This window comes from Humulus lupulus, chromosome X, assembly GCF_963169125.1.
Source record: "Humulus lupulus chromosome X, drHumLupu1.1, whole genome shotgun sequence".
NCBI classification, from domain to species: Eukaryota; Viridiplantae; Streptophyta; class Magnoliopsida; order Rosales; family Cannabaceae; genus Humulus; species Humulus lupulus.
In genome coordinates this window covers 258,485,591-258,629,769 of record NC_084802.1, presented here as the reverse complement: position 1 = coordinate 258,629,769, position 144,179 = coordinate 258,485,591, and the positions used below count along the sequence as shown (strand labels likewise).

General features: G+C 44.2%; 1 protein-coding gene across 1 annotated transcript; it reads left to right on the top strand.

The window, feature by feature from the left end:
- The first annotated feature begins 42,661 nt into the window (after positions 1-42,661).
- On the top strand, positions 42,662-85,438 carry LOC133806932 (high-affinity nitrate transporter 2.3-like). The gene is made up of 3 exons (XM_062245023.1): positions 42,662-43,076; positions 43,161-43,223; positions 85,225-85,438. Exons 1-3 carry the CDS (start codon positions 42,814-42,816, stop codon positions 85,436-85,438), a joined length of 540 nt encoding a protein of 179 aa, XP_062101007.1. The 5' UTR covers positions 42,662-42,813.
- Positions 85,439-144,179: the final 58,741 nt, after the last annotated feature.

The following is a 144,179-nucleotide window of genomic DNA, read 5'->3' as shown; positions in this document are numbered from 1 at the left end:
GTCCAAGTATAGAAAACATGAATAGCTTTCCCACTCAGCCATAGTTATCTAAATCCCAGCCAAAAGACCCATTTACCCTACCATCTAACCCATATTCTAACTAATCCTCAAGGGCAACTTAGAACTTTCCTAACCTCTTACAAACATACCATTTTCTCACTTAGAGTAACTATCCTCAATGGTTACCTATGGTTACCCAAGCTACTAAAATACCATTAACCATTAATTAAAAGTCCCCAACTAAATTTATAATATTCCTGAAAGACCCCTAGGCTCCTCCCGAGTCGGGTATTAAATCCCGTTGTGACTTTAAGTGGAATAGCTCTTTAGGATCGTCTCGGAACGTGCATCCCAAATATATCACCATTATATCAAAAATATCACATATATTACATTTATGCCCTCAACGGGCTAAAATTACAAATTTGCCCCTAACTACCAAATGGGGCCGACATGTATATTTATTTCACCTAACCATGCATTTCTAATCACATAATCATATAATACACATATATTATTATAATAAACCATTTATTGCCCTCCAGGCACGCTAATCAAGACCCAAAGTCTTATTAGCAAATTTGGGTCGCTACACCCTATTTGGTGACCTGTTCACCTAATTGGGCTTGTATTTCATTTGTCACCCGTAACCTATTCTCGGCTTTTTCTCCCGATCCGCCTCTTTATGCTTTTGTGATCGAGGAGTTGTAACATTCTCGTGCTTCTTGCTGGTTTCCCATTACGCATCCAATTCTTGCGTCGGTTGGAAACTATATGGAAAATGCCATACTGTGGTCACTGCCCACAGATCGACGAGAATGGGCCATCCAATTACAGCGTTATATGCAGAGGGACAATCAACTATTATGAAAGTATCGAGTAATGTTCTCTTCGTAGGTGTAGCCCCTGCTGTGTCTGGAAGCCTGATCGAGTCGATCGGTGCGAGCCCTTCGCTAGAAAAACCATAAATGGTTTGGTTACATGGTTCCAAATCTTGCACTGACAATTTCATCCTTTCCAGTGAAGATTTATAAATGTTGAATGAGCTTCATGTATCCACCAACACTCGCTTGACCATCATGTTGGCGATCTGAACTTCCACGACTAGAGGATCTGAGTGGGGAAATCAAACATGCTGAGCGTCTAGCTCCTAGAAAGTTATTGATTCCTCCTCTGTTTGAGCTTTTTTGAGAGTTCGCTCCTCAACGTTCAGCATTTCAATATCCTGATCATGATGTAAGGTTCTGGCATATCTTTCTCTTGCCTTCCCACTGTCACCTGCTATGTGTGGTCCTCTACAGATTGTCAGTAATGTACCAGCGAATGGAGCTGGGTGTAAAGGGGGCGAGCGTTGGCGTCCAGGTGCCTACTCGTTGCCTCCTTCAGCCTATTGCTAAGAACCTCTAGCCACTAATACATACCTCCTCAGATGTCCTTGTCTAATAAGGAACTCAATTTCATCCTTGAGCTGGTTGCACTCGTTGGTGTCATGGCCATAGTCGTTATAAAAAATGACAAAATTTTGTAGTGTCTCTCTTGGATATATCTTTCCTGATTGGGGCTTGTCGCCTAAAGGGAACGATAGTGTGACTGGCCTGGTATACTTTCACTCTGCTATCGATTAGGGCTGTCTAATTGGTGAACCTCGGCTCGTATCTATCTATTTCAGGCGCTTGTTATTAGACGTTGTCGCCTCGTGGTTCGCCCTTTTTGCTCCATTCTTCCCATTATTTTTGTCGTTGCCATTGGCTTTCCCAGATCCATTGGCAACTTTGGTGGGATCTTCTTTCTGGCCTTGGTCATCTGTAGGAGACTTTCCTTCATTGGCAATGGCCTCCTCAAGCTTGATATGCTTGTTTGCCCGGTCTAGAAATTCTTGGGTGCTCTTGACTCCATTCTTTTGCAAACTGTTCCAAAGGGATGAGTGGCGTCATACCCCAGTAGTAAGATCCATCATCTTTCCCTCATCCCCAACCTTCTTGGCCCCAGCAGCTACTCGCATGAATCATTGAATAAACCCCTTCAGGGTCTCTCCCTCATTCTGCGTATTTCGACCAACTGATTGACCTCAGTTGGATGTACTCAACCAGCATAGAAATCTCCAAAAAACTCATTTACGAACATTTTCCAAGAACCTATACTGGCAAGAGAAAATTTGAAAAACCACTCCTGAGAAGTTTTAGATAATGTTGCTAGAAATGTTCTACACCGAGCATCGTCTGACATCTTTTGGATGTCCATCTGTTTTTTGAATTTGTTAAAGTGAGAAATAAGATCTTCTAATCCTGTGAAGTTAGGCAAGACCGGCATTTTAAATTTTCTTGGAGTCTTTGCCACGACGATTCTTTGCACAAAGGGAGTGCCCTTTCTCCAATCAAATTCTACATGGGATGTTCGGTTCCCAATCAGTTGTTGGACCACCTGATTGAAAGCATCTAGCTGGGCCGGTACAACATTAGGTACTGCTAGAGCGATCGGTGCTGGGGGAAATACTCATCGTGTCTTTCTCTTAAATCATTAAGAACATCCCTCAGATCTTCATCCCTACTCCTTTCCTCACTCACACCTAGTCTCTCAAAGACATTGGGTTTTTTAGGTTGTCCCCCAGCATTCTAGCTTATTGGTTGGTTCTCCATTGGCGGGAGGTTCTGCCCTTCAGCCCCCTCCTCTTGCTGCCGACCAGCATTCCTCCTGCCAGAATCTGCCTAATTATAATCATGCCTCATTATGACGTTGCGACCTGCTGTTCGCATTATTTCCTTCTCTCCCTACTGGAATGTCCAAATAGGTAGGTGGAAGTCTACGTTGGTCAGTAGATCCCCTAGCATTATTATGTCCTGGGGGACCCCTGACTGTAGAGCCTGACTCCACCTGCCTTCTGCTCCACGAAGGACGCTATCCTTATCTAGGGCTTCTAGGATGCTGCTCGGCCCGATTCTGCCTTCGCTGTTGGGTGTTTTCTCGACCAGCGCGAGATGGTTGTTGTTACTCAGGATCCTAGAAAGGCCTCTCTTGTTGAGCAATAAGGGGTGGCTCTGGCCCCTGAGGATGCTCTGAATGTGGATTTTTGTTGTTGGTGGCAGGTGCAGGCTATCCTTGTGCCTATTGAATGGCTGCCTCCAAGGCCGCAGTGGCATCCCTTTGTCGACGATCCATGTCAGCGTACCACTCATTCAGCTCTTGGCGTTGCCGAGAAATCTCCCTCTACTGCAACACCATTGTTTCAGCCACATTATCTGGATTAGCTCTCAAATTGGCTAATTCTTCTTGCAACACAATCAAAGTCATCCTCAAAGTTTCAGCATCTGTCTCATCCTCTTTCAATTCCACATGTGGTTCATCCTCAGCTACACCTTGTAGAGGAGGTTGGTTTGGCACATTCTCAGAGGTTTGCCCAGTTTTCCTAGTTGTTTTCGCCATTTAATCTTTTTGGAGGTCTTGAGTTCAGCTCTCCATGAAAGCACCAAAATGTTGACCCTCGATTTGTTCAACGACACAGAGTAAAATAAAAAGACAGAAATTAGATGAATTCAAGTGAAGAAGATAAATGACATAAGGATTTATAGTGATTCGACCCCAAGTGATGGTAATGACCTATGTCCACTTAGTGTTCTTATTAATGTAATGAAAACCTGCGATTAGTAAAACATGGGTTTACCAAGTTTCAAGAGCTCAATAATAGAAACAAAGAATTGCGTAAGAACAATTATTTTCTCTCCCAGTCTCCAAAAGTCCTTTCTCATGGGCCCTTTGAGTCCTATTTATAGGCTCAAGGATCTACTTATGGGCCGATGTGTCTTGATTACATTTAATATAAATGTCTCTGAATAATAATTGAAATTACACCTTTAACATAACTACAGGATCAAATATCTCTAGAAAATATCTGACATACTGCGACCAGCCCTGGTCTCCTATGAGATATCCCCTTTGCTGTGTGAATTCTCCTCTGATCGATGGTCGACCAGAACATAACCACTAAAATTGCCACGCGCATGTCACGTGCGTACTAATCTTGACACGTCATGAAGTGAATCTTTATGGGTAAACAAGCATATAACTTGTGTTCCCTCAACCTCTGTAATACCAAACAAAGATGTTGCTTGTGTTCTGTGTCTGATTGGGAGTAGATAAGAATGTCATCGATGAACACAATCACGAACCTGTTGAGATAAATCCATGAACGTTGCTGGGGCATTGGTCAGTCCAAAAGACATAACCAAAAAATCATAATGCGTGGACCTCGTTCGAAAGGATGTGTTCAGAATCTCCTCATCTTGGATCCTCAGCTAGTGATAATCAGATCGAAGATCAATCTTATAGAACACTATCTTAACCTGCAACTGGTCAAATAACTCATCAATCCTTGCCAGTTGATACTTGTTCTAGATTGTCAGCTTTCTCAATTCCCTATAGTCAATACACATCCTCAACGTCCCATTCTTATTCTTAACAAATAACACTGGCGCACCCCACGTTGAGAAGTTGGGTCTGATGAACCCCAAGTCAAGTAACTCCTGCAACTGAACCTTCAATTCATTTAATTCACCCGAAGCCATTCTGTATGGTACCCTAGATACTAGTTCTGTTCTTGGTTCCAACTTAATAACGAACTCAATCTCTCGGTGCATTGACAATCCCGATAGATCCTTTGGAAACAAATCTAAAAAATCCCAGACCAATCTAGTCTCCGCTATTCCGACTAGTACAACCTTAGTGGTATCCACCACATTAGCTAGGAATCCTATACAACTTCCTTGCAATAGGTCTTTAGCCTTCAGTACCGAGATCATAGGAACATGAGGCCCTTTCATCGTACCCACAAACACAAACGGGTCATCTCCCTCCGACTCATAAGTCACCATCCTCCTTTAGCATTCTATGGATTCCCTGTAGTTAGCAAACCAATCCATACCTAAGATCATATCAAAATCCTACATCGCCAATTTAATCAAATCTATAGACAGCTCCCTACTATCTACCTCTACCAGTAGTGATCTGACCCATCTCCTAGAGACTACCAATTCCCCAGCAGGCAATAACGTCCCAAACACCAAAGAAAACAAATCACAAGGTCTACAAAGTCTATCATCACCCTACTGGATGCAAATGAATGCGCAGCATCAGAGTCAATCAACACAATATAAGAAGAGCTAGCACTAAAATCTGACTTGTCACAACCGAGGGACTAACTTCGGCCTCTGACTTCGTCAACATGAACACTCGAGTAGGAACCAAGTTATCACCGCTCTTTGTTTCTTCCTTCAACTGCTAGCAGTCCTTCTTGAGATGTCAAACCACACAACTTGGGAAACAAGCATTGGCATGACATACTGCCAAGTGACGTCTCCTGAATCGAGCGCACTCTAGATATCTTCTCCAGTTCTCACCTCTGCCTTGGCGACCACCCTAAGTGCCCCTAAACCTCTTGTCTGTACTGGGGGTACAAACTGTGCCTGCGGTATTCCTTTTCTAATCACTGGGGCCTCTGTCCTACTAGAGCAAGTAAACAAAGGTAGGACCCTCTGAGCATAGCACCTTGCGATGCTCTCTCTCTAGATCTTGTCCTCATCTCCCTCAGCAGTAAGGGCATTCTTTACTACCTGAGCGTAAATGGTCACTCCAAGCACAGAGGTAACTTTAACACTGGCATAATAGGGTTAAATCCCTTAACAAACCACTCTCTTCTGGCAACATCGGTTGGCACCAAGTCAGATAGAAACTTGGCCAACCTGTCAAATTTTAGGGCATATTCAGCCATAGTCATGTTGCCATGAACCAAACTGGTTAACTCATCCACCTTCAGAGTTTGGACTACGTCATTGTAGTACTTCTCATTAAACAACACTCAAAATTGTTCCCAACCCATCAAAACCTCATTCCGAGTTTGGGATACAACCTCCCACCAAATACAGGCATCCTCCTATAGCATAGAAGTGGCACAGGCCACCCTTTCATTACCTGCCACCCTCATAAAGTTGAGGATGGAGATAATCATTCTCATACACTACTCTACCCTCAGTGGGTCTGGCTCTCCCTCAAAGGTAGGAGGGTGTTGCTTCCTGAACCTCTTGATAGCCGTTCCCACCTATTTTCAACCTCTAGCTGTCCCAAAACTAGTACGGGCGGGGCAACGTTTCATAGCGAAACCTGCTGTCTCAACTACCTGATCTCTTCTTCCTGCCTCAGGGACCTTGCTTGCATTTCTGCAAACATCTGTTTCTAGTTTTGAGTGGCAGGCAGAGGGTTATGACCTTGGTTATCATCTTTAGACTCGATCTTAGCGCCGACTAGTCAAATTGATCTCCTTGGAGGAATAACTCCCTAAGTATATTTACAATCAATGACTTGGCTTATAAAGCAATGATAACGGTCTCTAGAAACCACCCCATGGTCTAACCGAACAAATAAGCATATACACGCAACAACAATGCGAATACGGATTTCAATAGCTTCCACATGCATCAGCAATGCTAATAAGCATGCCTTGTCATATTAACATTGTAAAAACCCAAAAATACAAGATCAAACACAATGCAGAAAATAACATTTTCATTATAAACTTTTCCCAAAAATTCACGTAATTTTTTTTATATGAAAAAATTGTGTGCGCACACTTAACTAGTTACTTCTATTCTTAAACCTTTAAAGTAAACATAAATGGTTCAAACATAACAAATAGAATAGTGTTTAACCCCAATAGACATTTTCTCAAAACATACCTCAAAGGTCGGGCCACATGTACACTTCTGCAAGCAAACTCCAACGCTCATTGCTCTGCTTTGCCCTTACACTTACCTAAAAAATGAAACAACTAAGTCAGCAAAAAAGCATAGTATATTCAATCTTATAGCATGAAATCATAAAAGCAGACAGGGGTCAATGTCAATGTCATTGACCAAAAATCAAAACACTTTCAAAATTAGGGTTTCGGATAAATCCAGGCCATAAACTGACAATTCAAGAACGCCAAAGCGTCCTCACAAACTTATGGTTATGCCCGATAACCAGAAATATTCAAATCAATCCTGCAAGAACATCCTAGAACAAGTAGATATATATAGGAAAAATATTCATAACAAAGATCTTAGAAGCCAACTTGGAAGTTGTCAATAAAGTCGGGGCATTTGGGCGCCCCCTTAAAATAAGCAATAGTGGAGACCTTGCTCTCAGCACTAATAACCCTATCCTAAATCACCAAGTAGAGTAACCTTCGTGTTACCTAGGGCATAAGTACTATCAAGAGTGTAACCAAAGTTACTAGCTCATCAAGACTTCTAGGTTTTACCAGTATGCTTAACCCATAGCCATATGTCACGGACTTGAACCGGATTGGAGGTCACAGACTTGAACCAGACCGATAATTATTGTCATGGAATTGAACAAGATTAATAATAATTGTCACGCTCTTGAACCAAACGGATAATAATTGTCATGGTCTTGAACCGGGCTGATAATAATTGTCACGGACTTGAACCAAACTAAAAGAATGTCAAAGGAAAAAACCGTCTACATTTTTCTAACATAGGCAGGTTACCTACTGCACAATCCCATAAAGGGTTTAAGCTGCCCCTAGTCATTATCTCTAATTGAGCCCTTCCCACAGTAGTGTAATATCCTATTTCTAGCAATAGTATGTTCCATGTTGTAGCTAGAGAAGTCAAAGGTTGACTTACTTGGATTCCTTTACTCCGAGCGTAAATCCTGAAACCACAGCTATAAGCTTCTTTTAGCGAATACTGTAATTTATATAGTATACTCGGATTAATTATGGCAATTAAGTTATAAATAAACCATCGGGGCATTTTAATTGTTACCGTTTATTAATAAGGGTATTATCGCCCTTAGTTAGTTTAGAATTCTAAGCGGCATTTAAAACTTTCTACAAAACTTCTCGTAACAAGTCTAGTTATTTGAAAGTCAGTTTTTTACAATATTTCCCACTCCATTCTCACTATTGATCCTAGTCGAAGAAACTAGTTTCATAAGTCTCCCCAGCTTAATTGATTTTATCCTTTCTTTGATTTTTACCAATAAAATCACATATTTTCTAATAAAATCACTTTATTTAAAAACATTGATAATTAAATTTCAATAAAAAATAATTAAGAAACAATTATAAGAAATTTAAATTTTTTTTAGATTAATTAAAAGAATTTAGAACAAAAAGTTGATTTTTATTTAAAAAGATTATTTTAATTTTAGTTTTGGAAAAATCTTGGGTATTAGACCCCTTTTTGAATTTTCTTAAACCAATTAGATAAAACCTTAATAAAAATATAAATTAATATTCAGATTTATTTAATAGGTTAAACCTATACCAATGATTACCATAACAAAATTATCAACAATTATTCAATCACTTTAAATTATTTTCCATTATTTATTTCTTAAGTATAAACTTTATAAAATTTTGTTGTAGGTGTCCTAGTTTAAAAATTTATATTTTAAAAACTATAACTCTAATGCTCTTAAACTTTGCACAATTAAACTTGGCTATTCCAAGAAACTTCTTACTAAATTTCATTAAAAATTAAACATTTTTACTTGGTGAAAACTATTTTCAAAAACCTTATTATAAATCTGCCTAAAGAAAAACCCATCATTTTAGTGAACTTTGGAAGTTCATAAAATCCATTTGGTTTGTTATTTAGGTGTAAAAATTATTAAGACTATATTAGGATATGTGAACAATAGTTATAGAAAACATTAGATTATTAAAACCATATTTACTTAACAAAATGAATTTTCAAACATGGTTGTCCAGAAGCTATTTTGAGCATTCCAGAAATTTTTTCTAATTTTGAAAATCCATAATTCTTAGCTTATTCATTACTTTTCTTTGAAATTTTATAGGTTAATTTACCAATAACAAAATAAGTTGTATTAAAAAAATCAGCCAAAAATTCTATTATTTTTCCATAGAAAATATCACTCAAAGTCGCCTGTTTACCTAGATTTTGAATTTTTTTTTCCAGATTACACAATTTTTTTTGTAAAACTCATATCACGATTATTATAAAACCTTTTTGCACATTTCTAAGCCTTATTAACATCTTCACATCTCAAACATAAACATGCAAACAATAAAATCCATAATCAGATAAGTATATGTGAATATAGGAAAATCGCTAAAGGCATAAGGCAACCTTCAAGAAGAGCTCGCTATGCGAGGTCGGACGCACGTGCAAACTCCACGATGTAAGGCGTTATGCGACCCTCATGGAGGGCCTTGCTATGCAAGGGCCCTGGTCACCCCCGTATGCCTCATGAAGGGCCTCGCCATGCGAGTGCTCTAGTCACCCGCGTAAGCCTCATGAAAGGCCTCTCACCAGTCACCCGTATACGCCGGATGAAGGACCTTGCTATGCGAGGGCCCTAACAACCCATTACACATGTAAGCCTCGGCACATCTGGACCATGCTGAGGTGTCGCCTTACTCTCTATACGAAGTACTACGCATGCTATACCTAAAGCCTCACGCGAGAACCCTTCTTGTTACCAGCACACAGAGGATACTAAATGACAAGGGCTTCGGGTGGAATCCCTTGACTCGTACCTCGTTGAAGAGGCCTTACTTGTCTCTTGAAGAAGGTGTCACCAGCGAGGCACATTCTCACCGTGGTTCCTTGCAGCATGTACGTGTGAAAGCTCTCGTGTATACGCGCTAGGCACACTAGTGGATAACCCCTAATCATTGAGTATCAAGAAACCATTGGAGAAGGTGATCAAACATGCTACTTCTAGCAACTTGCAAGCTTTCCCATGCTTAGGAAAATAGGAGGAAGCTTTGAGAAAAGATGTACCTTTGACATGTAATAAGGACCATTAGGTACAAAGTACGTGTGCGGGTAAGTGATGTACGACCATGAAGTGGACATGCATGACTCTAAAATCCGTATCATACAAAAAGTGGTGTTACGAACTAGTAGACAGAGTGGTGGCACTACCTGTATACCTCTGACCACGTACTAGGGCCAACACTACAACCCTCTACACCACTACATACTGCACCATTACCCTGACAATGTACCTATGTACGTTCTTATCCCCTGGGGACCACCATATACCACAGGCCATTAGAGCCCAGTTATAAATAGACCTCCACACCTCAGACTAAGGGGTTGGAAAATTCACTGTGCGTTAAGGATGTTGAGTAATATACGAGCATCTTTTCTACATTGTTGTTCAAAGCTTTTCTTCTTCAAGTTTTCTCTAAGTTCATTATTGTCTTAGATATATCTTTGAGTTTTTCAACCTTATATCATTTACGAGTTCTCACTGTCAACAATATACAACTCGCTTGACCAATTGAAAATCAAGGCTTAAACATTTTTCTTACAAAGTTTTAGTTTAACCTATGGAATGTTTGATTCCAACCCTAACAATCCTCGAATTTTTTTTGCATGCATGATCAAATAGTGGATAAACATTATTACAGTCCCAAAACATAATTTAAACATATCAAAAAAATTAATCATAGCAGATTTAACAAGAAAATTTGAATAAAACTCATTGGAGGTGACCATATACCTCTTGATGGTGTTCTAAGTGACTTCTATCTCTTCAAACCCTTGCTTATCCTTTTCTCTACATTTATACAATCCCTAATAATATTGTAACGAACCAAAATGCTAATGGGTTTAGAGCCTTGATTGGCGTGCCGAGGCAATTATGTGATTATATGTGATAAATGGTTGAGACCACATTATTATGTGGATATATTTGTAGTACATGGCTCGAGGCAATCCTAGTGAGAAAATTAACAGAATAGTCACAACAGGGTCTAATACCCAGCTCCGGGTGAGCTTGGGGGTATTTTGGGAAGTTCAATGTATACTTGGGATTTATTGAGTAACAAGTACATATTTGATAATTAGTTGGGTGTAACGGGATTAATTGGGAATTTATAGGATGACTTGAGGAGTTAGCGGGAATTGGGAGAAAGACCATTTTACCCTTGGGGGCTATTAGAGGGCTGTGAAACTTGAAGGGTATTTTAGCCTTTTTAGCTAAGGTATTTGATTAGCTGGGTCTTACGAAACTATTAGAACACTCTTGGATATTTACATACGCACTCTCTCTCTCCTTCTCACTCACATACTCTCCTTGTGTCTTGAAGCTGAGGAAAAATAGAAGGAAATTCAAGGTTTTAGGTTGGTTTGAGCTGGGGAAATCAAAGCTAAGGTTAGACAAGGGTTTCTAAGATGTTTAGACTATCAATTTAGGATTATCGTTAAGGCTCGAAAATGAGGACCGTGTTCGGGACCGCTCTTTATTTATCGCTCTGGATCGAGGTTGGAAAACTACACCCGTGTGGTTGTGAACGGGACTGGGTTTCCCTGTAATTGAACGTATGTATTTTGTGATTATATGGTTGTTATGTGTTATATGAAAGTACAGACTAATGGTGTCGGGGCTAATGATAAGCGTACTAAACACAGCTCGGCCCAAGCAAGTCGGGATCAGCTAGATAAATAGAGGCTCGGCCTAAGGGTGCCGACACATGAACAGTTGTATTACTGATTGAGATGTATGTTTGAAAATACATGTTTACCATTGTTTAGCTTAATGCTTGTACTCTGCTGAATAATTGAATTAATTGGTTTATAGTTGACTGAATGCTACTACTGTTATATGTGTTTGTTATTTATGGTTTTCTTGCTGTGCCTGTGGCTTAAGGGTACTTGAAGACTGGCTGGGCATGTACACTCGCTGCTAAAGACAAGCTCGACTCAGGGTTTGGTAACCATATGAGTGATTATATGCTTAAATGATTAAATTAAATATAAATGTTTTATTTGCATGATTGATAGGGAGCATGAGATATACAGATAGGGCCTGGCCCTTGACCACTATGTGATTATGATAAGGCGTGCTTATTAGCATTGCAAAATTTTTAAATGCTTGTTTGAATCTTGATTGCATATTGTTGGTTGAAATTTTGATGTTGGTGCATGGAAAGAACATTAACCTGTCATCATTGCCTGACTGCCGAGTCATTGATTGCAGATAGACTTGGACAACTATGTGTCCAAGGCGATCAATACTACTAGCCGGCACAGGGGTCGAGGCTAGAGACGATGAGCAGAGTCAGAACCCTCTGCCAGTCCATGAGAACTTGAATCAGATACTTGCTGATATGCAAGCCAGGCTACAGAGTCAGGAAGAGCGAATTCGCCTTTCGAGAGAGTAGGCTCCGTCAGGGAGTGCTGCACCTATTGTGTCACCTGTTGTGGCACATCCTGTACAGCCGCCTGAGGTTGGGAACAGGTGGGATCCACTTTATGAATAATTCAGGAGACAGCATCTCCCAAGCTTTGAGGCAGGACTAGATCCACTAAAGGCTGAACAGTGGATGAGTATGATCACCTCCTTCCTGGACTTTATGAGGGAGGAAGGTAATGACATGGTGGCCTGTGTCACCTATATACTTGGAGAGGATGCCCATATTTGGTGGGAGGTGGCATCATAGACTCGAGATATTTCTACTTTGAGCTGGGATTGGTTCAGAGATTTGTTCAACTAGAAGTATTACAACATTGTCGTCAGGGCAGCAAAGGTCAATGATTTTATGGGGTGGGAATATGCCCTAAAGTTTGATAGGCTAGCGAAGTTTGCACCAGACTTAGTGCCTACAGATGCGGCCAGACAAGACAGGTTCATTCGAGGTCTTAATGCTATGATAGCCTGAGATGTGATGATCACATCAGTACCTGGGCAGACAACTAATGCCTAGGGTGTTGAGAAGGCTCTTACTATTGAAGAGGCAAAGAATAGGATCTAGAGGGAGAACGTTGGGAGATGGGATCTTCGCAGGGCAGTGCTTCCATATACAGGATCTAGTAGGGGCGGAGGTCCCAGTGATCTGAAGAGGAAGACCCCTAACACCTCAACCACTGTTGGTCCTTATAGGAGGAGCCGGGGTGGCTGTCAAGGAGGTGGTGACGCATGGAGGAGTTATCTAGAGTGCACGAAGTGCAGGAAGCACCATCTGGGTGAATGTCTGGTGAAAGCTTGTTACTTATGCAGGGTGGTTGGACACCTCAAGATGGATTGCCCAACGTCGAAAAAACCAGGGAAGGTGGACAACTTGACTCCAGCTCGAGTGTTACCTTGATGCAGGCAGAGGCCGAGGCTAGTCCCTCGGTAATGACAAATCAGCTTTCTAGTGTTGGCTCCTAATATATTGTATTGATTGACTTTGGTGCTACACATTCGTTTGTTTCTAGTATGGTAATTGATAGGCAGTGTATACCTAGTGAGTACTATATTGCAGGGTTTGGGACTATACTACCTATAGGGGAACTGGTAGTGTAATGCCCTGAAATCCCTAATGGGGTTTAATGGATGTATTAGTAGACCAGGAAGGCCATAAATGATTTATTATGCCATTAAATGATTTATTATGCCATTAAATGATTATATGCATGTTTACGTGAATTATATTATAATATGATGTTAAAAGCATGCATGTGGGTCAACATTTCATCATAACGGCATTTTAGTAATTTGGCCCGTTTAGGGCTTATTTGTATATTTTGGTGCATGTTTGTGATTTATGGATGAGAGCCCATTATTATGTGGATAAGTTCGAGCTATTCGGCATGAGACGATCTTAGGATGCAAGTTAGCGGTTTTGTCATAATGGGGTCAATTATTGGGATATTGGATAATGAGAATGATTATTTGATGATATATTGGGAGTTAGTGAGATCAGGAGGAAATTCTGGGAGTTTTGACTATTTTATCCCCGGGGGCGTTTTTGGGACCCTGAGCATTAGGATTTATTTGAGACTACTTAAGCTTGAAGTAACCTGTCAGAAGGAAAACTACGTTTAAACTCCTTTTCTCTGGCACTCGTTATCCTTTTGACCGTTCATTTCAATTTCTAAGGAAACATGAGTTGTAAGACTTGGAATCAAGTAAGGATCGAGGCATGGCGATCCTAGGAAAGATTAGAAGCTTCTTAACCGAAGGATTTAGCGAGAAATAACTTAATCAAAGGCAATCTAAGCTTTATGTTTTGTGTTTTAGAGTTTCTAAGCTTTGATTTGGATTTTTTTTGTTGAAGAGTTTTTGAATTGTTTGATCCTTGGGATTTGATGATCTTGGATCATTGGGATGTTTGGGAACTTTGATTTTTGGATTTGAAGATCTTTGGATAGGTTTTTGGAAGGATTTAGAAGTGTAAAATTGGGCTTATGGCTGAGTTTCCAGGTGGGGTCGCGGCCCTATTCTTGGGGCACCGCGGCCCAAGCTTGGTGCAGGTAGGTGGTGGAGCTGAAGGGCCTGGGGGCCGCAATGCTTGGGAAGGAGGGCCACGACGCTTGGTGCAGGTTCCTGAGGCTGGCGTCTCTGTTTTGGTTGGGGGCCGTGTCTCAGTGAGATGGGGCTGTGCCGGTTGACGATTTTTGAAGCAAAAATAGTGTTTTGATCATGGCAACTCAAACCATAGGCCTCAGGATCGTTCCTACTACCCGGTTTAGTAGGATTTGATGTCCCGGTGGCTAGGTCTTGGTCTGGGAACCATTTATTACTCATTTTATTGATGGAATTCTATATTTAGTTATGACTAGGTGACCGCTAAGGAACTAAAAGACAGATCGTTCTCAAGGATCGTTCTTTTATTAATTTCTGCTCGAACCAGAGGTAAGAAAACTGCACCCTATACATGACATGCATGGTTATTCTTAAGGCATGTTTAATGTTTAAATGTGGTCATTGATTTCATATTGAATGCTTAGCAAATCTTGCTCACTTGTACATGGCACTGACTAAATAGTCAGAATTGGCAATGGTGTCAGTATTAACTGTGAAGTTGTGACTCATTAGTCAAGTTCGGCAGTAGTACTGTGCACTAGTCACATGGTATTGACTCATAAGTCAAGAATGGTCTTAGCATGTTTAATGCAAGCCGATAAAGATTAATGCCGGACCGACCTCAAGTTCGATGAAAACTAAAAGCGCTTGTCTAGCCAAAGGCTAGTCACTTAGAACCCAGGCTAGAGAGCCCCAGTGAATGCTTAGTCACATGGCTGTGGGTGCTGAGCCCATACAAACTACCCATCAGTCACTCATTTGATTAGAGCCAGGGCTAGAGAGACCCAGTGACTATTTAGTCACCAAGCTATGGGTGCCGAGCCTCGTAGTGACCTGCTCGTCAGTCACTCATTATGGTTTACCAGAACCTCAAGTGTTAAATCACTCATTTGATTAGAGCTATATGCTCCTTCATGGTTAACGTGACCACAAAGTGATATTCACTCATCTGTTCAGAGATGTAATCTCTGTATGATTATAAGGATAATTATTTGATAATATTTATATACGGTATTGAGTTTTCTTGCTGGGCTTTGGCTCATGGGTGCTATGTGGTGCAGGTAAAGGGAAAGAAATGCTCACCCAGCCTTGAGTGGAGAGCTTAGGTGGTGATGTGTACATATGCGGCTACTTGACCACCAAGGACAAGGAGTTTCTCAGAGGAACTAGGAGGCTTACCCTATTTTTTTTGCCGCTCAGATCGGCGGGTTGTAAATTTTACACTATAATGACCATTTTGGAATGTAAATAACTTGTTAATGTTTTTATGGGCCCATGAATAGTTTTATGTTTTAAATAAAATATATCTTTTCCTTTCGATTGGTTTTTCCACCTTAACCTATTAATGACACCTAGATGCACTTCATAACCAAAGAACTCGATTAGCGAGTTAAACAGGGTTCAAAGTTCACAGTATCCTTTACTACCCAGGGAATTCCAACGTAGTGGCAGATGCATAGAGCTGGAGAGGCCCAGGACAACTATTTAGTTCGAAGCAGATATCGAAGGAATTAGCAGAAGAGATGACCAGAGAAAGGATAGAACTTGTTGTGGGCTATTTGGTCAATATTACTTACAGTCTACCCTCCTGTAGAGGATAAGAGAGGGTAAGTTGGATGATGCATAGTTGTAGGAGATTATCAGAAATGTCCTAGCTAGAGTTGCTAAGGATTATTCCATTTCAGAGACGGGTTTACTACGGTATAAGGGTCGAATTTGTGTTATGATGGATATGGGTATTAGACAAGAGATACTTGACGAATCCCACACTACACTATACTCACTCCATTTAGGCAACACGAAGATATATCAGGATCTACAGACTTTATTTTTGTGGCCTGGGATGAAGAAGGATGTAGTTGAGTACATGGCCAAGTGTTTAATGTAGTGTCTCAAAATTTTACTTAGCTAGATAGTAGTAGTAGTAGTAGTAGTAGTAGTAGTAGTAGTAGTAGTAGTAGTAGTAGAAGTAGTAGTAGTAGTTGTAGTAGTAGTTGTAGTAGTAGTAGTAGTAGTAGTAGTAGTAGTAGTAGTAGTAGTAGTAGTAGTTTGTAGTATTTTAGTTTTCGTAGATATTGGTTCAAGTTGGGATATTTTGGAAACACATAGAAATAGTTATGGATTTTATAAGTTCAACCTATAGTTTATAAATATTTATTATAACATCAGGTTTGATTAATATAGCTGGTTCTAGAAATATTATTTATTATAAAATAAGGTTTAGATAGAATAATTAAGAGCATGACACTTGTCACATGCTTATTTATTTAAGGATTTAAGGATTTTAGATGAATAAATAAATAATGGATTAATCTAGAAGCTCTAGAACCTTATAGCAACTGTTAGGATCACGTTTTACTCAATCAAAGTTGTTTTAACAAACTGCAAATATGCTGAAAGTGTGCAAAAATGTGTTTAAAATATTTGTGTATGCCGATATATCCCAGCTATAGGGGTCGATATGTTGCCTGTGGAAGATACAAAAAACACATCGACTTTGCAGAAACGAAACCACGATGGCTGGGGGCATAGGCTTAGGCAATATATGGCCTAGTGTAGGGTGATATATTGGCCCTTAGGTTAGATTTTGAAACATCGTGGAATCCGAGCTAGAAACAGCCGTTAACCACTTGGACTTGCTCTTGAACATTTTTGACGAAGTTCTAGGCATTTGTTGAAACGAAAATTCAAATATATTTAATTATTTATTCATTTTAAAAGGGGTTAGTTTCACTCCTTCAACTCTATAAATAAGACCTAGTACTCAGCCATTTCACTTATCATTCAAGGCTTCTTCAGAGCCTCCAAGCTGCTAAGTTATGCTAGAGGGAAAACATTAGGGTTTGTGATTTAAAAGCTCTTCAATCTAAGCTTTATAAGAACTTGGGAAGTAAGATACAATGACATTTTGGTATTGAGGTGTTGATCGAAGTTCTAGTCCATTCAAAGTATTCTTATCATCAGATTTAGTTCATCGTAGTTCTTTTATTTTCTTTCATTTTCTTTCAGATCCTAACTTGATTTTATGACTTCTTGGTTAGGTATTTAATTTCTTGAAACTCAAGGTTCTTTGGTAAGTTTCTGTCTTGATGGTTTAGATCTCCTTTTCATCTCCATTTCATAGAAATTCATGGTTCTTATTGTTGATTTTAGGAGTTTTCAAATCCCGTTCTTGTCTCCATTATCCCAGTTTTTGGTAAGGAAAATAAGTTAGATTATATGTGTGATGATATGTTATTTTATGATGATATGTTATATATGTTTTATGTTATAGTCGCTTGGGGCTTATAGTTGCTTAGACAACAAACCCCAAGATTTTTATCATTATCATAGTTTAAAGTTATGATTTGCCCTACCTCGATTAGTACACTGAGGACTTAGATGGTTTTATCACATTCTACGATAATGAGTTAATGGCCATTAATATTGTAGTCCTATATGATATACGTTTTTACATCATATGTTTAATAGTATATGTTTTATGATATAGTCATATGATTTATGATATATGTTTTTAGTAGATTTTACTTGCTAGGCATTAGGCTCATTCCTTATATTTTAGATGGTGCAGGAAAATAAACATGGAAGGCGGAATGGATTCGTGGCAGCTTAGCATGTGTATTGGAGATGGACTAATTGAATGGACTGCTGGAAGATCGAGGATGTAGTTGTTTCATGTTTTTTTTAAATTTATGATTTTATGTATTTTCACACTTCTTATTTAAATAATTAATTAAAGTTTATGTTTTTATGTTTTTTGTATTAAACAATGGGATCCCATACCATATTTGGTATTCCTACCGTATTTTGGATTTTTAATAAAGTTGCTATTATTTCATGAATGTATTTCAAAATAGTAGTTATGTTTAGTAGTTTTTAATGGTCTGAGTTCTAGAATTAGTCGGGACATTACAGTTTGTATCAGAGACCACACTTCATATGCATGAAGTTCTCCTTGATACACACGCACAAGCTCCGGATCTAACCGCCAATATAAGTGTTTATGTTATGAATAATATGTTTATGTTAATAGCTAATGTTTTAGTCATTATTTTTTCAGTTAAGAATGAATGGAGCTTTGACCTATCTAGATATCCGAGCCATTAAGACATTGAAAATGATTAGAGAGCCAAGGAATACAATAGGAGTGATAGAAAGAATCACTCAAAGATTGATCTTGTCTCACAAAGAGATAGTTCACCTTCAAATCAATAGGCAAATTATGATGAGAGCCACAGAACAATATATCCTAGTAATTAGGCTTTTTAAAGATTTTGCTTCTGTAACTTCAACATTAGAAGAACTATGGGAAACTATAGATGATGAAGATGATTTACTAGTAGCTATGAGATATTATTTCTTTATACTAAGGTTCACTTCTAAGTTTGAATTTCATTTCACTTATGAACAAGAGCATAATATCTTAATGAAAATTCATCGAGGTAGTTTCGAGGCTCCTAGTAATGATGATTATGAAGAAATAGATGATGATATGTTAGATGAAGGGTCAGATGTAGAGGATTCAAATTTTTAGATTTACCCTAGTTATTTTTAGTTTAGTTTATTCATTTCCTTATCTATTTAATTTTATTTAGTTTAGTTTTTTCATTTCTTTATTTATTTATTTTTATTGAATTTATGATTGTACATTAGTGAAATTATTTTTCCAAATGAATATAATTGTTATTTTTGAATGACATATATGAGTTTGATTTTTTTTACAATCATAATAAATTTGGAATAATAAATAATGACCGAGTTCGGTGAGGGTGGATACAAATCAATGTAGCGGGTTTTGTATTGAGAGTTTAGGGGGCCATAGTAGTGGGAACAATTTTACTGATCCTAGCCCTCCCTCAATATGGTTAACTTTGGAATAGTGACGAGTTTCGAGCCTGACAATTAAGTCATATAGGATGGTTAGAAACAGACTTAGAAAATAATAAAGATTCCTAATTTTTCTAAGTATAGAAACACACCCTAATTATAAATGGCTTATATAATTCTTTTATTTTTAAAAATCATAACTGATAGGTCCGAGTTATTTTTGCTTAAACTAAGTTTTGCCTTAGAGCCTATTAGGGTAAGTTCTAACAAGTGTTTCTCGACATTTTGAACTTTGCTGAAGATGTTGCTCAGAGGGTCTGCACGCACAGCCGGAAATGCCTCCAGCGCTGCCAACGAGACTAACGAAGCCCCTCCTGCCCGAAGAAGGGTAACGCGTGCTACCAATGCTGCTGCAAACAGAGATGCACCGCCTCCGGTTGACAACACAGCTGCAGCAACAATGACAACAGACTCAACCGCAACCTCAGACTCAGTCCTAGAATCAGCCGCAACCGTAGCCTCAGCCAGCGGCTCAAGCACCCCCGCAAGTAGTTCCATATGGGGGTTGGCCGATGGCAATCTATGTGCCTTATCTAGCTCAGTACATAGAGCCAGTCTATGAGCATTTCCATAAGTAGCATGCTCCAAACTTTGAAGGGACAATCGACCCCTTTGAGGCATAAGAATGGCTTCGGAATGTAGAAACGATCCTAGCACGCATGAACCTCGGCAACGCGGATCGCATATCCTGCGTTTCGCCTCTTCTGAAAAAAGGATGCTAGAATCTGGTGGGATTTGGTACAGCAAACTCATGATTTCACAACCACGACTTGGACTAGATTTGTGGAGCTATTTCACAAAAGTATTACAAATCGGCAGTCATTGCTATGAGAGAAGAAGAGTTTGCCAGTATAAAGTAGTCGAGTATGCTCGAGAGTTCGATCATCTAGCCAAGTTCACACCAAAGTTGGTTCCAACTGATTTCTTGAGGGTCACCAAGTTCACCACGGGACACAGACCAAAGATTGAGCTAGGAGTCAAGCTTACAAATCCTGGAACCACTTCTTACACTGATGCTCTAGAAACAGCTATAGAGGTGGAAAGACTCCATGCAAACGTTAGTAAGGAGGAGGCCAGCAAGTCTAAACCCAAGTAGCAGAATCAGACGCAAAATGGTCGGAACCACAACAACAACCACTAGCACAATAATAATGGCCAGAAGAGAAAGCATCTTGATAGTTGTTGACGCGGTTCTTCGGCAACAGGTAATTAAGAGAAGAAGAGAAAGAGATTAGTACTTAAAAGTAGAACCGCCGCAGATATGAAATCTTTGTGAGAAGAACTAGGTGACCCTAAACACGTTTTTAAGTGGTTCGAAGGTTAAAATCCTTCTACTCCACTAGTCAATATTATTGATCTTTTCTGGGTAATTGGTTTACAAAATATATCGTTCTTACAAGACTATTTTTTCCAACCCCTATCAATTCCCAGGGTCTCCATATTTATAGGAGAAGGCACCTGGAAATTGGTAGGGAGGTCATCCCGTGACCTTACCATTTGTCATATCAAGTCTGTGATATTCATGATTACTTCCTAAACCTGACACACAAGTGTGGTCTAATCAGTATGGAAGGAGATAATGGGCCGCACGGCCCAACCCGTCCGTGGGTGTCTGAATACGCACGTTCCTGCGGCGTGTCCGAGAAGTCAGGGGGATATCGGACACGTGATGGCAGGATTATGCACGTTTATCTTGCGTGTTGACTTCCCATAGGGTCAGAGCTTCCTGAGAAGCTCGCTACCGGAGCAATCCATAACCCGAGCTGATCCGTCAGTGGTCGTCGGATGTTGTTCCCAGCTCCTGGAACAACAAGAGGGAGCAGGAAACTCCATCCCCTCGAGCTAGAAAGGGCCCGTCCTGAAGATAAAGCCTCTGGCCTGTGGGAGCCTCGGGCTAAATCATGTTTAGTCCGAGGATCGTCCTGCTAAACAACCCGTGGGAAATCTAGGGCGTACATCTGCCCCCCAAGCTCCTGCTCGTGGTCCATAACGTTAGACATGGGAGACCACAGTAGGAGCTTTTAGACTTCTCCCACAACCCTTCGCATTCCATGCTTTTCGCATGCGTCTGATACGTGGAACGCCGTGGGTGGCGACGGTACACTCTACGAGAACCGCATTAAATGGCCTAGCCTACTGTCCAGTCGTCGTTTCACATTTCGAGTGGAGGGTCTCCCAGGAGCCTTTTACACGTGATCCCCCCTTGTATAAAAAGGGGGTGGTCATCCCACGCACGGACCACCTTACCATTCAGAACCTCTCAAATTTCCTTCTTTTCTCTCTGACCTTCCGAAGAGCAAAACCCTCATTTCCATTGCTCTCATCTTCTCCGTTCACGAAGCTTAAGCGTGCGAGTTCCTTCAAGGCCTTGGGGACTACTGTGCCAACGAAGCTCCTACCAGCGCAGCAACCTCGCTCACCATCCAACCCTATACTGTAAGTCTTCTGTCCCTGTTTATTTTTGAAAGCATGCTACTGTAGCCTAGGTAAAAAATTTTACTGTAGCCACATGCAGAGGTTTTCTGGGTCGCGCGGATATGGAGGGTGATGGCCCTTCTTTGACTAGGGCATACTTGCCATGGGACATCGCCTTAGAACATGGGTTCCCTGATTCTCTCTTAGGAACAATTTCTGGGTAGGATCCGTAGGAACTTTGGGTGCAAAAACCGGGTAGCTTAGGGAATACGCCTTAAAAGCGGTTTTGCCACGCCTTGCCTGTTGAAACTTTCCCCCCAAGGCAAAATTTTTTATTTTTTTTTTCTTTCTTACTCTGAGCCATCTGACACACGAATTCCGAGTAATCTGGGATCTGTTGAGGGCATAGGCGCGTGTTCCTTGGAACGCGTGGCACCACTCTCCACGGGCTGGGCTTACCCCAGCTCGTGTACTTAATACTTGCCTCACTCTCCTGCTTGGGTCGCCTTTTCTAAAGTGTTTTCTTTTGTTCGATAGGCGACCAGATGGCTCCAAAGAGAAATCTGCCACAGAAGAATGTGGGAAGTTCGGCCTCCCAGAAGGATAAAGGAAAGGCGGTGGTGACCAGCTCGCCAATTCCTCACTTTGGACCGGCGGTGGAGAAGCAGGCCGAGGTGGCTCCTGACGCGTTTTTCGAGGCGGAGAGAATCGTCTCGAAGATAACCAGCCAGGCAAAGATCACCAAAATCTTCCTTAACCACAACATTCCTCTGGGGAAGACCTCCGTGATCGCCCGACCTGCTGCGGATGGGGAGAGGAGCTGCATGCCGCTCGACGAGTCGTTCGCGGCCTGGAGCGGGGAACACTTCAAGGCAGGGGCCTTCCTCCCCCTGGATCAGTATTTTGCTGATTTTCTGAACTATGTGGGGTTGGCCCCATTTCAGCTCCCCCCCAATTCCTACCGTCTGCTGGCGGGACTGAGGTATTTGTTCCAAAAGCATGAGTGGGAGGTCCCCACTCCTGCTGATATCTTGTATTTCTTCTGCCTCAAAGCCAGCCCGGACCAGCGGGGGCGAGGCGACGGGTTCTATTACTTAACCCGCTTCCCTAACACAGCAGCAGTGATCGAGCTGCCGAGCCATCCAAACGACTTCAAAGACCAGTTTTTTATGTCTACTGGGTTCCGAAACTGCGATCATCATTATTTCAACCGCCCTCGTAAGTAATCCTCCATTTAGCTCGCCTTTTAACGGTTGTCTTATTTTAGCTCGTCCCTTATTCCAATTCTGATTTCAACCATCCTTGCAGCCATCTACTCGAGGACCGAAAAGTCCGTGACCCTCGGGGGTCAATACGACACACTGGCGAACCTGCCTCCCAGTGAGAAAGACTACCGCGTGCTCGTGACAGACGAGGCGATGGTATTCTGCAAGCTGATTTTCCCAAATCAGACTTTGAATTTGAAAAGGCCCCGGGGTCCTCCCCCAGCCCGCGACAACAGGCCGACCGTCGCGGAGGAGGTCGCAGATGATGAAGGCGAGGAAGAAGGTGAGGAAGTTCCTCTGGTGAGGAACAGGAAGAGGAGCTTGGAGGTCGCCCAGGGGATGATTGAGGAGAGGGCCCAATCCGGAGCAGCCGCGGGTCCTTCCGGTCAAGGTAACTTTTACTTATTTAAGAACGTAGATAGGGCCACTGCAGACCCCCGGCTGGTTAGGTTCAACCCTAGGCAGCTCGTCCATCGTCACCCAAGGAATCCGAACCTGGACACGCTTCTGCTCCACTGCGTTGACCAGCTCGTGCTGGACAACCAAGAGAGTCGGCCCAAGGGTACCGTAGTAGTAGATAATACCCTAGCCTTTAGGTCGGCCATTTTTGAGGAGTACGGGACCAATTTACGCACGTGGCCTGCGCTTCAGAGGGGCGTCTACGCTCCGGGGATTAGGCAGTACGTAGAAGAGTCCAGCCCCGATTCAGAACCGGACCTAGAACCTTCGCCAGTTCGTGAGATAATCGTCCTAGGCTCTTCCAGCTCGGGGGGTAGGGCTCCCCTAGTATTTGCTTTCTTATTGCCTTTATTTCTGTATGATTGCTGATAACCGTGTTTTTTGCTCTTTGGCAGAAGAGATGTCTCAGCCCGGGAATAGTCTGCGGGGCGTTGTGTTTGGTGGGAATCCCCCAGCGGGGCCGAGGTTAAAGAGGCTTCGCGAGTCCAAGAGCTCGACCGGGGTCTCCACCAAATCCCCAGCTACGGAGAAGGAGAGAGGCCCGTCATCCCAGGTCGCGGGGGCGAACCTCCCTGTCGCCAGGACAGGACTCATGCATCCGCTACCCCAACGATCACCACTGGCCGCCCAGGACGGGGTAATAGAGGTCGGGAATCTGGCCGCGGCAGCCCCGGACGTGCGTATCCCGGTCGACCCCCGGGCTCTGGAGAAGATGCCCGAAGCATTCCGGGGTACGGTGTACGAGTCGGCCAGCTACGCCGTCAGCCACTATTACAATATCAGGGAGAAGGAGCTCCGGGCCATCGAAACAACGAGCCCGGTCCGAGTTATAGAGTCCGCTATGGACATGACTTTAACGGTAAAGTGCCCCCTTCTTCTAAGGCTTTGACACTCACACGCCGCCTTTCTCCTTCCAGTTTGCTAATTTATCACTCTTTTCTTGCAGGGCATGGCTGCCGCCAATAGAGGCATCGTTAGGACCAAGGCCCAGCTCGAGGGTTTGGAAGCAGATCGCCAGACTGCCCTCCAGGAGTCTCAGGAGGCGAGAGATGCCTTGGTGGCCTCAAAAGCCGAGTTAGAGAAGGTCCGCTCGGAGAACCAAGAGCTTAAACGCTCCCTGGCCGCATCCGAGCTAGAGAAGCTTCGCTCCGAGAACCTAGAGCTTAGAAACTCCCTGGCCGCATCGCGGGCAGACCTTGAGGTGGTGAAGGCCGAAGTCCAGACCTCCCAGACTGCCCTGAAAGACGAGCGGGTCGTGTCGGAGCAGTCCTTACAGGACCTATTCTATCACTGCTGGTCCCACAATCCGGACGCGGACTTCTCCTTCATGCCGCCAGACCTCTGGGCATTCCTGTTGCCGCGGCTTCAAGCCCGCCTGAATAAGGAGGCTCCTCCATCGGAGACTGGAGAGGCCTCTGCCGCGGCGGAGCAGGGTGAGACCGCGACCTCCAAAGGGCCAGCTGATGGGGCTTAGGATGCTTCTTGTTTTCGTATTTTGAACACTCCCTTTTTTTTATTGTAATTCTCTTTTTTATGTGAGGCGTTTCCGCCTCGAGACAATTTGCTCAACCAGTTTTACATATATATTTTCATGCATTTGGTCATAATTTATCTCTTTATTTTTATGAACGTAGTTCGAGTTAACTTTATCCGTATCCCGGGCTCTTTAAATAAGATCCGCGTTCAACAAATTTCTAGTTCACTCCTAAGTTTTCTGACCTGGTTAAGACCAGGAACTTATTTTGAAAAAACTTAGTTCGCGTCAACTTTTATCCGTATCCCGGGCTCTTTAAAGAAGAACCTCGGTCAACAAATTTTAGCTAACTTCTAAGTTTTATGACCCGGTTAAGACCAGGAGCTTATTTTGAAAAAACTCAGATCGCGTCAACTTTTATCCGTATCCCGGGCTCTTTAAAGAAGAACCTCGGTCAACAAATTTTAGCTAACTTCTAAGTTTTATGACCCGGTTAAGACCAGGAACTTATTTTGAAAAAACTCAGATCGCGTCAACTTTTATCCGTATCCCGGGCTCTTTAAAGAAGAACCTCGGTCAACAAATTTTAGCTAACTTCTAAGTTTTATGACCCGGTTAAGACCAGGAGCTTATTTTGAAAAAACTCAGATCGCGTCAACTTTTTATCCGTATCCCGGGCTCTTTAAAGAAGAACCTCGGTCAACAAATTTTAGCTAACTTCTAAGTTTTATGACCCGGTTAAGACCAGGAGCTTATTTTGAAAAAACTCAGATCGCGTCAACTTTTTATCCGTATCCCGGGCTCTTTAAAGAAGAACCTCGGTCAACAAATTTTAGCTAACTTCTAAGTTTTATGACCCGGTTAAGACCAGGAACTTATTTTGAAAAAACTCAGATCGCGTCAACTTTTATCCGTATCCCGGGCTCTTTAAAGAAGAACCTCGGTCAACAAATTTTAGCTAACTTCTAAGTTTTATGACCCGGTTAAGACCAGGATAGGACTTAGTTTGTGATAACTCTTATCCATAGATAAAAATTAACACCTAAGTCGTTAAGGAGACCTGGATATATCCGGGTACCATATGCCCCCCAAGTAACTAGGAAAGGGTCTTTCGTTGTTACTTTAAAATTACCCTTGCAAATAACGAGAAACATTTGATTTTTATTTATTCATGGGAGGTGACCTTCTAGGTCTTACACATGTTTATTGATAATATTTCTTTAGGTGGATTGCATTCCAAGTCCGCGGGACCGCCCCTCCACCAAGTCGAGCTAATTTATACGTCCCTTCTTTGATGACTTCGATGACCTGGTATGGTCCTTCCCAGCTTGGTCCCAAAACCCCATCTTTGGGATCTTTCCCGGCCAGGAAAACTCTCCTCAAGACCAAATCGCCGACGCTAAAGGCACGTCTTTTGACCTTAGTGTTGAAGTAGCGAGTGATTTTCTGTTGATAATGGGCGAGCTGGAGTTGTGAATCCTCTCGCCTCTCATCCATCAAGTCTAAGGAGTGGCATAGGAGCTCGTGGTTCTTGTCCTGTTCGTAGGACCAGACCCTGTGCGATAGGACCTTTACCTCCACGGGGAGGATCGCTTCACTTCCAAAGGTTAGGGAGAAAGGAGTGTGACCCGTGGGAGTCCGATGTGAGGTCCTATAGGCCCACAGAACTTGGGGGAGCTGTTCTGGCCAGATCCCCTTTGCCTCATCTAGCCTCTTCTTGAGGCTTGCCTTCAGAGTTTTATTGACAGCTTCGACCTGGCCGTTCGCCTGGGGATAGGCCACGGATGAGAAACTTTTCACAATTCCGTTCTTTTCGCAAAATTCGGTGAACAGGTCGCTGTCAAATTGAGTGCCATTGTCGGAAACGATCTTTTTGGGTAGGCCGAATCGACAAACGATGCTTTTAACCACGAAGTCTAGCACCTTTTTCGATGTTATTGTCGCCAACGGCTCTGCTTCGGCACACTTTGTGAAGTAGTCAATGGCTACCACGGCGTAACGGACCCCGCCCTTTCCGGTGGGCAGGGCGCCTATTAGATCTATGCCCCAAATGGCGAAGGGCCAGGGAGACGATATCATCTTTAGCTCGGCCGGGGGTGCTCGTGCAACCGCGGCGAACCGCTGACATTTGTCGCACTTTTTTACGTATGAGATCGAGTCTTTGGACAGAGTCGGCCAGTAAAAACCCTGCCGAAGGATCTTCAAGGCCAGGCTTTGCCCCCCAGTGTGATCTCCGCAGAATCCATCATGAACTTCCTGCAGGATGGCCTTCGCCTCACTTGGAAGAACACACCGGAGGAGAGGTAATGAATGCCCACGTCGGTACAACACCCCCTCGACTAGCGTATATCTCGGAGCTTGATAAAGGACTCGCCGTACGTCGTTGCGCCCTTTGGGTAACTTGCCCTCGACGAGGTACTCAACAATGGGAGTCATCCAGGTCGGCCTGATGTCAATCACCTCAATATCCGCTCGATCTCCGTCTATGCTTGGTTTGTCCAAGAACTCAATTGGCACCAACCCCAGGGTTTCTGCCTCCCCCGAGGTGGCGAGCTTGGCGAGAGCATCTGCATTGGCGTTCTGCTCCCGAGGTATCTGCTCGATCGACCCTTGCCCAAACGTAGACAATTCGGATTTTACCTTAGCCAAATAAGAGGCCATCTTGGGACCCCGCGCCTGATACTCGCCTAAGACCTGATTCACCACGAGCTGGGAGTCGCTGAAGCATTGGACAGAGCTTGCCTTTAGCTCGCTAGCTATCCTAAGTCCGGCTAACAAGGCCTCGTACTCTGCCTCGTTGTTGGACGCCTTGAACCCGAACCTCAGCGCCGAATGGAATCTATGTCCTTCTGGGGATATCAGAATGATTCCGGCCCCGGAGCCGTTCTCGTTAGATGAGCCATCAACGAAGATCCTCCACGATGAGCCTGAGGATATGAGCTACTGTGAATCTTCCGATGGGATCTCACGGAATCCCGCGCATTCTGCCACGAAGTCGGCCAAGGCTTGACTTTTTATGGTAGTTCGGGGAGTATAGAAAATCTCAAACTGACTGAGTTCGACCGCCCACTTTAGCAAGCGTCCCGAGGCTTCAGGCTTTTGCAAAACCTGCCTTAGAGGCTGATCGGTCATGACGTGTACAGAGTGGGACTGGAAGTATGGCCTGAGTTTTCGCGAGGCCGTGATTAGGCAGAACGCCAGCTTTTCCATCAACGGGTACCTTGACTCAGCTCCGAGGAGTCTCTTGCTGATGTAATAAACCGGTTTCTGAGCCTGGTCCTCTTCTCGCACCAGAACGGCACTAGCTGCGTCCTCAGTCACGGCCATGTAGAGGAAAAGAGGTTCTCTTACCCTGGGCTTTGATAGCACAGGTGGCTCAGCTAGGTGCGTTTTTAGGTCGAGGAATGCGCCCTCGCACTCTACTGTCCATTCGAACTTCTTGTTTCCGCGGAGCAGGTTGTAGAAAGGCAGGCACTTGTCGGTCGATTTGGAAATGAACCGGTTCAGTGCCGCCACCCTTCCTGTGAGGCCTTGGACATCTTTCCGCGACCTGGGGGATGGAAGCTCGAGCAGTGACCTGATCTTGTCGGGATTTGCCTCGATTCCTCGGGTATTGACTATGAAACCCAAGAACTTCCCCGATGCGACACCGAAAGTGCATTTCTGAGGATTGAGCCTCATGCCATATTCTCGCAGTATGTTAAAACATTCTTCCAGGTCGGCAACGTGGTTGGTGGCAGTCTTTGATTTGACAAGCATATCATCGACGTACACTTCCATGTTCTTCCCGATCTGATCCGCGAACATTCTATTTACCAGCCTTTGGTAGGTTGCCCCGGCATTCTTAAGACCAAACGGCATGACCTTATAACAATAGACATTAGTCGGGGTCATAAAGCTGGTATGATCCTGGTCTGCTGGATTCATCGCGATCTGATTGTAGCCTGAGTACGCGTCCATGAAGGACATGAGCTCGTGTCCCGCCGTGGCATCCACCAGTTGATCGATCCTCGGCAACGGAAAGCAATCCTTGGGGCAGGCTTTATTCAGGTCGGAAAAATCAATACAGGTCCGCCACTTTCCATTGGGCTTTGGAACTAACACGGGATTGGCAACCCAAATGGGAAATCTGGCTTCGCGGATAAAGCCACATTTTTTGAGCCGGGCCACTTCTTCTTCAAGGGCCTCGGCTCGGGTTGTCCCTAAACACCTCTGCTTTTGAGACTTTGCAGGGACGCTTTTGTCTAGGTGGAGCGTGTGCATGATTACGCTCGGACTGATCCCTATCATGTCCTCGTGCGACCATGCGAATACGTCTAGGTTCTTTTTCAGAAACGCGGTCAGATCCGCCTTTCTTCTATCGCAGAGGTTCTTTTCGAGCTTCACCGTTCGTGAAGGATTTTGTTCATCGATGCCTACCTCCTTGAGATCTTCAATAGCTTGGAGCTCGGACCTGTCCTCGCCTACTCGGGGGTCAATGTCCTCGCTCAAGGCGACCTTTTCGTCTTCGGAAACCCGAGGTTTTTCAATCTCAGGGGCCGCCTTGGGTCCCTGCGATTCCTCTTCATCCTGAATGGCCATCGCCACCTGCCCGGGTTTAGATTTTCCCTTCATGGAAATGCTGTAGCATTCCCTGGCAGCGAGCTGATCGCCCTTGATAGTGCAGACCCCTGTCGAAGTAGGGAACTTCATGGCGAGGTGCCGGACGGATGTGATAGCTTCGAAAGCAACGAGCGTTGGTCGGCCCAAAATTGCATTGTAGGCAGCGGAGCAGTCAATGACTACGAATTCGAGCAGTTTGGACACTGTTCTGGACTCGTCGCCTAGGGTGATCACCAACTCGATCGTTCCTATCGCTGCTGACCCTTCGCCTGAAAAACCATATAGCATCATCGAGGTTGCCTTTAGCTCGGAGACGGCCAGACCCATTTTTTCTAAGGTTGAACGGAATAGGAGATTCACCGAGCTCCCATTGTCCACTAACACCCTCCTTACTCTCCGGTAGGCGAGCTGGACTGCTACGACCAAGGGATCGTTATGAGGGAATTGGACATGGCCCGCGTCCTCCTCCGTGAAAGTGACTGGTTGTTTCTCTAATCTTTGTTGTTTTGATTGACGCTGTTCCGGGACGAACTCCCCTCCATTGTGGGTCTTCAACTCATTTATGTACCTCTTCTGGGCGCCTCTGCTCGTGCCAGCCATGTGTGGCCCTCCAGAGATGGTGGAAATCTCTCCCTCGACCACGGGGGGAGGGACGTCCTGATCTACTCGAGGTCCAGGTTGACTGGCTGGGATCTCCGGAGCGGGTCGACCTGTGGGGACCCTGTTCCGCGAGTATTGCGCCAACGGACCTGCTCGGATGAGAGTCTCGATTTCATCTTTGAGGTGTCTGCAGTCGTCGGTATTGTGCCCGACGTCGTTATGAAAACGACAGAATTTGGAAGCGTCTCTCTTTCCCTTAGGGTGCTTTATTGGCTCCGGTCTTTTCCAGGGGACTCGCGTAGCGTTGGCCAGGAAAATATTCTCTCTGATTTGGGTGAGCTCGGTATACGCTGTGAACACGGGCTTGAATTTATCCACGGACTTATTCTTCTTTTGACCGTGCTGGACGTTTTCACCATTTCCTTTTCTTTTGCCGCCACCGGGCTGGTTGCTCTGCGTGACGTCGGGAGTCGCTACTACGATCTCTGTTCCCGCCCCAGCAGGCTTCTCGAGGACCTGGCTGGTCCCCGCGGCTGAAGCTTCAGCTTCCTCCAAGTTTATCCATTCTTGGGCTCTGTTAAGGAATTCACTAACTGAGCTGACCCCCCTCCTTTGAATATCCTTCCACAGATCTCCGCCTACTAGGATCCCGGTCCTCATAGCCATGAGTTTGGAGCTGTCGTCGGCGTCTCTGGCTCGAGCAGCGACATTTGCAAATCTGCTCAAGTAGGCTTTTAGCGTTTCTCCAGGTTGCTGTCTCACGTTAGCTAGGGAGTCGGCCTGGACCCTGGCGGCCTGAGAGGCGCGGAATGCCCTCTTGAAGTCAGCCGAAAAGGTCTTCCAGGAGCTGATTGACTGCCTTTTACTTTGTTTGAACCACTGCCTGGCAGGTCCAGTTAGGGTGGAAGGAAAGATCAAGCAACGAAGCTCTGGCCCGATGTTATGAGCCATCATTAGGGTGTTGAACATCCCTAAGTGGTCAGATGGGTCTCCATCCCCGTTGAACTTTGACAAGTGAGGCATACGAAAGCCAGAAGGGTATGCCGTTGCTGCTATGTTGGGGGCGAAGAGCTCCATCTCATCCCCTGAATCATATTCGTCTTTTTCTTTCTCTGACAGGAGCTTCTTCATCAGCTCCTCCATTTGAGTTAAGCGCTCTAAGGTTTTGTCCTGAGATCCTGGGTTATTCCGGGGCTGTTCAACAGCTCCGGACCCGTTGTACATATTAGGCGGGTTATTGCCCCTCCTATCTGGAGATAGGTCATTTGGGGCATTCCCGCCATTACGTACTTCGGATCGGACCCCACCTGAGCGGGCCTGGCTACCATCCCTAACTCGATCCTCTCTGTGAGAGTTGAGGCGATCTCGAAGGTCGCCTCCATGGGTATTATGGTGACTTTGTGCTGAACTTAGTCGCTGTCGCAGGTCTCCTCCCGAAAGATCACTCCGTGCACTACCGGTCCAGTGACTCCTGCTGGACAGGCTCGATGTGCGTCTTTGGCGGCTCCGACCTGATCCTTCCCCCAGCACCCTGCTGCGCCGGGAAGGCCCGGCCGATGGCGGGTCTCTCCTACTATTTATGTAGGTCGGGATGTCTCGGACGGGCTGAGGAGACGGGTATCTGATGGGAGAAGGAGGATGCCTGACCGGAGAGGCGATCCTAGTGCCGTCTGGACGGACTAAATTTGGTGGGGGCCTCACGGCCCTGCCAGCTTGATGGTTTCGCGCTGGGCGATCTGGACGAGGAACTGGACGCTCTTCGGGGACGGGCTGACGTCTCCGGATCTCCTCGGCCCTCCTTTGGGAATTTCCCCTATCTCTTCCGGGTGTCCTCGAGGAAGGCTGAGAGCTAGGGGTTGATGTACTAACCGAACGGCTGTACCTGGATCGATTACTCCGGCGAGACTTAGGAGCCTCGCCTTGCCTCTCTCCAACGTTACCGTTGGTTGTGAGAGGGGGTAGTCGACTCAGAATATCCTGGATTTTCTGACTAGCTGCTGCTAGCTGGCTCCTCAGTTGAGCATTCTCCATCTCCACCGCAGTATAATAACCTGGATTCGAATTAGGCGGCCGGGGCGTCGAACTACCAGTGTCGTCTTGGCCAGCCGGCTGCTTTCCTGGCCTTTGCTGGACTTCAGGAACTTGCTCCTCGGGGAGGGCAACATGGTGGGCCTCCTGCCCATCATGCTGTTCTGTCTCGTTGCCATGTTTGGATCGAGTGGTCACCATAGTTGTATGTTTGTGGTAGTACTAATTGGACTTGCTCTCAATGAAAGCACCAAACTATTGACGCGGTTCTTCGGCAACAGGTAATTAAGAGAAGAAGAGGAAAAGATTAGTACTTAAAAGTAGAACCGCCGCAGATATGAAATCTTTGTGAGAAGAACTAGGTGACCCTAAACACGTTTTTAAGTGGTTCGAAGGTTAAAATCCTTCTACTCCACTAGTCAATATTATTGATCTTTTCTGGGTAATTGGTTTACAAAATATATCGTTCTTACAAGACTATTTTTTCCAACCCCTATCAATTCCCAGGGTCTCCATATTTATAGGAGAAGGCACCTGGAAATTGGTAGGGAGGTCATCCCGTGACCTTACCATTTGTCATATGAAGTCTGTGATATTCATGATTACTTCCTAAACCTGACACACAAGTGTGGTCTAATCAGTATGGAAGGAGATAATGGGCCGCACGGCCCAACCCGTCCGTGGGTGTCTGAATACGCACGTTCCTGCGGCGTGTCCGAGAAGTCAGGGGGATATCGGACACGTGATGGCAGGATTATGCACGTTTATCTTGCGTGTTGACTTCCCATAGGGTCAGAGCTTCCTGAGAAGCTCGCTACCGGAGCAATCCATAACCCGAGCTGATCCGTCAGTGGTCGTCAGATGTTGTTCCCAGCTCCTGGAACAACAAGAGGGAGCAGGAAACTCCATCCCCTCGAGCTAGAAAGGGCCCGTCCTGAAGATAAAGCCTCTGGCCTGTGGGAGCCTCGGGCTAAATCATGTTTAGTCCGAGGATCGTCCTGCTAAACAGCCCGTGGGAAATCCAGGGCGTACAATAGTAAGCAGGTCGACAATGAAAAAAGGGCACGAAATAGCAACGGTAATAATAGACCAGGTTATGTAGAATACCCGCAGTGCTCCAAATGCCATAAAAGACAACCTGGGGAGTGTCGTGTAAACACCAAAGGTTGTTACAGCTGTGGCCAGGAAGGTCATCGGAAGAAGGAATGTCCACAACTTAAACAAGAAGAAAAGAGGGACAACAAAATGGTTCCAACCAGAGTCTTCGCCTTGACCCAGGAAGAAGCCGAAGCTATCCACAAAGTGGTCATAGGTCAGATTCCTATCCTTAATAGTATATGTTCAATATTGTTTGATTTGGGAGCAACACACTTGTATATCTCGTTAGGAATGATAGAGAAATTAGACAAACCATGTGAAAGATTTAGGACTAGGTTAGTGACAGAGTTGCCTTCAAGCGAAGTAGTTCTATCTTCACAAATAGTACGAGTCATACCGATCAAAATTGAGGAGACAGAACTAGAAGTAGACCTGATAGAGCTAGAAATCAAGGACTTCGACGTAATACTGGTTATCAATTGTCTAGCAAGGCATGGTGCAACCATCGACTATAGATGTAAGCAAGTGACATTTGAAACTCTTGACCGTCAGAAACTATGTTTTATGGGAAAGGTTTCATGACTATGGATACCGCTTATCTCATCCCTTAAAGCTCAAAGGATGATAGAGAAAGGATGTCACACATTCTTAGCAAGCGTCATGGATGTGGCACAAGAAATACCACTAAAGGTTGGAGACGTTCGCATTATAAAGGAAGTTCCAGAGATATTTCCTAACAACTTACCAGGGTTACCCCCTACTCAGGAAATTGACTTCACAATCGAACTAGTACCGGGTACTGAGCCTATCTCACAAGCAACATACCGGATGGCACCAACCAAACTAAAGGAGTTGAAGACACAGTTGCAAGAACTCTTAGACTTGGGTTTCATCCGACCAAACCATTCTCCATGGGAGCACCGGTTGTATTTGTGAAGATGAAGGATGGAAGCATGCGAATGTGTATAGATTACCGCGAGCTGAACAAGGTGAAATTTAAGGACAAGTACCTACTACCTTAGATGGACGACTTATTTGATCAACTCCAAGGAGCGACTATATTTTCAAAGATTGATCTATAGTCCGGTTAGATACAGCTCAAGGTACGGGAAAAGGATATACCAAAGACAGCTTTTAGAACTCAATATGGACATTATGAGTTTCTAGTTATGTCTTTTGGTATTACCAACGCTTCAGCTGTATTTATGGATTTTTTGAATCGAGCCTTGAAGGATTTCTTGGACAAATTCGTCACAGTGTTCATTGATGATATTTTGGTGTATTCCAAGGACGAGGCCGAGCACGAGGAACATTTAAGAGTGACCATGTTGCGACTAAAGGAGCATCAACTTTATGCCAAGTTCAAGAAGTGCAAATTTTGGCTATTGCAAGTTGCGTCCTCATCCATATAGTATCCAAAGATGGAGTTGCTGTTGACCTAGCTAAAGTAGAGGTTGTGAAGGATTGACCAAAACCTTAGAATGCGTCAGAAGTTAGAAGTTTTCTCGGGCTAGCAGGCTATTATCGAAGATTTGTATAAGTCTTTTCTAAGATAGCCACTCCGCTTATCAACTCGACCTAGAAACAACAAAAGTTCAACTAGATGGATAGATGTGAAGAAATCTTCTAGTTGCTCAAGAATAAATTATGCTCAGCACCAATACTTTGTGTACCGACTCCCAACGACAAGTATGTAGTATATTGTGATGCGTCAAAGTAAGGTTTGGGTTGTGTGCTGATGCAGAATGACAAAGTGATAGCCTATACCTCAAGGCAACTGAAGGAATATGAGCAATGCTATCCAACAGTCGATATGGAGTTGGCAGTGGTGGTCTTCGCATTGAAAATCTGGCTCCACTATCTTTATGGAGAACGGTGTGAGATTTATATGGACCACAAGAGCATAAAGTATTTCTTCACACTGAAGGAGCTCAATATGAGGTAGCGCAGGTGGTTAGAATTAGTAAAGGATTATGACTGCGAAATCCTATTCCACCTAGGAATGGTGAACGTAGTTGCAGATGCGCTAAGTCAGAAGAGTTACAAAAATCCAACAGCATTATCCGGAATGGAAAAGCCGATTCATCATTTGTTAATGTTGAAATAGAACTAGTTAGGGGTCAACTGGCTAACTTATGCATCTAGTCAAGTCTACTAGAAGATATACGGATAGGGCAAGGGCATGACGACATGTTAGTATCGTATATGGCTGCAGTCAAAGAAGCAAAGACAACGAATTTCTCCATATTAGGACAGGGGTTCTTGAGATATAAAGGATGAGTGTGCGTGCCGAATGATTATGGAATTACGATGAAGATCTTATAAGAGGCACACAATACCGCATACTCAATTCACCCGGGGTTGACCAAGATGACTCACAACCTTAAGGCACTATATTGGTGGCCGGGAATGAAGGAAGACGTAGCAGAGTATGTGTCCAATTGCCTTATATGCCAACAAGTAAAAGCAGAGCATCAGTGACCTGCAAGCTTATTGCAACCGCTTAGTATTCCGGAATGGAAGTGGGATGATATAGCTATGGACTTCGTGATAGGATTTCCATGAACAAATAAGTAGCATGACTCGACTTGGGTAGTGGTAGATAGACTCACCAAGTCAGCTCACTTCTTGCTGTCCAGACTACGTAACTGCAGATCAGTACGCAGAGATCTATGTTCGAGAAATAGTATGACTGCATGGAATCCCTAAGACAATAGTATCAGATAGAGGATCGGTGTTTACATCGAGATTTTGGGGAAGCTTGCAGCAAGCCATGGGTACCAAGTTTAGCCTTAGTACAACATTTCATCCTCAGACCGATGGTCAGTATGAGCGTACCATACAGATTTTAGATGATATGTTGCGCGCTTGTGTACTAGACTTTGGAGGATCGTGGAGTAAGTATTTTCCACTTATAGAATTCTCCTACAATAATAGCTACTAGGCAATGATCGGTATGGCACCCTATGAGTTACTTTATGGAAGGAAGTGTCGATCGCCGTTACATTGGGACGAGGTAGGAGAAAGAAAACTTCTTGGACCCGAAGCTATTAGAAAGGTTGAGGATGCAGTGGCGTTGATTAGAAAGTGTATGCTCGCTGCTCAGAGTTGACAGAAAAGTTATGTGAATGCCAAGCAGCAAGATTTGGAATTCAAATTCGGAGATTAAGTCTTCATAAAGATATCCCTATGAAAGGAGTGAAGTGGATGTAATGTTAAAAAAGCACGTTTTAAGTAACCACGAAAGGTCCTTTCCTGGTTACTTGGGGGGCATATATCCTGGATACAACGAGGTCCTAAACTTGGAAGTTGATTCAAATTGATTAATCGATGTTTTTCTTAAAAAGCACGAGATATCAATAAAGAATTAACGCGAACTAAGTTTTTCAAAATCAATGTCCTGGATGCAACCAGGACCTAAACATAGAAGTTGATTCAAATTGATTAATCGATGTTTTTCTTAAAAAGCACGAAATATCAATAAAGAATTAACACGAACTAAGTTTTTCAAAGTCAACGTCCTGGATACGACCAGGTCCTAAAACATAGAAGTTGGTTTAAATTGATTAATCGATGTTTTTCTTAAAAAGCACAAGATATCAATAAAAAATTAACGTGAACAAAGTTTTTAAAGTCAACGTCCTGGATACAACCAGGTCCTAAAACTTAGAAGTTGGTTTAAATTGATTGATCGATGTTTTTCTTAAAAAGCACGAGATATCAATAAAAAATTAACGCGAACTAAGTTTTTAAAGTTAATATCCTGGATACGACCAGGTCCCAAAACTTAGAAGTTGGTTTAAATTGATCGATCGATGTTTTTCTTAAAAAGCACGAGATATCAATAAAAACATTAAGGTAAAAAATGAATAACAATAAATGTAAAAAATAGATTAAAGTGAAATCAGGGGAAACCAATTATCTCGAGGGGAAAAAACCTCGTGGTAAAAGATTACAAATAACCAAAAAAAAAAGAAGGATCAAAAGTCCTAGCCCCCCCCCCCCCCCCAGGCCGCTCCGACATAGGCACCCCCTCAGCATCCTGCTCACCTACAGCGGAAGTCTCCCCAGTCTCAGAGGGTGCCTCCTGTTGAAGTCAAGCCTTAAATTTCTCGAGGAAGGGCTCCTACAACTCCGGCGCAAGGAAGGAAAAATCGCCATCCTGGTTAAAGTTCCAGTAATGATAAAGCATGGTCTCCATGGAGGAGCTGGAAGATGCCCTCTCTGCCATAAGGGCGGCCTTGGCCTCCTCAAGCTCGACCTTCGCGGCATCCAAGGAGACCTGTGTAGCCTCGGCCTCCAATAGCTTAGCACGGTTTGCCTCCAGATCAGCCTGCGCAGAGACCAAGGTGGCCTGCGTGACCTTCTCGTTTTCCTTGGCAGCCGTCAGGGGAGCCTTGGCATCTCGCTCTTGTAGTTGTGTAGACGCAAGAGCAGCCTGAGTAGTCTGGAACTCGCCCCTGATCTCGTCAAACCTGGCCCTGGACTGAGCTATGCTTCGGTGTAGAGCCAAAGCCTCCTGCAAGGTCAAAAGATAATAAGACTTGTGCTATAGAGAAAGCAAAGAGAACCATTGATTAGGTAAACTTACCGTGAGGGTCATCCCCAATGAAGACTCCATAACGTTCTCAGGGCTCCTCGTCTCAATCTGCCACAAGTCCCTTGGGGTGGCATTGTAGTAACCATCCACCGTATAGCTCGCGGTTTCATAAACCATCCCTCAAAAGGCCTCGGGGATTTTCTCCAGGGCCTGAGTGTTGACCGGGATGCGCATAGTGGGAGTCGGAGCTGGCAAGGTTCAAGTTGGTACCTCCAGTTCCCGAGTAGGGACCGGAGGTCATGGGGGAGGTGGGGGCATCTTCTCTGCGGCGGGAGGTACCTGGCCCCTCCCCTTGGTAGGAGACTTGGAGGTGGTCCTAGGAGGGGGAGTTTTCTTGGTCAGCCAGGGATTCATTACCAAAGGCCCAGACGACCCGGAGGGAGGATTCCCCCCCTGGAAAATGGATCGCAAGACGTTGTCCCCGGGCTGTGCCATCTCCTCGCCTGAAACAAAGACAAGGAAGCGTTAGTATACATGTAAAAATACCTGATCACAAAAGGTCCTACCCTCTGAGCTAGAGGAGGAATCTATTGCCACGACCTACGGCCGTGGAGCTTCTACGGGGGTGTAACACCCTACTACCTTAGAGTCATTACTAAGTGGGTTTAAAATGTGCAATCAACTCTCTAAACGAGGTTTTTAGAGCAAAAGTGTGATTAAATAGAAGTCCAGACTGTAATCTTTAAAAAGTACTCTATTTCATTAAAAGTTCAAGAGTTTAACATTCGGGATCCCAGAACTCGGTTTATAAAATATTTACAATTCAAAATAGATTTATAGTTGACTAATTATCAAAAACAGAGTTTAATATAGCCATTTCTCAAAATTCCCGCAACCCAAGCAGTTGGGTAGGCCAAACATGTACGTGCCGCCCCCACGCTCTCCATACTCATGGCTGGTTAACCTTCTCTTTGCCCTTACCTGCAACACAGAGCACCCATGAGCCGAAGCCCAGTAAGAAAACTCATATAGCACACAACATATGCATATCATACAATCACTATAGCAGATAACTCATATCTAATCAGACAGTCCATAAGATTTAAACACATATACGGCCATGCCGGCCAAGAAGCGTTACCAAAGCCTGGGATCTCGGTCTACACTGTGAGGATATCCCATGTATCCAGTGGGGTCTCAACCTAACCACAAGCACTCCATGTGCTAAGTGGTATTCCCGGCCCCACTGCCATTCTCGACCTTCACCGTTCCCGGGGCTTGACAGGTAAGTGAACCTTTCATCAGCTTAAACAGGATAGGTGCATGGTGACTGGTTACCAACATAACCTTCCTCATGACCATAGATTCATAACCCTGGAACATCGTTCCCTAGCCATGTGACAAGCGGTCACCTGGGCCTTAAGCCCTGGCTCTGAGTAGCTAGTCATTGACTAGCCAAGCGCTTATAAGTTTCACTGACCATAGGGTCGGTCCAGCAGTAATGCCCTAGAGTCATTCAATGCTGATATCGATTAGATCTAATCTTCCTTTGGCTCGGCGTTCATGACGCTGTGCCATTTCTGACCCTTTGGTCAGTGTCCCTGACTAGTCAGTGCCATAAACAAGTAAACAACATTCGCTAGCATTTAATATACAATCGATGTCCACATTTATCAATCAACATGCCTCAATAACAATCGCGCATGTCAAATATACACAGGGTGTAGTTTTCTTACCTCAGATTCAAGCTAGAACGAATAAAAGAACGACCCTTGAGAACGATCTAGCTTTTAGTCCTGTAGCAGTCTCCTATTCATAACCAAACATGGGAAATCATTAATAAAAATGACCAACATAGGTTCCCAAACCAATATCTAGCCTTCGGGACATCAATCCAAACTAATCCAAGTAGTAGGAACAATCCCGAGGCCTAAAACTATGTTCCCGGGGTCAAAACACACAAACGGGCTCAACCCTACTCAAGGGCTGCGGCCCTGGCACCTTGGGCCGCGGCCCCCAACCACCTCTGAAAGAAGGGCCGCGATGCCCAGCAAGGGCAATTCCCCCACATGCTTCTTCGAGCTAGGGCCGCGGCTCTCCAAGAACAGGGTTGCGGCACCCAACCCAGAACATGCCCAAACTCGTCCTCCAACATCCCAAAGCCTCCAAAATCATGCCTAAACATTACCAAATCATCAAATCAAAGTTCCCAAGCTTCCCAATGGTCCAAAACCATCAAAACCCAAGGTTAAATCAAACCAAAAGCTCAACGGTTACAAAGTCCAATTCAAAGCTTAGAAACTCTAAAAACTGAAAAATTTAAACTTAGATTACCTTCGATTGGGTTGTTTCTCGTCAAATCCTTTAGTCAAGAAGCTTCTAATCTTTTCTAGGATCTCTATGCCTCGATCCTCATTTGATTCCGACTCCTAGAATGCGCGATTTCTTTGAAAAGGCTTCGAACGGTAAAAAATGAACTACGGAAAGAGAACGAGAGGTTTTCTAACGCACGTTCTATCTGACAAGCTACTTCAAGCTTAAGTAACCTCAAATAAAACCTAGTGCTCGAGGTCCTAAAACACCCCCGGGGACATTATAGTCAAAACTTCCAGAATTCCATCCTGATCTCAATAACTCCCAATTTATCATCAAATAAACATTCTTATTACCCAATAATTGACTCCGTTATGACAAAACCGCTAATCCATTATACAGGACCGTCTCATTCACAAATCAAAATTCACAATATGCACCCAAAAATACAAATATACCCTTAACGGGCCAAATTACCAAAATATCATAATATTCAAATGTGGACCCACATGCATGCATATAACATCATATTATAATATAATTCACATAAATATGCATATTATTATTTAATGGCATAATTAAGCAGTTATGGCCCTCCCGACCTACTAATCCTGCCATTAAACCACATCGGAGGATTCAGGGCATTACAACTATCCCCTCCTTACAGAAATTTCATCCTCGAAATTTACCTGAACAGCTCGGGATACTGACTCTGCATATCTGAGTCCAGCTCCCAAGTCGCTTCCTCGACCTTGGTGTTCCTCCACAATACCTTAACCAAAGGTATCGTCTTATTCCTTAGGACCTTATCTTTTCTGTAAAGTATCTGAACTGGCTGCTCCTCAAAAGAGAGATCTGGCTCAAGCTCCAGATCTTCATAACTCTGAATATGGTTCACATCAGATACATACCTCTAAAGAGCTGAAACATGGAATACATTATGCACGGCAGACAACGCTAGAGGCAAAGCCAATCTGTAAGCCACCTGATCAATCCTCTCCAGGATCTCAAATGGACCTACAAAACTGGGACTCAGCTTGCCTTTCTTCCCAAACCTTCTCACCCCTTTCCAAGGCGAGACTCTAAGGAAGACATAGTCTCCCACTTGGAACTCCACGTTCCTGCGTTTGGGATCTGCATAGCTCTTCTGCCTACTTTGAGAAGCGAGCATCCGGGCTCTAATCTTCTCAATGGCCTCACTGGTTCTCTGAACTGCCTCAGGACCTAGGTATATCCTTTCACCTGTCTCATCCCAATGAATGGGAGATCTGCAATTCCTACCATACAACATCTCATAAGGTGCAACTCCAATGGTAGACTGATAACTATTGCTGTAGGAGAACTCTATCAAAGGTGGATACTTACTCCAAGATCCATCAAAGTCCAGTACACATGCTCTCAGCATGTCTTCTAATATCTAGATCGTCCTCTTAGATTGCCCATCTGTCTGAGAATGATAAGCAGTACTGAACTTCAACTGTGTCCCCATGGCCTTCTGCAAACTTCCCTAGAACTTGGAAGTAAAAGTAGGGTCCCAATCTGACACGATCAACCTAGGCGCTCCATGGAGGCGCACAATCTCTCTCACATAGAGATCTGCATACTGGTCAACTGTATAAGTAGTCCTCACTGGCAGAAAGCGAGCTAACTTGGTGTAGCGATCCACTATCACCCAAATAGAGTAATGCTAACCAACAGTCCTGGGTAAGCCCACCACGAAATCCATCGTGATGTCTTCCCACTTCCATTCTGGGATATCCAGAGGCTGCAATAACCCTGCCGTCCTCTGATGCTCAGCCTTGACCTATTGACATGTCAAGCACTTAGCCACATATTCAACTACATCTCTCTTCATCCCCGGCCACCAATACAACGATCTCACATCCTGATACATCTTCGTGGTGCCTGGATGCAAAGAGTAAGGTGTTGTAACGTCCTGGATAACCAAGACCGTTACACTGTGTGTTTGAAGTAGTGCAAGACTTGCTAATCAAGTCATTTGGATCTAAATGTGTAACTAATGGCATAACAGGTTAGGTTAAAAAGAATTTTAATATATAAACGGTTAAACTTTCTTAAAACTGGTGTTTGTTACATGGGATCCTAAATCAGGGTTTAAATAACGTAAATACAAAACTCTTAATTACAGATAAATGACCAAGCCACTCTAATGGCAAAATATATGTTTTAGGTTCCCGTTCCTGTACAAATTCTCGACCGTGGTGGTCGTGCAGCTGACAATGTACATCTCGCCCCCAGAGCTCTCCAACCCATGGACAACCTGCCTTACCTGCACCATGTAGCACCTGTGAGCTGAAGCCCAGCAAGAAAACATAATATCATGACATAACAGTATTAACAGCTAAACAGTTCATAGAGCTTAATCCAATAACCACAAAGCATTACTCAGTCCATTCAAGACAACACACTGGTCAATAAGCAATGATCCGGCTCCAGATACTCATTAAGTCATAGACAATAATCCACAACAGATATTCAGCACATACATTCAGATTCAAGATACAATCAATCACATATTGCACTCTTATCACATAATATTCAGGGCCGACGACTTAGGCTGCACCCTCTGTTTAACCCACTGACTCCGGCCCGCTTAGATTGAGATCAGTGCATAATAAGCTGCCCGAGGATACCAGTGTCCGAGCGTTTTGTATTTCGGCGTTACCAACTATAGAGGATGGATTCTGGCATTAACGTACGGATATAGCTTCGGGGTAGAGTTGACCATCGATAATATCATAGCTGAGTACTTCTTTGACAGATTCAATCTGAATCTGCACACGGCTGGGATGATAGCGGCGAGTTTCGGGTTGGCTAACATCGTGTCTAGGCCCGCCGGAGGGATCATCTCGGATGCAATGGCGAGAAGGTTTGGAATGAGAGGAAGGCTTTGGGCTCTGTGGAGTATGCAGACTTTTGGTGGAGTTTTGTGTGTGATTCTTGGGCAGTTGAACTCTTTGGGTGCTTCTGTTGTGGTTATGATATTATTCTCTTTCTTTGTCCAAGCTGCATGTGGTCTTACTTTTGGGGTCGTTCCTTTTGTCTCTCGAAGGTACCAAAATCAATTATTACTTATAATTCTTGTTCTTAGATACGAAAAGAATCAATCTTTATTAAACCCCATTTTTTTTTTCAGGTCATTGGGGGTGATATCTGGTATGACAGGTGGGGGTGGAAACGTTGGTGCAGTTTTGAGCAAGTGTGGATTTCGGCACCCTTAGGCCGTTACCACATGTCCCCGTGGCATAATACCACCTTATGACATTCATACCATTATAGGGAACTCTTAGTCCCAACATATTCACATGGTGTATCGCAATCACATAACAATACATTCAAATATAGGGAACACTTAGTCCCATCCTATCCACATACACAGGTGCAGTTTTCTTACCTTAATGCCAAATGCTTTAATTAGAAAGGACGACCCCCGAGCACGATCCATTCCCGAGCCTTAGCTTATCACCTAGTCACAACCAAGGTAATGGATTCCATTAATATTCACATATAGGTTTTCATGTACGAAGCTAGCTTCCAGGATTCCAAATTCCACCAAGCACGGTGGTGAACCCAAACCCGAGCACACTAGACCACTTTCCCATGCCTAAAACCCTAAAAAAATCATGTGTGCAACCAAGGGCTGCGGCCCTTCCCCAAAACAGAATCAACACCCACGCTGAACCATACACACGCCACGACCCTTTCCTTGGGCGCCGCGGCGCCCTCCCATGGCCGAGCCTTCTTGGCTCTTTTTCATCCTAGGGCCGCAGTGCTCTAGAACAGAGTCGTGACCCTTCCCTTCGAGCCCAGCATTTCCACCATTTCCAAGCTTAAAATCTTACCCAAAACCATCCCAAAGCTTCCTAATTCAAAAATAATCACTCCCAACACTTCCAGAACAACTTTAGCAACATAATTCAACAGAAAACTCAGCCTAAAACTCATAGAAATCCCATCTTCAATTTCTGAGACCCAAGAACACAAACACCCTAAACCAACCAGTCAAAAACCTAAATTTAAACTTTTAAATCATGAGTTAGAGTTTACCTCTTCCGTTGAGCATCTTATCTAAGCCAAACCCCAGCTAGTTCCCAAGCTTTCAGCTCAAATTCAACCTTAAACATCAAAGTTTCAATTATCTCAACACCCACCTAGAACTCAGACTTTTCTAACCAAAAGAAAGGAATTTACTGCTTACCTTAGTGCTGATTCAATTACTTGGATAACCCTTGAGTTAAACCTCAAAATCCCCTCTTAAATTCCCAGAAATTCTTAGCTCAAACCCCTCAAAATCCCACTTGATTTTCTCTGTTTATTTCCCTTGTGTTTCCCTTGAGAGAGAGAAGAGAGCTGAGAAAGAAAGGTCGGTTCATTTGTGGTTCTACTATTTTATATTTTTTAGTAAGTCTAACCTTATCATTTAGGTCAAGCCCGAGACTCGGGATGCCGGAACCGTCCCTGAGGGCAAAACGATGAATTTCCCCAATATTCCCGCCTAAACTTCCTAACCTCAAATATATCTCCATATATTTATTTCCATAACCCGATAGTCTAAATAACTACCCGATACCCATAATATCCCTGACTTATCCGAAGTCAGCTATTAAGCCCCCGTTGTGACTCTCCCCGGTACCTGCTCCCTAGGATCGCCTCGTGCTGCTAATTACAAATGCACACAACTGTACACACATATATATTTATCCATCTATCCACATAATAATGTGGTCTCAACAATTTATCACACACATTCACATTTATGCCCTAACGGGCCAAGATTATCATTATCCCCTTACCAGCCAAACAGGGCCCGCATACTTATTCAATATCCATATTCACGCTTCCTTACCATTAATTTTCTTAACCTCCAATTATGCCCTCCCGACACACTAATTAAGGCCCTTAAGCCTTATTAGTAATTTTGGGTCGTTATAGGTGTAGTATGAGATTCATCCAAAATCTCTCGCCTCAATGCATTGTCTAGCAGAACAGATATCCGCCCCTTGCATCTCAACAAGCCTATCTCAGACACTGTATAATCTCTAGATGCTGCAGCCAAAACATCCTCTCTGATCTTGATCAGCTGTGGATAACTTAGCTGACCCTCCTTAATTCTCTCTAACAACGTAGACTGTAGCGTAATATTAGCCAACTGGCCCACCAGTAGCTCTATACCAGCTCTGGTCATATCATCTGCTAACTCTCTGGCTATCGGCCTCATACCATGAATCTGTCCCGGACCCTTCCGGCTTAAAGCATCAGCTACCACGTTGGCTTTTCCTGGATGATACAGAATCTCACAATCATAATCTTTTACTAATTCCAGCCAATGCCTTTGCCTCATATTAAGATCTTTCTACGTGAAGAAGTACTTCAGGCTCTTGTGGTCTGTATAGATCTCACATTTATCTCCATAGAGATAGTGCCTCCATATCTTCAAAGCAAAAACCACAACCGCCAACTCTAAATCATGAGTAGGATATCTCTTTTCATACTCCTTCAACTGACGAGGAGCATAAGCAATTACCTTCTCTGATTGCATCAAAACACAGCCCAAACCCTGATGAGAAGCATCGCAATAAATCACAAACTTCTCCTGATCTGTCGGAAGACTCAGAATCGGAGTTGTAATCAATCTCTGCTTCAGTTCCTGGAAGCTGTTCTCACACTTATCTGACCACACAAATTTCTGACTCTTGTATGTCAGCTCAGTCAATGCAATAACAATCTTTGAGAACCCTTCCACGAACTGCCTATAATGACCTGCCAATCCAAGGAAACTTCTAACCTCAGAAGCATTCTTTGGCCTTGGTCAATCTCTGACCGCTTCAATCTTTGCTAGATCTACCTTAATCCCCTCATTACTGACAATGTGCCCAAGAAAGGATACCTGAGATAACTAGAACTCACATTTCTTAAACTTAGCAAACATTCTGTGCTCCCTTTGTCTCTGTAGACCTTCTGTGATGGTGGTAGAACTTCTGTGATGATTAGTTTGAATTGTTGGATTGATTTTTGGGTAAATTGGCTTGCTTTTGGAAGTAAAAATGGAGGATTTTTCTGGGTTCGAAGAGTCAGGCCGTGACATTGTTCTTGCTGAGCCGCGACCCTCTAGGACAGGTTGGAGGCCAGGAAGAGGGGCGGGTTGCGGCATACCCTAGCTTGGGCCGCTGTGCACCTGTCCTGCTTTGGGGTCGGAGGTCTCTGGTTGAGGCGGGTTGCGGCAGAGGCTCATGGGGCCGCGATACTTAGTGCATTTTGGGGCTTTAAAGAGGTTGAAAGCTCGGGAAACCAAAAGTTAAGACTCGGGATGGTTTTTATCACCCGGATTGATAGAACTCAAGGTTGCGGAGAATAGAATTATGATCCAAAGCTATTTAGTGGATTAGAACTTGATGGATGGATATTGTTGATGCGTTGTGACTAGGGTTTCAGCGAGGATCAGACTATGGGACTGTGCTCGAGACATCGGTGCTTGGAAATCTTGGGACACAGGAAAGAAAACTACTGTACCCGTAGAGTAGGGCAAGGCCCTATAGTTTATGTTGTAGGGCTTGACCCTATATGATTGTGTTGTATGGCGTAGCCCCATTGATTGTGCTTATGCATGGTTAAGTATTTGTTTAATAATGCAATGTGTGCATATATGTGAATGAACGGCAGGAGCCGGGAATGGCGAAGGCCGAGAACAGCAAGGGTTGGGAACGGCGAAGGGCGAGAATGGCAAGACCGAATACGGCAAGGGGCTGGGAGCAACATTTAGCACGCGGAGTGCTAGTTGCCAAGGAAAGACCCTAAAGGATACGTGGGATATCCTGACGGTGTAGACCACGAACCCAGGGCCTGGTAAAGTGCTTGGGATGACATGGCTGTACATGATTAGCCTATTGGCGGCTTGATTACACGTTGAATGTTAAATATGCATATGTTATCTGCTTGTGTGAGTTTTCTTGATGGGCTTCGGCTTACGGGTGCTCTATGGTGCAGGTAAGGGCAAGGGGAAAGTAGACCAACCATGAGTACGGAGAGCGTGAAGCGGCGCGTACATGTTTGGCCTGCCTGGCTGCCACGGCCAAGGGTATTTTTGGGAGATGGTTGTACTAAACCTAGATTTTTTCGTTTAGCCGACTTTAGTTATATTTTGAGTCGTAAATATTTCTAAACAGTGTTTTGGGATCCTAAATGATAAATGCTTTATGACTTCCAATAAATGGAATTGTTTTCAAAGTATAAGACTCTGTTTATAGTTTAATTACATTTTTGTCTTAAAACCTTGATTAATGGGTTAATTGCACATTTTAAACCCACTTAGTAACAGATCTATTGAAGTAGGGCGTTACAACTTGGTATCAGAGCGAGCCAAAGTTTATGGTTCCTGGAGATTGACCAAACATGTACTCTCGCTATCAGTGACAAGCTCGACTCAGGGTTGGTTGGTAATAATTGACTTATATGCTGAATAAGTACTTAAATGCCATGTTTGCCTGCTTATTTTATATAGAGCATGATGAATGAGTTAATATATGCATGATGTCAGGGCATGGCCCATTGAGTATTATATGCTATTTGGATTGTTGTTTATGGTTGACTGATATGACTTGGGAGGTGGTTTTGGATTTAGTCATCTTGCCTGATGAGCAGTGTTGTTGATTGCAGGCATATTATGGTGATGCCTCAACAATCATCTAGACTTCGCGACAGTAGGGCCGAGGATGACAACCAGGGTCAGGACCCTCCACCTGCCCCACAAAATTGGCAACAGATGTTTGCCGAAATGGAACCAATACTACAACGAATAAAGGAAGAACTTCGACAGTTGAGGCAGCAGGCCCCTTCTTAGGCCACTGGGTTGTCAGTTCAGCAGGCTGTGGCGCCAGTGCCGGTTCAGCCTGTTATGGAGAACAGGTGGGAACCTTTGTATGAAAGGTTCAGGAAGCAGCATCCTCCCACCTTTGAGGGTGGACCAGACCAACTACGGGCAGAGCAATGGATGAATATGATTTCCTCCATCCTAGATTTTATGAGGGTGGAAGGGAACGAGAGTGTAGCTTGTGCCAGCTACATGTTCGGATAGGATGCCCGCATCTGGTGGGATGTAGTAGCTCAGAGGAGGAATGAGGCAGTTATGACTTGGGAAGAATTCAGAAACATATTTAACGAGTAACACTACAGTGTAGCAGTCCGAGCTGCAAAGGTTGACGAGTTCATCAATCTGACTTTGAACCAGTTGACCATTACAGAGTACGCCTTGAAATTTGACCGGATGGTGAAGTTCGCACCGGATTTGGTGTCGACTGATGCGACAAGAAGAGATAGATTTGTATGGGGGTTGAATGTTATGATCTCCCATGATGTGAAGATTACCCTAGATCCACAGACTACTACTTATGCTCAGGTCGTGGACAAGGCCCTTGCAGCTGATGGGGCCGAGGATCAGATTTGGAGAGAGAGCATTGTTAGGCATGATTCCAAGAGGACGATTCCTCCTTTATTGGAACCAGTTGGGGTAATGGCTCCAGCGAGAAGAAGAGAAAGGCCCCAGATTCTTTTGTTCCTCCTAACTCGGATAGGAGGGCACGGGGTGCTTTTAGTGGTCGTCAGGGAGGAGGTGACAACTGGAGGAGTTTTCCAGTATGTCCTCGATGTAGACCACAACGTCAAGGGGAGTGCAGAATCAAGGCCCGCTTTATCTGTGGGAGTGCCAATCATCTGAAGAAGGACTGCCCACAAACCAAGAAAGAGGAGCCAAACCAAGGTGACAGTCTTGCTCCTGCCAGGGTGTTCACCTTGACTTATACTAAGGTGAAGGCTAACCCCTCGGTTGTGACAGGTTAGATTTCTATTGTTGGGTTTTCTTATACTGCATTGTTTGATTCGGAAGCTACTCATTCATTTGTGTCTACCAGAGTGATAGATCAGCTGTGGGGAACTAGTAGTCTCTAGGAGATGGATTAGAGCTTTACCAGCAGAGGTAGATGGTAGGGAGTTTTCTGTTGATCTGATTGAACCTGCGATGGATGACTTCAATATGATCCTAGGGATGGATTGGTTATCGAAGTATGGACCGACAATTGACTGCAAGCGTAGGATGGTGACTTTTGAACAAGAAGGGGAGGTACCCTTTGTATTTGTGGGGACAGTTGGTGGACTGCGAGTACCTATGATTTCAACACTGAAGGCTAGAGACTTGATGCAGGAAGGTTGCATAGGATTCCTAGCAAATGTTGTGGATACCTCTAGGGTTGAGTTGGTTGGACCGGGTGAGACTAGATTGGTATGTGAGTTTCAAGATTTATTTCCAGCAGATCTGCCAGGGATGCCGCCGCAGCGGGAGATTGAATTTGTTATAGAGGTGGCACCAAGGGTGGAGCCACTATCTAGGACACCTTACAGAATGGCTCCAGTAGAGTTGAAGAAGTTGAAGATTCAGTCACAGGAGTTACTGGATTTAGGGTTCATCAGACCGAGTTTCTCACCATGGGATGCTCCAATGTTGTTCGTCAAGAAGAAGGATGGATCTCTTAGGATGTGTATTGACTACAAGGAGTTGAACAAGTTAACCATTAAGAATAAGTATCCACTGCCTAGGATTGACGATTTGTTTGACCAGCTACAGGGAAGGACAGTGTTTTCCAAGATTGATCTCCGGTCAGGTTACAACCAGTTAAGAATCAAAGAAGAGGACATAACAGAGACCGCTTTCCGCACGAGGTATGGACATTATGAATCCTGGTTATGTCCTTTGGATTAACCAATGCCCCAGCAAATTTTATGGATATGATGAATAGGGTTTTGAAGGACTATCTGGACAAGTTTGTGATTGTGTTCATCGATGACATTTTGGTGTACTCTCATTTAGAGACAGAGCATGAGCAGCATATACGTTTGGTATTGCAGCGGTTAAGAGAGCATAGGTTATATGCTAAGTTCAGCAAGTGTGAGTTTTGGTTACCGCAAGTTACATTTCTGAGCCACATCATTAGTAAGGAGGGGATTCTGGTTGACCCAAGTAAGATTGAGGCAGTGAGAGATTGGCTTAGACCAACCAGTGTTCTTAAAGTTAGGAGTTTTCAGGGAATGGTAGGGTACTATCGGCGGTTTGTTGAGGGGTTCTTCAGGATAGCTACGTCGTTGACAAAATTGACAAAGAAGAAGACAAAGTATGTTTGGACAGACAGATGTGAGAATATTTTTAAGGAGTTGAAGCGGCGACTGATCACAGCGCCAGTGTTGAGTCTGCCGACAGATAATGAGAAGTTTGTGGTTTATTGTGATGTTTCCAGATAGGGTTTAGGGTGTGTGATGATGCAAGCCAGAAAGGTGATAGCCTGCGCATCAAGACAGGTAAAGGAGTATGAGCAGAGATATCCCACGCATGATCTGGAGTTGGCAGTGGTGGTATTCGCACTTAAGATTTGGAGACATTATCTAAATGGTGAGAAGTGCGAGATATACACCGACCATAAGAGTTTGAAATACTTATTTACCAAGAAAGATCTGAATATGTGCCAGAGATGGTGGCTGGAGTTGGTTAAGGATTATGATTGTGATATCCTATACCATCCTGGGAAGGCTAATGTAGTGGCTGATGCATTGAGTCGGAAGGGCCCAGGACAGTTGTTCGGTGTGAGGTAAATGTCTCATAAGCTAGCTGAGGAAATGACTAGAGCGGGTATAGAGTTGGTGGTTGGTCGGTTAGCCAACATCACTCTATAGTCTACACTCCTTGAGAGGATCAAGGAGGCACGGGGGAAGGATTCCCAGTTGAGAGGGCACAGAGGGAATGTCTTAGTCAGAGAGGCTAAGGACTTTTCTATCTTGGAGATGGGATCACTGAAGTACAAGGGTCGGATCTGTGTTCTGTTGGATTCTGATACCCGGTGGGAGATGTTTGATGAATCGCATACCACTCCTTATTCCTTACATGCAGGTACGACGAAGATGCACCAAGATTTGAGAGCTTTGTATTGGTGGTCAGGCATGAAGAGGGATGTGGTGGATTATGTGGCCAAGTGCTTAACTTGCCAACAGGTGAAGGCTGAACATCAGGGCTAGTAGGGTTGCTGCAGCCTCTGGGAATTCTAGAGTGGAAGTGGGAAGATATCACCATGGACTTCGTGGTTGGTTTGCCGAAGACCGTGGGACAACATGAATCGGTGAGGGTGATTGTGGATAGGTATACCAGGTCCGCCCACTTTTTACCTGTCAAGACAACTTATACTGTTGAGAAGTATGCTGAGATATATGTGAAGAAAATTGTTCGACTTCATGGGGCTCCGAGGTCGATAGAATTCGACAGGGTCCCCACCTTCACCTCCATGTTTTGGGAGAGTCTATAGAAGGCTATGGGCACGTAGTTACGATTTAGTACCGCTTATCATCCTTAGACAGATGGACAGTCTGAGAGGACGATTCAGATACTGGAGGACATGCTACGAGCCTATGTGCTTGATTTTGGGGGATCTTGGAGCAATATCTCCCTTTGATTGAGTTCTAGTACAATAACAGTTATCAGGCAACTATCGGATTGGTTCCGTATGAGATGCTTTATGGGAGGAAGTGCAGATCACCTATCCATTGGGATCAGACAGGTGAGAGGAGTTATTTGGGTCTTGAGATGGTTCAGAGGACCAATGAGGCAATTGAGAAGATTAAAGCTCGAATGCTTGCCTCCCAGAGTCGCCAGAAGAGTTTCAGGTCAGTGACCATGTGTTTCTTAGGGTTTCACCTTTGAGAGGAGTGAAATAGTTTGGTGTTTGGGGTAAGCTGAACCCTAGGTTTGTTGGCCCCTTCAAGATTCTGGAACGGGTTGGAAAGGTAGCTTACAGACTGGTGATGCCTCCAGCCTTATCAGGGGTTCATGATGTTTTTTACGTGTCTATGCTCCAGAAGTATGTATCAGATTCAACGCATGTCCTAAGTTATGAGAATTTGGAGCTGGACCAGGACTTATCATATGAGGACAAGCCGGGTTGGATTCTCGCCCGGAAGGATAAAGTCTTGCAGAGCAAGAACAACACCTTAGTGAAACTGTTGTGAAGGAACAACAAAGTTGAGGAGGCGACATGGGAACTTGAATCAGAGATGCGGGAGCGGTATCCCGAGTTTTTCGGGTAATTTCAAGGACGAAATTTCTGTAAGGAAGGGATAGTTGTAGCATCCCAAATTTGCTAATAAGGCTTAGGGCCTTGATTAGCGTGCCTGGAGGGCAATAAGTGATTTATTATTATAATATTCAAATTTTTATGAGTATGTGATTAGAGATGCATCATTAGGTGAATTAAATATGCATGTGGGCCCCGTTTGGTTATTAGAGGCATGTTTGTAATTTTAGTCCGTTGAGGGCATAAATGTGATAAATGTGATATATTTGTGTTATATCTGTGTGTTGACGAGGTTCTTCGGCAATAGATAATTATACGAATAAACGGGATGGATTAGTGCTAAAAAGTGAACCGTAATATGAAGATAACTTAATTCTAAACTAGCGAATGGGTAGGTTATCACTCCTTTCCTTTTGGGTGGCTCGAAGGTTAAAATCCTTCTAGTCCACCAGTCAATATTATTGATATCTCTCATGCATTCCTTACAGAGTGTTTCTTTACAATAAAAATGCCAACCCCTTGCAATGCACAGGGTCTTGGTATTTATAGGGAGAGGATATCTGGGTGTTGGTAAAGGGGGTCATCCCATGACCTTCTTACCCATCATGTCATCTCTGTGACACTTATGATTAATTCCTAAAACATGACAATGAGGTGTTTTCTAATCAATAGATAATGGGAGATAATGGGCCGAATGGCACAAACTAGTCGTGGGGTGCCTGAACACGCACGTTTATGCTGAGTGTCCGAGAATTCAGGAATGGAATAGAACATGATGTCTGATATGTGCACGTTTACATTGTGTGGTATCCTTTACAAGGATTCGAGTGTCAGTTCTATGCTGCACCTCGAGCTCGATATAGCGCCAATTCGTGATATTTATACTGCTGACCCACTGCATTCGAGTAAACTGCTAACTCTCTAACCAGGTTCGGGCTAGGGAGGCGGATACTTGTAACAGCAGCTCCAAGTGGATGATTTACATGTGGCGGACTGAATTATGCCCTTTCCCAGCTCGTTAATAACTCGTTGATATTTAGGGCGTACATTTGCCCCCTAAGCCCCTGCTCGTGACACATGATGTCATATGTGGCCACAGTGGGGGCTCTTAGGTTTCTTTTTCGACTCTTCATGTCCCATCCATTGTGCTGGTATCGGACACGTGGAGCAGCGTGGTTGGCGACGGTCCGGCTTCCGAGAATCGCATTAAATGGCCTAGCCTATCTTCGGCCCTCGTTTCGTCTTTCGAGTTGTGACCCTCGTATCTCACATTAAGGCGATCGAATGGTCCTCGCTCCTTTGCCTTTTATGTATATATAAGGATGGCCACCTTCCACATGAGCCACCCTTCATTTGAAAAAAATTTCCTCATCTTCTCTCTTCTTTAGCCTCAGAAGTCTTTCTCCTTCCGGTTATCGTCGCAGAGGTCTCTACATTCCAAACACAAGGGTTTCTTTGTGACTCCGATTCTAAAGGCTCCACCAGGACTCTGACTCCTACGCTTCTTGCGATTTTAACACGATAAAAACACTGTAAGTCCTCTGCTTGTTGTACGTTTAGATGTTTCCGTTTCTCTTGTTAGGTAAACTTCTTTCTTACTTTAGGTTATTTTTCTTTTTGCCTGGTGTTTTGTGCGTAGGTTTTTATCCTAGGGGTATCGATCATATGAGAATATGTTTAGGAATGTGACGTATACGACAAGATAATTCCAAGGTAACCTTTTTGGGTAGCTTTTCTGGGTAGCTTTTTGGAATGCCTGTTTGGAGAGGGGAAGGTGAAAGGTTTTTGGGGTGCAAAATCGGGTAGCTTAGGGGTCACGCTTCCCAGGCGGTTTTGCTTTTTGAAACTTTCCCTCCAAGGCAAGCATTATCCTGACCCTCCTGACACACAGATCCCAAGCAATCGGGGACCCTATGGGAACATAGGCGTGTGTTCATAGAACCGTGTGGCCTCATGCACCGCAAGCTGAGATTACCTCAGCCAGTGTATGAAAATCATTTCTCGCACTAGATTCCCTTTCCTATTTTTAGGTCACCTATCTAAACATTCTTCATCTTTGTTCGTTAGGCGACCAGATGGGACCCAGGAAGAACATGCCCAAAAGGATCGCCAACGACTCGTCATCCCAGCAGGCCAGCAAGGGGAAGGAGGTGGTAGCTGAATCCCCGATCCCCCACTTTGGTCCCACCGTGGAGAAAGAGGTCGAGGTGGGACCTGACGCCTTCTTCGAGGCCGAGAGGATAGTCTCGAAGGTTACAACTCAAGGGAAGGTCAACAAGATCCTGCTATCCCATAACATCGAAATTGGGATAGGCGCTCTTGTTGCCCGACCTCCCCTTGAGGGCGAGCGGAGCTGCACACCGCTCGACGAGGAGTTCGCGGCCTGGAGCGACGAACACCTCAAGGTCGGAGCCTTTCTACCTCTGGACCAGTACTTCGCGGACTTTCTGAACTACTTGAAATTATCCCCCTTTCAACTGCCCCCTAACTCCTACCGCCTGTTAGCGGGGCTGATGTTTTTGTTCCTGAAGCAAGAATGGGAGGTCCCTACACCGGCGGACATTCTCTACTTCTTCTACCTCAAAGCCAGCCCGGATCAATGGGGGCGAGGCGACGGGTTCTATTACTTGACCCGTTTTCCCAACTCTGCTGCAGTCATCGAGCTGCCCAGCCACCCCAACGACTTCAAGGACAAGTTTTTTATGTTGACGGGGTTTTGCAACTGCAAACACCACTACTTCAACCTTCCTCGTAAGTTCTTTCTATCCTCAGCTCACAAAATCGTCACTGATTTGTTTATTTCCATGCGTATTGACTTGAATACCATCGTGCAGCTATTTTTGCGAGGAAGGCTAAATCGGTGACCCTCGGGGGTCAATATGAGACCTTGGCGGGGCTCCCATCAAGCCAAAAGACTACCGCCAGCTCGTGTCTGATGAGACGATGTTGGCGTGTAAGTTAATTTCTCTGGGTCAGACCCTGGCCTTGAGGAGGCCACGGGCCATCCCAGCATCTCGCGATCTGGCACCCATCCCCGAGGGGGGTACTGCGGATGACGACAAGCAGGACGAGGAAGATGAGGTGCTGCTCATGCGTCGGAAGCGGGCTCTTCATGTAACGCCCTTCTTCCTTAGAGCCGTTACTAAGTGAGTTTTAAGACAAAACAGTGTGCAATGAACTCGCTAACCAAGGTTTTGAAACAAAAGTGTGACTAATTAAAAGTTAAGGCTGTAACCTTTGAAAATGCGTTGTTTCAATAAAAACTTCTAGTAATAGACATTTGGGATCCCAAAATAAGGTTTGAAAACTATTTACATCTTGAAATAAGTTTACAATTGATCAGTTATAAAAATCATAGATTATTACAGCCATTTTCGAATAAACCCCCAACCAAAGCAGTCGGGCAGGCCAAACATGTACGCGTCGCTTCACGCTCTCCATACTCATGGTTGGTTGACTCAGTCTTTGCCCTACATGCAACACGGAGCACCCGTGAGCCGAAGCCCATCAAGAAAACTCATGCAGAACATAACATATGCAAATATATATATTTAATCATATCAGATAGCCCACATGCACTGCACTGCTCGTGAGCTTGAAGGGGACTTGCCCATACCGTACACGCATTCTCCGCCTAAAGAACTTACCTGTGCTGCTGTAGCTTGAACCATTCCAGAATCTTTGTTACCAACTCCTCACACTCTAGTCGGCGCAAACTAGACAATCCACGAAATGCCTCTATCCTTGGTTTCCAGCTGGTAATAACCAGGTCGTAGATCAACTCTTGGGGACATCGTCCCATCTTGTATCCAACATTGTACTTTTCGCTCTAACCCAACGATGCTAACAATCCCCGCAGTATAAAACACTGGCTACACCAGGGCCAAATTCCTTCGATTGCTTCAACAGACTTTCTGTCAGCCAAAACCACCTTTTACAACATTCTTTATACCAATCCTATATGTAGTCTGACCTTGAAGTATTCCCTAAATCTTTCTTTGCATACCCACATAGCTTTCCCACTGGTCAGCTCTGTCTCCTGTACGTACTACAGATGATATCCTCAACAATCCATCTGCCAGAGTTTCTAATTCCTTCTCAATAAGTATTACTGTCCTCGGCCTCTCAAATGGCACCTTTGAGGCAACCTCTCTATATCCATCTACCTCTCAGAACATTCTCAACACTGAGCCCTTCCAGTTCGTTACATGCCCAAAGCATAAGTTCGTCAGTTAAATACTCATCCTTGAGGACTCAGCCTCGAACCTCGAATGTATCGATGCATTCCAGTTCTCCGTTTCCCGCACCATGGGAAATCCATCCTAACATCTCGAGTCATTCTACGTAGAAGTCATGTCCTCACCTGACCTCCTCTCAGGTGGCATCCTCTTCCTCATGTGCATACCAATTAACCTCCTGGTTCCTGTCGCCATCTCGATAACTACCTTTTCGATCAGGCTTCTTTCCAATCTCAATCTAGGTGCCCAAGCACTGTCTGGAGTCTTTTTTCCTCAAAATTGAGAATCCGACCTCGCTGCGTTCTATCAACAAAAGTATCGTCTCATCAGTCAGACTTTTCCCCTTTTTCTTGGCAATCCAGAAGCCACAACACTATCCGGGGTTCTTTCAACTTGATTATCACGAATCTATCTTTACTAATTCCATCAAAGGAAGCACCACCCTTGCGGCTCTAGCACTCATGCTCTAATCATCAACCATCAGTTCCTCGAACAACATGGCCCTCTCCGCCATCCACATGCAGACGATAAACTCATACCTCAGAGCAGCCCAAATACCTTAGACTATTCCCGATCTCAAATCCTTAAATGGGTCGTCATCAATTCCGGATACATCCATCAGTATAACTTTCCGAAATGAATTACCCAAATCACCAAACCCATCGATCTACGCTGTTGTTACCCCCAACAGTCCAAACCAAACTTATAAGTCCACCAGTCTCCACAGTTCAAATCATGACTTTAAAATCTCTTCTAACCATTCACCATCTAGGTTCTTTCCAACCCATTAAGCCAGTACCTCAGCCCGAGTACCAATTCCAGGCATCCCTCTGCCTCAACATTTAACATAACCCTCTAATCAGGATCTCTCATCCTCTTAACCATGGGTGGAATTAACTCTGCCCGTCTATTGATAAATCCCTTATTTGACCATACTTCACAGTAAACCAACACTTGTAACCTTACTATTAAAACATCGAAATCAGCTATTTCCCCAGAGAAATCCGCTGTTCACTTATCCCATCTCGACTAACAAACTCCACAGCTTACCCACACACTAGTGACCCTCTGTTGCGGCTTCCGGGGATAACTGGAGATCTCCACTCCAACTTATATCTAGAAACCCCCTTTTTAACACAATATCAGATCCCCAACCCTTCTAGGGACCAACAACTCGAGTTTATCTGTCAAAGCTGACCAAACTCCTGAACTCTGTGGTTCCTACTCTGAACCAAACCACATCCAGATCCAAATATCCACAGGTGTCATGCACACACAAGCATAATTAGGCCAAATCCACAATGTCACACATTTAGCTACCAGATTTAACATCACTAAGTATATCCAGGTCTCAACATGCTTCATACAAGTAAATAAACGAATATAACTTATGAATTTAATTCAGAAAATTAATCACATACACTCAATATGTAAACCATTATGCCAATATTCATCCATATGCATAATAGTATTATTCAGCATGCATCAATCTCAACATGCAATAATCAAGGGCCCAGCCCAACAGCATCTCCTGCATATGTCAACTCATTTCTCATGATCCATATAGATAAGCAGGCAAACACGGAAATCAAACATATATTCAAGCATATTAATCATTCATACCAACCAACCCTGAGTCGAGCTTGTCACTGACAGCGAGCGTACATGTTCGGTCGATCTCCAGAACCAATAAACCTTGGCTCGCTCTGATACCAAGTTTTTGTGACGCCCCACGTCACTATGGCGGCTTTCTGGAATGACGACTGACCCTACAAACCAAGACAAGTCTTTCCAGCGTGCTTTGTCCTCACTCGCACACTTCCTGGGAAAACTTCCCAGGAGGTCACCCATCCCTAGATTACTCCAGGCCAAGCACGCTTAACCATGAAGTTCTCAAGTGATGGGCTACCGAAAAGAAGATGCATCTTCCTGATATAGGAAGTACCCATCAATCCATTTAAGCCATCTTCAACTGTGTAGTCCCATACCTACACAGTCTTAGAATCATTACACTTGACCTTCCCCAGGCAGTGTGGGATTGCACAGCTTACCCGGTCTTTCCCCTTACGGATCACGGGATTCTGACTGTCACAATCACCCCCCCTTACGGGCCCGACGTCCTCGTCGGCCACACTTCTGGCTGGGTCAAGGCTCTGATACCATTTGTAACGCCCTACTTCCTTAGAGTCGTTACTAAGTGAGTTTTAAGACAAAACAGTGTGCAAAGAACTCGCTAACCGAGGTTTTCTTACGAAAGTGTGACTAATTAAAATTTAAGGCTGTAATCTTTGAAAATGCGTTGATTCAATGAAAACTTCTAGCATTAAACATTTGGGATCCCAAAATAAGGTTTGAAAACTATTTACATCTTAAAATGAGTTTACAGTTGATCAATCATAAAAATCCTAGATTATTACAGCCATTTTTCGAATAAACCCCCAGCCAAAGCAGCCGGGCAGGCCAAACATGTACGCGTCGCTTCATGCTCTCCGTACTCATGGTTGGTTGACTCAGACATTGCCCTTACCTGCAACACAGAGCACTCGTGAGCCGAAGCCCAGCAAGAAAACTCATGCAGAACATAACATATGCAATTTATACAGTTTATCATAACAGATAATCCACATACAAACAAGTCAACCATTAGACTAAGCAAACACGGCCATGCCGCCCCCGAAGCCTTACCGAGGCCTGGGGTCTCGGTCCTCACCACAGGGATATCACACGTATCCCCTGGGTCCTACCCTCAACATAAGCATCCCATGTGCTAGGTGTTACTTCTGGCTCCGCTGCCGTACCCGGCCTACGCCGCACTCGGCCCTTGCCGTTCATTTCATTATAATCATACATAGCATAAATCAAACAACATTCATACAATTATCAATACATGTAAGTCTACACCCTAACATGTAATACAATATAGGGCCATGCCCGGCAATCATCTCATCATGCAATATAGGGCCGTGCCCCACAATCACACTATGGGCCCACACCCTATCCTACGGGTGTTATAGTTTTCTTACCTTAATTCCGAATGCTTTAAATTGAAAAAAAAAATGACGGCCCCCGAGCACGATCCACTTCCCGAGCTCTAGCTTAACACCTAGTCACAACCAAGATAATGGATACCAATAAGATAAATCTCAAATGAGTTTCTAAACCAAGTTCTAGTCCCCGAAACATTGAACTTCACCAAAAATATAAAAAGATTCAATCCCGAGCACCCGTGGTTAAATTCCAATGCCTAAATTCTCAAAATCCCAAAATTCCTTAAGCGCCGCGGCATGGCCCCCAAACAGGGCCACAAAAAAGCCCAGAAACAGGTAAGGGCCGCGGCCCTACAAGGACCATGCCGCGGCCCGCCCTCCATCCTCAGCGCATCTTAGCCTTCAAGGGTCGCGGCCCTCCAAGAACAATGCCGCGGCCCGACCCTTCGAACCCAGAAAAACCCACCATTTTCAAGCTTAAATCCTCACCTTAAGCCATCCCAAAGCTCCCAATTCAAAACCAATTAATAATCACAACATTAGGATGTTTTAAACAACACAATTCCACCAAAAATCCAACCTAACACTCACCAAAATCCCAATTCCAAATTTCTGAAATTTCAAACCTAGAACTCAAAACCAACCATGGAAATTCTCAATCTCAACCATCAAACTTTAATTTAAACCTTACCTCAGTTGTAGAATCGTTTCCCAAAGGATCCCATGACCTATCTTCAAAGTTTCAAGCCTCAAACTCCACCTTGAATATCAAAATCCATAAACATTCACAACCCAACAAAATCTCAGAATTTAACTTGAGAAAAAGAATTCATTGCTTACCTTTACCCTGATTTGTTCTTGATTAACTCTTGAGCTAAACCTCCAAATCCCACCATCAATTTTCAGAAATTCAAGCTTGATTTCTCCTAAGATTTCTGTGGATCTCATGAAAGAAAGAGGAAAGAAAGAAGAAGAAGAGAGGGTGGAGGCTGGGTCGGTTTCTCTAAGTCTCCAAATGGTTTATTTGTTTTGTTTTTATAACTTAAGCTGGTTACCTCAAGGTTCGGGGTACCAAAATGTCCCCGAGGCAAAAATGGTAAAATCCCCCAGTATTCCCGCCTAGGCATCCTAACCTCAAATATATCTCCAATTATTTATTTTCATAACCCAATATCAAAATACTCCTTGACTTGTCCAAAGTTAATTATAATGCCCCGTTGTGACTTTCCCCGCTATCCAGCTCTAGGATCGCCTCGCGCCGAAAGTTACCAATCACGGATATATCACTGTGGTCTCTACAATCATCACATATTAATACAGTTATGCCCAACGTGGCCAAAATTACAATTATGCCCTTCTAACACAATCCGGGCCTACATGCATACTAATATACATAGTCATGCATCTCAAACAATCAAATAGTCACATAACACGCTTTAAATTATAACCATGCATTTAACTCATAAAATCACACATAAATCCCAACGCGCATCCTGGCACACTAATCAAGGCCCTTAAGCCTTATTAGTGAATTCGGGTCGTTACAGTTATTTCATAATGTATGATATGTGTGATTATAATGGAATGAACGGCAAGGCCGAGAGCGGCAAAGGCCGGGTAAGGCAGTGGGGCCGGAAGCAACGCTCAGCACATGGGATGCTATAGCGAGGGTGGGACCCAAGGGATACATGAGTTATCCTACGGTAATGACCGAGACCCCAAGCTTTGGTAAGGCCTCTGGGGCGGCATGGCCGTGCTTGTTTAAAATCGATGATTTTCCTATTTATCAGTGAATTATGCCAGTGATATTATTATTGCATATGTTATGTGCTATTTGGGTTTTCTTGCTGGGCTTCGGCTCACGGGTGCTCCGTGTGGCAGGTAAAAGCAAGGAGTCTGTCAACCGGCCATGAGTATGGAGAGCGTGGGGGCAGCGCGTACATGTTCGGCCTGCCCGAATTCTTTGGTTGGGGGCATTTTGTAAATGGCTGTATTGATCCATTCTTTTGATAGTTAACCTGGTGTAAATCTATTTTTGAGTTGTAAATATTTTGTAAACCTTATTTTGGGATCCCAGATGTTTTATACTTACGTTTTCAATGAAGTTAAACATTTTAAAGAGTACAGCCTTAAATTCTGATTTATCCACACTTTTGGTTTTAGAAACCACTTAGAGTCAGTCAAAAGCATGATTTCTATTTTAAACTCACTTAGTAACGGCTCTAATGTAGTAGGGCGTTACAACTTGGTATCAGAGCGAGCCAAGGTTTATTGGTTCTGGAGATTGACCGAACATGTACGCACGCTGCCATTGAAAAGCTCGACTCAGGGTGGTTTGGTATGGTCGATTCATATATTCATGAATATGTGTTTAATGCTTTGTGTGCCTGCCTAAATTGTTATGAGCATGATGATTGAAATAACATATGCATGATGCCAAGGCAAGGCCCGTTGTATGCTGCATGATATATGTATGTCATTTTGGTCGATTGATCTTGGTTGTTGTTGAGATTGAGAGGTGGAAATTGGACCTAGTTATCATGCCTAATGAGCGGTGTCACTGATTGCAGGCATTTAGTTGTAATGCCTCGCCAATCGTCGAGACTCCGCGGCATTCAGGCCGAGGATGATAACCAGGGGCAGGACCCTCCACCTGCTCCTCAGAACTGGCAACAGATTTTAGCGGAGATGGAGGCTAGGTTGAAGAAAACAGAGGAAGAGCTTAGTCAGTTGAGGCAACCAGCTCCTCCACCAGCCACTATGATACCACCACCGCCTAGTGTGGTACCAGCTCCGGTTCAACCTGTGACTGGGAACAGGTTGGAACCTCTGTATGAAAGATTTAGAAAACAACAATCCCCTACCTTTGAGGGCGGAGCAGACCCACTGCAAGCTGAGCAGTGGATGGGTACGATGTCTGTGATCCTGGACTTCATGAGGGTTGAAGGAAGGGATAGGGTTGATTGTGCCAGTTATATGCTTAGAAAGAATGCACGAATATGGTGGGAGGTAGTTGGGCAGCGGAGGGATACTGCAACTATGACTTGGGAAGAATTCAAGGGCATTTTTAACGAGAAATACTACAGCGTAGCCGTCCGAGCTGCGAAGGCGGATGAGTTCAACAACCTGACTCAGTGCAGGTTATCCGTCATCGAGTACGCCCTAGTATTCGACAGATTGGCGAAGTTTGCGCCAGAGCTAGTGCCGACTGATGCGGCCAGAAGGGACAGATTTATACGAGGATTAAATGTAATGATCGCCCGTGTCGTGAGTATCACAATGACTCCAGAGTCTACCTATGCACAAGTGGTAGACAAGGCCCTCACTGCTGAGAGGGCTGAGGATCAGATCTGGAAGGATGGCGCTGCTAGGCGTGATACCAGGAGAATAGTGCCTTCTTCTTCTGGGCCTAGTCGGGGCTGCGACCCCAGTGAGCAGAAGAGGAGAGTACCAGACTCATTTGCTCCTTATGGTTCTGACCGGAGGGTTCGCGGTTCTGTGGGTGGCCGCCAGGGCGGAAATGACAGCTGGAGAAGCCTTCCGATGTGTCCTCGATGCAGGCGACGCCATCAGGGCGAGTGCCGGACCAGGGCATGCTTTGTTTGTGGGAGCACCAGTCACTTGAAGAAAGATTGCCCGCAGGCTAAGAAGGAGGAGCCTAGGCAGGGAGACAGCCTCGCACCTGCTAGGGTTTTCACCTTGACTCAAACTGAGGCTGAGGCCAGTCCTTCAGTGGTCACAGGTCAGATTTTTAGCGCTAGATCCTTGTTTACTGCATTGATTGATTCTGGTGCTACGCACTCATTTGTTTCTGCTAGGGTGATTGATCAGCTGTGTAGACCTAGTATTTTGTATGCTAGGGGTTTTCAGACTATATTGCCTACAGGAGAGCTGGTAGTCTCTAGGAGGTGGGTTAGAGCCTTACCAGTAGTGGTAGACGGTAGAGAATTGTTTATTGACTTGATTGAACTAGAGATGGACGATTTTGATATAATACTAGGGATGGATTGGTTGACGCGGTATGGAGCAACCATTGATTGTAGGCGACGAATGGTGACCTTTGAACCGGAGGGCGAGGCACCCTTTGTGTTCGTGGGAACGGTGGATGGACCGCGGGTGCCTATGATCTCGGCACTAAAGGCTAGAGACCTGATGCAGGAAGGTTGCATAGGATTCCTAGCGAGTATAGTAGATTCCTCCAAGGTGGCGGAAGTGGGACCGAATGAAACCAGAGTAGTCTGCGAGTTTCCAGACTTGTTTCCAGCGGATCTGCCGGGGTTGCCGTCACAGCGGGAGATTGAGTTCGTCATAGAGTTGGCTCCGGGAGCAGAGCCAGTATCCAAGGCACCTTATAGAATGGCTCCAGCAGAATAAAAGGAATTGAAGATTCAGCTGCAGGAACTACTTGATTTGGGGTTTGTCAGACCGAGTTTCTCGCCGTGGGGTGCTCCAGTTTTATTTGTTAAGAAAAAGGATGGATCGCTCAGGATGTGCATCGATTACAGAGAGTTGAATAAGTTGACCATCAAGAACAAGTATCCATTGCCTAGGATCGATGATTTATTTGATCAGCTTCAAGGGAGTACAGTGTTTTCGAAGATTGACCTCCGATCAGGCTACTATCAGTTGAGGATCAGAGAAGAGGACATACCAAAGACTGCATTTCGGACACGGTATGGGCATTATGAATTTTTGGTTATGTCCTTTGGGTTAACCAATGCCCCCGCGGCATTTATGGATTTGATGAACAGAATTTTCAAGGATTATCTGGATAAGTTCGTGATTGTGTTTATTGATGATATCCTAGTATACTCCCAGTCAGAGTCAGAGCATGAGCATCATCTGCGCCTGGTGTTGCAGCGGTTAAGAGAGCATAAGTTATATGCTAAGTTTAGCAAATGCGAGTTCTGGTTATCGCAAGTTTCATTTCTAGGCCATATTATCAGTAAGGATGGGTTACTGGTCGACCCAAGCAAGACGGAAGCAGTAAGAGATTGGCCTAGACCCAGCAATGTGCCTGAAGTTAGAAGTTTCCTTGGACTAGCAGGTTACTACCGGCGATTTGTAGAGGGGTTTCCAGGATTGCTACTCCATTGACAGAGTTGACAAGGAAGAAGACCAAGTATGTGTGGACAGATCGATGTGAGAACAGCTTTAAAGAGTTGAAGCGGCGGTTGATTACTGCACCAGTGCTGAGCCTGCCAACAGATGATGAGAAGTTTGTGGTCTACTGTGACGCTTCTAGACAGGGTCTGGGATGCGTGTTGATGCAGGCTGGGAAAGTGATAGCGTACGCATCAAGGCAATTAAAGGAGTACGAGCAGAGATATCCCACGCACGACCTGGAGTTAGCTACAGTGGTATTCGCACTTAAAGTTTGGAGACACTATCTGTATGGAGAGAGGTGCGAGATATACACTGATCACAAAAGTCTAAAGTATTTCTTTACCCAGAAGGACTTGAATATGCGCCAGAGACGGTGGCTAGAGCTGGTAAAGGATTACGATTGTGATATCCTGTACCATCTTGGGAAGGCTAATGTAGTGGCTGATGCATTGAGCCGGAGGGGCCCAGGACAGTTGTATAGTTTGAGGCAGATATCCGACTGACTAGCAGGAGAGATGACCGGAGCAGGTATAGAGTTAGTGGTTGGTAGGTTAGCCAACATTACTCTTCAGTCAACGCTCCTTGAGAGGATTAAGGAAGCACAGGGAATGGATCCCCAGTTAGTTGAACGTAGAGAGAATGTCCTAACTGGAGCAGTCAAGGACTTCTCTATCTCTGAGATGGGCCTATTGAAGTACAAAGGACAGGTTTGTGTTCCGATTGATCCAGTTATTCGACGAGAGATTCTGGACGAGTCTCATACCACTCCCTACTCTTTGCACCCAGGTTCTACGAAGATGTACCATGACCTGAAGGTTTTGTATTGGTGGTCAGGCATGAAGAGGAATGTGGTGGACTATGTGGCTAGATGCTTAACCTGTCAGCAGATTAAGGCAGAACATCAGAGGCCAGCAGGATTATTACAGCCTCTAGGGATTCCCGAGTGGAAATGGGAAGATATTGCCATGGACTTTGTGGTAGGATTGCCAAAGACCCTGGGTCAGCATGACTCGGTGTGGGTGATTGTGGACAGGTATACGAAGTCCGCCCACTTCTTACCTGTGAAGACGACTTATACTGTGGATCAGTATGCAGAGCTTTATGTAAAGGAGATTGTTCGACTTCATGGGGCTCCGAGGTCGATAGTATCCGACAGAGACCCCACTTTCACTTCCAAGTTTTGGAAGAGCCTGTAGCCTATGGGCACGCAGCTCCGGTTTAGTACTGCTTTTCATCCTCAGACGGATGGGCAGTCTGAGAGGACAATTAAGATACTGGAGGATATGTTACGAGCTTGTGTGTTGGATTTTGAGGGATCTTGGAGTAGGTATCTCCCTCTGATTGAGTTCTCGTACAACAATAGTTATCAGGCGACTATCAGAGTGGCTCCGTATGAGATGCTGTATGGTAGAAAGTGCAGATCACCGATTCATTGGGATGAGACAGGTGAGAGAAGGTATTTGGGTCCTGAGATGGTTCAGAGGACCAATGAGGCACTTGAGAAGATTAGAGCTTGTATGCTCGCCTCCCAGAGTTGCCAGAAGAGTTATTCAGATCAGAAACGCAGGAGCGTGGAATTTCAGGTTGGTGATCATGTATTCCTCAGGGTTTCACCCCTGAGAGGAGTAAAACGATTTGGCGTTCGGGGCAAGCTGAGACCCAGGTTTGTTCGCCCCTTTGAGGTTCTGGAACGAGTTGGGGAGGTGGCTTACAGGTTAGCAATGCCTCCAGCTCTATCAGGGGTTCATGACGTGTTTCATGTATCCATGCTCCGGAAGTATGTTTCGGACTCTACTCATGTGTTGAGCTATGAGAACTTGGAATTGGATCGGGATTTATCGTACGAAGAAAAGCCTGTTCAGATCCTTGATAGGAAGGACAAGGTCTTGAGGAGTAAGACAATCGCCTTGGTTAAAGTATTGTGGAGGAATAGCAAGGTCGAAGAGGCGACATGGGAATTGGAATCAGATATGCGGGTGCGGTATCCCGAGTTGTTCAGGTAAATTTTGAGGACGAAATTTTCATGAGGAGGGGATAGTTGTAACGACCCCAAATTCGGTATTAAGGCTTAGGGCCTGGGATAGTGTGCCTGGAGGGCATAATGGAATTCTGTGTGTATCTTTAATGAGTTTTATGCATGATTATGATTTAATGCACGTTATATGATTATGTGATTAATTGTGATGCATGACTATGTGAATTAGTATGCATGTATACCTGATTGAGCATATTTGTAATTTGTCCATGTTGGGCATGACTATGTTGATACTTGTGATCTATGACTCGAGACGATCCTAGAATGAGCGGGTTAGCGGAAAGTCAAAGCGGGAACCTGTACCAGGCTTGGGTTAAGCCTGGGGAGTTTAATTGAGAATCTGGGAATATATTTGATGATTAATCCGGTATTGGGTAGCGAGCGGGAATTATTAGGAACACTTGAGGAATTAGTGGGAATTTGGGTAATATGACTAAAATGCCCCTTTATGGACATAAAGGTTTAGAATTAGTAAGGGAGGGCATTTTGGTCATTAGGCTTGTAAGAGATAAAATAAAGAAGGTCTTTATACTTAGTGGATTTTGTAGAGAAAAGCATAGGCTGAAAAGAAAGAAAGAAGGAAGAGAAAGAAGAGAGGGAAAAACTGAAGGGTTTGGCTTTGAAGATTCGGTTTGTGGCTCTCCCAACCATTTCCCTTGATTTTTCTTGAGGTTAAGCTCAGTGGGAAGCTAGGGTTAGCTGAGCATCAAGGATCCTAAGCTAGGCTTGAGGATTGGCAAGGGATTAGCAAGATCACATCAGAGATTTGAGGTAAGTTCTTGAGGTTCTCGGTTTTAGGGTTTTGCTTGTTTTGAGCTGTGTTTTTGAGCTAAATGAATGGGGGTTTTTGGGGAAAACAGGTCAAGGTTGTGAAGGTGCAAGCCAAGGAGGTCTAGGGTTCAGTTCAAGGTCGAAATTCCACCCACGGTATGATTTCTAAGACCATATCCTTGTTGTTTGAGTGATTTTCTGGTTTTTGGGTTCATTGGGTTAGATTTTGAGTTGTGGGTTGCTTGAGCTTGGGATTGAGTTCATGGGGTGCTTGGGGTGAGTGTGAGGTGTGTATAAGTTTGTTTTTGGGCTTGAGAAAGAGTTGGGAAAGCTTGGGATCGAAATGGGGGAAGAAAATCGCAAGATGCGATTTTTGGTTTTGGTCTGCTAGAACTAGCGCTACAGCGCTAGGCAGGGGGCGCTGTAGCGCTAGCCCCTGTCTGTTGAGGGCGGTTCTGCTTGTAGCGCTACAACGCCCTCTTTTGAGCGCTGTAGCGCTGCACTGTTCACAGAGGGGATTTTTGGGCTTTTGTGAAGGGATTTTGACCTAGGGTTCGGGGCTTGATTCCGCCACTTTGTTTTGGGAATCTAGGACTTCCCGGGGGGCTCGGGATTAGTCTTGAGGCTAGGTTTCGGACTTGAGGATTGGTGATGACTTTGACTTGTGGATTTTGCTTAGGTAAGCGCTAGGGCTCGGGTAAGATCGTGCTCAAGGAGTCAGGTTGATCAAGGCTACTGAACCTAAAGGTAAGAAAACCGTAACACTTGAGAATAGGGCATGGGCCCATTGTGTGATTGTAAGGGCACGGCCCTAGCTTGTATTGTGTGTAAATGTGTAATCTTAGATGAATTACTGTATGTTTGAATGGTTATTTCATAATGTATGATATGTGTGATTATAATGGAATGAACGGCAAGGCCGAGAGCGGCAAAGGCCGGGTACGGCAGTGGGGCCGGAAGCAACGCTCAGGACATGGGATGCTATAGCGAGGGTGGGACCCAAGGGATACATGAGTTATCCTACGGTAATGACCGAGACCCCAAGCTTTGGTAAGGCCTCTGGGGCGGCATGGCCGTGCTTGTTTAAAATCGATGATTTTCCTATTTATCAGTGAATTATGCCAATGATATTATTATTGCATATGTTATGTGCTATTTGGGTTTTCTTGCTGGGCTTCGGCTCACGGGTGCTCCGTGTGGCAGGTAAAAGCAAGGAGTCTGTCAACCAGCCATGAGTATGGAGAGCGTGGGGGCGGCGCGTACATGTTCGGCCTGCCCGACTGCTTTGGTTGGGGGCATTTTGTAAATGGCTGTATTGATCCATTCTTTTGATAGTTAACCTGGTGTAAATCTATTTTTGAGTTGTAAATATTTTGTAAACCTTATTTTGGGATCCCAGATGTTTTATACTTACGTTTTCAATGAAGTTAAACATTTTAAAGAGTACAGCCTTAAATTCTGATTTATCCACACTTTTGGTTTTAGAAACCACTTAAAGTCAGTCAAAAGCACGATTTCTATTTTAAACTCACTTAGTAACGGCTCTAAGGTAGTAGGGCATTACAGTCCCATACTTGGTCAACCAGCCCATTCAAAATATGACGTTGTATTCATGTAAATTTAAAACTAATAGATCGAGTGTCAGTTCGTAACCTTCTACCCAGATTGGTACGACTCTAACCCATGACTGTACCAGCATGACCTCTTTCGAAGGTAAGGATACCTCACAAAAATTAGACATTGGCCCAGGTATTCTATCTAGTTTCTCAACAAATTAAGCACGTATAAGAGAATGAGATGCACCATTATCCATCAATGCATATGCTGAGGTTCTGGTAATAGGAATCTAATCTGACACCATCTCTGATGGTCCGGCTCCCTTGTCGTCTTGGATAAGTGCGAATACACGTGGTGGGGCTCCTATTTGTTTCTATTGTCCTTTTCTGCCTGTCTGACCAATAATATTCGGGTATTCTCTCGAGTAGTGGCCATTTTTATCGCACGTATAACATGCTCTGAACTTGCACTCGCCCTGATGACGTTGGTCACATATGTTGCACATCGGCCACGATTAAAAGTCTTGCCTAGGCTGCTTGTTGAAGTTTGAGCCTATATTTGCCGGTCTAATTTTCCTTTTGTTATTTCCCCCATTCGAGAACATTGTTGGATCTCCCTGAGTTTGATTAAACCATCCACCGGGCTCGTTCTTGTTGGCTTTGAATTGCCCTCGGGTATTAGGAGTATAAACTCATTCCTCAACTTTCTGGGGTTCATTCCTGTCTTGAACCTTTCAGGATTCCTGATGAATAGCCCTTTCTACGGCTTCCTCATAAGTCTTTGGGCTCTTCTTCCCAGTATCAACAAACATTGTTATGTTGCCTCTCAAACCTTTCAGAAATTTTCGAACTTTGTTTGCCTCAGTGTTCAATAGGTCAGGGGATTATCTAGCCAACTGATCAAACTTTCGGACATAATCTTGCATGCTTAGTGCGCCTTGCTTCAGATTGGAGAGTTCTAACACTTTGTGATTCATTACGGTCCTATTGTAGTATTGGGAATTCTATAGAGCCAGGTACTTTGACCATTCAATCTCAGACACATTATGTCCTTTCTTCACTTCGTCCCACCTGATGTGGGCATTTAGAATTGAACAGAGTCTGGAACTTTGACCATTCCACCTGATGTGGGCATCCCACCTGATGTGGGGATCCTTTTAAATACCACCCTGATTAGCCAAGACCGCTACACTGGATATTTTCAATTGTGCTTAACTCGCTAAATGAGTCATTAGGCCATAAACTTGCATATAAATGTGATTAATGGTCCAGGGTTAAAAAATTCGGTTAAAAGGAATGGATATTTCATTAAAACATTAAACTATACATGAGATCCAATAATAAATGTTTACAACGTTTATAAAGGAATGAAAGTTTACCCAGGAAGTGTGTGAGTGAGGACAAAGCACGCTGGAAAGACTCATGCTGGTTTGTAGAGCCAGTCGTCATTCAAATAATTAGCCAATGTGATGTGGGGCTTTACAATTCTATCAAATCCTTGACCCAGCTAGAAGTGTGGCCGATAGGGATGTTCAACCCCAAAGAGGGGGGGAGGGGGTGATTGTGACAGTGAGAATCCCATGATCCGTAGGGGGAAAGATCGGGTAAAGTTGTGCAATCCCACATCGTTTGGGGAAGATCAAGTGTAACGCCCTACTTCCTTAGAGCCGTTACTAAGTGAGTTTTAAGACAAAACAGCGTGCAATGATCTCGCTAACCGAGGTTTTGAAACGAAAGTGTGACTAATTAAAAGTTAAGGCTGTAACCTTTGAAAATGCGTTGTTTCAATAAAAACTTCTAGTAATAGACATTTGGGATCCCAAAATAAGGTTTGAAAACTATTTACATCTTGAAATAAGTTTACAGTTGATCAGTACTAAAATCATAGATTATTACAGCCATTTTCGAATAAACCCCCAACCAAAGCAGTCGGGCAGGCCAAACATGTACGCGTCGCTTCACGCTCTCCGTACTCATGGTTGGTTGACTCAGTCTTTGCCCTTACCTGCAACACGAAGCACCCGTGAGCCGAAGCCCAGCAAGAAAAACCATGCAGAACATAACATATGCAAATATACAGTTAATCATACCAGATAGTCCATAGATAAACAAGTCAACCATTAGACTAAGCAAACACGGCCATGCCGCCCCAGAAGCCTTACCGAAGCCTGGGGTATCGGTTCTCACCGTAAGGATAACACATGTATCCACCGGGCCCTGCCCTGACTATAGCATCCCAAACACATATCTCAACCCCAAAACATCATAACCCAACTCAATAACACAATCATACTCAAAATCCACCCATTTGATCTCAACTTAAGAAATCTAAACCCATAAACCAAAAACATAAACCAAAACTTGAAAAGCTTAAACCATGCTTCAAATTTCACAAATCAAAACATAAATCAAACTTAATTATACATAAATTCCTTACCTTAAGTAGAGAATCCAACCCTAAGCTTCCTTCATCCCCTAAGTCTCCAATTTCAGCTCCTCCACTCATCTTCTTCTTCTTCATGCCCTAGCTTTTCCTTCTCCTTTTTTTTTCTTCTCTTCAATTTATCAAAGCATCAAATGACCAAGCCCAAAACCGTGTACCCCTTAATACCCAGCTGCCATATATCAAATTCCCAGCCAAATGACCATTTTACCCCTCCTTGCCTATCCTTTCCTAACTAAACCTCAAGGGCACTTAAGTCTTTACACTTCTATTTCAATTCTATCACTTTCTATCTTAAAACTTGTTACCCTCAGCAGTTACAAACGGTCACCCAGGTTACTCAATTACCAATAACTAACCACTCATTTTCAACTCAACTTATAAGATTCCCAAAGTACCCCTAGGCTCCTCCCGAGCCGGGTACAACTTCCCGTTGTGACTCTTAAGTTAATTTGCTCTCTCTCGGACCATCTCGGCACGTGTATCACAATAATAACACCACACTCACGTGGTACAATTCACAGAATACATTTATCACATATCAATACAGCTGTGCCCAATCATGGCCAAAATTACAATTATGCCTTTCAAACACAATCAAGGCCTACATGCATACTAATACACATAGTCATGCATCTCAGATAAATAAATAGTCAAATAACATGCTTTAAATCATAACCATGCATTTAACTAATAAAATCACACATAAATCCCAACATGCCCTCCTGGCACACCAATCAAGGCCCTTAAACCTTATTAGTGATTTTGGGTCGTTACATCAAGTGTGACGATTGTAAGACTATATGTATGGGACTACATTGTTGAAGATTGCTTAAATGGATTGATGGGTACTACCTATGCAAACAATATGCATCTTCTTCTCGGTATCCCATCACTTGAGAACTCCCAAGTTAAGCGTGGTTGACCTGGAGTAGTCTCATGATGGGTGATCTTTTGGAAAGTTTTCCTAGGAAGCGTGCGAGTGAGGACAAAGCACATTGGAAAGACTCGTGTTGGTTTGCAGGGCCAGTCGTCATTCCCCTTTATCGGATACCTATCTCCCATCCGACCTCTCTCCTTCCCTCTCTCTCTCGCCTGTGTCTTTGCAGAGCCCGACCACTGCCTTCCCCTCTGCCACCAGCAACACGTGCCAGCCAGGGAGCTTCAAAGGTCGCCGAAGCTTTGACCCACGCAAGCCCAAACCCTCATGAGCCCCATAAGGCGGACAACGACGCCTTCAATCTTCGTGCGATTTTGGGTTTTTACTTAAAAAAACTACTTTATAGGCTTTGGAGATAAACATATTATAATTTGTGTGTGGTATTTATGGACTCTATTTCTTAATGTTGTTGTTTGTCTATTAGTGTGATACTATAGTATTAATATTTTACATGTTCTTGCTAATCTAATTTTTCAATTTTTGAATGTATGTTGTGTCTTGTGGTTTGTTATGTTTGATATGTCTTATGGTTTATTTTAATTGGACTTTTCCTTCTTGTCTCATAGGTCAAGAGCATATTGGAGGAAATTTCTTCTATTTTTTTTCATGTAATTTGAGATTAATATTATTATAATTTTGAAAATACTAATTAGTTGTATATAATTTTAGTTGAAATTAGTAAATTGTAGTTCCCTGTCATCGAATAGTTTTCATATATATATATAAATGTTTCATTATTATTCATATTTTTTATACATTGAATATATAAGTTTCATTTAAATATAAATGTTTCATTTAAATAATAATTTTTAATTAAAAATAAATATAAATTAATTATTTTTAAAAAGTAAAAAAAAAAAAACCACAACACTCGTAACATGTCCTAAAACGTTATCATTAGAATATGTGTCCTAATGGAATTAGATTTTTCTTCGTTTATAACTTTTAAGGGCATTCATTGTGTGTCTTAAAAATATCTTTTAGGGCTCACAACGCGTGCTCTAAAAATATTATTTTAGGGCTCGCAACGTGAGTCCTAAAAACTTCATTTTTAAGACTTTTAAATAGAAGGCTCGCCTTTATTGTAGTAGTTAATTGGTCTTTAAGAGTGAAGAAAGCTGGCTATAGTGGTTTAGGGGTGGAGATATCAAGGTTTTTGAATTTAGGGTTTCAGTCAAAAAATGAGGTCTGAATGTGGAAGGAGACTGATATAAAGGGTTTTTACCGAGAACAAATCGTGGATAAAACCCAACTATTTTCCATATAAGAACTTAAATGAAAAATAAAAATCCACAAATTTTTTGTGCGATTGTAAAAATGTTTCTAAAAACAACAATTTTGCATGTCGTCGGTAGAGTTGCTGTCCACTAAATGTATTCCGTTTTTCTATGAAGGGACAAAATTTATTGCCTATATACATAGTTTGGCATATATAATGGACAACTACTCAAGATGAATAATTAGGTAGACAGGGTCGTGGTTTTGGATTTCAATTTATTTTGTTTGCTTCTTATCTGGACTTTATTATGTTTGTATATAGCATCACTTAGCTCCAACTGTGCGTGTATCATAAGAATGATGATCTCAACAGTAATGATAATCACACTTTGATAAAAAAAAAAGATTAACTAATTAGAACTGGAACTTTACGAAACACAACCAAAAACGAACATGCATATGTTTGCCGTAATCATCTTTTAAAGCAATATATACATATATATATAATTTATATTATATAGAGCGCAAGAACAGAGATATCAAGAAATAATATTTGCTATTTATTGGTGGATTAATGTTTATAAATTTTATTTAGGAAAATATATATGTGTAGAACTTTTCCTCAAAAAAAGGGTGATGTTTGGCTGTCTTTTAAATCTAAAATTCCCATATTAATGGAGGAATCCCACCCCGCTGCATGTGCACATGCATGCATGAGATAGCTAGCTAGCAGCAGCATGACCCTCTCTCTCTTTATATTCAAATATATATTTATATATATATATATATTTATTTATTATTGTTGTTTTTCTTTGTTATGAGTCACCACACTCAACCCCACCAGCATTAGCACCACCCACCTTTAACTAATCAACCATTTTTATCTCTTTCCCACTCAATTTCTAAGAGATTCGGTAACCTACCTCCCAAACATGTCACATGTTCTTTTGATCTCCTCACTTTTCTTCATTCGCAAAACAATTCTTATATTCCTCTTCACTCTATATAACATTTATATAAATTTATATATTATGCGCCACTTCCGTTATATATATCTATATATATATATTGGGATTATATATAAATGAAGGAATCAAGTAAACCATTTATGTGGAAAACATTATTTCTCTTGTTTTTTAATTAAATCTTTCAAAATGATCGAGAATTGTTCTGCAAGATATATATATATATATAGAAGACTTCTATTATTACTCATGAATAGTTATCATAAATCACTAAACAAACTTTTGATGAAGAATGATTATACTAATGATAAAAATAATTTTGAATTTTTTAGATTAATTAGACAATAAACATTAGTTGGAAAGATAATGGTCACATTAATTCAAAAATGATTTTTTTCCTCATGGAATAGATTAAATGAATGAATCAAGAATGAAGAAGGAATGGATAACGAATATTAAATAAGATTATGCTTTTTATTCTTTAATTACTAAATACGTGGCCATCATGTAATCAAGTAGCCCTTCCAAAAGTTTGAAAAAGTCAAAATTTATTTTTAAAAATACTAGTTAACAATGATAAATATGGATCATTGATCTTAATCCAATGATTAATATTAAAGTAACCAAGGTAGTAACTATTAAGAATACCCCAATATATTTATATATATGTATATAAGTTCATTTACAAATAAATTACTTATAGTAAATAAGAATATTTCTGGCAAAAATACCTAAAGTTGACTTATTACATTTGTTGTACTTAATTCACCCAAGTTATTATTTTTTGCGGTGAAAGTACATTTCGTTCATGTTTTGGTGCATCTATCATTTGCTCCCACTATTAAGTCTGTTGTAACATCAAATCTACTTTTAACTTGGGTATTTTTGCTACAAATAGTCTTTTAATTGGATACTTTTAGCGTAAATAATCTTTTAATTTGGTATTTTCGCCTATGTGTCACAAACGGACTTAACGATAAGAACAAATAGTTGTACCGAAGTATGGACAGAAGGTGCTTTCGCTAGTAAAAAAATAACATAAGTATTTAAGTATTACAAACATAATAACTTAAATACTTTCACTACAGATATCCATAAATATTTCTATATTTTTAATGAAAATGACATATGTCCAAATGCAAACATGTATTAAATATTAAGAGAAAAAATAGTTGTGCTAATGAGTCACCATCTTTTGCTGTAAAATATATATACGGAAAATGGTATTAATAAACAAATATTTTTTTTCATAATAATTTGTCCAGACACTATAAGAATCCGACTTTTGCCGACGTGTTTAGACAAAAGTCCACACATTTTTCGGCGTATTGTTTCACCAGCATAAGTTACATTTGCAGGCACATAAAACGTAACACACCAGCAAAGATGACTTGTGTCGGGCGCACTTCCTAAACACACCGACAAAAGCTAAAACCCTTTCAGCAAGACACTTTATGTAACATCTCAAATTTGCAAATAAGATTTAGTGTCTTAATTAGCGAGTCAGGAGAGCGTAGTTGGATTTAATTGTGAATTATGAAATTTTAATTGAATATATGTGTGATTATGTGAAATATATGAGTTATATTATGATATGAATGATTATGCATGTTTATGTGTATTAAATATGCTTGTGGGACCGTTTTTGTTAAAAAGAGCATTTTCATAATTTTGACTAGTTGAGGGTAATTGTATGTGTTATGTGATTGAGACCACATTATTCTGTGGATATATTTGCGATATTCGGCTTGAGTCGACCCTTTAGAGCAATTTGGCAGAGAAGTCACAACGGGGACTTATACCCCGCATGAGGTGAGCCAATGGTTATTTTGGTAATTTTACATAATTTGTGAAATTCTTGGGCTATGGTATATTTTGAGGGAAATAATAGTATTTTGATGATTAGTAAATTAATTAGAAATTTAAGGTGTTAATTAAGGTTTAGTGGAGTTTTGGGAAAACTGACCAATTTGCAATTGGGGATGCCTTTGTAATGCTCCTGAATCCCTAATGCGGTTTAGTGGCTGGATTCGAAGACCGCAAGGGCCATAATTGTTTAATTATGCTATTAAATGAATATACGCATGTTTATGTGAATTATATTATCATATGATGTTAAATGCATGCATGTGGGTCCACATTTCATAACAGGGGTGTTTTGGTAATTTGGCCTGTTGAGGGTATAATTGTATATTTGTATGCATGTTGGTGACCTATTGTTGAGACCACATTATAATGTGGGTTTGTTGGAGCTATTCGGCATGAGACGATCTTGGAATATTGATTAGCGGTCTAGTCATAACAGGTTTAAGTTCGGGGCTCGGGATGAGTCTCGGGGTGATTTTAATGATTAGAGCGTTGCCGGGAATTAAAGGGTAACAGGATATGAATTATTGGTGTTTGAGAATATCGAGAATAGCGGGAATTGGAGAGCGTTAATTATGATTAACGAAATAAGTGGGAAATACCAATTTTGTCCTTGGGAACCTTTAGAAACCCTTATTTGACCTAGGGGTATTTTGCTCTTTTCACCCCTATGATAGATATAAGCCATTGAAGGCTGTAGAAAGAAGAGGAAAACATAGCATAGTTTGAAGCTTCTCCCGCACCTATTTTCCTTCTGTTTTTCTTTGTGATTTTTGAGCCATTCTTGAGGATTCAAGCTTGGGAAGTAAGCCTTGAGAGTTTGGGAGTGTGTTCCACCATTGAAGAGCATCATAATCTGAGCTTGTGGTAAGTTTATAGCCATTAAATTCCCTGGTTTGCTCTGTTTTAGTTCTGGTTTTCAATTGGGATTTCTAGGTTGGATGATTGGTTTTGTTGGGAGTTTTGGCTAGGGTTCTTGTGGTTGTGATGCTTGGGGTATGTGAGGATGGTTTGGCACCACAAATGGGATTTGGAAGCATTGGAATCGAGTTAGAATTGAAGGAGTTGAAGAAGGAGGTTTCAGGGGAGAATCTGTCTGGGGGAAGCGCAACAGCACCCATGAGAGGGCACTATAGCGCTACACAGGATGTTGCTAGGCGGTTTGGGGTTCTGAGTATAGCACTGGGGTGCTATTGAGCAATGTTGTGGTGCTACTCTGTTCCTCCATAATCCTGTTTTGAGTGTTTTTAAGGGATTTTGGCTTGGGGTTTCAATCCTTAAGCCTTGGGATCGAATCTACTCACCGTGTGGGGATGTTTCGAGGTCCCGAGAGTAGGGCTTAGGTTAAGACCCTTTCATTGTTGATTTTCATTAATGGAGGTTATAATTGGTTGTGATTAGGTAACTGCTAAGGAATCAAAAGTTCGATCGTTCTTAGGACTCTTTCTTATTATATTTCTCGCTCGAACCAGAGGTAAGAAAACTGCACCCAATGTATATGACATGCATGATTGTTGTTGAGGCATGTTGGTTGATAAATGTTGACATTGATTGCATATTAAATTCTAGAGGATGTTGTTTACTTGTGTATGGCACTGATTAGTCAGGGACGGCACTGGTCGCATATTACTGACCTGAGAGTCAGAAACGGGATAAGCATCCTCAATGCAGGGCCGATTGAAGATTAGATCTAATCGACATCAGCGTTGAATGACTCTAAGGCATTAATGTTGGACCAACCCTAAGGTCGATGAAACTTATAAGTGCTTGACTAGTCTAAGCTAGTTACTCAGAGCCAGGGCCAAAGGCCTAGGTGACAGCTTGTCACATGGTTAGGGAGCAGTATCCCATGGTTATGACTCTATGGTCATGAGGAAGGTTATGTTGGTGACTAGTCATCATGCACCTAACCTGTTTAAGCTAGTGAAAGGTTCACTTACTTGTTAAGCCCCGGTGACCCAATCATCACATGGCTAAAGGGAACTGAACCCACCTTAGTGACTTTTCAACTGTGACTCTTCTATTTTGGACTGGAAGTCCTGAATGATTATTATGATCATTTTTTATATTATATTCATGCGTTATTGTGTTTTCTTGCTGGGATTTTGCTCATGGGTGCTATGTGGTGCAGGTAAAGGGAAAGTAAATCTCACCCAACCTTGAGTGGAGAGCTTAGGTGGTGATGTGTACATATGCGGCCGCTTGAACACCACGACCAAGGAGTTCTCAGAGGAACTAAGGGATTTACCCTATTTTTTCCGCTTAGATCTGCGGGTTTTCGTTTTGATTGGTTTTCCAACCTAGCCTGTTAATAACACTTAGAAGCACGTTTTTAACCAAAGGACTCTGGTAGAAAGTCCAATTTCTAGTTCACCATTCATCGTAACTGTTCTGGGGTAACCAGGGCGTTACAGCCTTGAAGAGAGATTTTGGGGTGAGGGTGGAATGCTCTTTTGACCTATTTGGCTGAGGTGTTAGCTGGGTTAGGCAGATCACATTTGGGCATTCCACATTCTTTTTCGATTGTCTTTATGTGCTTTCACTCAAGAGCAACATTCAAGCTAGGAGACAATTTTTGTAGGGGAGTTCTTGGAGAATTTGAAGGATTTTGGAAACATTGCACTGCCAAAGAGCACTACTCACCTTAGAATTCAAAATTCAGAGAGGTATGGTAATTTTTATTTTAAGTTTTCAAGCTTTTGGGGGAGTTCTTGAATTTTGGAGAGATTGTGATCTTCAAATTGAAATTTGAAGTGCATAGTGTTTAGGAATGGGTGTATAGAATTTAGAAATGATGTTTTTGTACTTCAAAATATGGTGTGTTGTTGGATATTGTTATTTAGGAGTAGAATTTTTGCATTTGGAGGATAGGAGCATGAGTTCTAATCTCAAACTTGACAATTATAATGTTTTGATGTTTTGGATGTTTTGATGATGTTTAAATGTTGCTTGGGGTTATAATACCAATTTGTGATTGTTTTATTGTCAAAAATCTGCTGGGAAACATCCTAGGATTGAGTTTTGGGTCCCATTATGCAGGGAGAAATTGTAACTTGGCAATTATTGGGTTTCTAATGACCTAGAGCGAACGCGCTAGGTTGTGGCGCGACCACAATGCTAGTTCCCAGAAACTAGAGAATTTTGGTTGGGATTGGAGTTTCGAGACTAGAGGTGTGACCGCACTGGGCTAGGGAGCGACCGCGGCCGTGCCACTATGCGTGCAACTATCTTGTGGACTATTAATGATTACCCAGCCTATGTTATGATGTCTAGTTGGAGTACAAAGCGCTATAAGGCGTGTCCTACTTGTAATGAGGAAACTCCTTTTGTAGGAATTAGAAGTAAAATTTCTGACATAGGCCATAAAAGGTTTCTCAATATGAATCGCGAATGGAGGAATAAACGTGCATTTTTTATTGTAACAAAGAACTCAAGGGACCACTGAAAGAGTATTCATGGGATGATATCTTGAAGCAATTACAAAATCTACAGATTCGACAACCACGGAAAGACAAATAATTTGGGGGTGTGAAACAAAAATGGACTCCGGCTTATCTTAACAGATCTAAGAAAAAGAATATTTTTTTAAAACTTGATTATTGGAAAAACTTGTTACTTAGGAATAATCTTGATGTAATGCATAATGAGAGGAATGTTTGTGACAGTGTCTTGGGTACTCTATTAAGCATAGATGGAAAATCTAAAGATACAGATAAAACGAGACTTGATCGAGCAGACATGAAAATTAGGAAAAAGTTCCATCTTTTCAACTATTGGAACAATTGGAAGAAACCTCTTCCTAGTTACACTCTCAGTGTTGATGAGCGTTGACAATTTTGTGAACATGTCAAATCGGTCAAGAATCTTGATGGTTTTGTAGCAAACCTATCAAAGAATGTCAATGTCCATGACAGTAATATTTATGGGCTTAAATCATACGATTGCCACATGTTGTTTCAACGATTGTTGCCTGCAGGAATTAGATCATACTTGGGATTAGAAGTTCATAAGACGTTAAACGATTTATGTGTTGTAGCCTTCTAAAACTTCTAATGAGGTTAATACTTTGGTTAGCGTGTTAAGGAAACACGTGGGATAATTATGTGTGAATTATGTGAGTTATATTATTATATGACTATTGTTGATGTGGCTATTCTCCAATAGTGGGTTAACGAATTTGAAAATAGAGAGATTAGGCTTTTGCTAAACCGTAATTGAACAAATAAAAAATATCACAAACACTCACACACTTTTTATGTGGTACAGTGGTTAAAATCCACCTAGTCCACGTGTCACTCTTATTAACCTGTTTTGGTCTCACCGTGAAATTGTTTATGACAATTGCATAAGAGTTTCGATATATAGAAAGTCGATCCTCTTTTCTTTTCATTCTTTCATGTATTTATTGGGAATTATGCTTGGACAGTTTTAGTTAATCGTACATAAATAGGGTAACATACATTTTTGGGTAACATCCCATTTACATAAATACATTAATGTCCATTGATTCTATGCCCAATATATTGGGTAATAAATACAGAATAATATCCAAGCATTAATGAGCGTGTAAGGAATTTTTGAATGTTGAGGGAACCTTAAGCGTGCTCTACAATCACGCGCACCCGAGCTAGTCATCATCCTCGAGCTAGATGTTGTATGGAGAACACAGACTGTTTCAGATCATCCTTGTTGCTTCAAGTAGGCATCTAGGTGATCTGGATAATTGCTGACTCTGGTAACCTGCTGAGAATACCTTAGTTGATCACTCAAGAAGACATGAGATGTCTTATGGATTCCCTTTGTCTTCTTGACTGCCAATTGTACCCCGTGATGAGTAATTCAGCAATGATCAACATTTTCCCCCAAGTCCCTGTGCGTGCACAAGGTCATACTTGACTAGCATGGTAGGGGATTTTCTACTTCTGATTTGGGAATTCATGCCCACCCACCCACTTTAGTGTGGGATATGTGTCTTCTTTTCATGGGCATCTACTCAGGTTTTGTGTATTGCGCAGTTGTCTTGTCAACCCTTTTATTTGTCGCCATTAGGTGCGTTCATTTCTGGACCTAGGATCTCGAATTGATCTGATTGTGTGGCTCAGATTTGCTCTCGAAGTTTACGTATACATAGGGAAACTAGACCTGAACCTCGCCACCTTTTCATTTTAGCCTTCCCACTTTCTCTTTGTTCTTCGAAAAGCCCTCAAACCCTTTCTGAAACCCTCGAATTCCTTGATTTTTCAAACCTTCGCTGTGCCGATTCTTCAATCCAAAACTATTTTCCAAATCACTTTGTCGATCAAGAACTTCTTTGTAAGTATTTACACTTCTAGTTTCTTCCTCACTTTCTTATTTTGTCAATAATTTGTGATGAAGTTTTCCAGTATTGTGTTGTTCTTCATTTTTACCTTATTTCAGTCTTTGTAAGAGTTTAGTGTAGAATTGTGTTTAGGCCAAAAGATAGAGATTTTAGGAATGGTTAGTTTATGAGTTTTTTGGATTTGAGTATGAATGTTTAAATTTTTGGGTTTGAAGACTTGAATATTAAAAGGGTTTTAAGGCTTAGACCACCTTCAAGACACAGTTAGGTGTGACATGTGAAAAAATGAATCATTAAGTATCATGGACTCTTGAGGTAGTGGTGTATGATCCCACGTGAGTTCACCTAATAACATCTAATTAGGATTTAGCCTTGAAGCCTAGGTTTTCCATACATCTATCATCGAAGCTAGATTTTATCCCATGTCGCCTCTAACAAACCACTTTATTACCAGGCGAACTTTAAAGTATGTCATAAAAGAAGAAATCAATCGCAAGCTCGCCTTCCAGAATAAAGATAAGAAGAAGTGGTTCGACACCGAGAGCTTGATTCCCCGCTTCGGTCCAGAAGTGGAAAGGCAAGTCGATGTTAGGCCTGATGCCTTTTTCGAGGTCGAGTTCATCGAATCTTGAAAAAAGTCTTAGGATAGGACAAATAAGATCATCCCAAGCCACAATATTAAATTTGGGAGATCAATCCTTGTAGCCCGGCCTCCAATGGAAGGAGAGTAGAGTTGCACCCCACTCTAGGATGACTTCAGAGCCTGGAGTCATGAGCACCTGAAGGCAGGTGCTTCCCTCCCTTGGACCAGTATTTCGTAGACTTTTTAAACTACGTCAAACTGGCTCCATTCCAGCTCCCTCGAACTCGTATCGGCTCTTGTCGGGGGTAAAGTATTTATTTTTGGTACATGAGTGGGAGGTCCCCACTCTAGCAGATATTTTGTTCTTTTTCTGCCTCAAGGCCTGTCCTAAGCAAAAAGACTGATGTGACGGGTTCTACTACCTCACTCGGTTCCCCAACTCCACCTTCGTCATCAATCTCCCCAACAACCTAAATGAATTCAATGATGTGTTCTGTAACGACCCAAATTCGCTAATAAGGCTTAAGGGCCTTGATTAGTGTGCCAGGAGGGCATAATAGGATTTATGTGTGACTTTAATGAGTAAAATGCATGATTATGATTTAAAGCATGTTTTATGACTATTTGACTATTTGAGATGCATGACTATGTGTATCAGTATGCATGTAGGCCCTAATTGTGGTAGAAGGGCATAATTGTAATTTTGGCCATTTTGGGAATAACTGTATTGATAATAGTGACCTGTGACTCGAGACGATCCTAGAGAAAGCAGATTAGCGAAAAATTCAAGGCGGGAATTTATACCCGGCTTGGGTCAAGCCTGGGGGGGGGGGGGTATAAATGGGAATTTAGAGAATATATTGAGGATAATTTTGAAGATGAGGAATATATATTTGGTGACTAATCAGATATTGGGAAGCAAGCGGGAAATTATTAGAGACACTCGAGGAATTAGCGGGAATTGGGTAAAATGACTAAAATGGCCCTACATGGACAAAAGGGTTTAGAATTAATAGGGAGGGCATTTTGGTCATTAGGCTTCTTAGAGATAAGTTAATTGAAGCTTTATACTTAGTGGGATTGGTAGAAAGAGTTAGAAGGCTGTGGAAAAGAAAGAAAAAGGAAGAAAAAGAAAAAGAGAGAAAACAGAGTAGTTTTGTTCAAAAGGGGCGGTTTGTGGTTCTCCCACCATTTCTCTTCATTTTTCTTGGAGCAAAGCTCAGAGGGGAGCTAGGTTATGCCAAGCATCAGGGATCCTAAGTTAGACTTGAAGAATTGGCAAGGGATTAGCAAGAACACATCAATAATTGAGGTAAGTTTTTAGAAGTTTCAGTTTTAGGGTTTGACTGGTTTGAGCTATGTAACTAAGCTGAATTGATGGGAACTTCAGGGGAATTCAAGCCAAGGTTGAGAAGGAGCAAGCTAAGGAGGTCTAGGATTTAACTCAAGGACGAATTTCCATCAACGGTATGAATTCTAACCCTTTAACTTTAATGTTTGACTGAATTTCTGGGTTTAGGGTTAATTATGGTAGATTTTGAGATTTAGGATGCATGTGCTTGGGTTTTGAGTACTTGGGATGCTTGGGATGAGTGGGATGTGTTAATAAGTTTGTTTTTGGGTTTGGTAAAGATTTGGACAAGTTTGGGGTTGAATTGGTTGAAGGAAATCGTAGAAGAAGGAAATTGGGAGTTGCCTGTCTGCAACTAGCGCTACAGAGCTAGTCTTTGGGCGCTGTAGCGCTAGGCCCTATTTCAGGGGGATTTCGGTTTTGCTTGTAGCGCTATAGCGCCCTCCTGAGAGCGCTGTAGCGCTGCCCTGTTCCCTGAAAGGGGATATTGGGTTATTTTTGAGGGTTTTTGACCTAGGGTTCCGGGTTCGATTCCACCACCTTGTTTTGTGGAACTAGGACTTCCCGGGGGACTCGGGATTGGTCCTGAGGCTAGGTTTTGGACTGGAGGTTTGGTGATGACTTTGACCTATGGTTGTGTTTAGGTGTGCGCTAGTGCTCGAGTGGGATCGTGCTCAAGGAGTCAAGTGATCAAAGCTATCGAATTGAAAGGTAAGAAAACGGTAGCACCCGAGAACAAGGCATGGGCCCATAGTGTTATTGGAGGGCATGGCCCTAGATTGTATTACATGCTAATGTATAACCTTAATTGAATTACTATATGTTTGAATGATTATTTCGAGTTGTACTACATGTGTGATTATAGTGAAATGAACGGCTAAGGCCGAGAGCGGCAAGGCCGAGAGCGGCGAAGGCCGAGAATGGCAGTGGGGTCGGAAGTAACACTTAGCACATGGAGTGCTTATAGCCAGGGTGGGACCCAATGGATACATGGGATATCCTTACGGTGAGGACCGAGACCCCAGGCTTTGGTAATGCTTCTGGGGCGGCATGGCCGTGTTTGTTCAGTCTGATGGTCTTCCTGTTTATCTGTGGATTATATATTAATTATATAATATGCATATGTTACGTACTATGTGAGTTTTCTTGCTGAGCTTTGGCTCACGGGTGCTCTGCGTTGCAGGTAAAGGCAAAGAGAAAGTCAACCAGTCATGAGTATGGAGAGTGTGGGGGCGGCGCGTACATGTTTGGCCTGCCCGACTGCTTTGGTTGGGGGCATTTTGAAAAATGGCTGTATTAACCTGTTCTTTTGATGGTTAACCAATTGTAAATCTATTTTTGAGTTGTAAATATTTTGTAAACCTTATTTTTGGGATCCCAGATGTTTGATACTTGAAGTTTTCAATGATACTAAGCATTTTCAAAGATTACAGCCTTAACTTTTGTTTAGTCACACTTTTGGCTTTGAAAACCTCGAAGAGTAAGTTAGTTGCACAGTTTTCGTTTTAAACTCACTTAGTTACTACTCTAAGGTAGTAGGGCGTTACATGTTCCTTATGTTGAAAGGGTTCAAAAACTGCGAGCACATATATTTAAACCGTCCTCGTAAGTTTTCAACTCCCAAATTCTTTATCTAAATAATTTATTATTATTATATTTTTTTTATTATTTAATTGTCGATTCTAACTAAGTTTATTTCATGTGAAACTATTTACTATAGGATGAAGAGATCTATAATGCTGAGGGATCAGTATGCAACCTTGGCCAAATGTACTGCCCCAGAGAAGGACTGGAAGGCGGTTGTAAATGATGCAAGAATGGCAAAGTGTGGTCTGATCAAGGATGATCAGGCCCTGAGGCCAAGGACTCGAGCTCCGGTTATCGAGGAGGTCAAAGAAAAGGAGGAACAAGAGGAGCTTGCACCTCTTTTGTGAAAGAGGCCAGCTGAGGTGGCCTTAATAATCGAAGAAAAGATGGGGCGAGCTCAGTCGGGGGCAGCATCTGGCACCTCCGGTGAAGGTAATAATGATAACTTTAAGGAATTAAACCGAGCTGCTACCAAGTTTGTCTTAGCCTAATATAACCCTCATCAGGTCGTGAAATGCCACCCCAAAGATCCCGACGAAGATGAAACACTTATGCAATGCATTGACCATCTAGTCATGCGACACAACCGAGTGCTCCCGAAATATACAATTATAGTAGAAAATGCCCTTAGGTTTAGGTCCACCATCCTTAAACAATATGGGACTAGCCTTTCATTATTGGACAATCTACGTCGCCATGGTAGTTATCCTTTTGAGGCCTCTCAGGTCGAGCATGAGCCTACTCCGGTAGAGGTACGCAGATCTAATCAGCCCTATCAAATAATCCTTCTAGACTCACCCCTACCTTTAGCCATGTTCGAACTAGAGGTTGAGTATAGTCCAAATTGAAATCCGGAGCTAGTTATAATCTCCTCATCTAGCTCGGAGGGTAGGGTCTCCTTGCAATTTTTACAATGTATTATCTATTGATTATCTTCTTCAAGGTCTAGCCCTTTTGCTCACTTTATTGAAGACGAGAATATGAGTCTTAAGATTGTTTTCAAACCTGCTAAAGATGAAGATGATGATGGGCCCATCTTTAAGAGGCTGCGAATGTAAAAGAAGACCACCTCCAGAACTAGGACCGCCACCAGATCCCCAATAAAAGAAAAATATGCCAGCTCGGCCCAGAAGTAGCAACCTACCAAACAGCAAGCAGCTCAAGTAACAATAGTTACCATGTAAGAGGCTCCTCCCCCTTCTCCTCGCGATTCTTCCCTGGCCCATCAAGTCGCACAAGGCGAGGTGGTGCAAGTCCCTCTTGAACCCCTTCCAATCAGACCAATTGTAGATGTCGAAATTTGCAAGGTTTTTCGCGATAACCTCCAAGAGATGGCAAACTATGTGATCTAGCACGCCGACGAGATGACCCTAAAAAAATGAGAAGCCATCGAGGAGAAGCCCGCTGAAACTGTCCCAAACTCGGCTCTAGGAATGAATATGACCGTAAGTATTTTACTTATCTATTTTTTAAACTCGCCTTATGTTCACGAGCTAAGTCCACTACATTTTTTTTATTGTTGCAGTCTTGCCTCTCTCAGATTCATGGCATTGCTCACCTTTAGGCTGAAAGGGACAAGGCCCAGGCTGAAAGGGATGAGCCCTGGGCCACCTTGTTGATTGCTCTTGAGAAGGAGTCAATCGCCAAGGCCCAGGTCAACGAGTAGAGCCAACAAAGGGATAAGCTGTAGGGAAAATCGATACTCTCAACTAGGATGTTGATGTGATTGAAAAGAAGTTTTCTGAGGCTGTAAAAGCCAAACTTGGGGTCGAGGAAGCAAAGATGGAGGTCGAGCGGAAAGCCAAAGAGGATGCCTAGAAGGCCAAGTTGGAAATTGCTAATGTGGAGGGCTCTCTGGAGGAGATGTTCTACTGGTGCTGGGCTTTTAACCAGGATGGGAACTTCTGCTTCCTAGATTCTGAAATTTCGGGACGTTACCTCCCCATGCTTAAGGATCTTCAAGCCAAGGAGCCCTTGGAGACTATGGATACCGCTGCTGCTGCTAGCGCGGGATTTGAAGGTTTTGAATGAGAGATGATATCTCATGAGTAAGTTACTAGAGCTCAATAATGTTTCAGGGCGCCTTATTCATTTTATCTTCTTTAAATTTTACATTTTAAATTTGTAACGAGGCTTTTAGAACCAAGAGAATTTCCCTTGGGCTTAATTTTTTCGACCCATTTTTTTTTATCTGTTTATTCTATGACCTAATATTGTTCCCCTTTATCAATTTCTTTGTTTATACACATTCTTTTTTTTTTTTACAAAGTCCTCATGCATTTGCATAGTTATAGGGGTTATAACTTTCAGGTCCAGATAAATGCCTGATGTAACGTCCCAAATTTGCTAATAAGGCTTAGTGCCTTGATGAGCATGCCGGGAGGGAAATAATTGATTTAATCGTATTATTCGTGGTTAATTGTGATTTATGTGTAGCAATTTGTGATTACATGGATTAAATTATTATATGACTACATACGCATGTTTAGGTGAATTAAATCTGCACGTGGGCTCATTTGTGTTAATAAGGGCATATTTATAATTTTGGCCTGTTGAGGACATAAATATGATTATGTGTGTGTATTGTGCTTGAGACCACAGTATTGTGGAGATATATTTGACATGTGTGGTACGGGGCGATCCTAATGAGCAGTTTAGCAGAATAATCACAACGAGGTCAAATACCCGGTACGCCGGGAGTAATTGGGGATTTATAGCAATACTGGAGGAATTAGCGGAAATGGGAAAAATGACGGGTTTTCCCTTGGTGACATTAAAAGGCTAGGGATTTATCTAGGGGCTTTTTGGACTTTTCAGGCCAAGGGACTGACTTAGTTAGCTGGGAACCCCTTAGGTCACTTAGGAAACTTTCAGCAGCACCTCACTTTCTCTCTCTCTCTCTCTCTTTGTCTCTCTCGTTTCTCTCTCTATCTCTTGGATCCTTGGGGGTTTTGGTCAATTTTTTGGAGGAAAGGCTAGGAGTAAAAGGAGTTTGAAGCTAGGTATTGACTAACAGTAAAACATAGGTGTGGTTCTTCATTTAAGGTATGTTAATACCCTGTTATCTTGAGAATTTCCTGCTTTAGTTTAAGGCTAAGCAGAGTTTCAAACCAAGGGCTCGGTTTTGATTTAGATAAAGGATTTAGCTGAGTTCTTGGGTGTATAAGTTGTTTAGGATGGTTGGGAATGTTTGTGGGGTATAAACTTGCTTTGGTTGGAGCTATAGTAAGTTTTCGAGGTTTTTGGCTCGGGAAAAAATGGTGGAAAAACCCAATTTTTCAGGGTTCGTGTAAGAGCGTTGCAGCGTTGTTCTTCTGAGCTGCGACGCTGGGATGATCCAAGGCAAGGGGCCCTGGCTGGGGGTCGCGGCGCTAAGGCATTTTCAGGGGTCTCAATTTTGTATTTTTAGGGCATAGGCCCAGGGGCTCAGGGGACAATTTCATCACCCTATGTGGGGAAATTGGAGGTCCCGAGCACACAGGATTGGTTTAGGGGTTCAATGATGGAATGTAATAGTAATGAGAATGTTAGAGGACTGTTCTCGAAAGTCGTGCTTGCCTGCCTAAATGCTTGCACTCATACCAAAGGTAAGAAAACTGTTTGTGCCCATAGAGAAGGGTGTGGCCCAATTATCTGTGTTTAGTATTGCATTTGAATGTATGTAGGTCCTTTGTCATGTTTATGTGTTTATGACTGATCAGCGAAAGCCGGGAATGGCGATATGCATGTTGAAGGCAGGGTGAACGACAACAAGCATGTTGAATGCAGGACGCCATGGAATGACCATCTAGGGTTTTGTACTCACCCATTCGGTGAAGACTATAAACCCAGTGCCTGGTAAAGCACCTGGGTCGGCATAGGCAGTTATGTGAATAGTTTTTTATCTGTTTAAAGTTGTAATTTTACTAGATTGAATTGTCATATCCTATGTGCGCGAGTTTTCATGCTGAGCCTTGGCTCACGAGTTCTCTATGGAGCATGTAAGGGCAAAAGAAAGGCTGATAAAGCTTGAGTTGGAGGGCATGTAGTTGCGCGTACATGTTCGTCCTACCTGGCTTCCATGACCAGGGTTCTTTTTAGGGACATGTTATAAACAGTTTGTAATTACCCTAATTTGCTAACAAGTCTTAGGGCATTGATTAGCGTGACTGAAAGCCAATAAGTGATTTACTGTTATAATATGTGAATATGTGTTAATATGTGATTAGAGATGCATGTTTAGGTGAATTAAATATGCATGAGGGCCCCATTTGGTAATTAGGGGCATGATTGTTATTTTAGCCCATTGAGGGCATAAATGTGATTATTGTGATATATTTGTGTTGCACGATCCGAGACAGTATTAGGGAATGGTTAGCTAGAAAGTCACTACGGGATCGAAAATCCGACTCGGGGTGAGTCAAGGGGTAATTTGGGGATTAGACATTTTTATGAGGTTATCGGGTTATGGAAATAAATATTTGGAGATATATTTGAGATTAGAATGTTTAGGAGGGAATATTGGGGAAATTTACCATTTTTCCCTCGGGGACATTTTTGGTACCCCGAGCCTTGAGGTAACCTTTGAGGCTAAGTAAATAATAAAAAATAAAAAAACTGAAGGAGTGCCCAAAATCTCGGGACACAAGTAAGAAAACTACTGTTCCCATAGAGCCTGAATTACAGGGCTCGACCCTATATGATTGAGTTGTAGGGCTTGGCCCTATATGACTGTGTTGCAGGGTGTGGCCCTTTTATTGAACTTATACTTGTTTAAGTATTTGTTTACTTATATTATGTGTACATATAAATGAATGAACAGTGATGGCCGACAACGGCAATAGTCCGAGAGCAGCGTTTAGCACTCAGAGTACGAGTTGCCAGGGCGAGACCCCAAAGGATACCTGGGATATCCTCACGGTGCGAACAGCGAACCCAAGGCCTCGTAAAGCGCCTGGGACGGCATCGCCATACGTGTATAGCCTAAAGATAGCTTGTTTATATGTTAAGTGTTTGATATGCATATATTATCTACTTGTGAGGGTTTTCTTGCTGGGCTTCGACTCACGGGTGCTCTATGATGTTGGTAAAGGCAAGGGAAAAGTCGACCAACCTTGAGTATGGTGAGCGTGATGAGCGGTGCATACATGTCGGGTCTGCCTTGCTGCCACGGCGAGGGGTACTATTGGGGGATGATTGTACTAAACTTAAATTTTGTCGTTTAGCCGACTCTGGTTATATTTTTGAATTGTGACTATTTCTAAACAATATTTTTGGGATCCCAAATGCTAAACGCTTTATAATTTTCATTGAAAGGTTTATTTTCAAGTTTATGACTCTAATTATGGTTTAATTAAAAAAAATTCCTAAAAACTTGATTAGCGAGTTAGTTGCACATTTTAAACTCACTTAGTAACGGCTCTAAGGTAGTAAGGTGTTACAACTTGGTATTAGAGCGAGCCAAGGTCTATGGTTTCTGGAGAATGACCGAACATGTACGCTCGCTGTCAGTGGCAAGCTCGACTCAGGGTTGGTTGGTAATAATTGAATTTTATGTCTGATTATGTGCTTAAATGCCTTGTTTGCCTGTTTATTCCATATAGAGCATGATCAATGATTTAACGTATGCATGATGTCAGGGCATGGCCCATTGTGTGTTATATGCTATCTGTGTGTTATGTGAATTGTTTCTCATGGTTGACTGATGTGATTGGGAGGAGGTTTTAGATGTTGTTATCATGCCTGATCAGCGGCGTCATTGATTATAGGTATATTTGTTGGGATGCCTCAACAATCATCTAGACTCCGCGGAAGTCGTGCCGGGGATGATAACCAGGGTCAGAACCCTCCACCTGCCCCACAGAATTGGCAACAGAGGTTTCCCGAAATGGAAGCAAGGCTGCAATGAACAAAAGAAGAGCTCCGACAGTTGAGGCAACAGGCCCCTCCACAGGTCACTGGGTTGCCAATTCAACAGGTTATGGTGCCAGTGCCAGTTCAACCTGTTGTGGAGAACAAGTGGGAACCATTACATGAGAGGTTCAAAAAGCAGCATCCTCCAACCTTTGAGGGTGGACCAGACCCACTGCGGGCAGCTTGTGTGTGACGCCCCACATCACTGTGGCTGCCTTCTGGAATGACGACTGGCCCTACAAACCAAGACAAGTCTTTCCGGCGTGCTTTGTCGTCACTCGCACACTTCCTGGGAAAACTTCCCAGGAGGTCACCCATCCCTAGATTACTCCAGGCCAAGCACGCTTAACCATGGAGTTCTCAAGTGATGGGCTACCGAAAAGAAGATGCACCTTCCTGATATAGGTAGTACCCATCAATCCATTTAAGCCCTCTTCACCTGTGTAGTCCCATACCTACACAGTCTTAGAATCATTACACTTGACCTTCCCCAGGCGGTGTGGGATTGCACAGCTTACCTGGTCTTTCCCCTTACGGATCACGGGATTATGACTGTCACATTGTGCAGACGACATGTTAAGCTTGTGCAGACAACCTTTGAGAGTGATGAATATGATTTTCTCTATTCTTGATTTTATGAGGGTTGAGGGGAACGAGAGGGTAGCTTGTGCAAGCTACATGTTCAGAGAGGATGCCCGCTTCTGGTGGGATGTGGTAGTTCAGAGGAGAAATGTCACAGTTATGACCTGGGAAGAGTTTAGGAACATCTTCAATGATAAGTATTATAGTGTTGCAGTCCGAGCTGCGAAGGTTAATGAGTTTATCATCCTGACCCAGAACTGGTTGACCGTGACAGAGTATGTTATGAAATTTGATCGATTGGCGAAGTTTGCAAAAGATTTAGTGTCGACAGATGCGGCAAGAAGAGACAAATTCGTACGGGGATTGAATGTCATGATCGCCCGTGATGTGAAGATCACCTTGGATCCAGAGACTACTACCTATGCTCAGGTTGTAGACAAGGCCCTTACCGTTGAGGGGGCCGAGGACCAGATTTGGAGAGAGAGCGTTGTTAGGCACGATGCCAGGAGGACAGTGCCTCCTTTTATTGGATCCAGTCAGGGTAGTGGCTCCAGCAAGCAGAAGAGGAAGGCCCCAGATTCCTTTGTTCCTCCCAGTTCAGATAGGAGGGCACGGGGTGGTTCTAGTGGCTGTTAGGGCGGGAGTGACAACTGGAGGAGTTTTCTAGTGTGTCCTCAGTGCAGACGATGACATCAGGGTGAGTGCAGGATTAGGGCCTGCTTTGTCTGTGGGAGTGCCAATCATCTAAAGAAGGACTACCCACAAGCTAGGAAGGAGGAGCCAAAGCAGGGCGACAGTCTCGCTCCTGCCAGGGTGTTTACTTTGACTCAGACTGAGGTGGAGGCTAGCCCCTCAGTTGTGACAAGTCAGATTTCTAGTGCTGGTTCTTCTTATACTATATTGTTTGATTCGGGAGCTACTCACTCGTTTGTGTCTGCTAGAGTGGTAGATCAGCTATGTAGACCTAGTGTTTTGTATGCTAGGGGTTTTCAGACTTTGTTGCCGACTGGGGAACTGGTAGTCTATAGGAGGTGGATTAGAGATTTACCAGTAGAGGTAGATGGCAGGGAACTGTTTCTGATCTGATTGAACTTGCGATGAATGACTTTGGTGTGATCCTAGGGATGGATTGGCGATCGAAGTATGGGGCGACAATTGACTGCAAATGCAGGATGGTGACTTTTGAACTAGAAGGGGAGGTACCCTTTGTATTTGTGGGAACAGCTAGTGGACCTCGGGTACCTATGATTTCAACACTAAAGGCTAGAGACCTTATGCAGGAAGGTTGCATAGGATTCCTAGTGAATGTTGTGGATACCTCTAAGGTTGTGTCAGTTGGACTAGGGGAGACCAAATTGGTATGCGAGTTTCCAGATTTATTTCCAGCAGATCTGTCAGGGTTGCTGCCGCAGCGGGAGATTGATTTTGTTATAGAGTTGGTACCAAGAGTGAAGCCAGTATCTAGGACACCTTACAGAAGGGCTCCGACAGAGTTGAAGGAGTTGAAGATTCAGTTGCATGAGTTACTGGATTTGGGGTTCATCAGACCGAGTTTCTCGCCATGGGGTGCTCCAGTGTTGTTTTTCAAGAAGAAGGATGGATCTCTTAGGATGTGTATTGACTATAGGGAACTGAACAAGTTGACCATCAAGAATAAGTATCCACTGCCTAGGATTGATGATTTGTTTGACTAGCTGCAGGGAAAGACAGTGTTTTCTAAGATAGATCTCCGGTCAGGTTACCATCAGTTAAGGAACAAAGAGGAGGAAATACCAAAGACTGCTTTCCTCACGAGGTATGGACACTATGAATTCCTTGTTATGTCCTTTGGATTATCCAATGCCCCAGCAGCTTTTATGGACATGATGAATAGGGTTTTCAAGGACTATTTCGATAAGTTTGTGATTGTGTTCATCGACGACATTCTGATGTACTCTCAGTCAGAGACAGAGCATGAGCAACATCTACGTCTGGTATTGCAGCGGTTAAGGCAGCATAGGTTATATGCTAAGTTTAGCAAGTGTGAATTCTTGATACCGCAAGTTACATTTCTGGGCCGTATCGTCAGTAAGGAGGGGATTCTAGTCGACCCAAATAAGATTGAGGTAGTGAAGCTGAATATGCGCTAGAGACGATGGCTGAAGTTGGTTAAGGATTATGATTGTGACATCCTATACCATCTTGTGAAGGCTAATGTAGTTGCTGATGCATTGAGCCAGAAAGGCCCAGGACAGCTGTTCAGTTCGAGACATGTATCTGATAAGCTAGCTGAGGAAATGAATAGAGCGGGTATAGAGTTGGTGGTTGGTCGGTTAGCTAACATCACTATTCAGTCTACACTCCTTGAGAGGATCAAGGAAGCACAGAGGAATGATTCCCAACTGAAGGGTTACAGGGATAACGTCTTAGTCAAAGCGACTAAGGACTTCTCTATCTCGGAGATGGGGTTGCTGAAGTACAAAGGTCAAATTTGTGTTCTGAAGGATTCTGATATTCGGCGTGAGATCTTAGATGAACTGCATACCACTCCCTATTCCTTACACCCGGGTACAACAAAGATGTACCAGGATCTGAGAGCTTTGTCTTGGTGGTCAGGCATGTAGAGGGATGTGGTGGATTATGTGGCCAAATGCCTAACTTGTCAGTAGATCAAAGCTGAACATCAGAGGCCAGCAGGGTTGCAGTAGCCCCTAGGGATTCCGGAGTGGAAGTGGGAAGATATCACCATGGACTTCGTGGTTGGTTTGCCGAAGACCGTGGGATAGCATGATTCGGTGTGGGTTATAATGGATAGGTACACCAAGTCCGCCCACTTTTTACCAGTCAGGACGACGTATATTGTGGAGCAGTATGCTGAGTTATATGTGAAGGAGATTGTTCGAATGCATGGGGCTCCAAGGTCGATAGTATCCGACAGGGACCCCACCTTCACCTCCAAGTTCTGGGAGAGTCTGGAAAAGGCTATGGGCACACAGTTACGGTTTAGTAACGTCTATCATCCTCGAACAGATGGTCAGACTGAGTGGATGATTCAAGTATTGGGGGACATGTTGCGAGCCTGTGTTCCAGATTTTGGGGGATCTTGGAGTAAGTATCTCCCTTTGATTGAGTTCTCGTACAACAACAGCTATCAGGCGACTATCAGAGTGGTTTCGTATGAGATGCTTTATGGGTGGAAGTGCATATTACCTATCCATTGGGATGAGACAGGTGAGAGGAGGTATTTAGGTCCTGAGATAGTTCAAAGGACCAATGAGGCGGTTGAGAAGATTAGAGCTCGAATGCTCGCCTCCCAGAGTCACCAGAAGAGTTACTTAGACCTGAAATGCAGGAGAGTGGAATTTCAAGTTGGTGACCATGTGTTCCTTATGGTTTCACCTTTGAGGTGAGTGAAACGATTCGGTGTTCGGGGCAAGTTGAGCCCTAGATTTGTTGGCCCCTTGGAGATTCAGGAGCGGGTTGGCGAGGTAGCTTACAGATTGGCGACGCCTCCGGCCTTGTAAGGGGTTCAGGATGTGTTTCACGTGTCCATGCTCCGGAAGTATGTGTCAGATTCGACACATGTTCTGAGTTATGAGAATTTGGAGTTGGATCAGGATTTGTCTTATGTGGAGAAGCTGGTTCAGATTCTCGACTGGATGAACAATGTCTTGCGGAGCAAGACCATCGCTTTGGTGAAAGTGCTATGGAGGAACAACAAGGTCGAGGAGGCAATGTGGGAACTTGAATCTGAGATGCGGGAGCGGTATCCCGAGTTGTTCAAGTAATTTTGAGGATGAAATTTCTGTAAGGAGGGCCTAGTTCTAATGACCCAAATTTGCTAACAAGGCTTAGGGCCTTGATTAGCGTGCCTGGATGGCAATAAGTGATTTACTTTTATAATATGTGAATTTGTGTTAATATGTGATTAGAGATGCATGTTTTGGTGAATTAAATATGCATGAGGGCCCCATCTGGTTATTAGGGGCATGATTGTAATTTTAGCTCGTTGAGAGCATAATTGTGATAATTGTGATATATTTGTGTTGCACGATCCGAGAAAGTCTTAGGGAACGGTTAGCTAGAAAGTCACAACAGGATCGAAAATCCAACTCGGGGCGAGTCGAGGGGTAATTTGGGGATTAGACATTTTAATGGGATTATTTGGTTATGGAAATAAATATTTTGAGATATATTTGAGGTTAGAATGTTTAGGAGGGAATATTGGGGAAATTTACCATTTTTCCCTCGGGGACGTTTTTGGTACCCCGAGCCTTGAGGTAACCTTAGAGGCTAAGTAAATAAAAAAAAAACAAAAAAAACCAAAGGAGTGCCCAAAAACCTGTAGAATCCGACCCAAAATTCTCTTCCCTTTCTCTTGTTTTCTCTCAACTTTACCAAGGGGGAACTTTGAGGAGTTTGAGATAGGAAGTTCAGAATTTAAGGCTAGAGCCTTGAGGAAGTGAAGCTTGGACCTTAGGAGATTAACTTAGAGGTTCAACTAAGCAAATGTAAGCTCTTAACTTGATAGATTATGTTGAATTTCTGTTGATAATTTAGAGTTTGCATGTGAGCTAAGTTGAGATTTGCTCTTTACTGTTGGTTGAGTTTTGGAGTTAGTTTCTGTTGGGTTTTGATGTTGAGGCTGTGTAAGAACTTCTGTGATGAATGTCTGGATTGTTAGGTTAACTTTTATGGATAATTGGCTTGGTTTTAGAAGAGAAAATGCAGGATTTTTCTGGGTTCGAGGGGTCGGGCCGCGACATTGTTCATGCTGAGCCACGGCCCTTTAGAACACCCAGGTAGCTGAATGTGGAGGCGCACCGCGGTGCCCTACAGGTAGGGCCGCGACGCGTGTAGACAAAATGAGGCAGGGTCTCTGGTTGAGATGGGGGCCGCGGCATGGGTTCTTAAGGCCGCGGTGCTTAGTGCATCCTTGGGTTTTAAAGTGGTTTTAGGCTCGGGAATTCAATAGTTAAGGCTCGGGATGGATTCTATCACCTAGATTGATAGAATTCAATGTCCCAGAGACTAGAATTATGACCCCACGTTATTTAATGGATCAGAACTTGATTGATGGATATTTTTGATGCGTTGTGCCTAGGGTTTCATCGAGGCTCAGACTAGGGGACTGTGCTCGGGACATTGGTGCTTGGAAAGCTCAAGACACAGGTAAGAAAACTATTGTTCCCATAAAGCCTAAGCTGCAGGGCTCGACCCTATATGATTGAGTTGCAGGGCTTAGCCCTATATGACTGTGTTGCAGGGCGTGGCCCTTTGACTGAACTTATACGTGTTTAAGTATTTGTTTAGTTATATTATGTGTACATATAAATGAATGAATGACGATGGCCGGGAACGGCCAAGGCCCGGAACGACGTAGGCCAAGAACGACAAGAGGCCAGGAGCAGCGTTTAGCACGCGGAGTGCGAGTTGCAAGGGTGAGACCCCAAAGGATACCTAGGATATCCTCATGGTGCGGACCGCGAACCCAGGGCCTGGTAAAGCGCCTGGGACAGCATGGCCGTATGTGTATAGCCTGATGATAGTTTGTTTATATGTTAAGTGTTTGATATGCATATATTATCTGCTTGTGAGGGTTTCCTTGCTGGGCTTCGGCTCACGGGTACTCTATGGTGTAGGTAAAGGCAAGGGAAAAGTCGACCAACCTTGAGTATGGTGAGCGTGATGAACAGCGCGTACATGTCTGGTCTGCCTAGCTGCCACGGCCAGGGGTACTATTGGGGGATAATTATACTATACTTAAATTTTGTCATTTTGCCGACTCTAGTTATATTTTTGAATTGTAAATATTTCTAAACAATATTTTTGGGATCCCAAATGCTAAATGCTTTATAATTTTCAATGAAAGGTTTATTTTCAAGTTTATGACTCTAATTATGGTTTAATTACTCTTTTGTCCTAAAACCTCGATTAGCGAGTTAGTTGGACATTTTAAACCCACTTAGTAACGGCTCTAAGGGAGTAGGGCATTACACGGTTGAATTTGTCGCTAAGGTTGACTATACCTTAACTTTTGAATTGTAAATACATTTTGAAGCAGTGCTTTGGGATCACGATGTAACACTTTTGTAAGTTTAATAAATTTTCCAACCTTTTATACTTCATTTTCATTAAATGAGTCTTTATTTTTATCCAATCACACTTTTTACTCTAAAACCTCGATTAGAGAGCTAATGGTACATTTTAAAATTACATGGTAACGACTCTATGGTAGTAGGGTATTACACCTGATCGCTCGATTAGTTAATCCTAGTCGATGATCTGGTTAAATCCAGGAGTTTAGGTCACCTAATAGCGTTATACCTGTTGAAACAGTCCTCTGGACCTGGTTATATCAAGGAGTTTGGTCGCTCAATAACATTGTACCTGTTAGGGATCAGGCTTCCGGACCTGGTTACAACCAGGATTCTTGCACCTAGTTAAAATCTAATTAGGTTATATTCTTAATTTCTTTGAAAACTCGATCTTTAAAAGTCATAGAGAAATAAAATTTTGTGCCTAATATTTCAAAGATTATGGAGGGTTATATGCCCCCCAAGTGATCAGAATTTATAAGTTTCTAGGTCACTTTTACAACATAAGCTCAAGATTCATTACCAAACATGACAACTCTGGTACTTCATTTAAATTACGTGGTAACCTTATATTATTCAAATTCTTAAAAATAACAATGGATTTTATCAATAATCCTTACAAGAAAGAAGTACTGCGAAAAACATAAAAATTTAACAAAGTTGTCCTATTATTGGTTGTATTTTTTGAGGTGTAAAACATTCCAGGTCCATGGGACCAATTCTCCACTTAATCAAGGTTGTTTGAAGGTTCCTTAAAATGTTACAAATCTACTATTAAGGCTTAGTTCCTTGATTAGAGTGCTAGGAGGGCAATAATTAAGTTAATTGTGTTATTACGTGGTTAATTGTGATATATGTGTATCAGTACGTGATTACTTGAATTAAATGATTATATGACTAGATATGCATGTTTAGGTGAATTAAATATGCATGTGGGCCCGTTCTTGTTAAAAGGATCATATTTTTATTTTTGGCCCGTTGAGGGCGTAAATGTGAGACCACAGTATTGTGGAGATATAACTTAGATGTGTGGTCCGAGACGGTCCTAGGGAGAAAATTTACTGAATAATCACAACGTAGTCAAATACCAGGCTTGGGGTGATCCTAGGGGTATTTTGGGAACATAATACGTGTTCAGGGTTACCAGGTAACGTATATCTATTTAGCGATTATTTCGGTATCTCAACATTAATTGGGGATTTATAGGACTAATCGATGAATTAGCAGCAATGTGGGAAATGACGGGATTGTCCTTGGAGGCATTAAATGGGTAAGGGTTAAGTTAGGGGTAGTTTGGTCATTTTCTAAATATAGACTAGGGTAAGACTCTAGACTGAATCAGAAAAGAAACATTTAGTCACTTTCACTTTATCTCTCTCTCTCTCCACTCGACTCCTTCTCTTTCCTTTGGTGTACTTGGAACCTTGGTGAATCCTTTCGAGAATTACCTAAGGAATTGAGCATTTAAGGCTAGGAACTTGGGGAGGTCCAAGGCAGCTAAGGGTCGAAATCATCACTGAGGTAAAGTGTAATTATTGATTTCTTGATGTAATTCTGCTGTAGTTAGAGGTTTTCTTTAGATATAAAGCTTAGGTTTGGTTGTGGATTTTGGTAAGGCTAAGGGATAGTTTTTGGGGTGTTTATACTTATTATGTTTCCTTGATATAAATTATAGACTAAATTATGGGTTTAGGAGTTGGTTTGGGTGTGAATTGGTGACTTTGGCTTGAGAAAACGCAAGGGGTTTTATGAGTTTTGGAGCTCGAGCCGCGACCCTGTTTTTCAGGCGTTGCGACTCGCATGAACCCAGGAGGCTTGGGAGCCTCTGAAATCGTCCAGGCGCCGTGCCGTACCCTGAGGCGCACCGCGGCCTGTGTCCTCAAGAAGAGAGCCTTGGTGTAACGCCTTCAGTAACCAGGACCGTTACATTGTGTATTTTGAATAGTTCAAGACTTGCTAATCAAGTCATTCGGACATAAACGTCTTTCTAAAGTCAACTGATTAGTTAGGGTTAAAAGAGTTTGACCGTAAAATAGTTGACCTTAATTAAAATAAGAGTTTGGTACACAAGAGGCCAAAAGTAAATGTTAACGCGGTTCTTCGCCAACAGGTAATTAAGAAAAGAAGAGAAAGGGATTAGTGCTTAGGTTGAACCAAAACAGATGTATGATCTTAGGAAATGAAAATGGTGACTCAAGACACGTTTTTTAAGTGGTTCAAAGGTTAAAATCCTTCTACTCCACTAGTCAATATTATTGCTATCTTTTGGGTATACGATTACAGGATATTTCTTACAAGAGAGCATCCAACCTCTATTAACTCCCAAGGTCTCCATATTTATAGGAGAAGGCACCTGGGAATTGGTAAGAAGGTCATCCCGTGACCTTCTTACCTATCATGTCAATTCTGTGACAATCGTGATTAATTCCTAAACCTGACACATAAGTGTGGTCAAATCAATAGGTAAGGAGATAATGGGCCGCACGGCTCAACCCAGTCGTGGGTGTCTGAATATGCACGTTCCTGCTGCGTGTCCGAGAAGTCAGGGGTATATCAGACACGTGATGTCTGATATATGCACGTTTACCTTGCGTGTGTTGACATTACAAAGGGTCATAGCCTCCAACTCCAGCTCATACCACGAGCTAGATACTTAACTCGACCTTCGACCTTCAGAGCCTGGACCCTGTCCTTAAGCTATCAGAGGCGAACCCTTAGGCTACCTCGAGCTAAGGAGGTACGATCTTTATGATGGCAGCTCCGGTTTTGGGGATGTCCACGAGATAACCATGATTAGGCCGCAGCTCAGCTCGCTAATCAGCCCGTGGAAAAATCAGGGCGTACATCTGCCCCCAAGCCCCTGATCGTGGCAAACGACGTCGTACAAGGCCACAGTAGGGACTTTTAGGCTTCCCCATGAACTCTCCACATTCCACACTTTACGCAGGCGCCTGATACGAGGAACATCGTGGTTGGTGACGGTACGTCTTCCGAGAACCGCATTTAATGGCCTAGCCTATACCCAGCCGTCGTTTCGTATTTTGAGTGGAGGGCCTTGGATCCCACATCAGGGCCATCCAACGACCCTTTTTTATGTGACCCTTCACGTATATAAAAGGGGTGGCCACCCTACGCACGGGCCACCCTTTCATTTGAAATTTCTCAGAACTCCTCTCCTTCTTCTCTCTTCATCTCAGAAGAAAAACCCTCTTCTTGTCGACTGTCATTTTCAGCGTTCAAGAAGCCAAGGCGTGAGGACTCCTTCAAAGTTTTGGGAAACACACACTCCGGCGAAGCTCCCACCTAGGCAACACCTTCATCCACCTCCCAACCAAACACTCTGTAAGTCCCTTGACCATGCGTGTTTTGAAAATATTTTTCACTGTAGCTTAGGTAAATATTTACTGTAGCCACATGCAACGGTTTACTGGTTTTTGTGGGTATGAAAGGTGAAAGCCTTTTAGGTTATGGTATTTTTGCTGTAGGAAATCGTTTTAGGAGTATGGTTTACAGGATGTATTTTCGGGGGAAAATTTCTGGGTAGGAGTTTTGGGAATTTTGGGTGCAAAACCGGGTAGCTTAGGGGACACGCTTCACAGGCGATTTTGCCTTTCATGCCTATTGGAACTTTCCCTCCAAGGAAAAATTTTAACCTGACCCTCCTGACACACGAATTCCGAGTAATCGGAGATCTGTTGGGAGCATAGGCGCGTGTTCATTGAACCGCGTGGTCTCACTCTCCACGGGCTGGGCTTATCTCAGCTCGTGCAAAGAACACTCCTTTTTTACACTTCCTTATGCTTAGGTCGCCTTTTCTGAAATCTTTTCTTTTGTTCGTTAGGCAGCCAGATGGCACCGAAGAGGAATGCTCCAAAGAAGACCGTCGGCAGCTCGACCTCCCAGCAAGACAAAGGAAATGCGGTGATGCCGGACTCCCCGATCCCCAACTTTGGCTCGGGAGTGGAGCAGGAGCTCGAGGTGGCTCCTGATGCATTTTTCGAGGTGGAGAGGATTGTCTCAAAGATTACCGACCAGACGAAGATCAACAAGCTATTCCTCTCCCACAACATCGGGCTGGGGAGAGCGTCAGTGATTGCCCGACCTCCCGCGGAAGGCGAGCGGAGCTGCGCGCCGCTCGATGAGGAATTTGCGGCCTAGAGCGGCGAGCATTCAAGGCGGGGGCATTCCTCCCGCTGGACCAGTATTTTGCTGACTTCCTGAATTATGTGTAGTTGGCCCCATTTCAGCTGCCCCCCAACCCTTATCGGCTATTGGCGGGGTTGAGATATTTATTTTTGAAGCACGAGTGGGAGATCCCCACTCCAGCGGACATTTTGTACTTCTTCTGCCTCAAGGCCAGCCCGGATCAGCGGGGGCGAGGCGACGGCTTTTACTACCTAACCCAATTTCCCAATACAGCTGCGGTCATAGAGCTGCCGAGCCACCCCAACAACTTCAAGGATCAATTCTTCATGTCGACGGGGTTCAGAAACTGCGAGCTCCATTACTTCAATCGTCCTCGTAAGTGTTTTTCATCCTTAGCTCGTAAGTTAAGTATCATTTAGCTCCTCCTGTATTCCTTTCTGACTTAAATTAATCCTGCAGCCATCTTTGCGAGGACAGAGAAATCTGTGACCCTCGGGGCCCAATACGAGACATTGGCAGGCTTGCCCCCCAGTGAGAAGTATTATCGCGTGATCGTAACAGACGAGACGATGGTAGCTTGCAAGCTGATTTTCCCAAATCAAACTTTGAACCTATGGAGGCCCTGGGGGCTCCCCCCAGCTCGCGACACCAGACCCATCATCATGGAGGAGGTCGCGGGAGATGAAGATGAGGAGGACAAGGACGACGAAGTTCCGCTCGTGAGGAACAGGAAGTGGGCTTTGGAGGTCGCCCAGAGGACGAGCGAGGAGAGGATCCAGTCTGGAGCAGCCGTGGGTCCTTCTGGCCAAGGTAACCCTTACTTGTTTAGGAGTGTAGATAGGGCCACAGCAGACCCCCGGCTAGCTAGGTTCAATCCCAGGCAGCTCGTCCATCGTCACTGAAGTGATCCGAACCTGAACACAACCCTGCTCCACTTTGTCGATCGGCTTGTGCTGAACTACCAAGATAGCCGGCCTAGGGGTACCGTAGTAGTAGATAACACCCTAGCCTTTAGGTCGATCCTATTTTAGGAGTATGGGACCAACCTTCGGTCATGGTCATCACTCCGGAGGGGTGCCATAGCTCCGGGGCTTAGGCAATATGTAGAAAAATCTAGCCCAGAACCGGAGTCAGATCCAGAACTCTCACCAGCTCGGGAGATAATCGACTTAGATTCTCCTGCGGGAGCTCCAAAGCCGATGGTCGTAACCATAGGTTCTGCTTGCCCGGGGGGTAGGATCCCTTTTAGTATACATATACTTTAATTTCTCTTTTTCGCCCCTTGTGTTTTGTTTCTATGTGATTGCTAACTTGTACTAATCATGTCTTTGCTTTGATAGAAGAGATGTCTCAACCCGAAGAGAGCCTGCAAGGTGCGTTCGCTGGGGAGAACCCCCCAGCTGGGGCAGCTGGGCCAAGAATGAAAAGGCTCCGGACGTCCAAGCACGTCGTCGGGACCTCCACCAAGTCTCCTGCAAAGGAGAGGGAGCAAGCCCCAGCTACCCAGGTCGTGGGAGTGATCCCTCCTGCTGCAGGGGGAAGCAACATGCCCCCACCTCCTCCGCGAGCTCCGGCCGCCGCCCGGGACGCAGGAATGAGGCTCGAGGCTTCGGCGATTGTGCCCTCCGAGGTACGCACCCCAGTCAATCCCCAAGACCTGGAGAAGATCCCAGAGGCCTTTCGGGGAACGATTTATGAGTTGGCGAACTACGCCGTCAGCCACATATACAAGTTCACCGAGAAGGAGCTTCGGGCCATCGAGACAATGAGCCCGGTGGGCGTGATGGAGTCTTCAATGGGCATGACCCGAATGGTAATCTGACTTACCCTTTTATGGCTTTTTATTATTACACTTTACCCTATTTTTTGTAAGACAATTATCCCTCACCTCTCGCAGGGCGTTGTTGCTCTTTACCGGAGCATCGCCACGACCAAAACTCAGCTCGAGGATATGAGGAGCGAGCACCAGACCTCTATGCAGGTGGCTAAGGATGCCTTGGCGGCCTCGCAGGCCGAGTTTGAAAAAACCCGCTCGAAGGTCCAAGAGCTCGAGATCGCCCTCGCCACCTCTCGGATGGATCTAGATGCCGGGAAGACTAAGGCCAAGGCCGCCCTGGTGGCCGAGCAGACAGCGTCGGAAAAAGCTTTGGAAGACCTGTTCTACAATTGCTGGGCCTACAACCTGGACGCTGACTACTCCTTTCTATCAGCGAGCCTTTGGGAGTGCTTGCTGGTGAAGTTCCAAGCTCGCCTTGATAAAGAAGCGCCCTCCGAGGCCGGGGAAGGCTCTGGCGCAGCTGAGCAAGGCGAGACGGTGACCTCCAAGGGGCCACCTGGCGGAGCTTAGGGCTTTCTTCTCTTGTGCCCTTTCCTTCACTATTTTTTAATATTTTTTGTGTAACCTTTGCATGAGGTGTTTCCACCTCGAGACAATTTGACTCAATTTTGCTTTTAATTGATCCTCTCTCTTGCCCCTACGCATTTTGGTTACAATCTTTGAAAAACTTAGTTCGCGTTAAATTTTATCCATATATCGAGCTCTTTAGGAAGAACAACGATCAATAGATTTAAATCAACTTCTAAGTTTTATGAACCGGTTATATCCAGGAACTTAATTTGAAAACATAGTTCGCGTTAACTTTTATCCATATCTCGAGCTCTTTAGGAAGAACAACGATCAATAGATTTAAATCAACTTCTAAGTTTTATGACCCAGTTATATCCAGGAACCTAATTTGAAAACTTAGTTCGCGTTAACTTTTATCCATATCTCGAGCTCTTTAGGAAGAACAACGATCAATAGATTTAAATCAACTTCTAAGTTTTATGACCCGGTTATATCCAGGAGCTTAATTTGAAAACTTAGTTCGCGTTAACTTTTATCCATATCTCGAGCTCTTTAGGAAGAACAACAATCAATAGATTTAAAGCAACTTCTAAGTTTTATGACCTGGTTATATCCAGGAACTTAATTTGAAAACTTGGTTCGCGTTAACTTTTATACATATCTCGAGCTCTTTAGGAAGAACAACGATCAATAGATTCAACTTCTATGTTTTATGACCCGGTTATATCCAGGAACTTAATTTGAAAACTTAGTTCGCGTTAACTTTTATCCATATCTCGAGCTCTTTAGGAAGAACAACGATCAATAGATTTAAATCAACTTCTAAGTTTTATGACCCGGTTATATCCAGGATAGGAATTAGTTAGCGTTAATCCTTATCGATATCTCGCGTTTTTTTAGAAAACAACGGTCAATCGATATGAATCAACTTCTAAGTCATTAAGGAGACCTGGTTATATCCAGGTACCATATGCCCCCCAAGTAACTGGGAAAGGGTCTTTCGTGGTTACTTTAGATTACACTTGAAAACATGTACAAATATAAACAAAAAGCTGATTCTCATTGCTTAATACATAAAAAATGGCCTTCTAGGCCTTACAAGTGAATCATTGACAGTATTTCTTTAAATGGATGGCGTTCCATGTCCGCGGGACTGCCCCTCCATCAAGCCGAGCTAACTTATAAGTTCCCTCCTTAATGACCTCGATGATTTGATATGGTCCTTCCCAGTTCGGTCCCAAGACTCCATCTTTGGGGTCCTTACCGGCTAAGAAGACTCTCCTTAGGACCAGGTCGCCAACGCTGAAAGCGCGCTTTTTGACTTTGGAGTCGAAATAGCAAGTGACCTTCTGTTGATAATGGGCGAGCTGGAGTTGCGAATCCTCCTGCCTTTCATCAACTAAGTCGAGGGAATTGAACAGTAGCTCGTGGTTACGGTCCTAGTCGTAAGATTGGAACCTATGCGAAAGAACCTTAATCTCCACGGGGAGGACTGCCTCACTCCCAAAGGTTAGGGAAAAAGGAGTATGACCCGTAGGAGTCCGATGTGAGGTCCGGTATGCCCATAGGACCTGGGGGAGCTGTTCCAGCCAGACCCCCTTTGCTTCATCTAATCTCTTCTTGAGGCTCGCCTTTAGAGTCTTGTTGACAGCTTCGACCTGGCCATTCGCCTGAGGATAGGCCACGGAGGAGAAACTTTTCACAATTCCGTACCTTTCACAAAACTCGGTGAACAGGTCGTTGTCGAACTGAGTGCCGTTATCGGAAACGATCTTCTTGGGCAGGCCGAATCGGCAAGCAATGCTTTTAACCACGAAGTCAAGCACTTTTTTGGACGTTTTCGTCGCCAGAGGTTCTGCTTCAGCCCACTTCGTAAAGTAGTCGATGGCCACCACGGCGTAACGGACTCCACCCTTTCCAGTAGGGAGGGTGCCTACCAAGTGGATCCCCCAAACTGCGAACGGCCATGGGGACGAGATCATCTTCAGCTCGACTGGAGGAGCTCGGGCAACTGCAACGAATCGCTGGCACTTGTCGCATTTCTTCACGTATGATATCGAGTCTTTGGACAGAGTGGGCCAGTAATATCCTTGCCTTAGGACCTTTAGGGCCAAGCTCTGCCCCCCAGCGTGATCTCCGCAAAAACCCTCGTGCACTTCCTGCAGGATGGCCTTTGCTTCGCCTGGAAGAACACATCGGAGGAGAGGTAGGGAGTGCCCATTTCGATATAACACTCCATCTACCATTGTATACCTGGGAGCTTGATAGAGGACTCGTCGTGCAACATTACGTCCTTCAGGAAACTTTCCCTCGATGAGATACTCAAGGATGGGGGTCATCCAGGTCAGCCTGGCATCGATCATCTCGACCTCCGTCCTGACATCTTCTATGCTTGGTTTCTCCAAGAATTCTATTGGCACTAACCCCAAGGTCTCCGTTTCCCCAGAAGTAGCGAGCTTGGCAAGAGCGTCTGCGTTAGCGTTCTGCTCCCGAGGTATCTGTTCGATCGAGCCTCACTCAAATGCGGACAGGTCAACTTTTACCTTTGCCAGATAGGCGGCCATCTTTGGTCCCCGTGCTTGATATTCGCCCAGAACCTGATTTACCACGAGCTGGGAGTCACTGAAGCACTGGACGGAGCTCGCCTTCAACTCCTGGGCTACCTTCAGTCCGGCCAGCAGAGCTTCGTATTCGGCCTCGTTGTTGGAGGCCTTGAATCCGAATCTCAGTGCCGAGTGGAATCTATGTCCCTCGGGGGATATTAAAATGATTCCAGCTCCGGAGCCGTTCTCGTTGGATGAGCCATCCACAAAGATTCTCCACGACATTTGGGGCGAGGTGACCTGGGGTGAGTTTTTTGCGGGACCCTCCTAGAATCCCGTACACTCTGCCATAAAATCGGCCAGGTCCTCACTTTTTATGGCAGATCGAGGAGTGTACAGAATCTCAAACTGACTGAGTTCGATTGCCCACTTTAACAAACGTCCCGATGCTTCAGCTTTTTGCAAAACCTACCTTAAAGGCTGATCGGTCATGACGTGTATCGAGTGGGACTGAAAGTATGGTCTGAGCTTTCGAGAGGCCGTGAGGAGGCAGAATGCCAATTTATCCATCAACGGGTACTGGGATTCAGCCCCGAGAAGTCTCTTGCTGATGTAGTAGACTGGTCTCTGAACTCGATCTTTTTCTCGAACCAATACGGCACTAGCTGCATCCTCCGTGACAGCTAGGTAGAGAAAAAGAGGCTCTCCTGCCTTTGGTTTGGATAGTACGGGCGGCTCGGCCAGGTGTGCCTTTAGGTCAAGGAATGCGTTTTCGCACTCTTCTGTCCATTCAAACTTTTTGTTTCCTCGGAGCAGGTTGTAGAATGGCAAACACTTATCGGTGGACTTAGAAATAAACTGATTGAGGGTCGCCACTCTTCCTGTCAGGCCTTGGACATCTTTTCGCGGCCTGGGCGAGGGAAGCTCGAGTAGCGATCTAATCTTGTCAGGGTTTGCCTCGATTCCTCGGGTATTGACAATGAACCCCAGGAATTTCCCGGACGCGACACCAAAAGTGCACTTCTGCGGATTAAGCCTCATGCCATATTCCCGCAGTATCTTAAAACATTCTTCCAGGTCGGAAACATGGTCATCAGCAGTGTTTGACTTGACTAGCATGTCATCAACGTACACGTCCATGTTTTTTCCGATCTGGTCCGCGAACATTCTATTTACTAACCTTTGGTAGGTAGCTCCGGCGTTGTTCAGCCCGAACGGCCTGACCATGTAACAATAAACGTTTGTCAGGGTCATGAAACTGGTGTGCTCCTGATCCGTCGGATTCATGGCGATCTGATTGTAGCCCGAGTACGCGTCCATAAATGACATGAGCTCGTGCCCCGCCGTGGCATCTACCAACTAGTCAATCCTTGCTAGTGGAAAACAATCCTTGGGGCAGGCTTTATTCAGGTCGGAGAAGTCTATGCAGGTCCGCCACTTTCCGTTGTGCTTAGGGACCAGCACGGGGTTGGCGACCCATATTGGAAACCTGGCTTCGCGGATAAATCCACATTTTTTTAGCCGGGCTACTTCTTCTTTTAGGGCTTCAGCCCGGGTCGTTCCTAGGCATCTTTGCTTCTGGGACTTGGTGGGAATGCTTTTATCCAGATGACACTCGGGCTGATTCCCACCATGTCCTCATGGGACCATGCAAATACGTCCAGGTTATTTTGCAGAAACTCAGTCAGCTCCGCCTTCCTCTTGCTGCAGAGGTTTTTCCCGAGCTTGACCATCCGTGATGGATTCTGCGGATCAATGTTCACTTCCTCGAGCTCCTCAATAGCCTGGAGCTCGGATCTGTCCTCTCCTCTTCGGGAGTCAATATCCTCACTTAAGACGACATTTTCCCCTTCGTTGCTTTGAGGTTTTTCAATCTCAGGATCAGCTAAGGGTTCTTGAGATTCCTCTTCACCACTTTGGATGGCCATTGCCAGCTGCCCAGGTTTAGATTTTCCCTTCATGGAAATGTTGTAGCATTCCCTGGCAGCGAGCTGATCGCCACGGACAGTGCATATTCCAGTGGAAGTAGGGAATTTCATCGCGAGGTGGCGAATGGAAGTGAGGGCCTCAAACGCTATGAGCGTAGCTCGTCCCAAGATTGCGTTGTACGCAGCGGTGCAGTCAATGACCACAAACTCGAGGAGTTTCGAGACTGTTCGAGGCCCTTCTCCCAGGGTGATCACCAGCTCGATCGTCCCTATGGCCGCCGATCCTTCTCCCAAAAAACCATATAACATCATGGAGGTCGCCTTCAGCTCGGCGACGGTCAAACCCATCTTCTCTAACATGGATCGGAATAGGAGGTTCACCAAGCTCCCGTTGTCAATCAGCACCCTCCTCACCCTCTGATTGGCGAGCTGAACTGCCACGACCAAAGGGTCATTGTGAGAGAACTGGACATGGCCCATATTACTCCGTAAAAATGATCGGTTGCTTTTCCAATCGCTGTTGTTTCAGCAGGCGCTGCTACGGGACGAACTCTACTCCGTTATGCGCCTTCAATTCATTCACGTATCTCTTCTGGGCGCCCCTGCTCGTGCCAGCCAAATGTAGTCCTCCAGAGATGGTGGATATCTCCCCTCCAACCAAGGGAGGAGGGACGTCCTGATTTACCCGAGGCCCAGGTTGACTAGCCAGGACTTCTGGAGCAGGTCGGCTTGCTGGAACCTTGTTCCGTGCGTATTGAGCCAAGGGGCCGGCTCAGATGAGGGTCTCGATCTCATCTTTTAAATGCCTACAATCGTTGGTATTGTCGCCAACATCGTTGTGAAAGCGGCAAAACTTGGAGGTATCTCTCTTCCCCTTGTGGTGCTTTAATGGCTCCGGCCTCTTCCAGGGGACTCAAGCAGAGTTAGCTAGGAAGATATTCTCCCTAGACTGGGTGAGCTCTGTATAAGTCGCGTAGACGGGCTTGAATTTGTCTACGGACTTATTCTTCTTTTGGCCGTGCGGACCGCCTTCACCATTCCCCTTTCTTTTGCCTCCACCGAGCTGGTTGTTCTGTGTGACGTTTTGGGTCGCTGCCACGACCTCCGTCCCCACTCCAGCGGGCTGATCAGGGACCTGACTAGTTCCTGCAGCTGAGGCTTCGGCTTCCTTCAAGTTTATCCATTCGTGGGCCCTGTTAAGGAATTCGTTAACCGAGCTGACTCCCTTTCTTTGTATGTCTTTCCAGAGATCCCCTCCGACGAGGATTCCAGTTCTCATGGCCATGAGCTTGGAGCTATCATCCGCGTCTCTGGCCCGAGCAGCGATGTTTGCAAATCTTCTTAGGTAGGCCTTCAGAGTTTCGCCGGGCTGCTGCCTCATATTAGCCAAAGAGTCGGCCTGAACGCGGACAGCCTGGGAGGCTCGGAATGCCCTTTTGAAATCTGCCGAGAAAGTCTTCCAGGAGCTGATTGACTGTCTTTTACCTTGCTTGAACCACTGCCTGGCAGGTCCAGTCAGCGTGGAAGGAAATATTAGACACCTCAGCTCGGGACCAATGTTTTGGGCCATCATCAGAGTGTTAAGCATACTTAGGTGATCCGACGGGTCTCCGTCTCCATTGAATTTAGACAGGTGCGGCATACGGAAACCAGGTGGGTACGTCGTTGCTGCTATGCTGGGGGCGAAGAGCTCCATCTCGTCCCCTGAATCATATTCATCTTTTTCTTTTTTTGACAGGAGCTTCCTCATCAACTCCTCCATCTGAGCCAGACGCTCGAGGGTTTGGTCCTGATGCCCTTGGTTATTCCGGGGCTGTTCAACAGCTCCGGACCCATTGTACATATTTGGTAGGTTATTTCCCCTCCAATCTTGAGATAGGTTATTTGGGGCATTCCCTCCGTTACATACTTCGGATAGGGCCCCCCCTGAGCGAGCATGGCTGCCTCCTCCTACCTGCTCCCCACTATGGGAGTTAAGGTGATCCCGCAGATCGCCTCCCCGAGTGGCTTGTGGGCTTTGCGCCGAACTTAGGCGCTGACGCAGGTCTCCACCAGACAGGTCACTCCGGCGACCGCCGGTCCAGTAGCTCCTGCTAGAGAGGCTTGGAGCTCGCCTTTGGTGCTGAGGATCTGGGCTTTCCCTTGGCGCCCTGCTACGCCGGGAATGTCCAGCTGATGGCAGATCTCTCCTGCTACTTCCGTAGGCTAGAATATCTCGGACGGGCTGAGGAGGAGATGGATATCTGATTGGAGACAGAGGGTGCCTGATTGGAGAGGCGATCCTGGTTCCGTCGGGATAGATCAAGTTCGGTGGGGGCCTTTCGGCCCTACCAACCTGCTGATCCTGAGCCTGGCGATCTGGACGAGGCGCAGGACGGTGGCTGGGGACGGGCTGATGCTGTGAGCCCTCCCCGGATCTCCTTCGGGAATTTCCTCGAGCTCCCCTGGGCGCTCTCGAGGATGGTTGGGAGTTAGGAGTCGACGTCCTGACCGAACGACTGTATTGCTGTTGCCTGGCTCCAGGCACTTCTTCGAAGTTTGCCTCTCGATGGTGTGAAGAAGGAGTGGAGTTGGCTGTCGGAAATCTGTTCGAGCGGCTATGCCTAGACTGGTTACCCCAGCGAGACTTAGGAGCCTCGCCTTGCCTCTCTCCGACGTTAGCCTCGGTTGTGAGAGGGGGTAGTCGGGCCAGCACATCCTTGATCTGCTGGCTAGCTGGCTCCTTAGCTGAGCGTTCTCCATCTCCACCACCGTGTAATAACACGGGTTTGGATTAGGTGGCCGGGGCGCCGAACTTTTGGTGTCATCTTGGCCCGCCGGCTGCTTTCCTGGCCGCTGCTGGGCATCAGGAACTTGTTCACCAGGGATGGTAGTATGATGAGCGTCCTGCCCATCATGCTGTTCTGCCTCATTACCGTGCCTGGATCGAGTAGTCACCATAGTTGGATGTTTGCGACAGCACTTAATCGAACTTGCTCTCAATGAAAGCACCAAACTGTTGACATGGTTCTTCGCCAACAGATAATTAAGAAAAGAAGAGAAAGGGATTAGTGCTTAGGTTGAACCGAAACAGATGTATGATCTTAGGAAATGAAAATGGTGACTCAAGACACATTTTTTAAGTGGTTCAAAGGTTAAAATCCTTCTACTCAACTAGTCAATATTATTGCTATCTTTTGGGTATACGATTACAGGATATTTCTTACAAGAGAGCATCCAACCTCTATTAACTCCCAAGGTCTCCATATTTATAGGAGAAGGCACCTGGGAGTTGGTAAGAAGGTCATCCCATGACCTTCTTACCTATCATGTCAATTCTGTGACAATCGTGATTAATTCCTAAACAGGACACATAAGTGTGGTCAAATCAATAGGTAAGGAGATAATGGGCCGCACGGCCCAACCCAGTCGTGGGTGTCTGAATATGCACGTTAATGCTGCGTGTCCGAGAAGTCAGGGGTATATCAGACACGTGATGTCTGATATATGCATGTGTTGACTTTACAAAGGGTCATAGCCTCCAACTCCACTCGTACCACGAGCTAGATACTTAACTCGACCTTCGGCCTTCAGAGCCCGGACCCTGTCCTTAAGCTATCAGAGGTGAACCCTTAGGCTACCTCGAGCTAAGGAGGTACGATCTTTATGATGGTAGCTCCGGTTTTGGGGATGTCCACGAGATAACCATGACTATGCCGCAGCTCATCTCGCTAATCAGCCCGTGGGAAAATCAGGGCGTACAGTAACGTTTACACGATCGTTACAACCCTCAAAAGTTAATTACGATGAATGCCAGCCTAAATGGAAAAATATAATTTTTGCTCTAGTCCCTGTAAATCCCTCGGCCGTGTTGGTCGAGCATTTGCCGATGTACACATTGCCCCTAGAGCTCTCCAACTCATGGCTGGTCCAGCTTTCCCTTGCCTTTACCTACACCACATAGCACCCGTGAGCCAAGGCCCAGCAAGAAAACTAAACTCAACAAGCATAGATAACAACGGAATGTGCATAGTAAACTTAGATCAACAAGTTGAATCAATAGCTGAATACAAGCAATAAGCTAGGTAGTAGTAAACATTTTAATCAAAACATATAATTCAATCTCAATACAATTAATTAGGTGTCGGTGCCCCTAGGCCGAGCCCTCTAGTTATTTAGTTGATCCTGGCTCGCTAAGGCTGAGCTGCATTCCGCACGCTTAACATCAGCCCTGGCTCTCTTAGGCCGGACTTTCACATCAAACATAACAGATAAACTGGTTGCGAAACATGCAACTGAAAGAAGCACAAAAACACATGCCTATCCAGATACCTCCAATCAAAAATACATTTATAATATCACATATGCTCGTTTATAGGGGATCTCAGCCCACATTCACAACTGGGGTGCAATTTTCTTACCTAGAGTCCTGAGCAAAGGATGTAGAGCGGTCCTGAGCACGATCCTCAATCCCGAGCCTTAGGGATATAACCTAGTTACAACACATTCATAATAGCCATCCATCAAGCCTTAAACCAAATTAGAACTTTGGAATATTAATTGTAACGCCCTACTACCTTAAAGTCATTACTAGGTGAGTTTAAATTGTGCATTTAGCTTGCTAATCAAGAATTCAATTCAAAAGTGTAACTAAACTGTATTAAAATCACCTAATTTGTAAATGTGGTCTTTCATTGAAAATTTTAAAGTGTTTAACATTTGGGATCCCCAAAATACTGTTTATAAATATTCACAACTCAAAAATATTATTAAAGTCGGCTAAACATCAAAATATAATTTAGTACAATACATCTCCCAAAAATACCCCTGGACGTGGCAACCAGGCAGGCCACACATGTACGTGTCGCTTCATGCTCTGTACTCATGGTTGGTCAACTTTCCCCTTGCCCTTACCTGCACCATAGAGCACCCGTGAGTCGAGGCCCAGCAAGAAAACTCACACAAGCACATAACATATGCATTTCTATCATTCAGCATACAAATAACTGCCAATGAGCTAAACACATACGACCATCCCGTCCCAGGCACTTTACCAGGCCCTGGGTTCGTGGTCTACACTGTGAGGATATCCCAGGTATCCTAAAGGGTCTCACCCTGGAAACTCACACTGTGCGTGCTAAATGCTGCTCCTGGCCCCTTGCCGTTCTCGGCCTTCTTCGTTCCCAGCCTTCACCATTTTGGGCCCTCGCCATTTCCGGCTCTTGTTGTTCATTCACACATATGCACACATAGAATAACTAAACAAGTATTTAAAAAGGCATAAGCAAAATCAATGGGGCTACGCCCTACAACAGAAACTATAGGGCCTCGCCCTGCTCTATGGGTACAGCAATTTTCTTACCTGTGTCTCGAGCTTCTTGAGCACCGAAATCCCGAGTGCAGTCCTCTAACCCGAGCCTCGCTGAAAACCTAGTCACAACACATACATAGTACTCACGTTACTAACCAACTCATAATCATCCACCATAACCAATCCCATGCTCTCGGGACCTTCCATTTCTCGACACAAGGTAGCGAAAGCGTCCCCCGAGCCCCCTAAGCCAATACCCTAAAATCTCAAATTTCCACTTCCTGAAATTAGCTTAGCGCTGCGGCACATCCTTATAGGGGCCGCGCTCAGAATGGTCCCCATGCCTTGATTCAACCTAGCGCCGCGGCGCGGAAGAAGAACAGGGCCTCAGGGCTCATACGTGAACCCAGAAAACTAGGTTTTTCCCGAGCCAAAACTTTTCCAAATCAACACCCTAGTACACCTAAGTCCCAATTCAACTTAAAACCCCAAATGAGCGGTACAACAACTCAGAAACAACAGTAACAAATCCAAACACACAATCAAACCTAAGAATCACCTAGTGGTTTAAATCTTTATCAAACTTAAACCACAAACCACAAAACTTAAACCATTTCAGAATATAAACCTCAGAAATGCATGGAATTCTTGCCTTAAACAAGAATTCAACCTTGAGCTTCCTCCAAATCCAACTCCCAGAACAAGCCACAAATCCAACTTTCAACATTCATTCTCAAACTCCCAAGAACAAGCTTGGAGACTTAAAGAAAATAAGGGATGAAACCTTACCTCTGTGCTAAACACTCCCTTGAACTGATTCCTCTAGCCACAGCAAGTAAAATTCCTCAGTTTCTTAGTCTAAAATCCTCAAGGTTCTTCAAGCTCTCAACCACCAAGGAGATGGAAACAGAGAGCCGAATATGAGAGATAGAGAGAGTTGAGAAATTCTGTTCTTTTCTTTCCTCTGGTTTTTGTTGAAGTGTTCTAGTATTTTCCAGCCCTCAACTAGGTATATCCAGCTGCCAAAATGACTTAATTGTCCCTTAAGTTAACCTAAGTCCTCATATAACACCAAGGGTAGTTTAGTCTTTTAACACATCCTGCTAAGTCCTCGAGTATACCTAAAAATCCCCGTTAATCCTGACATACAAAATTATTGATAAGCTACTAACCACTTCTCAACAATTCCCAAACACATTATAATATACCCAAAATAACCCTAAGCTCCTCCCAAGCTGGGTATTTGACCCCGTTGTAACTTGCTAGCTAAACAACTCTCTAGGACCGTCTCGGATCATGCACCACAAATATATCACCACGCACACGTGGTGTCAATCACAATATACACAAATATTACATTTATGCCCTCAACGGGCTAAAATTACAAATATGCCCCTAGCAACCAAATGGGGCCAACATGCATATTTAATTCACCTAAACATGCATTTCTAATCACATACTCATCAAATTCACATGTATTAACATAATATAACAGTTATTTCCCTCCAACACGCTAATCAAGGCCCTGAGCCTCAATAGAAAATTTGGGACGCTACATTAATCTAGCCTTCGGGTCAATGTAGTCTACTAAATCGAGTAGTAGAATCCTTCCTGAGCCCTAACGTTCCCGAGCTTAAAACCCTCAAACAACCAATATTTCACATTTGAGTAACGGCCCTGCCCTTAAGGGTCGGGACGTGCTCAATTTAGAGTGCAAAGCCCTCTCTGCTGAAGGACACGAGCCGCGACGCACTATACCATGTGTTGCGGTGCCTAGGCTAAAAACCTGTGGCTCCCAAACATTGAAATTCAAGTGGGCCACTGCGCCTGGGCTAAAATCTGAAGGCTCCCAAGCCTCGAAATTCAAGCGGGCTGCGACACCGGATGAACAGGGCCATGATGCGAGCCCCTGAAACCCATAAATCAAGATTTCTAATGCATTTTCCCCTAGCCTAAATCAATAATTCACACTCCAAACACTAGCCAAACTTAGAATTAAGCCTAGAATCCTCGTTCACATAGCCTAAACATCACAGCAATTAAGAAACAATTACATACCCTCACCAAACACTGAAAACCAATCTTAGAATCAACTTCCATGCAAGCTTAAAGTTCTAATAGAATTCAACAGAATTAAAAACTCAAAGGCCTTACCTTTGTGATATCTCAACTCCCTGAGCTGATTACCAACCACAACAAGCCTTTAACCCTTAATTTCTTAGCCTGAACTCCTCAAAACTCAACAAATTCAAAGCACCCAAAGAGAGAGAGAGAGAGAATGTGAGAGTAGGAGACTTGAGAGATTTATGATATGTTCTTGCCATTTCCTAGTGTCTTCCAAGCTTATCCCCCATACAAAAGACTAGTGTACCCCTGGTATTAACTCAGCCCCTTCATTTCCGCTAAAGGTAAAACTATCATTTTCCATGTTTCTTGCTAATTCCTTGAGTTGTCCAACAAATTCCCAATTAATCCCGACATGCCCCACTAATTACCAAATATTTACCCATTAATTGATAAATACAAAATATACGCTAAATTCCCAAACTACCCCTAGGCTCACCAAGAGCCGGGTATTAAACTCCGTTGTGATTATTTTGCAAATTCGCTCACTAGGATCGTCTCGAGGCGCATACTGCAAATATATATCCACATAATAATGTGATCTTAATAATCTAACACATATAATCACATTTATGCCCTCAACGGGCCCCCATGCATATTTAATACTCATAAACATGCATTTATATTCATATTATCATATAAATCATGCATGCCACGTAGTCACACATTTAATCAATTATTCACACACACATATATCTAATTATGCCCTTCTAGCACGCTAATCAAGGCACTATACCTTATTAGCATTTTTGGGATGTTACACATTGGGCTCTCTGACTTGTAGCGCGTTGCAGCCCTAGGGGGCTAGGTCGTGGCTCAAATCAAGGGAAATGACCAATATAGGGTTTTAAGCTCGGGAACTCAAATTTAAGGGCTCGAGAAGGGTTCTACTACCCGATTTAGTATAATTCAAGGCCCTGGACGCTAGAATATTATCTCGGAGTTTTTAATTGGTGTAAGGCTTTATGGATGTTTATTTTTATTGCGTTGTGACTAGGTTTTACTGCCAAGGCTCAAGTTTAGGGGATCGTGCACGGGATCGCACTCGTCTATCAGCTTGGGACACAGGTAAGAAAATTGTTTGTGCCCGTGGAGCACGGAATGGCCCGATTATCTGTGTTTAATGTTATGTATGAATATTTGTAATTTTAATGCCATGTTTGTGTGATTACGATTGATCGGCGAAGGCCGGGAACTGCAATAAGCATGTTGAATGCAGGTCGAATGACAACAAGCATATTTAATTCAGGCCGCCATGGCATGGCCATCTACGGCGTTGTAATCACCCGTTCGGTGAAGACTATGAACCAAGTTCCTGGTAATGCACTTGGGTCGGCATAGGCTGCTATGTGAGTCGTTGGTGTTATCTGTTTATAGTTATGCATTTACGGGAATGATTTTTTATATGCTATTTATGTGGAGTTTTCTTGTTGGACCTTGGCTTACGAGCGCTCTATGGTGTCGGTAAGGGAAAAGGAAAGGTCGACCAAGCATGAATTGGATGGCAGGGAGCGACGCGTACATGTTTGGCCTACCTGGCGAGCACGATTGGGGTTGTTTTGAGGAGCATGTTATAAACATTTGGTTTTGTCACTTAGGTCGACTATACTCTTACTTTTGAGTTGGGAATATATTTTGAAACAGTATTTTGGGATCCAAATGTATCACTTTTATAAATTTAACAAATGTCCAAACCTTTTAAACTTAATTTCCAGTAAGTGGGACTTTATTCAGATTTAATCACACTTTTCAGTCTAATACCTTGATTAGCGAGCTAATGGCACATTTTAAAATCACATGGTAATAGCTCTAGGGAAGTAGGGCATTACATTCCTTCACACAAAATTTACACGATCTGGTAACGTCATTCCCAGTTCGGTCCTAATACACCCTCTTTAGAATCTTTCCTAGCTAGAAACACCCTTTATAGCACCAAGTCTCCCAGTTCAAGTTTTCTCTCTTTGACCTTCAAGTTATAGTAACGAGTAATCTTCTACTGGTTATGGGCCAGCTGTAATTGTGACTTCTCCCATTTTTCCTTGATCTGGTCCAGAGATGCACTGGGAAAGTCATGGTTTCGATCTTGATCAAAGGTTTTTTACCTATATGACATCACTAGTGCCTCAATTGGGAGCATAGCCTCACTTTGAAAACTTAAAGAGAATGGAGTGTTCCCCGTGGTGGTGCGATGTGAGGTCCTATTTGTAACGACTAAAATTTGTTAATCGGGCTTAGGGCCTGGATTAGTGTACCTGGAGGACAATAAATGATTTAATATGCTAATATGTGGATTTATGTGAATAAATGATAATGATGCATGTTTAGTTGAGTTAAATATGCATGTGGGCCCCGTCTGGATATTAGGGGTATAAATCTGATAGATGTGATAAATGTTACATATATGTGATATGTCTGTGCAGCACGATCCGAGACAGTCTTGGGGAGCAGTTAGCCTGAAGGTCACAGCAGGGTTGAGATTCTGACTCAGGGCGAGTCGAGGGGTAGTTCGGGTTTTAGATGTGTTATGGGGTTATCGGGTTAAGGAAATAAATATCTGGAGATATACTTGAGGATAGAATGTCTAGGAGGGGACGTAGGGGAAATTTACCATTTTGCCCTCGGGGATGTTTTGGTACCCCGAGCCTTTAGGTAACCACATAGACTAAGTTAAATAAAACAAAGGAAGGAAACATTAAGAAACTTAAGAAACCGACATTAACTTTTTCTCCCAGCTGAATACAATTCTTATCCCTTTCTCTCTTTCATTCTCTAAGAAAAACTCAAGGAAATTATGGTGTAAGCTAGCTAAAGCAAGGAATTGGACTGAGAAAACTTAGGAGCTAAAAGCTTGAGGATTAAGGATCAAACTCAGGGACTAAGCTCTGCAAAGGTAAGCTTTAATTATAAAGATTATGTTTAGAATTGTTGCTGGTTTGTTAGAGTGTGCATGTTAGTTAAGCTTGATCAGTTTTTGGGTATTCTAGCTGAGTTTTGGAGCAGATTTTGTTGGGTTTAGATGTTGATACTGAGCTGAATGTTTTTGTTGTTTATCTGGGTCTGTTAGACAAGCTTGGGGTGAGTTAGTTTGAGGAAAAATGTAGGGAAGATGATGAAAATTATGGGTTTGGAGGTGAGGGCCGTGACCCTAGGAGGGGCGCGCCGTGTCACGGGCCGGCTATTTGGGTACTCCAACTAGACGGAACGTGCGGCACTTGCAGACTCTTCAAGCTAGCAAGTCAGCCTACAACACACACCTACAGGTAAACAAACTCAGCGGTTAGCAACATACACATCTCGAACATGCAACGGGCAGTAACGAAGTATGAGCAAACACAAAGCAAGTCATTCCTAGGAACGTCCACACAACACAAAGCACACAACAAGGCAAGTGGCACACAATGGCCCAACGAAGATAACAAGCAAGAACTCATAAGCAACAAGGAAGCACACAGGGGCAAGTATGGATAAATGTTATTTCATTAATATATAGCCTTGATAGGGCAAGGGAGTACACAGCTTTGGCCCCTATCTGCTGATGGCCATGGTGCTTCCCTAAGTCACCAGGTCACCTCCCCGTAAGGAGCCTTCTAGGGAAATAAAGTCTTCCCAGGAACATTTATGATTTTTGTATGGGAGACATATGCAATATTACAAAACTGCCACTATCCTATCCCATGAGGTTGCTTGGTGCAAGACTTGACTAATGATCAAGCACCAAGGCATGCTCATTACAAAATGGCCCCATGTTGGTGTGCTAAAGGGGCAGCACGCCACACTCTCCCGCACTCAATCCTTCGGTGTCCTCGACGAAGTAGCTTGTAGATCTTCAATCTTCTGCGTGAGCTTCTTCAAGTCTTCTGCCCTCTCCCAGCTGATCTCGTCATCTGCGAGCCCCTTCCATTTTACCAGATATTCTTTATGCTTTTTACGGTTAGTGGTGACCGTCCTTTCCGCCAGGATTTCTTCAGGTTGACGCTTGCTCCTTGGCTGAACGATGACTCCTCCTCTGGTTGATTGGTTGCGCTCTGGATTTGCTGGATCTTCATGATATGACTTCAAGTTGCTGACGTGAAGGACCGAGTGTATCTTCATCCAGGCTGGTAGGTCGACTTTGTAGGAAGTTAGGCCAACTTTTGAGATGATTGAGACCGGACCCTCGTACTTGCGAACGAGTCTGATGTCTTTGTCCCCTCGGAATCTAAACTATTTGGGCCTCAGCTTGATTAACACTAAGTCACGTGCTTTGAACTCCTGTGGTCTGCGCTTCTGATCTGCCCACTTCTTCATTCTTCTTGATGCTTTTTCTAAATAAGCTCGGGCAATCTCTGTCATTTTATTCCAGTCTTTCGTGAAGTGAAAGGCTCGCGGGTTCCGACCGCGATATTCATCCACTGTGTGGGGCATCAGTGGTTGCTATCCATTAACAACTTCAAAAGGGCTCTTATTCGATGAAGAACTCTTTTGAGAGTTGAAGGAAAATTGAGCTACATCGAGTAGTTGCGGCCAATTCTTCTGATTGGCATTGACAAAGTGGCGCAAGTACTCCTCCAACATCCTGTTGAATCTTTCTGTCTGCCCATCTGTCTGCGGATGGTAGCTCGAGGAAATGTTTAGTTGTGACCCCAAGAGATTGAATAGTTCGAACCAAAAGGTCCTAGTGAATCTTCCATCTCGGTCACTAACGATGTTCTGGGGCACTCCCCAATATTTGACAATATGCTTGAAAATTTGTCTGGCTGTCTCTTCTGCCGAACAGTACTTCGACACTGGGATGAATGTTGTGTACTTCGAGAATCTATCCACGACCACCAAGATCGCACTTAAATCCCCTGTCTTCGGAAGACTGGTGATAAAGTTAAGCAACACACTTTCCCATGGTCGACTTGGGACTCGCAAGGGCTCCAAAAAACCCGGTGACTTGTTGCTATCGACCTTGTCTTGCTGACAGATGAGACAGGTCTTGGTGTACTCCACTACATCATCTCGCATTTGTGGCCAGTAGTACCCCTGCTTCAAGAGTGCATGGGTTCTCTGCCACCCTGGATGACCTGCCCACAGGGTGTCTTGACACTCGCTTAGTAATGTCCTTCGCAAATCTCCAGATTTCGGAACATACAAGAGCCCCCCTTTAGCCCACAGAAGATCATCCTCCACCCAGAACTGGCGAGTCTTGCCTTCTTTTATGAGCTTCAAGATGGTCCTGACCGCTGGGTCTTTCTCCAGGTTTTCTTTGACGCGTTCCTTGAGTGGAGTGTTCACCACGCTAGCCGACAAACTAGCCAAGACCTTTAGAGTTGCCAACTCCGCTTTGCGTCTTGCCCTGTGCTCAAAATGGAAGTCGAATTCCGCCACAAACTCCTGCCATCGAGCCTGCTTAGGGGTCAGTTTCGGCTGAGTTAGGAAATGACTCACAGTTGCATTATCCATCTTCACTACGAACTTTGACCCCAGCAAGTAATGCCTCCACACTCATAAGCAATGTATAATTGCGAGGAGCTCCTTCTCCTGGGCAGTATACCTCCTCTCAGCTTCAGATAGCTTGCGGCTCTCATATGCAACTGGGTGCTCTTCTTGCACTAGTACCCCTCCCAGAGCATAATCTGATGCATCTGTCTGTACTTCGAAGGGCTTGCTAATAGTTGGCAAGGCAAGAACAGGATCCTTCATCATGGCTTCTTTCATACTCCTGAATGCTTCAACACACTTTTTAGTCCAGGCCCAAATCACACCCTTTTTTAGAAGCTCGGTCAAGGGTGTCGCCCTTCTTGAGTAGCCGTCCACAAATCGTCTATAGGAGTTGGCTAGGCCCAAGAAGGAGCGGAGTTCTTTCACGTTCGTGGGGGCTTTCCATTCCTGGATTTCCCTCACCTTCTCCAGATCCATACGAATACAGCCACATTCCACCATGTGGCCTAAGAACTTGATGCTCTCCTGTGCAAACGAGCATTTCTCTCGCTTCACATATAGCTGGTTCTCTCTCAACTTCTGAAACACTTGAGCCAAGTGTTCTTGATGCTCTTCAATCGTGGTGCTATAAAACACGATATCATCCAAGTACACCACCATGAACTTATCTAGATACTCGTGGAATACTTGGTTCATTAGTGTACAGAAGGTAGCAGGTGCATTTGTCAACCCAAACGGCATTACCCGAAACTCAAATGCTCCGTATCGAGTAACACACGTAGTCTTTGGTTCATCCCCATCTGCAATCCTCACCTGATAGTAGCCCGATCTAAGGTCCAACTTTGTGAAGTATTTGGCTCCACTTAGCTGGTCGAACAAATCAGCAATCAGAGGGATGGGGTAGGTGTTGCGAACTATCACCTTATTGAGAGCCCTATAGTCAATGTACAGTCTTAAGCTCCCATCGTGCTTCTTCTGGAATAGCACCGGTGTGCCAAATGGCGCCTTCGATGGTCTGATGAAGCCTGCCTCCAATAAGTCTTTTAATTGCTTCCTCAATTCTTCTAGCTCAGGGGGTGCCATTCTATATGGCGCTTTTTTTGGAGGTTTCGCTTCGGGCACCAGCTCTATCTGGTGATCAATCCCCCTCTTTGGTGGCAAGGCTTTGGGGAGTTTATCTGGCATCACGTCCCCATACATCTTTAAGACCCTCGTAATTTCTAGTGGAACGATTTCTTCCACTACTTCTTCGAACACGGTGGGTACAACTACATAAGTGGGCTCCTGCTTCTTCACACCCTTCTTGAACTGTAAAGCTGATAGAAGCTTCACACCAGGGGGTGGTTTCACCTTTGCAGGCACCATTGGCGGAGTCTCTCCCATTATGAGTAAGCTTCCAGTGGCAGGAATTGGAATGGCGCCTTTCTCGGTCAGAAAGTCCATTCCCAAAACTACATCAAAGTCGTCCATATGGACAACCACCAAGTCAGTCTGCCCCTCCCATGTGTCCATTCTCACCTTTACCCCCTTAGCAACGCCAGATGTGGCCAATGCTTTGGAGTTGACCGCTTTCATACGGCCTGCATCTTTCTCCAGCTTCAGTCCCAGTCGCTTTGCTTCAAGTTCAAAGATGAAGTTGTGGGTGGCGCCAGTATCAATCATAACGCTTTTGGCAGGCTTGCCATTGATAGTGGCATCCACGAACATTAGCCCTTTCCTAGGGTCTTCTTCCCTTTCTCGCCATGCTTCTTGAGAGCATTCAACAGGCAGACAGCGCCCACGTGCGCGTACTCTTCGTCTTCCTCTTCTCCTTCGCCCTGTTGTTCTTGCCTAATGAGGGCATTCAGCTGGCCCCTGTAAGGGCAAACTGCTGACTTATGTGGGCCTTTGCAAAGCCAACAAGCTAGCGGCTTCTTCCCTGCAGCAGCATCTGTCCCACTGGACGAATTGGACTCAACTGTCCTCTTCTCTCCCCCACTCTTACCCAGCCTGGACTTCCCAGATTTCTTACTCCCAGCGCTACTTGAGCTGGTTGGAGGAGTAGTCATTTTCGGCAGGATGCTCTCCGGAGTATAATCTATTAAGCGTTCAGCAGCAGCTTTAGCGGTGGCCAGATCAAACACACGCTACCTTTGAAGTTCTTTTTTGGCCCACGGTTTCAGTCCCTCGAGGAAGCAGAAGAGCCTGTCCACTTCGGACATTTCCTTTATATCGAGCATCAGTCCCAAAAATCTCTTTACATATACTCGGACTGTCCCGACTTGTTTGAGCTCTCTTAACTAGCGACGAGCTATGTAAGCGACATTTTCTGGCAGAAATTGCGTCTTTAATTCCCTCTTTAGGTCTGCTCAAGATGTGATGGTGCACCTTCCATTCTCTATGTCATCATACTTGGTCCTCCACCACACCTTCGCATCCCCTGACAAATATATGGTAGCCGTGGCGACCTTTCCGCCTTCTGAATCGGCCCGCATGACTCTAAAATAATGTTCCATGTCAAAGAGGAAATTCTCCAAATACTTTGCGTCTCTGGCCCCGTTGTAGGGCCTCGGCTCAGGTACTTTGGCTTGGCCATACTCTATACCTATCGTTCCTGTTGCAGAGGCATTCCCAACCGCTCGCATGGTCAGGTTTACCTTGGCAGATAGCTCAGCCATTTCTTCTCTGAGCACACCAACTGCCTCCCTGTAGTCTTCCGTCGTGTCATTTATGGAAACTTCTTGTTCCTTCAGCATGCGCTCCACTGCCGCGATGCGCTCTTCCCACCGAGGGGAAACAGAAGTACTTGTTGGAGTGTTTCTTTTCTCCAACGCAATAATTCTGGATAGGAGAACATCATTCTCCTTTTCCAACGCAGCTATGCGATTGTTTGCATCAGACGATCCCGAGTCCTGAATTGCAGAGGAAAGATCCCTGACCCTTTCATCCATGCCATCTAGTTCCCCTAACCGCTTCTCAAGAACTTCGATCCTCTGAGTGTTGCTCACCATAGTGTGATTTTCCAAGCGCTTTCTAACTTGGCTCTGATACCAACTATCATGGGCTGGCTATTTGGGTACTCCAACTAGACGGAACGTGCGGCACTTGCAGACTCTTCAAGCTAGCAAGTCAACCTATAACACACACCTACAGGTAAACAAACTCAGCGGTTAGCAACATACACATCTCGGACATGCAACGGGCAGTAACGAAGTATGAGCAAGCACAAAGCAAGTCATTCCTACGAACGTCCACACAATACAAAGCACACAACAAGGCAAGTGGCACACAATGGCCCAACGAAGATAACAAGCAAGTACACATAAGCAACATGGAAGCACACAGGGGCAAGTATGGATAAATGTTATTTCATTAATATATAGCCTTGATAGGGCAAGGGAGTACACAGCTTTGGCCCCTATCTGCTGATGGCCATGGTGCTTCCCTAAGTCACCAGGTCACCTCCCCCTAAGGAGCCTTCTAGGGAAATAAAGTCTTCCCAGGAACATATATTATTTTTGTCTGGGGGACATATGCAATATTACAAAACTGCCACTACCCTATCCCATGAGGTTGCTTGGTGCAAGACTTGACTAATGATCAAGCACCAAGGCATGCTCATTACAAAATGGCCCCATGTGGGTGTGCCAAGGGGGCAGCACGCCACACGTCGCGGCCCGTGTGCGCGCGCGGCCATGGGAGGCCGAGAAGTTCATGCGCGCCGCTGTGAATGGTGTGCGCGCCATAGCCCATGTGGGGGTCAGTGAGGTACTAGCCTCTGTTTCGAGGCTAGTCGCGGCGCTTCTGGGTAGGGCCGCGACTCATATTACCAGTTTGTGATTTTAAGGGTGTTTAAGCTTGGGTACTCAATGGTTAAGGCTCACGATGGATTTTATCCCCCGGATTGATAGAATTGAAGGTCTCAGAGGTTAGGGTTATGGCTCGAAGATATTTAATGAGTTAGAACTTGATGGATAGATATTGTTAATGTGTTGTGACTAGGGTTTCGGTGAGGCTTAAATTTGAGGACTGTGCTCGGGACATCGATGCTCGGAGAGCTCGGGACTCAGGTAAGAAAACCCCTTGTTCCCATAGAGCTTGTATGCAGGGCTGAGCCCAATGTGTCTGAATAAAACTGGTATGCAGGGCTGAGCCCAACGTGTTTAAACTGCAGGGCGTAGCCCTTTGGCTGAATTTGCTAGGATTTTGTATTTTCTTGTTATGCCATGAATGCTATTATGTGAATGATCGGCAAGAGCCAGAAATAGGGTAGGTCGAGGACGGCAGAGGCTGGGAATGGCAAAGGGCCGGGAACGGTGTTAGGCACGTTGAGTGCAAGGCCGAGTACGGCAAAGGGCTGGGAGCAGCGTTGAGCACGTGGAGTGCGAGTTGCCAGGGCGAGTCCCTAAAAGGATACCTGGCATATCCTCACGGTGTGGATCGCGAACCCAGGGCTTGGTAAACGCCTGGGACGGCTAGGTCGTATGTGTTTTGCCCATTGGTGGCCTGTTTTTATACTTGATATATGTGTTGCATATGTTATCTGTTTGTGGGTTTTCTTGCTGGGCTTCGGCTCACAGATGCTTTGGGGTGTAGGTAAGGGTAAGGAGAAAGCCAACTGACCATGAGTGTAGCAGGCATGAGGCAATGTGTACATGTTGTGCCAGCCTGGCTGCCACAGCCAGAGGATTTTGGGAGATGGTTGTAAATAAACCTAGATTTTGTCATTTAGTCGACTTGCTTCAGTTTATATACTGTAAATGTTTCTAAACTGTATTTTGGGATCCCAAGTGTAAAAATTTTATGATTTTTAAAGGAAATTATTATTTCTAAAGTTTTTGCTTGTTTATGGCTTAATTACACTATTTGACCTAAAACCTCATTAGCGAGTTAAAAGCACGTCTTTAAACTCAGTAACGGCTGTAAGGAAGTAGGGCGTTACAACTTGGTATCAGAGCGAGCCAAGGTTATTGGTTCTGGGGATTGACCGAACATGTACACTCGTTGTCAGTGACAGGCTCAACTCAGGGTTGTTTGAATGCCCTGTTTGCCTGCTTTTCTTAAATAGAGCATGATGAATGAGTTAACATATGCATGATGCTAGGGCATGGCCCGCTGTGTGTTATATGTTATATGAGTTATTGTTTGTGGATGACTGATGTGTTTGGGAGGTGGTTTTGGATGTTGTTATGATGCCTGATGAGCAGTGTCGTTGGTTGCAGGCATATTTGTTGAGATGCCTCGATAATCAGCTAGACCCCGCGGCAGTAGGGCCGAGGATGACAACCAGGGTCAGGACCCTCCACCTGCCCCACAGAATTGGACAGAGATGTTTGCTGAGACGGAGGCAAGATTGCAGTGGACAGAGCAAGAGTTGCAGCAATTGAGGCAGCAGGCCCCGCCTCAGGTTATTGGGCTGCCAGTGCAGCAGGTTGCAGCGCCAGTGCCAGTGCAGTCTGCTATGGAGAATAAGTGGGAACCTTTGTATGAGAGGTTTAGGAAGCAACATCCTCCCACCTTCGAGGGTGGATCGGACCCACTGCGGGCAGAGCAGTGGATGAATATGACTTCCTCAATTTTGGATTTTATGAGAGTTCAGGGGAATGAGAGGGTAGCCTGTTCTAGCTACATGTTTAGAGAGGATGCCCACATTTGGTGGGACGTGGTGGTTCAGAGAAGGGATGTATCAGTGATGACCTGGGAAGAATTCAGAAACTTGTTTAATGAGAAGTACTATAGTGTGGTAGTTCGAGCTGCGAAGGTTGATGAGTTTGTCAACCTAACTCAGAATCGATCGACAGTGACACAGTATGCTATAAAGTTCGATAGATTGGCGAAGTTTGTTCAAGATCTAGTGCCAACTGATGCGGCAAGAAGGAACAGGTTCGTCCAAGGGTTAAACGTTATGATTGCCCGTGATGTGAATATTACTTTGGATCCAGAGACTACTACTTATGGCCAAGTTGTGGATTAGGCCCTTACTGCTGAGAGGGCAGAAGATCAGATTTGGAAGGATAGCGTTGTTAGGCGCGATGCCAGGAGGACAATGCCTCCATTTGTTGGATTTAGTCGTGGTGGAGGTTCTAGTGAGTAGAAGAGGAAGGCCCCAGATTCCTTTGTTCCACCCAGTTTAGATAGGAGGGCACGGGGTGCTTCCACAGGCCGTCTGGGTGGCAGTGACAACTGGAGGAGTTTTCCAGTGTGCCCGCGGTGCAGGCGACGACACCATGGAGAATGCAGGATTAGGGCCTGCTTTGTTTGTGGGAGTGCCAGTCATCTGAAGTGGGATTGCCCTCAAGTTAAGAAGGAGGAGCAGAAGCAGAGTGACAATCTTGCTCCTGCTAGGGTGTTCACTTTGAAACAGACTGAGGCGGAGGCAAGCCCCTCAGTTGTGACAGGTCAGATCTCTAGTGCTGGTTCTTTGTATACTGCATTGTTTGATTCAGGGGCTACCCATTCATTTGTATCTGCTAGAGTGATAGATTAGCTTTGTAGACCTAGTGGTGTGTATGCTAGGGGATTTCAGACTTTGTTGCCAACAAGAGAATTGGTAGTCTCTAGGAAGTGGATTAGAGCATTACCAGTAGAGGTAGATGGCAGGGAACTGTTTGTTGATTTAATTGAGTTAGAGATGGATAACTTTGATATGATTCTAGGGATGGATTGGTTATCAAAGTATGGGGCAACGATTGACTGCAAGCGCAGAATGGTGACTTTTGAACCAGAAGGGGAGGCACCCTTTGTGTTTGTGGGGACAGTTGGTGGACCGCGAGCACCGATGATTTCAGCATTGAAGGCTAGAGACCTGATGCATGAAGGTTGCTTAGGGTTCATAGCAAGCGTTGTGGATACCTCTAGGGTGGTGTCGGCTGGACCGAGTGAGACTAGATTTGTGTGTGAGTTTTCGGATTTGTTTCCAGCAGATTTGTCCGGGTTACCGCCACAGCGGAAGACTGACTTTGTTATAGAGTTGGTACCAGGAGCGGAGCCAGTATCTAGGACACCTTATAGAATGGCTCCGGCGAAGTTAAAGGAGTTGAAGATTCAGTTACAGGAGTTACTTGATTTGTGGTTCATCAGACCGAGTTTCTCTCCATGGGGTGCTCCAGTGTTGTTCGTTAAGAAGAAGGATGGGTCCCTTAGGATGTGTATTGATTATAGGGAGCTGAACAAGTTAACCATTAAGAACAAGTATCCACTGCCGAGGATCGACGATTTATTTGATCAGCTACAGGGAAGAACAGTGTTTTCCAAGATAGATCTTCAGTCAGGTTACCATCAGTTAAGGATTAAAGAGGAGGACATACCAAAGACCGCTTTCCGAATGAGGTATGGACATTATGAATACCTTGTTATGTCCTTTGGATTAACCAATGCCCCAGCAGCTTTCATGGACATGATGAATAGGGTTTTCAAGGATTATCTGGACAAGTTTGTGATCGTATTCATCGATGACATCCTAGTGTATTCTCAGTCAGAGGCAGAGCACGAGCAGCATTTGCTGTTGGTTCTACAGCGGTTGAGAGAGCATAAGTTATATGCTAAGTTCAGTAAGTGTGTGTTCTGGTTTCCACAAGTTACATTTCTGGGCCATATCGTCAGTAAGCAGGGGATTCTGGTTGACCCAAGTAAGATTGAGGTGGTCAGAGATTGGCCTAGACCGAGCAATGTTCCTGAAGTGAGAAGCTTTCTGGGTTTGGCAGGGTATTACCGGCAGTTTGTTGAGGGGTTCTCCAGAATAGCTACACCATTGACAAAACTGACAAAGAAGAAGACAAGGTATGTCTGGACGGATAGGTGTGAGAACAGTTTTAAGGAACTGAAGCGGCTACTGATTACTGCGCCAGTCTTAAGCTTGCCGACGGAGAATGAAAAGTTTGTGGTCTACTGTGATGCATCTAGGCAGGGTTTGGGGTGCACGTTGATGCAAGTTGGTAAGGTGATAGCCTATGCATGACCTGGAGTTGGCAGCGGTGTTGTTTGCACTTAAGATTTGGAGGCATTATCTTTACGGTGAGAAGTGCAAGATATACACCGACCATAAGAGCCTAAAGTATTTCTTTACACAGAAGGACCTGAATATGCGCTAGAGGCGGTGGCTGGAGTTGGTTAAGGATTATGATTGCAATATCTTATACCATCCTGGGAAGTCTAATGTAGTGGCTAATGCACTGAGTCGAAAAGGCCCAGGACAGTTGTTAAGTTCGAGGCAAATATCTGACAAGTTAGCCGAGGAGATGACCAGAGCAGATATAGAGTTGGTGGTTGGACAGTTGGCCAACATCACTCTTTAGTCCACACTCCTTGAGAGGATCAAGGAAGCGCAAGGGAAAGATTCTCTGTTGAGAGGTCATAGGGAAGGTACCTTAATCGAAGCGACTAAGGACTTTTCCATTTCGGAGATGGGGTTACTGATATACAAGGGTCGGATCTGTGTTCCGATGAATTCTGATATCTGGCGAGAGATCTTAGATGAATCACATACCACTCCCTATTCTTTGCACCTGGGTACGACGAAGATGTATCAGGACTTGAGAGCTCTATATTGGTGGTCGGGCATGAAGAGGGATGTGGTGGATTATGTGGCTAAGTGCTTAACTTCCCAGCAGGTTAAGGCTGATGTAACGCCCTACTACCTTAGAGCCGTTACTAAGTGAGTTTAAAACATAAATTGTGCATTTAATTGACTCAAAGTGGTTCCTAAAACCAAAAGTGTGATTAAACCAGAGTTTAAGGCTGTAATCTTTTAAAATGGTCAACTTCATTGAAAACGTTAAATATAAAACATCTGGGATCCCAAAATAAAGTTTACAAAATATTTACAACTCAAAAATAGATCTACACTTGATCAGTTATCAAAAGAATGGTTAAATACAGCCATATACAAAATGCCCCCAACCAAAGCAGTCGGGCAGGCCGAACATGTACGCGCCGCCCCCATGCTCTCCATACTCATGGCCGGTTGACTGACTCCTTGCTATTACCTGCCACACGGAGCACCCGTGAGCCGAAGCCCAGCAAGAAAACCCAAATAACACATAACATATGCAAAGTAAATAGCTGGCAATAATTCACTGATACATAGGAAAACCACCATAATAAACAAGTACGGCCATGCCGCTCCCAAGGCCTTACCAAAGCCTGGAGTTTCGGTTCTCACCGCGAGGATAACTCATGTATCCCTTGGGTCCCACCCTGAATATAAGCATCCCATGTGCTGTGTTACTTTCGGCCCACGGCCGCCCCGGCCTATGCCGTACCCGGCCTCTGCTGCTCGTTTCATCATAATAACACATATAGTACATTCAAAATAAACATTCACACACATCATGGTTCATTTAAGGTTAAGCATTTGCACGTAATACAATCCGGGGCCACGCCCTACAATCACACAGTGGGGCCATGCCCTAAACTCGGGTGTTACGGTTTTCTTACCTGTATTCCGTGCTTTCCGATGCACCACGATCACGAGCACGGTCCACAAGCACGAGCCCCTCCGAAATCCTAGTCACAACACACATAAAACACTTTCAATACTAATCAAGCCTAGAACCACTTCCCGGGACCAATCCCGCACTCCCGGGACCTCTAAATCCACAAAACAAAGTATCGGAATCATCCCCCGTGTCCCCGGGCAAAACCCCTAAAAATTCAACATTTGGGCTGCCAAAATGGCCTAGGGCCGCGGCACACCCATCAAGGGCCGCGGCGCCTAGAGCCGAAGCCCCATCCTGAAGCCTCCTCGAGCCGCGGCGCCCAAGAACAGGGCCGCGGCGCTCCATCGCGAACCCAGAAAATCTGGGTTTTTCCTGCATTTTTCCCGAACTTTAACCTCTCCAAATCACCCCAAACCAATACCTAAACCCCAAAACCCAAATCCAAACCTCATATGAACAATCTAACATCCTATAAACACTAGAATCCACTCAAAACATCAACACACCCAAGATCCACTCCTATGATTTCAAATTTCAGCAACTAACCCCAAAACCCAACAATGTTTAGCTTAGGCATTTTAATTCCTTAAATCAAAACAAAAATCCATACTTAGATATGTATAAAACCTTTACCTCAAATGAAGAATCCACACAAGTCCTTGATCCCCTCCTAGACTCCCCCTTCTCCTTCTCTTCTTCTTCTTCTTCTTGCTTGCCCTAGCCTTTCTCTTCTCTTCTTTTCCTTCTCTTCAAATTTTATCAAGACACTAAATGCCCAATACTCCAAACCGTGCCCCCTATATCCCAGCTGCCTTTTGTCTATTACCTTTGCCAAAAGACCAATTTACCCCTCCTTACTAATCCTTCTAAGCTAAACCTTCAAGGGTACTTAAGTCTTAACACTTTCATTTCAATTCTACCACTTCCTATCTTAAAACTTGTTACTCACAGCAGTTACAAGTGGTTACCAAAACACCAATAACTAATCACTCTTTCTAAACTCAACTTATAAGATTCCCGAAGTACCCCTGGGCTCCTCCCGAGCCGGGTACAACATCCCGTTGTGACTTTAAGACTAACTGGCTCTCTAGGACCGTCTCGATGCGTGCATCCTGATAAAACATCACATTCACATGGCACAATTCACATAATACAATTATCACAGTTATGCCCTAACGTGGCCAAGTTATAATCATGCTCATTTTAAGACAATCAGTTCTACATGCATACTGATTCACATAGTCATGCATCTCAAATAATCAAATAGTCATATAACGTGCAATAAATCATAATGATGCATTAAACTTAATAAAGTCACACACAAAATCCCATCATGCCCACCAGGCACACTACTCCAGGCCCTTAAGCCTTAACACTGAATTTGGGTCGTTACAGCTGAGCACCAGAGGCCAGCAAGGTTGTTGCAGCCTCTGAGGATCCCAGAATGGAAGTGGGAAGATATTACTATGGACTTTGTGGTTGGTTTACCGATAATTGTGGGACAGCATGACTCGGTGTGGGTGATTGTGGATAGATATACCAAGTCCATCAACTTTTTGCCTGTTAAGAGAACTTATATTGTGGAGCAGTATGCTGAGTTGTACATGAAAGAGATTGTTCGACTTTATAGGGCTCCGAGGTCGATAGTATCTGATAGAGATCCCACCTTCCCCTCCAAGTTTTGGGAGAGTCTGCAGAAGGCTATGGGCACGCAGTCACGGTTTAGTACCGCTTATCATCCTCAAACGGATGGGCAGTCTGAGAGGACGATTAAGATATTGGAGGATATGCTGCGAGCCTGCGTGCTTGATTTTGGGGGATCATGGAGTAAGTATCTCCCTTTGATCGAGTTCTCATACAACAACAGTTATCAGGTGACCATCGGAATGGATCCATACGAGATGCTTTACGGAAGGAAGGGTAGATCACCTATTCATTGGGACGAGACAGGTGAGAGGAGGTATCTAGGTCCAGAGATGATTCAGAGGACCAATGAGGCGATTGAGAAGATTAGAGCGCGTTTGCTCGCCTCCCAGAGTCGACAGAAAATTTATTCAGACTTGATGCACAGGAGCGTGGAATTTTAGGTTGGTGATCATGTGTTCCTTAGGATACCTGGGATATCCTCACGGTGTGGACCGCGAACCCAGGGCTTGGTAAATGCCTGGGACGGCTAGGCCGTACGTGTTTAGCCCATTGGTGGCCTGTTTATATGCTTGATATATGTGTTGCATATGTTATCTGTTTGTGGGTTTTCTTGCTGGGCTTCGGCTTACAGATGCTCTGTGGTGCAGGTAAGGGTAAGGAGAAAGCCAACTGACCATGAGTGTAGCAGGCATGAGGCGATGTGTACATGTTGGGCCAGCCTGGCTGCCACATCCAGAGGATTTTGGGAGATGGTTTTAAATAAACCTAGATATTTTCATTTAGTCGACCTGGTTCAGTTTATATACTGTAAATGCTTCTAAACTGTATTTTGGGATCCCAAGTGTAAAACTTTTATGATTTTCTATGGAAATTATTATTTCTAAAGTTTTTGCTTGTTTATGGCTTAATTACACTATTTGACCTAAAACTTTGATTAACGAGTTGAAAGCACGTCTTTAAACTCACTTAGTAACGGCTCTAAGGAAGTAGGGCGTTACACTATTGGCCCAAAGTACTCGCAGTAGCTGCTTGGGTCATAATCCCTCAGCGTCGTCTAGTCGTTTCTTTAAGCTTACATTTAGGGTTTTATTTATAGCCTCGACCTGCCCATTGTCTTGCCACTGAAGAAAAACTATTGGTTATGCAATACTTCTCACAAAAGTCTGTGAATAGATGACTTTTGAACTGAGTTCCATTGTCCGACACGATCTTCTTTGGGAGCCAAAAGTGGCATATGATGTTCTTCATGATAAAATCCAAGACGTTATTTGAGGTTACGGTCTCCAGAGGATCGACCTTGACCCACTTTGTAAAGTAATCAATGGCGACAACTGCATAGCAAACTCCTCATTTTTCAGTTGGCAGTGAACCAATCAGGTCGATTCCCCATACTGCTTATGGCAGGGCGATGAAATCATGGTTAGCTCCTTGGTTGTTGCTTGAGCAATTATGGCAAAGTGTGAACGTAGGCCAAAAATAGCCCTGCCTCAATATCTTTAGAGCCAGGTTTTGCCCCCAAGCGTGGTCTCACGTAGGATAGTCTGTGCTTCCACAGGCAGAACACATCACAGGAGGGGTAGCGAATGCCCTCGTCGGTAGAGAATTCAATGAACATAACATACTGTGGAAATTGATATAACAATTTTCTTGCGTCCTTTCGTTCATTTGGTAGCTTACCGATTGTGAGGTATTATATGATGTGGGTTATCCAGATCAATTTTTTGTCAATCACTCTGACCTCAACTAGTTCTTCTGTTATTCTTGGTTGTTCTAAGAAATCCACTGGAGCACGTTTAACGTGTGCACCACTTTCGATGTGGCAAGTCGAGCTATATCTTCAACATTTGAATTCTTCTCGCGAGGGACCTGCTCAATGGAATAGAACTCAAACTAAGAAAACTCATCTTTCACCTTAGCTAGATAAGCTAGCATTTTGATACCTCAAGCTTGATACTCCCCCAATATCTGATTAGCCATGAGCTGGGAATCACTAACATTGAATCGCCTTTGATTTCAGTTCTTTTTCCACTAGTACTCGTGCCAATAGAGCCTCATACTCTACTTCACTGCTGGATGCTTCAAAACCAATCCTCAGAGCTGTATGGAATAAATGTCTTTCAGGAGAGATCAAAATTATTCCAGTTCAAAAACTGTTCTCGTTAGCTGATCCATCAACGAAGAGTTTCAACAATTCTTGCACCGGTTCCCCCAATTGCTCATCCTGGAAACCTGTGCATTCTACCACAAAATCAGTGAGTGCTTGACTCTTGATTGTTGTTTATGCCTTATGTAATATCTTGAACTAACTGAGTTCGATGGCCCAAATAAGCAAACGTCTCGATGCTTCAGGTTTTCACAAGACATGCCTTAAAGGTTGATCGATTAAGACGTAGACGATGTGGGACTGGAGATACGACTTGAGTTTTCTCTAGGACAAGATCAAGCACAACGATAGTTTTTCTATTAAAGGGTATATGGATTAAGCTCCTAGAGCCTTTTAATCACATAATACGATGGTGACTGCGTTTTCTATGACAGCATATTATAAGAACAAACATTCCCCAACTGGTGATTTTGATAATATGTGGGGTTTAGCTAGGTGAGTTTTCAGATGCTGAAATGTCTGCTTGCATTCTTTGGTCCACTCAAACTTATTCTTTCCCCAGTGCATGTTGTAGAATGGGAGACAATTGTCAGTGGATTTTGAAATGAAGCGGTTTAGGGTCGTCACTTCTCCAGTTAAGATCTGTAATTCTTTACGCGACCTAGGCGAAGGTGTTTCTGGGTTCACTTCCATCCCCCTTGTGTTGACTATGAAGCCCCAAAAATTTCCTGAGGAAACCCCAAAGGTGCACTTCTGAGGATTTAGCTTCATGCCATATTTCCTAAGTGTTATCAAAAAAATAGGCACGGGTGACATGGCAGACATTTTTAGCACGTGGCTGACACCTGGCAGAAGGTCTGTTCGACCATCGACCAGTGAGATTCTCCTGACGAGACATCTGAAGCTTATATATGACCCGCCTGGTCGTATACTCCATATATTTAGAGATAATTTTGTACAATTGTGATCATATCCGATATTATCTCCCATGATCCATGATGATCCGATTATTTAGGAAAGAATATCTGTAACTGTTGACGCGGTTCTTCGCCAACAGGTAATTAAGAGAAAGAGAGAAGAGGATTAGTGCCAAATATAGAACCGTAACAGATATAAGATCTTAGTGAATGAAATAGGTGACTCAACACACGTTTTTGAGTGGTTCAAATGTTAAAATCCTTCTACTCCACTAGTCAGTATTATTGATATATTCTGGGTATTTGGTTACAAAGTATATCTCTCCAGAGACTATTTGTTCCAACCCTTATCAACTCCCAGGGTCTCCATATTTATAGGAGAAGGCACCTGGAAGTTGGTAAGGAGGTCATCCCGTGACCTTCTTATTTGTCATATCAACTCTGTGACATTCATGATTAATTCCTAAACCTGACACATAAGTATGGTCAAATCGATAGATAAGGAGATAATGGGCCGCACGGCCCAACCCAGCCGTGGGTGTCTGAACACGAACGTTCCTGCAGCGTGTCCGAGAAGTCAAGGAGATATCGGACACGTGATGTCAGATATATGCACATTTATCTTGCGTGTGTTGACTTTACAAGGGGTCATGGCCTCCATATCTAGCTCGTACCATGAGCTGTGCATCTGACCCGACCTTCGGCCTTTCGATTCCTTGCTCCAGTCTTGGGAGTCTTGGCGAGTCCTTGAGGATTCCTCGAGCTAAGGGGGTACGACCTCAGGACAGGATCTCCGACCTGGGGGATGATTATGGACTAACCATGCTTAGTCCGAAGCTCGGCCTGCTAATCAGCCCGTGGGAAAATTAGGGCGTACAGTAACTAATTCGTGTAACCCTCCTTGAGCCTATAAATAAAGAGAAATAGCTCAAGGAAGGGACTTTTTTGGTTGATTTAAGTTTATGCTTTACAAGAGGATTAGGGCTATTATCTGACGATTGTATTATTCATCTCTCTCAGGACTGTGAAACTCAGAGAACCCTAGTTCTTTGATCACTCCTTTTCGAACTGATATCAATAATAGCTTAAGTGGACGTAGGTCATTACCAGTTCATGGGGCCGAACCATTATAACTTTGTGTGTCGTTTATTGTTTTTTCCATTAGATCTATTTCAACACTTTATATCACGTCAAGCATTTGACTCCGTGTCAGTTGACCAAATCGATGGTCAACATTCTAGTGTTTTCATTGAGAGCTTGAGACGAGATTATTGAGGCATTAATGGCAAAAACAACAAAGAAGACTGGGCAGGCGGCTGGCGCTGCACCACCTCAACCTCCTCCTCCCCCAAACAGGCTGAAAATGAGCCACACTTGGAATTTGATGAGGAGGAACTGGACTCCGAGACGCTGAGAAATACCCTGGGGGTATTGCAAGATGAATTGGCCAATTTGAGGGCCAGTCAAGAAAGTGCTGCGGAGATTATGGCGTGGCAGAAGCAAGAGATAGAGCGTCAGCAATAAGAGCTAAGTGAAAGACAGGCGGAGATGGACCGTCGTCAGAGGGAGGCCATGGCAGCCCTCGAAGCAGCCCTGCAGTTGGCTAGGAATCAGGCTGCACCTGCCTCACAGCCTGATCAACCCTCAAATGGGCCACCCCAAAGGGGTCCAATCCTAGCCCCCCGATCCAGCCGACGAGCCCTCAAAGGCCCGAGCAACCACCAATGCCTCAGGACAATGTCCCACCAAGGGTTCCTGAGATGCAACCTCCATCCCAGGCTGGTCGCGACAATCCCTCACAGCCAAGGCAGAATAGGACCGGGCAGCAACCCCGTAGCCCTAAATGCCATGGGAGTGAAGAGCCGAACCCACCGAGCAGGGGACAGCGTCCTTCTGGCAACAGAAGGAACTTAGAGATAAGCTCTGCTGTCAGGGGCCCCCCACGGCATGATAATGCACGGGGACCTACTGACCAGCGCAGGCCTCCCCCTAATGCTCGGGAAGTTCCAGCCCAAGGAGGTAACCGATGGGACAGTCGGTCCCACCATAGCCAATCTAGGTTCAGAGATGGCCATGGTTACAATGAGCCCGACTCAGGAAGAGGGAACGCCGGTCGGAGGAATGAAGAGGGAGGTGGAGGCAGAAGCCCACCACCTAGAGAAGACCAACAAGAGAGACGTAACGCTGGGGGGCAGCCCAGACAAAACAATGTCTTTAACCGGCTCGGAGCAAGCGAGCAGCGGCAAAGAGACAAAGACTTAAGGGATGTACTCAATGACTGCCGGGAACAGCACAATGAGTACATCCCCCCAGCAGCAGAGGCCCCAGCAATTCCTGAAGCTGTACAAGCCCAGATAGATGCCCTGAACCAAGCAGTACAATAGCTGGTCGGGGGAAGAACGTCTCACATCGAGTATGATAGGAGAAGGGGCACTCCTTTCGTTTAGAGGATAGTTGTGGCAGAAACTCCCAGCAAGTTTAAAATGCCGACACTTCCGAACTTTGATGGGTATGGTGACCCAGTATCTCATGTCAACAAGTTTGAGATACAGATGGACATTCAGAAAGTGTCTGAAGACGCTCGGTGCAGGATATTTCCTGCAACACTTTCTGATGCTGCACAGGAGTGGTTTTTTAAATTCCCTCCTGCAAGTATTGTATCTTGGGAGATGTTCGTAAAGGAGTTTTACGGACAATTCTATGTGGGTCATGTGCACCCAACTGAGGCAAACCAACAAGTTGAGATACGCCAGCAAGAAGGAGAGCCACTGAAGGATTATGTCCAGCGTTTTATGGGGGCAGCCGCTGGAGCCAAAACAGTGGGAGATGAAGGGAAAATGATGGCCCTAACTGCAGGTGTTAGGCATCGTACACCTCTGTGGAGTAGCCTCAGGAAGCATGGGGTTAAGACTACCGAAGAATTCTTGGATCGAGCTGATTTATACATCAAGCTCGAAGATGCCATTGCCAGCGAGGGAAAGCCCCTAGGCAAAGATAAGGGGACTGAAGACCCCGCCAAAGCCGCCAACGGGTCAAAACCCAATGGCAACAGGAACGGCAATGGCAACGAAAAAATGGGGGGAAGACACCCCATAATGAACCTTCAACTCTGAGAGTAAATGTGCTAAGAGCAACCATTATGAACCACGGTTCACTAACTACACTGCCCTTGTCGAGTCTCGCGCAGAGGTGTATCAAGCCACAAGTTCCAGTGTGCCTTATAAGAGACCCGCTGCCATTCGAAAGGATATTTCAAAAAGAGATACCACCAAGTTCTATTGTTTTCATAACGACTACGGACACGATACGAACGAGTGCAACCAACTAAAAGATGAAATCGAGTTCCTTATTAGACAAGGACACTTGAGGAAATACGTACGGGCGTCGAGAACTTTCCAATGAGAGGCTCCAGGTGGAAACGAGCAGGCGCCTGCACGCCAACACTCGCCACCTTCGCAGCCTGATCCCGTAGCTGGCACTTTACTCACCATCTGCGGCGGCCCGCACCTTGCCGGAAATAGCCGAAAGAGAAGGGAACGATATGCTCGGACCCTAAACCACGACCAGGACATCGAGATGATGACTGTGGAGGACCGGGCATCAAAGAAGACTCAGTCAGAGGATGGTGAAATAACCTTCTCTGACAACGACGACCAGCATGTCCGGTTCCCGCATTCCGATCTGTTGGACATGGACATTCAAATTGCCAACATGATGGTAAAAAGAGTGCTGGTCGATATAGGAAGTTCAGTTAACATCCTGTATAAATCGTCGCTGGAACGGATGAAGTTGTCCATCAAGGACTTAGAGCCCTGCAACCAAACAACTTACGGCTTCTCTGGTGAGGGACTCACTCCAGCAGGGTCAATCAGACTTCCGGTAACAGCAGGTATAGCACCCGCTACCAGGACATTACTGTAACGCCCTACTTCCTTAGAGCCGTTACTAAGTGAGTTTTTAAGACAAAACAGTGTGCAATGAACTCGCTAACCGAGGTTTTGAGACAAAAGTGTGACTAATTAAAATTTAAGGCTGTAATCTTAGAAAATGAGTCGTTTCATTTAAAACTGCTAGTGTTAAACATTTGGGATCCCAAAATAAGGTTCGAAAACTATTTACATCTTGAAATAAGTTTACAGTTGATAAATCACAAAATCATAGATTATTACAGCCATTTTCAAATAAACCCCCAACCAAAGCAGTCGGGCAGGCCAAACATGTACGCGTCGCTTCACGCTCTCTGTACTCATGGTTGGTTGACTCAGACTTTGCCCTACCTGCAACACGGAGCACCTGTGAGCCGAAGCCCAGCAAGAAAACTCATGCAGAACATAACATAAGCAATTTATACAATTTATCATAACAGATAATCCACACATAAACAAGTCAACCATAGACTAAGCAAACACGGCCATGCCGTCCCCGAAGCCTTACCGAAGCCTCGGGTCTCGGTCTTCACCGCAGGATCTCACACATATCCTGTGGGTCCCGGGCCCTGCCCTGACCATAACATCCCATGTGCTAGGTGTTACTTCCGGCTCCGCTGCCGTACCCGGCCTACGCCGCACTCGGCCCTTGTCGTTCATTTCATTATAATCATACATAGCATAAATCAAACAACATTCATACAATTATCAATACATGTAAGTCTACACCCTAACATGTAATGCAATATAGGGCCATGCCCGGCAATCATCTCATCATGCAATATGGGGTCGTGCCCCGCAATCACACTATGGGCCCACGCCCTATCCTACGGGTGTTATAGTTTTCTTACCTGTCGATTTGATAGCTTAGATCACCTGACTCCTTGAGCACGATCCCACACGAGCCTTAGTGCACACCTAGGCACAAACATAGGTCAAAGTCAACACCGAACCCCAAGTCCGAATACCTAGCCTTGGGACCAATCCCGAGCCCCCGGGAAGTCCTAAATCCCCAAAACAAAGTGGCGGAATCGAGCCCCGAACCCTAGGTCAAAATCCCTCATAAAAACCCAAAAATTCACCTCTGTGAACAGTGCAACGCTACAGCGCTCAAAAGAGGGCGCTGTAGCGCTACAAGAAGAACACTCCCCCCAGAACAGGGGCTAGCGCTATAGCGCCCACTGACTAGCGCTGTAGCGCTAGTTGCAGCCTAGCAGAACCAAAAATCGCATCTTGCGATTTTCTCCTCCCATCTCAACTCCAAACTTGTCCAAACCTTTTCCAAACCCAAAATCAAGCTTATACACACTCCACACTCATCCCAAGCATCCCAAGAACTCAAAACCCAATCACATTCAACCCAAATCTCAAAATCTAACATGATGAACTCAAAAACCAGAAATTCATTCAACAACAAAGTTAAAGGCTTAGAATTCTTACCATTGATGCAATTTCGACCTTGATTCAACCCTAGGCCTCCTTAGCTTGTTCATCCTCAAAGCTTGCCCAGAAATCCCCTAAAGTTCCCAACAACTCAGTTCAAAACACAGCTCAAACCAGCCAAAACCCTAAAACAGAAATCTCCAAGAACTTACCTCAAACTTCTGATGTGATCTTGCTAACCCCTAGCCAATCCTCAATCCTAACCCAAGATCCTTGATGCTCAGCCTATCATTTCTCTCCACCAAGCTTTGCTCCAAGAAAAATGGAGGGAAAATGGTGCAAGAGTGCACAACCGAACCACCCCTCTGTTTTCCCTCTTCTTTTCCTTCTTTCCTTTTTTTTTCTTTCTTTCCTTCAGCATTCACCCTCTCTAACAATCCCACTCACAATATAAAGCCTTAAAAATCTATCTTTAAAGGCCAAATGACCAAAATGCCCACCCTATTAAATTCTAAACCTTTAAGTCCATAAAGGGGCGTTTTAGTCATATTACCCAAATTCCCACTAATTCCTCAAGCGTCCCTAATATTTTCCCGTTGCTTCCCAACACCTGATAAACCATCAAATAAGTACTCCCCATCATCAAGGTACATCTCACTCTATCCTCTGAATTCCTGTTCATACCCCCAGGCTCGCCCCGAGCCGGGTATAAATTCCCGCTAAGACTTTCCGCTAGCCTGCTCACTGGGATCGCCTCGAGTCACAAATCACAGAAACATCCACATCACGGTGTGGTCTCAACAATCATCACATAACAATGCAGTTATGCCTAACATGGCCAAAATTACAATTATGCCCTTCTAACACGATCCGGGCCTACATGCATACTAATATACATAGTCATGCATCTCAGATAAACAAATAGTCATATAACATGCTTTAAATCACAATCATGCATTTAATTTATAAATATCACACATAAATCCCGTCATGCCCTCCTGGCACGCTAATCAAGGCCCTTAAGCCTTATTAGCTAATTTGGGTCGTTACAATTACTCAATACTTTCATAGTAGTCGATTGTCCTTCAGCTTACAATGCTGTAATCGAAAGGCCCATACTGGTTGACCTTCGGGCCATCACCTCAATATGGCACCTGGCCATGAAATTCCCAACAAACACAGGGATAGGACGCATGTAGGGAAATCAGAGGAAAGCAAGGGAGTGCTATAATGCATCAATTACTAAGGCCAAGAAGGGAACGTCGAGGAACACTCCCCTAGAGCAGTTGCAGATGGCCATTGATACACATGCCCAATCAGGTGATGAAGTCACCAAATAGGGTGTTGCCCAAAGTGAGGATAGAGACTTAGATCCTCGCTTTGGGGATTTTGAGGAAGATGTTGGACCTGTCAAGGACCTAGAGGAGGTCCAGCTTGATGAAGAGTTTCTGGCCGGAGTAGTAAAGGTCGGTAAAAATTTGGAAGCAACAACAAAGCATGCACTGGTGGAATTTTTGAGAAAGAACCAGGAATTTTTTGCCTGGTCACATAAAGACATGGCTAGGATAGATCCTACAGTCATCAGCCATGTCCTGAACGTCGACAAAAGCTTTCCACCCGTGCAATAGAAAAGAAGGCTGCTCTATAAAGACAGATCGAAAGCCTTAAAAGAAGAAGTTGAAAATCTGAAGGAGAATGGGTTCATCAGGGTGACGTTTTATCCATCATGGGTCTCTAATCCAGTACTGGTTCCCAAGCCTAATGGCAAATGGAGAACCTGTGTGGATTTCACAGACCTTAATAAAGCCTGCCCAAAGGATTGCTTCCCACTCCCAAGGATCGACTAGCTAGTCGATGCAACTGCAGGACATGAGATCCTCTCTTTCATGGATGCATATTCAGGATACAATCAGATCAGTATGCATCCTTCTGACGAGGATCACACTAGCTTTAGGACCGATATAGGGTTATACTGTTATAAAGTAATGCCCTTCGAACTAAAAAACGCTGGTGCGACTTACCAACGACTAGTTAACCACATGTTTAAGGAGTTGATTGAAGTAAACATGGAGGTATACGTGGACGACATGCTGGTAAAGTCGAAAAAGGTAGAAGGACATGTGAAGGATTTACAGGAGTATTTCAATGTTTTGAATAAGTATCAAATGAAGCTAAATCCTCTCGAGTGTTCCTTTGGAGTAGGATCAGGGAAATTTTTGGGGTTCATTGTCAATTCGAGGGGAATCGAAGCCAACCTCGAAAAGATCAAAGCCCTTATCGATATGAAATCGCCGGTGAAAATCAAAGATGTGCAAAGTTTGACTGGAAGGATTGCCGCACTCAGTTGATTCATTTCAAAATCGACGGATAAATGCGTCCCATTCTTTAATCTACTTAGAGGCAACAAGAAGTTCGAGTGGACTGGAGACTGTGAGCAGGCTTTCCAGGCCTTAAAAGCCCACATGGCCCAGCCTCCTATCTTATCAAAGCCTATAGATGGAGAAACTTTGTTCATTTACCTGGCGATCACCGAATATGCTGCTAGTGCGGTGCTAGTAAGAGAAGAAGAAGGCGTACAAAAGGCAGTGTATTATGTAAGCAAAAGGTTAATCGGGGCCGAATTGAGGTATCCTCCAATAGAAAGATTAGCCTATTGCCTAATTTTGGCCTCAAGGAAGTTACGTGCATACTTCCAAGCCCATCCCATCACAGTCTTAAGTGATCAGCCCCTTCGGCAAGTTCTACAAAAGCCATAGGCTGCTGGTCGTTTATTAAAATGGGCAGTCGAACTCGGGCAGTTCGATATAACGTATTCACCGCGAGCAGCAATAAAAGGACAAGTCTTGGCTAATTTCATCACCGAATTTACTGAACTCCCAGACAATGAGCTGTGCGAAAAACCTAGTGCGCCTGATCCCCAAGTTGAAGATCCTTTGTGGAAGCTATTCACGAACGGATCGTCCAACGAATCTCACGTAGGAGCAGGAGTGATATTGATGACGCCAGAAGGGCATCGATTTCACTGTGTAATTAGGTTTGATTTCACCGCTTCAAACAACGAAGTCGAGTATGAAGCCCTACTCGCTGGGTTAAGGTTGGCCAAAGACATGAGCATAAAGGTGCTGGATATTTACAGTGATTCACAGCTGGTAGTGAATCAGGTCTTGGGGGAGTATCAAGCACAAGGTCTGAAAATGGTGGCCTATCTGAACAAAACCAAAGATCTGTTGGCACAATTTGAGAAATATACCCTCCAGCAAATACCCCAAGATTAGAACTCAAACGCAGACGCCTTAGCCAAACTCGCGAGTGTGAAAGATGCTAACACTTTAAATATAGTGCCAGTGGAGCGACTACGCA

Bases quoted from the DNA above. Each gene is read 5' to 3' on its own strand.
- LOC133806932 (XM_062245023.1), top strand. From the start codon at position 42,814: ATGATAGCGGCGAGTTTCGGGTTGGCTAACATCGTGTCTAGGCCCGCC. The intron at 43,077-43,160 runs GTACCAAAATCA...TTTTTTTTTCAG, and splicing joins GTTCCTTTTGTCTCTCGAAG to GTCATTGGGGGTGATATCTG. The intron at 43,224-85,224 runs GTGTGGATTTCG...TATTTACTATAG, and splicing joins GTTGGTGCAGTTTTGAGCAA to GATGAAGAGATCTATAATGC.